Genomic DNA, 144,179 nt, shown 5'->3' with positions numbered 1-144,179 from the left:
TTCTAATCCGGATCTAATCTACACGGGTCTGTAGGCAGAAGAGAACTAATGCAGTTCAGGGATTGTGAGAATAACTCCCGCTTAAAAAAGATTCCGCTGTGCCTGACTGAACTGAACTTAACTGAACTGAACTTTATTTCAGCTCGGGCCGCAGACAGCGGTAGATGAGGTTACACATATGTTACATTTAAATATATTCATACAGTTATAAACAAAGCATGTACAATTGAATATTTCATATATGCACATGAATATGTAATGCATGACACAATGAATAAGTAATACATGTTACCTGTATAGATATAGATGTGGTATACATGAAGATAATAGAAATATTTAGATGGAATGTTTTTACCGACGATTCTTAAAATCATTTACTGTAATATTACATAATAAAACGGGTTTTCTCGGAATACCTACCTTATTGTTATTGAATAGTATAATAAATAATATATATTTTTTTATGAAAATTTGGTCTGGCGTGAAAGATGGCTTTCAAGAATTAACTCTTGCTTTAATAGTGAGGGGAGTGAGTTAAAATTTATCGTCACATCGGCAATGTTTCCACCATATCGTGACGAGAACGATTATTTATAGGAATACACATTAATTGTAAAAACCTGTCAACGAAGGACAGATAGTAAAACTAACTAGAATATCACAGAGAAGAATGTAAAACTAGTAATTAGATATAAAACTATAGAGGACAATACAATCGCCAACAACTGAAGGTAGATCACCATCCTAGGGACCATGGAGATTTACGGTACATTTACTTCCTGCTGGATCTTAGCTGGATTTTCACCATCCCTGCAGCCGTTAGCAATTTACATACATCTAGCTATACACTAAAAGACACCTGTTCCAAGATTTAAAACAGTTGTAAGTTGTAATTTACTTGGATCTTAACAACGTGGGAACAAATGAACAAGTAATGAAAGTCATCGTTACCATCACAAAGTTTATATATATAACTCTATCACGTTTTTGAATATTGCTCCAGCGGCCAGTGTCAATGGGCATGCTATGATTTGTTGTTTTATACGTAACGATGCCTTTGGACAATCACCATTTAAAATATCCAAATATTTACTAAACCTTAAGTCTAAATTAGCAAAGGGGCTATATAAGATACCTTTTGGTGAATGCTCTACCCTAGACAACTCTCCTAGTTTACATTTAACTGTAAATTTTCGAAATCAGTCAAAAACAGTGCTCAATATTCGTTATCCATTCATGCTTACTTTTTCCAAAATGTGGGTCGTTGAAAAGTAATTTAGAGGTGAGTATAGATAATATGGAAAATTTACATGTTGATAGTCGACTCCAAAACGAGTCATCCCCAGTTTTATGTAATATTGCAAGTGGGTATGTACCAAATGTTTCGTGTAACATAGAGTGTGGGGTGCTTTTTGTTAGCAGTGCTAATTGTTTAAGAAAGTTCAAATGTGGTTTTTTTTCCAGCAATGACGTACTTTCAAATCCCCAAACCTCACAACTATACTGAAGAATCGGCGACACCATGGAATCAAATAAACGCAGTTGTAATGCTTATGTTAGATGCAATTTCCGACCTTTACAAAGAACAAACTACATTGCTTTTGTGGCTTATTTCCCATAAGCTTTTTCCAAAGTCCCACGTGCCAAACGTTCTCACGGGCGTTTTGGAAATCCACAATTATACTGTACAGTTTCCTGTTTCTGCACTTGAGAAGTTCTGAAAACTTAAGCAATGTGAAGATCTGATCGATTGAAGAATAACATTTTCTACAGTTGACCCGAGCCTCTGATAAAATGCCAATATTTTCTTAATATAAATTCAGTCGACTGCTTAATATAGAAGTAAAATATTTGCAACAAACATCTTTATGGAGTAATTTCCAGGATTGCGTTGGCTTCATTTCCTTTTATATACTGGTTTAATAATACCAGCTTTCAGGTATATACCGCGATCTAATACAATATTAACGTAAATATCGAAAAGGTGTCTATTGTAGATATGATATGCTCATTGATGATACCATCAAACCCAGGGGCTTTGTTACTTTTAAGCTTTTGAACTCCGCTGTAAATCTCCTCACTCACTTGTAAAAACTGATTTCAGCATTGTGTTTTCCCCAACATCAATATTTCGAAAATTGAGAGAGCTACATTCCTCATTGTCAGAACAATCATTCAAATGTTTGGAAACAAAAATCAAACGGCGATTCCGACTCCGGTAAGATTTTAGTTTCCTGGTCGTCCTATTGTCTTAATATTTTCCTAAATGATTTCATGTCAGACTTTTCCACATTTGTTTTTACATATGTATCTGAATGGGATTTAGCATATTTAGAAATTCAGCTTTTGTACTTTTTACTGGCGTAATGCTTATCAAACATTGCCTGTTTGGGTTTTTTGAGACACACACACACACACTCATACTTTAACAATCCACATTGTTTTCCAAACGATGGACGATTTTGCTTTTCACTATGTTCGAAAACCCTTACGTAAGGGTATCCTGTTCACTCTTTGCCAACCTAAGACTATTTCATGTGCTAATACCTAGAGCACCAGACGCGGAAACAGGCATTGGTGACATACAGGATGACCTGCAATTGAAGGCAGATAAACTGTGTCAACTTAGCATTTTAGGAACTTCAGATGTTGCGAAGGTTGCTGCAGAATTCTATTGTTCAGTTGAAGACAGGAAACGTCTGTTCAGGGAATGCCATGAATGCTGCAGAAAAAAAATCCAGAAAGTCAGTTTTGATGAGGGAAGTCTTTTGGTATGAGTGGCAGAGGAGGGCTGAAACAAGAGAGAATGTAACTGCTGGCAAGAACGAAACCACAAATGTTCAGCTGACGAGAGAAAAGAATAAGTAATGGGAACTGTGGACACCTTAGTGGATGACTTTGAAGAGAATCTAAAAGAGTCTTGCAGGCATCTGTACACTATATCGCACTAGTACCTTGCCATCCACAAACTGAAAAAGAACCAAAATGTGAATGAGAGCGTCACTCACTTGCAGTTTTCAGAAAATATTGCCTGTAAATATGCTAGTGAAATTCAAAGTGTTCACTTTGGTGCATCTAATCAGCAAGCTTCTCTTCTTCTTGTTTACTCCCATGAAAAGGATGACAATGTGCCTTCTTGTCCCATTTCGCTATCGTTCAGACATGATTCTCCAGCTATTTGGGCTCATACGAGGCCAATCTTCATGCATATCAAGGACAAATACCCATACATGTATACTGTCTACTTTGTAAGTGATGGGCCTTCTACTCAGTATAAGCAGAAGAAAAATTCCTCAATGTTTGTAAACAGACTGTATGCATATGGATTTGTAAACTCAACATGGAACTTTCTGGCTGCTGTACACGGCGAAGGACCAGCAGACGGCATAGATGCTGTTCTGAAAAGGACCGCTGACAGACTGGTATCTCATAGTAAGGAGATCACAGATGCCAAGACTCTATTTGACACCTTACATGGAGAGATCTCAGTTTGTATGTTATTCATCTCACACACAGATATTGAGGAGAGAGACAAATATATTCCTTCAAACATAAAGGTTATACCTGGAGCTATTAAGATCTAAATGTCAACTATGAAAAGGGAGCATTAAGCTACAGCGTCCTTAGCTGTTTCTACTCCTGTCCTCATCAGTATGCGTCACAGCCCAGTAGGAGTCCAGGTGCAGTATCAAGATCCAAACTTTAGTGTTCAAGTTTTAGACACTACGTCTTGTGATAAGAACACACAGTTGGGTCTCATGGAAATTGGAGATATTAGTGCTGATCTACATGGAAATGGTGTGTAGTTACTTATGATGTTTGCCTTACCCAGGAATTATCCAAGATACAGGCGACACTGAAACTGAAGTCATGGTCATGCACAGAGTTGGAGACAATCGTTTCTTCTGGCCATCTTTGATGGATGATATCCTCTGGTACAGACGTGATGATGTAATGACTCTTATCTCATCGCCATCACCAGGAACCAAGTGACATCACCAGACTCACAAACGTACTTGGAAAACCGTCACTCAGAAACTGGATCTCTAAGGATTCCCACAAATCCACAAAAGTTAAATCAGTGATATTTCATGTTAGTTATTAACAAGTTAGATGTTACTGTTTAACTTCTCCATGAGGGTCAGTGTTGAATTGTTTCAAGTTATTATTTCTTGAGGCCTTAATTTGAGAGTTTGTATTAGGTTTGTACAGTATATATTTCAAGTTAGTTTGACTTTTGTTGTTAATTTCATCGTTGCATTTTTACACATTGTGTTTGTTATAATAAATGTTATAGATTTCAGGGTTCATACTGCTTGGTAAATGTGTTTTGAACGATGTTTAGGGAAACAACCATCAGACTCTGATTGACTGATGACCGAAGTGTCTCATTAGTTTGTTCAGAAACAGGAAAGTGTATTAAATAACACTAAATGATAGGATATCATAACAAATTGTTACTACCTCACTACCATAACAGTCATTACCGTAGCATACCAAGATATTGTTAAAATATATGATAGATTGTCAGATTATTAAAAGATCTTAAGTGTACTAAAAGAAAGGCTAAAGTTTGATTAGTTAATAGAATTAACTTTCAAATACACTTTGTTGTTATGACTTTGCTGTTAACTTCATTATTTTTTTTTACAGATTAGAATGAAAATGCAGCAGAGAGGGTTCGGGTGATCCTGGCACAGTCAGGCTGGTCAAGCTCATCATCAGCTCAGGGCCCTCGCCCCCTCTACACGCAGCCCAGACAGCGAATGGGACTTCTCCCAGGAAACACTGCCTAGTCGAACCCACCAAGAACTTTCCGGAGAATATGGAGGCTCCCCAACACTGCAGCCTTCTGCATTACCCAGATTGTCAGAAGGGCTGTGCTCCCGGTGGAGAACCCGGGCACTCTCCTCATCTGCGCCAACAGATCAGGAGGTACCAAACCAAGGGCACCGAGAACAATGGGGAGCCTGACGACAGTGTACTTGGGATGCAAGCGAGACATTTCAAAGGCGAGGTCCGCATATTTATCATGCTTTTCCTGAATCTTGCCAATCACATTGCTGTCAAAAGGGACAGAAAATTCAATGATATAAATAATTTCATTGGCTTTATCAAAAAGGACAAGATCAGGTTTGTTGGCTGGAATTCGTCTCAGGCTGTATATTGGCCTATTCCAGAGAAGTTTGTAGCTGGCATTTTCCAGGACGCCCTGGACATGTTCAGGGTCATACCATGGATGGACCTCGGAGTCAAAGCCACAGGCATGGCGGAGACGATAATAAAAGCAGCGAGCCATGCCATCATGTCTTTTAAGATATGCTGTTTGTGCCAAGGAAGGGCATCCACTGACAAGGTGTTGGACAGTCTCTGTAAATTGATTGCAAAGACGACATTTCATATTGATGTTTTCTTTAAGAATCACATTATGGCGATTGCGATTGGGAAGTGACTGGTCCTGAGCAGCAAAAAGGAAGCCCTCAGTTTCACATTTGAGACCAGCCGACTTCATCCAGGCGAAGGAGTCGGTTGGATTGCTGTTCTGTTCCACACACTGCATATACACACGATGCAATGGCTTCTCAGACAGCTTCTCCACAAAGGACCGACTCTGGGCAGACTTGGTGAAAGACTTCACCTGGTTTACTCCCATCACTGTACCGTCCAGCACTACATCGCCATCAACAAAATCAACTTCAAATTTCAAATTGTGTCCAACAACCTTGGCACGCTTAAAGTAGCTGTGGAATTCCTTGCTTTCATCATGACTCTTGACGTGCATCACCAGAGGATCATCTGACAAATAAATATGTGCAAAAGTACACAATAACATTCTGTCATGAAGAGCTTCCACATTAATCAAACCCCGACCTCCCGAATTGATTGGCATATATAAACGATTAAGAGAGGAACGAGGGTGGTGTGCTCTGTTATCAGACATGATCCTTCTGGTCAGGCGGTCAAGATTCTGGATGTCTTGTTTTGTCCAATCAACTACTCCAAAGGAATAGGAGAGGACTGGCACAGCAAAGGTATTGGTGGCTTTGACTTTGTTTCGTGCATTTAGCTCTGAACTCCAGATTTTCTTTAAACGAGATTTATACTCGACCCGAAGTTATCCTGAATCTGGGCATTCTGGAGCTTGTCTCGAACTTGCATTCCAAGATAGGTGTAGGCCTGATCTTCCACAAGATGCTCAATAACTCCTCCCCCTTGTAACTTGACCGATCCATCATTAGTTACCTTGCCACGTTTCAGATGAAGAGTATTACATTTGTCGAGTCCAAATGTCATGCCAATATCATTAGAGAAGGACTCGACAAGGAGAACCTGTTCTTTCAAATTGGTCTTTCCTTTGGCAAGGAGCTCGATGTCATCCATATAGAGGAGATGAGTAAGAGGTGTTGGGGATCTGTGCTGAGGAGGTCCGGGATGGTACCCTTCCTCCCCGTTGAGCACGAAACTCAAAGGATTTAGAGACAGACAAAAAAGCAATGGACTGAAGGAGTCCCCCTGAAATATTCCCCTTCTGATTGGAATAGATTCCGAAGTCTGCACCTCTCCTTGCGAGTACATCTCAAGTTGAGTCGACCAGCAACTCATTAAAGACTTGAGTAAATGAAGTAGTCGTTCAGGGAGGTCAATACACTGAAGAGACTTCAGAATCCATTCGTGAGGGACAGAGTCGTATGCCTTTTTGTAGTCTATCCAGCACATGGAGAGGTTGCGGTGGTATGTTTTAGCCTCTTCCAAAATCATTTTCTGTACAAGAAGTTGATCCTTGCACCCCCAACATCCCTTTCTCGCCCCCTTCTGCTCTCTGTAAATTATCTCATTGGACGAGCAGTAAGATGACACGAGGTTTGTTAAACACCCTGTGAATAGTTTGTATTGAGTATTTAGACATGTGATAGGGCGGAAGTTTTGGGGATCAGTCAAGTCTCCTTTATTGGGAAGGAGTATTGTGCGACCTTTGCAGAACCATGGAGGAACATCACCTGTGTCCACAAGAGAGTTAAAACAGTGATTATTAATATAATTATTATTATATTTTACAGATTAGAATTAAAATGCAGCAGAGAGGGTTCGGGTGATCCTGGCACAGTCAGGCTGGTCAAGCTCATCATCAGCTCAGGGCCCTCGCCCCCTCTACACGCAGCCCAGACAGCGAATGGGACTTCTCCCAGGAAACACTGCCTAGTCGAACCCACCAAGAACTTTCCGGAGAATATGGAGGCTCCCCAACACTGCAGCCTTCTGCATTACCCAGATTGTCAGAAGGGCTGTGCTCCCGGTGGAGAACCCGGGCACTCTCCTCATCTGTGCTAACAGATCAGGAGGTACCAAACCAAGGGCACCGAAAACAATGGGGAGCCTGATGACAGTGTACTTGGGATGCAAGCGAGACATTTCAAAGGCGAGGTCCGCATATTTATCATGCTTTTCCTGAATCTTGCCAATCACATTGCTGTCAAAAGGGACAGAAAATTCTATGATATAAATAATTTCATTGGCTTTATCAAAAAGGACAAGATCAGGTTTGTTGGCTGGAATTCGTCTCAGGCTGTATATTGGCCTATTCCAGAGAAGTTTGAAAGCATCATTTTCCAGGACGCCCTGGACATGTTCAGGGTCATACCATGGATGGACCTCGGAGTCAAAGCCACAGGCATGGCGGAGACGATAATAAAAGCAGCGAGCCATGCCATCATGTCTTTTAAGATATGCTGTTTGTGCCAAGGAAGGGCATCCACTAACAAGGTGTTGGACAGTCTCTGTAAATTGATTGCAAAGACGACATTTCATATTGATGTTTTCTTTAAGAATCACATTATGGCGATTGCGAGTGGGAAGTGACTGGTCCTGAGCAGCAAAAAGGAAGCCCTCAGTTTCACATTTGAGACCAGCCGACTTCATCCAGGCAAAGGAGTCGGTTGGATTGCTGTTTTGTTCCACACACTGCATATACACACGATGCAATGGCTTCTCAGACAGCTTCTCCACAAAGTACCGACTCTGGGCAGACTTGGTGAAAGACTTCACCTGGTTTACACCCATCACTGTACCGTCCAGCAGTACATCGCCATCAACAAAATCAACTTCAAATTTCAAATTGTGTCCAACAACCTTGGTACGCTTAAAGTAGCTGTGGAATTCCTTGCTTTCATCATGACTCTTGACGTGCTTCACCAGAGAATCATCTGACAAATAAATATGTGCAAAAGTACACAATAAAATTCTGTCATGAAGAGCTTCCACATTAATCAAACCCCGACCTCCCGAATTGATTGGCATATATAAACGATTAAGAGAGGAACGAGGGTGGTGTGCTCTGTTATCAGACATGATCCTTCTGGTCAGGCGGTCAAGATTCTGGATGTCTTGTTTTGTCCAATCAACTACTCCAAAGGAATAGGAGAGGACTGGCACAGCAAAGGTATTGGTGGCTTTGACTTTGTTTCGAGCATTTAGCTCTGAACTCCAGATTTTCTTTAAACGAGATTTATACTCGGCCCGAAGTTTATCTTGAATCTGGGCATTCTGGAGCTTGTCTCGAACTTGCATTCCAAGATAAGTGTAGGCCTGATCTTCCACGAGATGCTCAATAACTCCTCCCCCTTGTAACTTGACCGATCCATCATTAGTTACCTTGCCACGTTTCAGATGAAGAGTATTACATTTGTCGAGTCCAAATGTCATGCCAATATCATTAGAGAAGGACTCGACAAGGAGAACCTGTTCTTTCAAATTGGTCTTTCCTTTGGCAAGGAGCTCGATGTCATCCATATAGAGGAGATGAGTGAGAGGTGTTGGGGATCTGTGCTGAGGAGGTCCGGGATGGTACCCTTTCTCCCCGTTGAGCAGGAAACTCAAAGGATTTAGAGACAGACAAAAGAGCAATGGACTGAAGGAGTCCCCCTGAAATATTCCCCTTCTGATTGGAATAAATTCCGATGTCTGCACCTCTCCTTGCGAGTACATCTCAAGTTGAGTCGACCAGCAACTCATTAAAGACTTGAGTAAATCAAGTAGTCGCTCAGGGAGGTCAATACACTGAAGAGACTTCAGAATCCATTCGTGAGGGACAGAGTCGTATGCCTTTTTGTAGTCTATCCAGCACATGGAGAGGTTGCGGTGGTATGTTTTAGCCTCTTCCAAAATCATTTTCTGTACAAGAAGTTGATCCTTGCACCCCCAACATCCCTTTCTCGCCCCCTTCTGCTCTCTGTAAATTATCTCATTGGAAGAGCAGTAACATGACACGAGGTTTGACAAACACCCTGTGAATAGTTTGTATTGAGTATTTAGACATGTGATAGGGCGGAAGTTTTTGGGATCCGTCAAGTCTCCTTTTTTGGGAAGGAGTATTGTGCGACCTTTGCAGAACCATGGAGGAACATCACCTGTATCCACAAGAGAATTGAAACAGTGAAGGAGTGGTGCTTGGACACAGGGAAACAGTTTCCAATACCGGTTTCGAATGCCATCAGGCCCTGGAGCTGTATTAGATTTGGACTTTTTAATGACACTTTTCAGGCAATCTGGTGAGATGTAACAGACAAACGACCTAGTTACTTTCTCATGCATTGCATGGTCATAATCACTGACCCATGGTGCCTCCAGGTTACAGTTGCCGGGTACAGACCACAACTGTTTCCAGAACCTTTCATTGGCAGCCATGGGAGGCCGTTTATGATGCTCACCATCACCACTTGTTTTAAGTTGCCTATAGAATTGCTTTTCATTATTTTTGAAAAGTTTATTTTGTTTGATAAATTTGTTTCTCTTTTCCCATTTTTTCTTTCTTTCAGTCCAAATTTTTATTTTTGCCTTAAGGGAATCGACAGTTTGGAGAAGTACCTTTTCTTTTGTTGTTTTGTACTGTAATTTTAATTTTCTCCAAATTGCCTTTTGTCGTTTAGACATGGGATTCCCTGATGATCTTAATTTCAGGCACAGCTCTATCCAGGAAATATATTTTCTAGTTTCTGTTAATTTCACTTGAAACCGGTTTTTTCTTGGTTTATTGTTAGTAGAATTAGAAGACTTTTCTTTGGAAACTGTGTGAAGTTCCTCCAAGGTTCGAGCGGCAGCATAGATACAACAATTTACTTCATGTAATGAACAGTCCACAGGAAGTTTTAAAGAGATAATTTCATTAAGTAAATCAATTTCATTTTTGGGAAAAGACATGTTAAGTTGTTTAATTGGCCTCCGTTTCTCTAAAGGTAAATCACAAATTTCCTCATAAATAGAAGTAAACAAAATATAAACAGGATTTTCGGTAAGGTCTGCAACTGAAGAAGAGGAAGAGTGAGGGTCCAAAATTTCGGGGCCAACTGGCTCTTTCTCGGAAGAGTTTCCACCAGGAAGAGGAAAGAGGTTGACGCGGACGTCCATAAGAAGTTTTGGGTCTGCTGCCACTTGAGCATTTTGCTCTTGCAAAGGTTCCTGACGGGCACCAGTTGTGGGTTGAACTGGCTCACGGGGCATAAGATGTTTTAGCCGCCGGAGTTGATCTCGGAGATTTTGCTCCGTCAGGTAAGCATACATGGGCATGGCATTGTCCCAATGCAGCTTAAGCGACTTGCCGTTAATTCGTGGATTTTCAGGCCATCCAGTCGCTTTCGCACACTCTAGTAGTGTGGATTTTAGATGTTGTGACCAAGATATTCTTGGTCGGGTTCTGTGCCTTCCCCTGGGGCAAGTCCCATCTCCAGTGTGGTTGGTGTCACTACCGGAGGAAGGCTGACTGGGCTGCGGAGTTGTAAGATGTTTTTCTCCTTGTTTGTCTGTAACCCAGTAAAAACCAGCTTCGGGGGGTCAGCCCTAACTGGGTGATGTACGTTCAGTTCAGGGAATAAAATTCCCCTATCTAGGCCCACCACGGAGAGGCGTACATCATCAGGATTATTATTATTATCATTATTATTTTCTTCACTAAGTCAATATCACAAATGAGTTTCATAGACTTAGACCGATACAAAATGGTAATTCTTTCTTTTGTTGACGCATTCGTCATTGAAGAGCTATCACTGTAATAAAAAGGATTGGTTTAACTCAAGTATTTTTGTTGCTAATGGACAAAACGGTTGTGTGACGGTATTGACACATTATACACGTGACAAAAAACATACAATTTTAATTGAAGATACACAATATGAAAATGCGTCAAGATTAAGACCACCGCTTGTTCTGATAACATTAAACAATTACAAATGATAACATTGCCATTCCACAACATAAAGTTTAATTTTCATCATTTCCAAAAGTTGTTTAGGCCTTTATTTGTGGAATGACCATACAACGCCTTAGGGTACTTTTAACCCTTCATACTTCCCCGGCTGTGGAGACAAACACATTGCTCATTTTATCAATGACCTATAATAACATGAAGTGATTATGTAAAATCAGACTCCAGCTCGGTAATAATAGATTCTAGAGCGGATATATCGACAACATTGATATGCTCGCTTCTACGTGTATTGTTGCATTGCCTAATACGAGAACTTGTCTCGTTAACCCTGGCTTTATCTACATTGGTATCAATACAAGTTAATGAGAACGACAACGTAATAGTTAAGTGAACATCAAATAGCATGGGATGAAAGTCATGCACAACAAAGTCTGTGTAACAGGTAATTACATCAGGGCTTGCTATGGCATAATCTACCACGCATACAAGCTACTTAATTACTAACATGTTTATTTTTACCAATACTGCCGTTTACAATTTAGCAAATAAATAAAGCTGTAACCACGAGAATTCATTCTGTTACCATATTCGTTGTATCTATCAACGTTTATTGAATGTTTTTCTAACGTATATACATGATTCATGTACTCACATAACTGGGTTAGTAACACGCCATCGTTCACAACATTGCCATCAATAATAACATAACCCAGGAGCAGTCAAGTGCGTGCATCATATAACCAACTAATGACACACACGACGTTGCTAGTGTTTCCATGTTAATCTGAGTGTGGAAAAGTGTCATCAGACAAATATCTTGGTCCCTCGGGAGGGATGTAGGTAACGCCTATGAGTAGACTGTCATCTTCTTCGTCCGGGGTAGAATAGGCCTTCAGCAACCCATGCTTGCCATAAAAGGCGACTATGCTTGAGGCGACTAACGGGATCTGGTGGTCAGGCTCACTGACTAGTTTGACACATGTCATCGGTTCTCAATTGCACAGATCGATGCTCATGTTGTTGATCACTGGATTGTTTGGTCTAGACTCGATTATTTACAGACCGCCGCCATATAGCTGGAATACCGCTGAGTGCGGCGAAAAACTAAACTCACTCACTCATCTCCTTCGAAGGGGTCGTCACTTGGATAGTAGTGCTTGTCGTTGGCCGCAAACGTGGCCATCATACTGCTCTGTCTGGATGCTCTACGTCATCCCGTTCTGTGTACACGTAGCAGTGTGACGTCATCGCTGATCTGTAATTCTTTCTTTATGAAATCCTGTATGACCTTTTGGGATTCTTCACCTGGCATTTCGGGTTTTCCGTGAAATAGCAGATTGTCTCACATGGATTGTGTTTACTGGACTATCACAGCCGCCTTCATCTCCGTCTGCTCCTGGGGAAGTATCGATCCCATTATGATAATAAAATCCATCGTCAACATCTCTTGTACGTTTATGTCTGTTACGATCACCGATGGTCGTCTGCTCAGTTTCTCCCACCTCCTGATTTAACTTCTGCGTCTCTGTTTTGTTTCTTCAGTCCTCACTAATACAGTCTGAGGACACAGTTCTCGAGTTTTTTTTTTAACACGTCTGATCGTTTCCGTGATGGCATTTTCCATTGACGCGAGACGGCTGTCTATACCCGTCAATGTAGTGTCGGTACTTTCCACACATTGCATCCGCCGTTGGATTGAGTCTACAATACCAGATAGGTGTTTCATTTGATGGATCATATGCTTACTGCAACTTGTGTTTACATCGGTACTTACCTGGTAAGTTGTCAAATCTCCCGCCTGTCCCTTCATTGGAAGAGCATAGCCCGTGTCCGATCTATGATTCATATTCCATGCGTAATTTGGTGATAACTGCGTCGCCATGCTTGATGCAAGACACAATAATATCTGTATAGGGTGATTAAAGTGCAAATTCAGTTCCACATAGAAATTATCCTCCCAGATTGGTATCGTATCCAAGCTCCGACAGAACACGCTCGCCTGCTTTGACAACCAAGACAGTGTGTTTGTAATGATCAGTGGAAGTATTAGCAGGTTCATTCAAGACCAATTCTAACCCGGATCTTCACGGGTATATAATCGCAAGAGCTAAACAGGTGACATTTGCATACGTTGAGAACCTGGTGTGAATTTTATTTTAAGTTTAACGGGGGTTTGGCATGTATGTTCGAAGCATTGAGAGCAATACAAAGCGAAACAATTAAATGTGTGTCAATTTATTTCTTTTGCTGACCATATAGAGGCATGAAAACACTTTCCTTACACAAAATGTGAATCACAGATGACCACTGATAGTATCATCGCGCCGTATGAGAGTACGTTTAGGTACACGCCTCTTTTAGCATTATCCCAACAACACCACGACCTGGATCTGCGTAACAATCGAACACCTTACCCACCAGGCTACCCTACTGTTCTTCGGCGGCAATATACAGTCATTTGGTCAAAAGACTTTCTGAAAATAACAAAACTACAGGCAACTCTCCACATCCTACTCAAGTGCCAGAATTTCAGCCAACCCTCCCTCGTCCTGTGGGAGTGGGCTGTTTTCATAAGTCGAGCCGTTGCTGCCATCCTGATGGAAGAAGTGCTGGAGAATAGAGGCGCCCATACAATCTCCATTCACATTAGTGATAGTCCTCATTCTCCCGCTGAAAAAGCAGAATATAGAAACCTCAAGATTGAAACATGTTATTCTATAGACAGGTTATATTTTATAGATAAAATTATACCGGTGAAGAATCGTGACCTTTTCAGGTGATATATAAACGAAAAGAGTATTTCAGACTAACAGTTTTCGTCTTATAGCTTAACCTACTTGAAGTTTGCATTACACAAATAGCACTTGTCAGATTTTATCCGTGTTCGATTTTGATACCTTAAGACAAAAATGAGCCTGAAATCCAATACAAAATACTAGTATACGTCTGGATGCACACATGCAGGAATACACAAGGCATCGACGTTCATGGACTATATTGAATGAAAGCATGTGCAGTATTGAAAAGAAACACGACAAACATAATCATGTGCCAGAAATTCTTGACATGCATTCAAAAGACCACGAAACTATCAAAATCAAATAGTATGACTATAGGTGTGTCTTCCACACTGAAAATACTCACAGAAACCAATCCATGGCAAACACTACGTAGATTTCGTTTGTTGGTAGTCCCATATTGGCTATAAAAATCATGATGGTTACTATGGAAGCATGAGGTATACCAGCGGTTCCAATACTGGTGAGGGTGGCAGCTACGCTGAAATGATACCAGTAATGTTTTTCACAGCACTGTGTGTTTTACTGCTATGTGTTATGATTACTGGTGATTTTACTGATTACTGGTGTCCGTAAAGATGTTTCAGGTAAAGTAGAATTCATTTTTTTCAACCCTACTTCCAGTTTCTGCATTCATCTTCTGCTTGGGTAAGTTGTTGTAAGGTAAGATCTCCTTAATTATAATATTGATCAGTATCCAGTTGCTCCCATTTTCACCCTCACTAAATCTCTGTCGCCAACAGACCCATGAAGACCAATGTTTGAATTGGTCTTCAGAAACTCACGCATGTTCTCTGAGGCGATATACAGAACCGGACGGTCAGGTGACTTAGCTGACAAATGTCATTGTATACCAGTTGCGGATCTCGACGATAGAGATGTTGATCACTGTATTGTCTGATCCAGATCTGATTATTTACAGAGTGCCGCCATGTAGTACTGCTGAACCAAAACAAAACTGACAATGTGTGTATAAAATGCATTTACCCAAGAGCAAAGACGTCAAGAACAGGAAGGTGCACACCGCTGATCTGTGCTATGTAGACAGGAGTGACGACTTGGAACATGGCAGCACCATCCATGTTGACTGTAGCACCAAGAGGTAGCACAAACCGGCTGATAGCTCTGTCTATCTTCAGATTCCTCTCACAGCAGTCGATGGTAACTGGAAGTGTTGCAGCACTGACAGAAGAAAAAGAATCCTTTAACAGTCTCTGCTAATTGTTTAAAGAATCAACATCACGTATTGATATGCATTGTGGTCTCTGAAAAGATATTTACAAACTGACCATCTGCAGTTTAGCGATTGACGATGAGGAATTGGAGATATTTCGTGCGCTTCCGATGTAATGCATTTTTCGCACAAAGAGACGATTATCAAATGAATGATTATACTTTTACGCCGTTTGGAGCAATACTCCAGCAACATCATGGCCGGGGATACAAGAACTATGCTCCACGCATTATACCCACGTGGGGAATCGAACCTGGTCTCCGGTGAAACTAGAGAGCGCTTTAAACACTCGGCTGCACCGACTAAACAGGATAACCTATGTTACAAGAAATCAAGACAGCACTAAATAATCATTACTTTTACGATGTGGTTTTATTATTTTTTTTCAGAGGAGTAAATGTAAAAGAAGTGCAAATGTGCCATTGACGGCATTCTATGTGATTCCTAGAAGAATAATGTTTCTCTATTTGTAATTTGACACTGCAATATTTTAGTTGTTTGTGGGCAATCGAACCCGGTTCCTCGACATGACGAATGAACGCTTTAACAATTAGGCAACCCCACCGCTCCCTTAAAGATGACCGTATAGAATAAATTACGGAATGCCCCAAACGGGACATGAAAATGCCCTTAAAGGCACTATTTCACATCACACCTCTCTAAAAATAAAGGATGGATTTCTCTCAATAATACTGTCAGCTCTCACAGAAGCTAACATGTTATTCATTAAAATACGTAGATCAAAAGACTAAAAATGTTCGAATGAATTAAGCCAACGTTGCATTAAATTGACTCTCGCGCCGAACATTACCTAAAGAGTTATGTCACTTTGAGCGTTCTTTAGGCATACCCTTTAACTCCTTTGGACACAGAACACAGTCCTTGCCAAAATGGTGGCGAATGTTTACATCTAGTACAGAGGAGCAGGTCTGGTTTACTTTCGCCAAATTCTAGGAGAGTAACAAGAAATGCCGCTCAGCAAGGGTTTCGGCAAGGCATGGTGTACAATAAAACGGCCATGGATCGCTGGACACCATGACAGAAGAACAATCTTGTGCAAAAACATATGCGGAACTTGTGACTGAAATCAGTTTTGGAAACTTCGACAACACCGCGTGCGTCAGTTTTCGACGTACGGAGCAATTGATTGCATTATATATACTTCCTCGATAACGGTGTTGGTACCTACACCGAAGCGTCGCTCCCATTTTAGTGAAAAAGTTGACTATCCATTGAACTTGGATATCAAAGAAGTTATTAAGAAATTACATATATGGTAAGTGTTCTCCTTTTTTAGCTCTTTGGCTCAAAGTTTCAGTTGTCAGTGGAGTCGTAAAGGATAAAACGTCACTTATTGCATCAATAGGAGGCTAAAGTGTGTGCTTATGCACCAATACTTATAAAATGGGCCACAATATCGTCAAATATGGGTAGAATTGTGCTTTTAATATTTACATTAAAAGGTGATGTATTCATATGTTCACAGGACTCCACTACGTATCGCTATATTAAATAATTGACCACAGACCTGGAGTTGGTGGCCAGTGCTGTCAGAAGAGCCTGCACTACTCCCAGCGACACTTTATAAGGGTTCTTCCGTGTCAGAATGAAGTATATCAGAGGTATTACTGCAACAGTGTGGACGAAAAGACCAGTCATGCATGTGGCTATGAACATCCCTATGTGATGAACCATCCCAGAGAGGTCGGACACACTCAAGATCTTTCCAGCGATGAGCGACAGTACGCCAAGGGGCGTTAACCTGTAACAGAATATGGTGTCAGATAGTTAGGTGTCACAAAGGGGGACAAAAGGTAAGGGCTTGCCATGTGGGGAATAGAAACCGGGTCTCGGGCAAGCGCTTTAACGGCGTGGCTATCATGCCGTCTCTTTAAGGATTTGAAATATTGTAATCATTTGATACACTTTATTTTTTTCAATAAATGAGCTGTTAATGATTAGCCATTTTTTTAGTTTTTAAATCATTGAACTGACTTGCAATTCTGTCAGGGTATAAGGAACGGATATTTATGCTTTTAATGTCGAATGTGGAATGTGAAAATAGACATGCGTCGCTTGCGTCAGTTCAGACACTGGTGCGTGAAATATGTACTGGCCATATAGGTCACTCAGCATTGGTGCAGATATTGCGTGACTGATCTTACCATCCATTTATGATAGACAGCAATGCTACGACACCACGAAAGGTCATTAAAATTATTCCAGATGTGGAGGTCAAGCGGAATACATGTACACAGGTAATACGTTTCCTGCAAGTAGCTGAAACAGTATGTGTGGTGTTTATGATCATCGTTATCTATATTCAAAGTGTTCGGATTACTTACCACATAACGAGGCGCACTATGTTCATCGTGATCTCATTCAGTTCTACTAAAAACGTGAAGATGATCCGTCCTTTAGGTCGTAGTTTACCAAGCACTGCCCCAAATACTGTACAATACAACAACGTTCCTGTGGAACGAGAAAATGTCCAGATTTACAGATGCTAGCAAGTCACCCTATGACGGAACGATGGGCATTTGAAGGACATTTGTATGGTTATGTTAGTGGCGTTTTATATTATTATTTCGATTCTAACTGAAAACGTTAAAAACAACTCGTACTTTGACGTAGGACCTTTTCACACAATCCTTTTTTAAATGTACCATCATGAGCAAGAATGTGTTTTTGTGCAGAGTAATTGTCAGAGAAACTAATACTCAACCAGTTTATATAATAAATCGTATGCTGCTCTTCCTTCTAAGATGGATTCCACTTTCACTAAGACAAAACAATGGAAATCGACCTTTGGCAAAAAACAAACAAACACAAAACAAGCAAACAATGAATAAAAACAGAAAGGAACTCGAGGCACACGAGCAAACAAAGCAAAGCATAGAAATGAATTTCAGAAAATGAAGGACAGCTGGTGTTTGCAAAATATTAAATGGTAATGCAAAACAAATATTTAGAAGACAGAACATTGTGTCTTTGGTTGTTTCTTCTCTAAGCTACATATCATATCTGAACAACATATTTATGAAGAGCACTGTAAATGTTACCAATTTTCCCAGACTTCACATACCTAGAACATTAAATCCGGGTCTGGTGACAGTCTTAGCTGTCCAGATAGGGCTTCCTTCTTCTGTAGTATTTATCCCATCAGGTTGTACCAGAAATGTTGAGTTACTATCACTTTGCGATGAGTTTGTAACATTCTGGAGCAAATATTCACCATGGGAGTCCTTCTTGACGAACTCCCCCTTGACATATACTGTGTGTGAACTTTGAATTGCAGCACTGACGATATTGTCTGGAAACAGATTTCTGAAAAATAAAGCATCATGGCGACTTACGATGCGCTGCACATGGAAGTCTTCAAAATACCACATACAGTTACAATATAGAGTCCGTAACATCGATAACATAAAGCTATAGCCAGATCAAACATCGTGGAGATCGTATGTCATCGATAACATAAAGCTATAGCCAGATCAAACATCGTGGAGATCGTATGTCATCGATAACATAAAGCTATAGCCAGATCAAACATCGTGGAGATCGTATGTCATCGATAACATAAAGCTATAGCCAGATCAAACATCGTGGAGATCGTATGTCATCGATAACATAAAGCTATAGCCAGATCAAACATCGTGGAGATCGTATGTCATCGATAACATAAAGCTATATCCAGATCAAACATCGTGGAGATCGTATGTCATCAAGTGCCTTTAAAGCAAATTTTTCTAAGATTTTATAAGGGAACACTTTGCAGATGTCATGCTCATTTATACTGACAGTTCCAGTGATTCTTCAGTGATCCACACTTTAGGAGCTTTTTGGATCCTTGATCATAGTATCTCCGATGTGGTCAGGGCCTAGATTTTCGAAGCTCTCTTAGAGTCGTCAGTGCCATCCATTAACATCACCTTACGACTATCTTAGAGAGCTTGGAAAATCTAGGCCCCGTGTCATTACGAGGCAATTTTTGCAACAGAGGCTGTGGCAATCCTACAAGCACTGAGATGGGTGGATATGTATAATCGTGATGGAATCCTTTTCTTTGGAGCCATGAAGGGTACTGAATCTGGATCCAGAAATGGTATTGTTTTTGAGATTTTGAAACTAGGCACTGTTTGGAAGCTAAATATATATCTTACGTGATATTGAATGGTCACTTGGTATTGCTCTAAATGAAACATCGGCAAGAATCAAAGCACTGTAAAAGATATTACACAGTGATAAGAAGGGCTTATTGGTGTCCTATAATAAACACATGCCATATAAACTCACCCTTCACAACCCACACCTAATCTTTTCTGAGGATACTTGATTTTGAAATGTTAATATTTGCTTAGGCTGGGAGACATTTATAAATTTTGAAACATATGCTCTGTTGATTACAGCTTGTGATTTTATAACATCTCTGGGAACAATGCAGTTAACAAAAACGACATGGTAGTGTGCATCTGGGCAATGTGTGGCAATGTTTTAGAACTGAGGTTGTATTGTGAACCTTCGTCAGCTGATGAAGCTATTGATTTAGATGAGTTAATTCCATTATGCGTTAACTATTGTCAACTCATGTACTCTCTGCTTGACTGACAACGGAGTCCTGCGTAACTTGACAATTTCCTCTCTGAGGTACGACTTATGCATAATGACCTACAACCCATATAATGAGACTGAATATGCATATTCATTAATCATGCTCACATGTTCACAAATATGTTGGACACTCTGGGTCAAAACTGCTTTTCAGCGACCACTAGTGTCGTAAGAGGAAACTAATGTGACTGACTTTGTCGCTTGCTCGGTGCATGCCATTGTATCCACGTGCGAATATCGATGTTCATAGTGTCATGACCATGTTATGTGTTAAGCCATGTTATATGAAGTCTTTTGTGTGTATCATTAGATACTACTAAAACTGGGGCTTGCATATTTTTATGAAAGTTATGGTACAAACAAAGAGTTCATAAAAATAATAACTTGGAATATTCTTGAGTTGTCTATAAAATTGGCTTTTCTTATAAAAAGCAAGGTCTCTGTCGCAATAGAGCCTACTTTCATCTTTCTATTTGCCTGTCTGTATTTCTTTACAACTACCCTCTTTTGATATAAAAGTAGTTATACAGAAATCTAGTGCCTAATAGTCCTTATGGCAGAGGGCTCCTTTCACGAAGCAACTTTTATTAAGGTTAACCTGAACTCCCATTCTTTAACGTTGCACTAAGGTCACCTTAGTGCCCTGTGAAAGGAGGGGGCGGTGGGGTAGCCTAGTGGTTAAAGCGTTCGCCCGTCACGCCGAAGACCCGGGTTAGTTTCCCCACATGGGTACATTGTGTGAAGCCCATTTTCTGGTGTCCCCCACCGTGATATTGCCGGAATATTGCTAAAAAATCGGCGTAAAAATAAACTCACTCACTCATTGTGAAAGGAGGCCCAGATGCCGTTTTAGCATAACAATGTGTTCTGTATACACGAGGGGCTATAACAAAAGGTCTTGAGTCTAAAGTACCTTTTATATGTGCATGATAAAAATAACTGTGTAACATTGAAGAATGGTCTATATAATTCACATAAAGAGAATACTGACATGTCGCTAGTTTCGTCACGTGGCATCTAATCACATCTACCTCTATTGAAACGGCAGAAATGGATAAGGATAAGGATAAGGTTTTCGTTGTCGAGGGCCACCCTGCACTGCACATTGAAGAGGGGTTGACAGCAATGCACAGTACCGAGTTCCCAGTGGTACGGTCCTTAGTATGGCGATCTACCTTCAGTTGTTAGCAACCTATGGCTCATTTTTATATTTTACTGTTCTCTATAGATGCATTGTTTTAGGTCTATTCACTAGTTTTAGATTCTACTCTGTGATATTCTAATTAGTTTTACTGTCCTTCGTTGACAGGGTTTTCCAATGTATGTGCTATTAATTTATTTGTAGTTTTATAATTACTTGTTCTCGTCACGATATGGCTGTAATATTGCCGATGTGACGTTACATCTTAACTCACTCACTCACTCAACCAGGGGTACGGTTTGACTCTGCCAATCTGTGTCGAACACAGGATTATGATACTCTCCATTAACTTCCTTGAATGCTAAAGGATGAGGTACAGTTAACCCAGTTGTCAGTAATATGAGCTACAAGAAATATTTCCATGAACCAATATCAGAGTGTCAACCTTAGAGTATAAACAGTCTCATTTGGGGGCAGAATTGTGACAGTATCTGTCTCATCGATGACGCTTGTCACAAACACATGCCAAGGCAAGTCAGTAATCAACAGAATGGACAAATGTACAATTGAAAACACTGGCAATAATGTGGTGTTTGGGAAACAGTATCACAAAGATTTCTCTTAATTGAACATTAGGGCCTTGACTAGAAAACAAGGCAAGGTCAGATAGCGTATATTGTTAGCTTAGCACTCACTTAATGAGATCAAAAATCATGTCAATTGCCGAAGGTGCATGGAACTCTTCAGACTGTGTGACCGATGGCGCCAGTGTGTCTCGTAATCCTGGCTTGATAATGTACACCAGTCCAATACCAGTACAGATTGCAATTGCGGTTGTAGAAACATAGTAGGCCATAGTGAACAAACCCATCTTTCCTGATGACTTGCTGTCCATGTTAGCGATTCCTGTTCAAACATAAAGTAACTAAAGGAAATAATCGAAGAACATGCCCTTCTTTCCCGATGACGTATTCTCCATGGTAACAATTCCTGTTAAAGCACAAAGAGGTGAATGATAACACCTTTTGAAGTATAAATGTTCACAAATGAAGGTAGATTCCAGACTTGTAATAAATATCGCTACTATGATAGTATATATTGAGGTTAGAGTGAATGAATGTGCAGTGGTGTAAAATTATTATAGCGATTATTATTTTAAGTGAGGTATCTCCAATGGTATTCCAATGCATGACAAGTGCTGGGGCTTTATGAGGTTATATACATAACTGACTGTCTGCTATTTGATAAATGAATGAATCGTGACGAGATTGAAAACTGTGAATACAAATATAGTAGTCTTCATTTTCCATGTATACTAATTATTTTCTGTTAAGGGCATACAAAACCAAGTACAGTACTACAACATGGACGGCGTATTATCAGACCGACGCTATACAGCAACAGCACCAGACTAACGCTTCATCTCTGAAATATACATAATTTGATAGAGAGAATTCATTTGAAAGAATTCTTTTGGAAACTTGAAAAGGAACCTTACAGTTTGCAGTGAGATGGAGGGTATTGAGGCTGAGGATAATATGATTTGCTTCAGTCAGCTTTGCAGAGAGAGCTAAGCAGGACAGAAAATAATAGGACTGTGATAGTCTACTGTACTCATGACATACGCTGGCGCCCTGTAAAGAAACCAGAGAATAACGCTCGGTAAAACAGATTCCCCTGTACCTGTGATCATGCTTGCAACAATCAGCGGCAATATGAGCATTTTCAACATCCTAATGGCTATATCTCCAGGGAGACTGATGAGTAGGATGGTGTCCGGGGAGAGATGCAGCTGACGAACCAGCAACCCGATGGTCACGCCCATCACAGCAGAAATGACGGTGAGGATCAGCAGGATGTTGGCCTTCAGGCAAGTCTTTAACGCCATCTTGAAAAAGAGAATACCTTTACTGATCATTGTTATGAGTATATCCTGCAGTGATATAGGTAAGTGTGAGTTTAAGTTATAAAATAATCGTCTTGGACATTTCTGATGCCACATATCGAATGACCTACGTATATCTATTTTATCGGTATGTATAACATATGTTCTGTTTGGTGATTATGAAAACATACCATAATTTGTACTTGAGAAAGTGGAATTCCAAATATGGCATTACATTTTACCACTTTCTTGTGCGGTGGGCGAGCTGTCTAAGGCGCCATGCTAATCCAGTAATCCAGCAGCTTGACGGTACCGGCGTGCCGATATCATGCTCACCTGTGACCGGGCTTAAAAAACTTTGAGTCAGCGTTGTGTGCAGACTCTTTCAATGTTGTCACAATCCCCAGTGTACAGTACACAACCCTGTGCACGTAAATGAACCCACGACCCCGTGGGTTGGTGACCAGATGGTGGCCACATGAATACGTGCTAACACCTAGTTGCGGGTACAACAGCGTGCAGTAAACTTGGACGAAGTACTGTACCTATTTGTTCCAGTCCACCCAGCTGTAAATGGGTGCCTAGTAAAGATGGGAAAACCACATTAACTCGGTGCTAATAGAAGAGCTGTATGATCCCCAGAGTGTCTAGATTGAAAATACGATGTGCAGTTGCGATGGACATCCGATGATCGATGGAAAACAAAGCGCCTTTTATCAGCTGAACTGGATATCGGCGCTATACAAATGTTAGTATGTATGTATGATTTCAGGTTTCCAAACCAGAAACAAACCCATCCCTTTGTAACTGCCAAATAATCAAAAAACAACAACCAGCTACATAATTTCAAGCAGTTTTGCTCCGGGAAAGGACAGTCATGGGCCTCTGTTTCAATACGTCCATTTATAATCTAAAAGGGGGGTCTGGTATGTTTCATTTACGAGAAATATGTATTTTATGAATCGTGCATGTCCAGCGAAAGATTATTTCTTAAGAACGTGAAGCAAACCTGCAACCTCTGCGGACATGTTACAGTTAAGATGTTTATAGGCACTGCCAGTATGCTGCAGTAAGGGGTATCTGCAAAGGATACTACATTGCGATATTATCATTTTGTATCCTGTAAAACCCCTAGGTATCTTGACACTTGACTTCAGTGTGCCTGTCTCTTCAACAATAGAAAATCTGGTGACATCAAAAGATCTTTCGTTTTGATTTCAGCTCTGGAAACCACCGAAACAGGGTACTCTGAAGGGAAGCATTGATTATTCTAAACGGATAAATGCCTCAAACAGTATACACGATTCACAAATAAATGTTCAGGTTTAACACGATGCCCTTACCTCTTGGTTTACACGGCTTCGGATGATTTCAGTAAACAACGAATGTATCCAGAACGCACCATTGTCTAAGCCCAAATAGCTTGCCTGCATGCATCTTATACTTATCACTATGTTTCAAGGGAACAAGCTGATGTGCCCAGAATGCAAAAGTGGTTAAACCTTGAGAGATTGAAACGTGCAACAGTGCTATGTGAACAGCCAGCTCTACAAAATGTGTTAGTCCTGATTAGCACAAAGAGTCATACACACGGCCCATATTCCATGCCATTTGGTGTATTTACAGATGTGTCTAGTTTGGAAACAACCCGCCAATGTCACCGCCTCGCAATGTAAGAGGCCATTTGGCGTGAGAGGTGGAGGCGCCAGTTGTTAACCTTAAAGGACGACAGTTGATAAGAGCCTCTGCTCCCGACCCCTGGGAGCAACTGACAAGAACACAAATTTCTGTCTATTTTAACGGCGAGAAAAAAGCAAAATCCTTCCTCACATAACGTCACCTCCTGTCCGCTGCAGTTCACTTCCGGGACAGAGAGTGAGGTAACCTGTGGGTGGTTTCTTTGGCGGGCGAGAGTGAACCAGACGACTTTTTGGCAACTTTTGATCGCTCGTAATTAATTAACCACACGTTTTTAAGAATGAATTTGGTGTCCCGCTTAAGACTAACAACACGTCTTTCATATGTAATGTTTAAAAGAGTACAAAAACTAAATTTTATTCCTTCTTTAAATAGTCTTTTTAATGTGGTAAACCCACATTTATGCTTTACAGTTTATCGATTTAAAGATCCCGGAATGAAATCAATGTGTGTCAGAGTTTAGTTCTCCAAAGCAATGAGCATTAAGTGCGAGCGAACATCTGACCCGTGCAAAACTGTGAAGCTTCTGCCTCAGCTGCGATCAATCTCCTGTGTTCGGTGTAGTATAGCACATGTGTCACATGACTAACGACCAAGGCCCACGAATCAATTTTCAATTAGTCATTCCCTACACAAGTCGTATCATCTTTGTGGCCAGTGATCTGTAATATTCACTAATAAGTCAGGTGAAACATGCTGCATAGGAAAAAAATAATAAAAAAACCCGAAAAAAACCCAAAACAAAAAAAAGCAAAAAAAACCCCAAACAAACAAACAAAAAAAAAGGAAAACAAACAAACAAACAAACAACAACCAAAAAAACCCAACCCAAATCAAGTGCCATCACCCCTCGCAGCCGTTACTGCCCGACACCGCCATGGAAGTCTGTATTTCCCTTGCGCATTTTTTTGCCATTCCTCCTACAACGCGTTAGCAAGTTCTGCACGTCCCGAGGACGAGGGTGACGTTTGCGAACGCGTCGATCATGTTCGTCACATTGATGCTTGATCGGGTTCAGATCAGGCGATGTGGAGGGCCAGGGAAGGACGTTTGAATTGGCGAGATAGGCACCTGTTATACGAGCTGTGTGGGATCGAGCATTGTCGTGGTGAAACTGTTCCCTATGGCGGACAGAAAGTGGGAAGAGGTGAGGTCGCTGGATCTAGTAGATGTATAACTGTCCAAAACAAATTAATATCTAAATTTATCAAACCTGTGTAGACACATAAGGATTTATACTCAGAGATAAGTGACATGTATCCAACATGCATTCACGTCCCACATTCCATGACGTCACAGATTTTGTCCTTGAGACGTGCAATACGTTGTTGCACGTGCATTCCGGGAAAGAGAAACAACAAATTAATGCCACACAATACTGTCACTTTGGAAAACTCAACCCCTGCCCTTTGGATCGTTCAAAAAATTAAAGGGCTGTTGAAACGCATAACGTGCCAACGTCATGAGGCCATTGGGATGGTCCGTGTTCTAATGTCTCAACGACAAGTGGCTGTTCATTTCCACTGCCACCGAAACACCATTTCTGACAGGAGAGATGGATAAGGGTGATCCATCTTCGCCACAGGTTTCAGACTGCAGTGATGACTGCCCGTACCATACCAGGACGCCGTATTCACCCGAATAAAATTCGACAACGTTTACGTCATCACGGGATCAGACTACCACGTCCCGGTATACGAGCGATCCTGACACAACGTCGTCCATAAGCTCGCCGAATGTGGTGCCGAAATCATGTCCGCAGACCCTTGTTTTGGTGGAGAAATGTTATTTTTACAAATGTTCGAGGTTTAACATTCCCCATAGTGATGGACGTCAACGTGCCTTTAGACGCGTGGGAGGCCTGTGTCCTGGAAGGGAATCTCCTTGATGGTTCCGAAATGATCTGGGATGGAATAATAGCACACCAAAGAACTCCTTTGGTGATTGTTCAGGGCAACTTAACTGGTGGGGGCTACAGGGATCAGATTTTTCGACCTGTGGCAGTTCCTTTTCTGCAACGCCATGGCCCTGAGTTTAACTTAACATTCCAACAGGACAATGCCCGCCCTCATACAACAAGGGTTGCTGTGGATTTCTTGCAACACCACAACGTTGTCTTACTGCCTTACCGGCAAATTCACCGGATCTCTCCGGATAGAGCATGTTTGGGACGAGATGGATCGACGTCTACGCCGTCTCTCTCAGATAACGTCGCTGACCTTGTAACATAACTTGAGAGAATCTGGCGTGACATCTCACATGCCTTCCTTGCACGTTTGATATGTTGTTTGTGTCGTCGATGCACTGTTCTCATGCCGATGGTGGACATACCCGTTAGTGAACTTGTGACATGCTCGTTTGACCCTTGTCCCGCTTGTCGACTCGTGACGTCTTTGTGACTTTTCAATGGAAATTCTCCCGATTTGTTATGGTCTCATGATTCCTCCATTAAAGTTTATATGTACCTTTGACATTGATATCGTACTTATTAACTGGGATAATATTTTGACAATGCATAGTTTCTTTCTGTGGCTAGTATAGTTATTTGCTGTACGTCTGCTAGAACCACTACTATCTATCCGTGTAGGACATGGTTCCCCACAACATGACGCTCTCTTCACTGGTCCGTAAACTTGATATCGCAGTTCGGGGCAAAAACATTCGTGCTGACGTCGATGTCTCCCATTGTATAGTTGCAGGAGAACACGCCTTTCTTCGCTGTACCAGGTGTATTCAATGCGACCCTCACCTTCCATTATTGTACCCTGCTACGCCACTGGACACGTTGTTGCAGGTGTGGTCGTGTCGGACAGATCCAAATTGTGATGTACTCGAATTTCCACTTCTCTCTGGCAATTTCTAATATATTACTCGGAAATTCCTCCAAGGCCCCGCACCTGTCCTGCAGTGTCCGCTGCTGTAGCAAATCGGTGACGTAGGTGAAACACCCGGATGAATCGGTCCTGAGTGGGTGTGGTCACCGATCGTCATCCACTTTTGGGACGATCTTGGGCCGGAATCTTGAATCGGTTCTATAACGCAGATATGGTGCTGTAGACTCCTCTGATTCCAAACGTCCTTTGCCAATATTTCTGTCAGTGCCATTCAATATTGGCAGTACTGATCTTCGTTTACGTCGCAAATTTCGCAATATAATGATAAGGTTGATTTGGCCTTTTGTAGACGACGTCTCTTTTCATGTGTTCGAAACATTGCACATGCAGTACGGGGAAAACTTTGTCTGCATGCACCTCTGATGTATCGTTTTCATTTTTTTATGAAGTATGTTTACACAACAACCATGGTGTGATTAACGGAAATCACACATAGGAATTTCCTTAGATAGATAGATAGATAGATAGATAGATAGATAGATAGATAGATAGATAGATAGATAGATAGATAGATAGATAGATAGATAGATTTCAAAATATATCGAAATGAGCTGCAGAAAACGCCTATGACGGATTCATTTACAATCTGTGTAAATTTGCAACCGATTTAATGACAGAGTACTTACAGGTGCAAGAAAGGTTATTAATTTTTATGAGGTTTGGCCATTTACCGTAATACTTTTTAATGTAGGTATCATTACTAATTTAGAGCAGTTTTCGGTCTATGGCATTTCATACACATCACTTCTGCGGATACCCCGAAACAAATAGGCAGCCAATTTCAGTTTCAAAATGCAAAGTGAAAAGATAACTCATATGCACTTACTTTACTTTGCACTCGGAACAATGATCACACAACGGAATGCTAACAACGACTTCATATACACAGAGGCTGTAATAAAAACGATCCACTCAACGGCCGTAACGTCAACAACTAATCCATTATTCATAGACTGCTTCGTGGAACCAGCATAGGTAACTGAGGACGAGATCATAATGATATGGATGTTTAATCAGCGCTAGTTCCACATCACCGATGTTCATGCTCAAAACGCAAATATATTACCCAGGATAACCCAAGCTGCTTGTGAGGCGCTAGAAGGTTAACAATCTCATGACTTATTCCACCCGGTACCCATTTTCGGCCGGGGGAACAGTGGCAATTTTGAACAAACTGACATGCCACCATTAGCACCACGTCCCTTTAGTTGCCTTGTAGATCCAGCATAGGTAACTGGGGGGCAAAATCCAACCCTTAAAACAACGTTACTTACGTTGTAATGTAGAACCAGCTGGTCACAAAATCCAAACCTCAACACAACCGTTCTTTAGTTGCCTTGTAGAACCAGCTGGGGATAAAATCCAACTGTTAACATCACGTCTTTTATAGATTCAGCTGGGGATAAAATCCAATGCTTATCATCACGTCCCTTTAGTTGCCTTGTAGAACCAGATCCGGGATAGAATAGGATCGGGTGGTCATGCTCGCTGATTTGGTTGACACGTCATCGGTCCCAATTGCGTAGATGCTGGTCCAGGCTCGATTATTATTTACAGACCGCCGCCACATATCTGGAAGATGGCTAAGTGCGGCGTAAAACGAAACTCACTCACTCACTTGTAGAACCAGCTGGGATCAAAATCCACTCCGTAACACCAGACTTTGCCTCTTTTAGAACCAGAACAGGCAATTGTGAATCAAATCTAACCTTGAACAATTGGTCCACGTGTTTGCTTCGTAGAACCAACAAAGCTCAGTCGGACCAAATCTATCCCTGAACACCTGATTCGTGTATTTGTCTCGGAGAAAACCCATTGGTTATTTGCAACATATCTAAACCTGAAATCCAATTGCAAGTCTATATCATTTACTAATCTTCAGAAGTTCAGGACAATTTCTGAAACATGGATGAGCAAAGGAGTTTAGTTTTACGCAGCTTTTAGCAATATACCAGCAATATCACATCGGGGGACATCTGAAATGGGTTTCCCACATTGTACCCACGTGGAGAATCGAGTCTTCGGCTTGACGAGCAACATAATAAGTAACATCCGCTGTTTTCATTGTAATTCACTTTCGAGTCACTTCTAGCACAACTTTGGTTTTCGCTTTACCGGGAATACGGATTTTAAAAATTTCGCTCCGTAACTCAACCTTGTGACCAAAACAGAACCGACATTATATTCTCAGAAATCACAAATAGTGACACAGAGAACCTACAACTTATTGGAAAAAATAAAAAAATTGAGAAAAGTCCAGTTTTGATGAATCTGCAACTTTAGAATTAAGTGCTGAATAATCACATTTCATTAGATAAACATTTTGTCCAACATCAGGATGTGCACAGAAATATTGGGAAAGACAATGTCTGAGGGCATTTAGTTCTGGATAATATAACAAATGTGGAGCTTGTCACAGACAGATGATGTATTTCATTGGCTGATCCTGTTTTGTCGTTCAATGCCGCAACAACATCCTGTTTCACTGAACAACCAGTGGTTGGAAGGTTCTAAACAAAGCGAATGCATGTACATGATAAAGAAATAACGTTTCGATGCGTCAACAACAGAGCTACACCATGACTGCTGAAACTTACCAATGAGGATGAACTGTATATTATTTAGCAACATGAAATTAGAAAAGGATTCTGGAAATCTGAAATCTGCATATGTGTGTACGTAGGTAGTTCTCTTACACAGTTGGAATTTGGAACTTAGGCGCCCTTGTAACTATGCTCTTCGCACACTCTTCAATCAAACGATTCTATTCTCACGATGCCGTGCACCCTTGGAGATAGGTTTATGTTTTCAAGATACACAGGTTCAAGAGGAGCACCAAATACATTAGAAGGGAGGTAAAATAATGTAAACTGACATTGTTCGTCTTTCTTCGATTGTCATGAAGGGTTGACACTTGCAACCAGGAAGGCCTTTAGGACCGTTGACTATCTCCAGGGTTGCACGGCATCGTTAAGATAGAATCGTTTGACACATGAAGGTCGAACTTACTCTTGCCTCGATGCAGAATTTTCTCCCTTAGCATTCTTCCTTGATACATTTGTTTTCGGTTACTTCGAACCTCGGAAAACTCGAACTATTTGCTTCGACACAACGGACTTTAATTGTAGAATCGAATCACTAATTGTACCTGTAGTTTCGGTACATTTAGAAATCTGCCATTTCATCTATTCTTGAGTACGCTATCATGCAAGCAATAGTCTCCCTTTAGAAGGAAGGATGTGTAGTCCTATGGACTTTAGAAATACTACATGTAGATGAATCCCAGAATCAATGACGCCTTAGTGACAGTATTAATAGTATACCTGCTGCAGTGTAAAAGAACTGAGTTCAAAAACGAAACTACACATAGGAAAAAACTGAAACTGTCTGACACAAACCAGTCCATGCTGAATCCAAACATGTGGGGGAATGGTTGTCGACGACAAAACGTTTGAAAAAAGAAAGGTCGAACTGAAACGTTACACTCACGTCTGTAGTGAATTGCTAAAACGCACCCTGCATGAAACGCACCTTTGGCTGAAGACAATGACTAGACTTTCCAACGCCACAATAAAGGCACTCCACGTGTATTGGTTCAAGCCAGTAAAGACGACAGGAGAATGAAAAGACTGATATAAGCTAATCGGCACAACGCCATCGACCGTTTACAAGGACGGGCATCGCAGCATGAGGTGGCAGGGCAAGTCATCGTATCCAGACAGACCATTTGAAACCTATTGACCTGCTGGAACAATACTGTGAGTGTTAATGGCAAACCCATGTCAGGTCGACCTAGAGTTACCACCGCCGTCCAGGATCGCTACATCTCCATAAAAACACCACGGCCGCATCACCCACAACAATCCAAATCCCTGGACTGTGCCGAATCTCCGAATACCTGCAGCCCTCAAACGCCTCGACACGGTTTGTCGACTGAAGGCGTGACCCAAAGCATACCCTGCTGATGACGTCATTGTGATAACCCTATTTCTCAGGTGGATGACTCTCAGCGGTCTTCCACGTCTAGGCCTGTCAGTAATGCCCTGTTTACCGTAAACGTTGCATGAACCCCAGTATGGTATCGCGAGAACAGCCAAAGGTTCTTGCAACATGCTCTTATGTAACGCCGTGCTAGGCCATACCCACGGCACTTTGTTCTCGAAGTGCAGGCAATCTCGGCATAATTGTGTTCAGATATTTTATCATGTGACACAAAAGAATGATTTTGACTGACTTTTATAGCAGAAATGCATGAGCATTTTGCTGAACTTGCACAAATCACGAAATCTCATACGACCTCAAGTGTATTCACGCATGTTCTAGTCGATTCTGTGAGCAGTGTGAGGGGAATGCTATTTTAGGAGTTGAAATCGATTTACGACTTGAATATCAGAAAATATTTAATATTTATCAGTTCAACGGTGTTTTGGCCACCAATGTATATTATTCAATCAACTGAGCGGATTAGTGTCCCTCTGTTCATTGTCCGTTCAAAGACTTTTAAAACTAAAATATTGATAGTTTCCCGAGACTCGATTAGAATGTTATTGCACATGTTCTTGTAGGATACGTATGCTGACCATACATCTAAGGCAATGATTAATAATTCATCCTTATTTTTGAAATAAAAATTATGTTGATAATTTATCGGGATGCGTCCAGAAGTGTCTGCATACGCTATGTTGATCCTACATACATATCAAGTAATGAATAACAGTTTAGAGTGAGTGAGTGAGTTGGCATTTCACGTGAGTAATTATTAAAGATGGGATAGGAAATCTGACAGCACAACCAAGTGAGGAAATGGGTGTGTACTTTTGATGGTGGTGATATTTTATTTTGATATGAAAAACATTTTTTGAACCGAAGCGAAGAAAGTACGTTGCCAACGTTTGCTCGCTTCGCTCGCATGTAAGAAAACTGGTCATTTTCTCTGTCCTGCGCAATCCATTTGCGCTACAGTTTGCCTGTGCTATAAGTAACCTTGGATACCCCTGTGGGGATGAAGATTCGGTTGGTATAAATGCCCACAGGAATGCCTGTCACACTGGACGACTTACAGCTTTACCTGAGCTATTCTACATGTGCATGACCCGGAAGGTCAAATGGAAAAAATGTTAGGTCGAACTAACCTCATTTAATAAGGGTGTTTCTTCGTTCTTCTGATCAGTCAGTTACTGCTGCTCGCTGCCTAACAGCTCGAATCAGACACATTAAACCATTATTAGTTTCTTTTTCAAAGAACGTTAGCACACGGCTGTCGATTTCTTCATGAGATGTCAAACGTCGACCTTGTCTCGGCTGTTTGGACATGCTGACAATCAACTGACAAAGGTGCACCCCTTCACAATAATAGACCCAACCAGATGTGACACGTCACACAATGCATTAGTATTCACTTGATAGGTCAAACAACAAACTGTAATAGTTATGGCTGCAAGATCCTGGAGCTTGACTGGATGTTAACGAATAGTGGATGCTCTCAAGTTTCCCTGAGAAAGTTTCCCCTGCCAAGTGTCGTTATGTGTTGGCATTGTTTCGGCCATGGTTTTCAGTTTGTAACGTAAAAAAATAGCAGGGTATCCGGCAATTCAGATCACTCTATTTACGTTAGATATCCATAGATAGAGATTAAAACTACATTGCAGTCTTCTGTATTTGACTGGGGAAGACTTCCGCCCGTAACCCCCCTAAATTTTAACGCTGAGGAAAACGTTCTTAGAGTGTTGTTTTTAGAAGTTGGATATGTGTTTCAGTATGTTAAGATATAATGAAAGAACATGTTAAACCTCATTGTTATCAGATAAGGAATAAACATTCAGGTGATATGACTGGAATGAAATTTGAGTGGGGATACGGGTGGACGTCTTGCCTTTGATTGAAACCAGAAGACAGAGGCTCAGGGCGCAATCCACAAAAGGTCTCGAGCGTTACGTCATTCGTAAGTCTATGATATACTGTATAGTTATCTCTGTACGCCATGACTATGTGGAACGGGTCCTTGAATTTTGCACATATATCAGCCAACCTATTTTACATATATTTTACTATTTAGCATATAGATGGGCGTTCTTATCAATGAGTCATGTTAATCTACATTTAATATGTGGTTAATATGTTTCAGCTTTCCCCATTGTAACTTTCATGATGATATCACAGTCATTTTCATAGTATCTTTGAAAATAATGTGACGTAGAACATTTCATTCATTGGCTCAGAATTTATTAAAGCCACAGATTTAAGTGAATCACGATATGTTATATAGATGTTTACACCATTTAACAAGTGTATAATTATATAGAAAGACATCGATTCGGAAGGATGATTTTGTTTTTCTTGAACAGTCAGTGAGGTTGGTTGGGTTGAGTGCTGTTTTTGACAATATTCCAGCAAGATCACGGCGGAGCACACCACAAATGGGCTTCACACCCATGTTGGGAATCGAACCCGGGTCATCGGTTTGACGAGAAAATACTTTAATCACTAGGCTATCCAACCACCCTCTTTCCCGAGAGCGTGTTATGCTTCGTCCTCTTTGTCTTGCTCCAGGTCGTCCAGGAGTTACAAGTCTGAAATAATACAAATATATTAGTGGATGACAAGTGCTGTTTGTTGCTTAATGGCGCAGTGAGTGAGTTAGTGAGTGACTTTGGTTTTATGTTGCTTTCAGCAATATTCTAGGACGGGGGGCACCAGAAATGGGCTACATATTTGTACCCATGTGTGGAACACATCATACCCATGTGTGGAATAGAACCCTGATCTTTGACGTGACGCTAAACACGTCGCCCCTCTCAGTTCTATGACGGCTGTCTGTAAGCAGTCGAGCCCGGATAAAAAACTGTGGTTGATATCATGAGCACCGAGATACGAGCCTTATCACCCGATCACCACCCTTGCCTATTGCAACAAGCATGAGTTGGTGACCGCAGGATGACGAGTGATGAGATGCATGATGCCAGAGCTTTTGCAACACGTGACAGGTGCCATCAAGATCTGTCCTTCCTTACATTACACAAAGTGTATCCTCAAACTATGGAATGAGCGAGTTTAGATTTACACTGTACGGAGCGATATTCTAGCATTATGAGCTGTAAATAATCGAGTCTGGACCAGACAATCCAGTGATAAACGGAACGAGCACCGATCTATACAACTGGTTAACCAGCCTGACCAGGCGATCTGGTTAGTTGCATTTTACGACAAGAATAGGTTACTGGAGATCAATTCTAACTAGAATCGTTATGGGTCTCAAATAATTGAGATATGGGGTGGTGTTTGTGGCATTCATAACACATCGACCGCTTTATTCAATAGTTAGTTAGTGAGTATGGTTTTACATCGCCTATAAAAAATGTATATTCCGCAATATCGAGGCGGAGGACAGCAGAAATGGGCCTCACACATTGAACCCATAATGGGGATCGAACCCAGCTCTTCATCGTGACGAGCGAACGCTTTAACCATTAGGCTACCCAACTGCCTCTGTAGCTAGAAAAGATAGAGAGAATAGCGTGACTCTCGTATACGACAGCATGGTATTAGCGGTACATCAGTATATCCCAATACGCAATTTTCAAACGATACGTTTTGTAATATCCATTCTGAGAACCGCTATATAGGATAAAGAACATATGAAGTTTTGTGATACTTTTTATGGTTTAGATCAAAATCTACACATACTGTCACTCACAACAAGTGTTTCCTTCATCATTCATGGCAAAACGGATCTCTCTTAGCCCTAAGATAGTCGTAGTTTCATGTTAATGTATGACATTAAAGACTATCTTAGAGCTAAAAAAGGTTCGAAAATCTTGGCCCAAGGGTTTGACTAACCTACGACTATCTTAGCGCTAAGAAACCTTCGAAACTCTGGGCCCAGGAGTCTTACTAACTTCAGTCCTATTTTTGTTGAAGGAATGTAGTCAGCATACCATCGGTAAAGCATGTCTTGTCATCTGACGACAGCTGGTAACGCCTATCATCCGGGCATTTACACAGGAAGCGTGTAGTCTGTGGCGTCTGATGTGGCGATGGCAGACACAGATGTGAGCATCCTCCATTGTTTTCACCACATGCGTTCGATGCTGTGAAACAAAATATACTGTCTGAGTTTAGTGCGCATGGTGCTGCCCGTGGACTACATTATTTAAACTTTAGCCACGCTAAAACACATTGGTGTGGATAGGTTGGTGAAAGAAGAACCGATCAAAGGAACGTCCATACGCTACGACATTCCTAAGACTTTGGTAAACTATATAGTTACGACAGATTGTAATCTTATGAGCGTCACGTACTTTCTGGATCAGGGCCTAGATTTTCGAAGCTCTATTAGGCCCAGGGCCCAGATTTTCGAAGCTCTCTAAGCGCTAAGATAGTCGTAAGTGCCATACATTTACAGTAACTTAGGCTACCTTAGCGCTAAGAGAGCTTCGGAAATCTAGGCCCAGGGCGCCCTTGTGCAAAGCGATCTTAGCGCTAAGGTGATCGCAACTCCCATACCTTAACAGTGACTTACGACAGTCGTAGCGCTATGGTTGCTTTGTGCAACGGCACCTAGGAGCCCTTATTCTCGAAACGTTCGTAGCCATAAGAATTCGTAACTTTGATCGAACTTTAAGAAGTTCGTAAGGCTACGAATAGCCTGGCTCGGTACCACGTAATACTTGACATTGGTAATTTTTGAAATACAGTGAAACAACGTTGCGTCAACCGCAAAATATATGCCTTATTCTTCCGTTCTTCTAAAGAACAATAATTTTCTTTATTCACACATTGATATAAGAGTATCACCTTCGGGTTGTCGGTCAGTGTGGTACACTTTGACATCGTAGGGAGTTCCTCTCCCAGTGTTGATGACTTCAACGTCCTTCCCCGTCCTCTTGTTGACCTTTCTGAGAGTTGATGATGTTAGGTCACTCCAGTAGAGGAAATCCTGGACAGAGTAGTGACATCATCATCATCCTTTTCGTCGTCGTCATCGCCAGTCAAATCTGACCTTCACAGGCGACATTTCATAAACAGCAGCTGCTAATGCCAATGTCACATTTGTATGGCCTTGGGTGATAGTGTTATTTGTTGTGTAATACGTAATACCTTATCTTGTATATGTTGATATCAGTGAGTGGTTATGTTAGACTTCGTCACGATATGGCTGAAATATTGCCGATGTGACGTTAAATATTAACTCACTCACTATGTTAGACTTATACAATGTTTAGACAGAAAATAATTCTGTACCACCAGTAGGTTATATCTCACTTGATGTATTCTTATAGGGCAACACTAGTAGGTCACATGTCACCGATATATTGTTATGGGGCAACACCAGTAGGTCACAGCTCACCGATATATTGTTATGAGGCAACACCAGTAGGTCACATCTCACCTGATGTATTCTTATAGGGCAACACCAGTAGGTCACATGTCACCGATATATTGTTATGAGGCAACACCAGTAGGTCATGTCTCACCCGATACACCGTTATAGTGACACAGTTGTATGTCTCTGAGCTGCCATATCGCCATAGAGCATCCGTTTTAAGTCATAGATCACGCAATATATCGTTGTAGGGCCACACTAGTAGTGATGTCTCACTGGATGTATCGTTGTAGGGCCACACTAATAGCAATATCTCACCCGATATATCGTTGTAAGGCAACACTCACAGTAATATTTCACCTGATAAATCGTTGTAGGGCAACAGCTGTAGGTCACGTCTCACCTGAAATATCGTTATAGCGAACATGCGTTCATCTGGAGGCCCTGGCATCCTGACGACCAATCGGCGGTCACCACCGTCCATGTCGCAACTGCTCACTCTGTCACGTTTAGCGTCCGTCCAGTACAGTCGACGCTCTGCATAGTCTGTTCAAAATATAGGTAGTTTTGTAGAAGTTATTGTCTCCTTGTTGTTTTTGTATGCATCTAGGTCAAAATCGGTAATTCAGCATAAAGAATAAGGAATCAACACACGTCCATGTGTATCACACAGAAAGAGATGTCCTCATTAAATTCGACAACAGATTAACTGTGCCCTGATACAGAGATCATATTTCACGCCAGTCATGTTATCACGTCGTCTCGCCGCTAGATGGGCCTTTTATATTAAAAACACATATTTTATTAATCTGAATCCGTGCACTTCATCAACCCCACTTTGCCACGGCTAGAAAAATACAAAAAAATTCCCAGGTAAATGCTGTATTGTTTTATGCAACAGTAAAGTTTCCTCGGAAACAGCGTCAACCAAGTCCTTTTTGACAGTTAATATTGCATACATTGATTACAACTCTCTTGGTGTTTCTCGTGATTGGTGATATAAACTTACACCTATTCAGTTGTCATTATTCACTGGATGGCCAGTTAATAAATTTATAATAGGTACATTTAGCGGTAACTCCCAGATAGAGGTCCATATTTAGCATTTCTCATGTGAGTAAATATTCAACATTATGGACTAAGGTCTGATGTCGTAAATGTTTTGCATGCTATGTAATAAGCGTATGAAAGAGCAGCAAAGGAATTATCAGCTAAAAAAGTTAAAACAGAAAAACATAACATCAGTCGAGGGATTAACCGATAGCACGTTGGGTGATTAATTACTTTTGTCTTGCACTGCAGATTTATCAAACGGTAGTGTTTATGTATGTAGATTTTACTAACATATATTTAATAGATCCCGTCGTAAAGTGCCTGCGTTAAAACAACGCCAGTCCTTCAGTTGTCTAACTGAATTACTTTCAAGAGAATGGTGGTTATCATGCAAAGAATGGTATCTTACGTGACGACTGTTCCTATACGCCAATGTGAAAAAGGTTGAAACAGTCATGTGACCAGTTGAGAAACTACCACTAGTAATTACTTCTTTGAGTGGCATTTTGAAGTTAATGCTAACGGCATTGGTATCTACACCGAAGCGTCACATTGCAATACATAACTTGTCTATCCATAAAAAAACCGTTTCTGTTCATCAATAGTTATGGCGAGTTATGCATTGTTTTCATACTAGAGTGTAGAAAAGACACTTAACATGGATGAGGTTTCTTTATCAGCTTCAAATGAATGGCATATGGTTCCTTTCTGTGGCTGTTGATAGAAACATTCAAGGTAACAGCCTGATATTATTCCTATAACTTTAGTCGGTTTTCATTATAATAATTGCATTTTATTTACTAGTATATTCTTTTCTTGTAGCAACAAAATCATTTGTTTCGCGGTGAAGGTCAGTAGGACAGCCAACATACACTAGGATGCACTCAGAGCGTGTATGTGAAATATGATTCAGGCAGGCAATCTATAAATGTCTAGATATTACAGTCATGTTGTAAGTTTACTAAAACCGATCGTGTACTTTTTATGAAGTTCCAAAATGCATTGAAATAAAGAAATAGATTAACTGGGATTATGAGACTGGCAGATGAAGTTCAATTTTTTTAATTTGTTATCATAATAATGAAGATGGACATAGTAAAATTTTAATATTTGTTGATCGGTGTCACGATATACAAGTCATACTGATACTACCAGTTGCGCTTGCGGGTGGAGCAACAGAGCTTGCAGCCCAGTCAAGAATTCTAGGATATCATCAGTGTACTCGCACGGGAAAACAATAACAAAAGCAACAACCAATCCCGGAGAATTGCTCTGGACGATGGACCATTTAAGTGTTAGTTTTATAGGAAAATATTTGAATATATATAATTGCTAATCATCGATATTATGTGGAATATTTTATGTCCAATTTAGTTTGAGTTTTTAGCAGGGGTCATCTTCTGATTTTAAGTTTGAGATTTGTTCATCGGGGATCGATCAAAAGTTGTAGGCAAAAACGTCATAGGAGAAAAGTCATATGGAAAAAAGGTCATCCGAAAAACAAACTATCATAAAACATCATGTTCTCGAGATATTTACGTCCATGCAGGTAGCAGAGGCACTGTAAGTCCCCATGGCCCCTAGTATGTTGATTTACCTTCAGTTGTTGGTGACCAATAGCCCATTTTATATGGTATTCACTAAAATACTTTTCTGCTTTAAAAAATTATGCTTGACAGTTTTAACCATTTCTGTGATACTCCGGTTATTTTGTAGTCCGACGATGACTGGATTTTTGACTGCTTATATTTATTGTGTATCTACAACATTTCTCGCCACAATATGGCTGCAACTCGAGTTATTTTCTTTGTTTATGATGCATTTAATAAATACTATTTCATGTTCATCTTCAACTAGTTTTCAGTAATAAAACACCATTGTCTCCAGTTATTTGCAAAACCTATTTCAACAACTGTTATGAAAACGTTCAGCTGTTTATGCAAACTATTTCATTTCCATGTTAATAAATCCTTTTAGTGAGCTGCTGTAAGCACCTGGGTCTTATCAGATCAGAAGACGTGACCATATTACAAGTTATTTCGTTCTTAAATCATTATATGATTAAAAGACACGAGTCCTATGATTGTTCCTTCACCTTGATTTGAGATTGATGATATCAAAGAGATTAATGAAGTTATGAAAGTATGGATTAACTTTTTTACTCAAATGACTTCCTTCTAGCATCTAATATAAGACACGAGGTGAACTGGGACCTCAGTGATGTAAGATGGAAAATTCGTAATGCCATGATAGGGGAAGCTGCCAAAGTTAGAGACAGGTCAGATTTTTGTCAAGAAGTCCTGCAACCCTGATGTTCACTCCGTGCTTTCAAAGAAAAGTCCGGCGGCTCGCAAGCGATTTCTGACAGTTTGTGGGGTTATCCTTCCACAAAACATCTCCCTACTTGTGGAAGTTGCGGTGACAAAGATGACATAATCGTATTACTGCATCTCACGGAGTGAGGTCACACGTGACGCTCCTGGCCTCGGGCAACTGTTCCCGTTTGACGCATTCTCATCCTGAGATAAAAAAAAATATTTGCAACAACGACCACAGACTGACCGGCATGGAGCCTCCCAATAGCACGTTGACGTTCTTCATTTGTCAGACGCGGCATTTCCAAAAGGTCATCAAAATGAAATCTCAGTTTGTTTTTCCAGTTCAACTTCACTATGCTTATTCAGTTTAGGCAAACATGCAGAACTTGACCTCATTTCTTGCGTTTGCCTGTGCATTCACAGTTTTTCATTTTTCTAGGCTACGAAGTCAATTATTGCACGTGACTTTACAATTTCATGAAACTAAAGGATTCACAATGTTTACTTTTACTAGATATACTGTTTGAGATATCCCAACGAACAGAAACAAAAGAATTAATAAATATACCAGTTTCAATTTTGCTCAGTATATATGTAGTGCTATTGAGGATAATATGATTTGTAGGATAAATGCATTATCAATACGGACATTTTTGAGTTTATGACCATATACCTATGACGTTTACCTCTACATTCTACTCGTACCTGAGTTTAGATATGTTTTGTGTACGTTAGAAAAGAAGGCTATTGTTCAATGCCTCATGTTTGCTCTTGGTAAGTTCTTCAGCATTAGTATTCTCAGCTAATTTGTAAATCTCCGACAGTACACATATGTTGTCATGGTTAATGGGAAGTGATTAAACTAGAACCGTGGTACTTTTGCCCTAGCATTTTCCTTTTATACCACAGCCCTGATACCACCGATGCCTGTCCATGTAAGTATCTGGGGCTACTTTCACGAAGCAACCGTTTCTAAGGCTAACCTTAAGCTTAACGCCCATTCTTTAACATTGCACTAAGGTTACCTTAGTAACTTACGAACACCTTTGTGCTTCATGAAAGAAAACCATGACCATTGTGCCTTCACTGCTCCTTCTTACCAATAGTAAGACCTCCAGGCCGTTTTATAGCAGAGTCAATGATGCTGCTGACACTGGATCCATCCATGCCCGATCGCCCAATCATGGCTGGTGTCTTCCAGTCAGTCCAGTACAAGTATCTGACACCAACAAATGCTTAATGATTTCAACGGCTGCCAAATGATATACAAAATGCCATTCAGTTCAAACTATTTGCATCCGTGACATACAGGTTAAACGACAAATCTTCATACTAGAGTACTCCAAAAATGTAAACGAGATTTTTATATTTTTGACATATTATCTAAAATTTATAAATTTAGGTGTTCATAAGTATATTCACATTGATGCCAAGCATTAACAGACATGCAGTCCAAAGGATCCATACTTCTACACCGACATGTCAAAGAACATTAAACCGCACAGCTCATGTTATGGTGGAATTGGTAGGTAAGGTAAAACGACGACAAAACAGACTATATTGAACCCATGAGGGAAAACGGGTGAAAATTTCGAGAAACTGTTATCATTTATAGACGTCAATGGCTGTTCAATTAATGACAGTACGAACAGTAAGGTACGTTTTTAAAAAAACTCACACACACAACCCGTCCTTTGTTCGTTATAAACATGTTCGCTATAAGCGTAATAGACTGTATTGTCGTACCTCAAACATATGTGTCGCTTTCTGATCAGATGATCGGTCTTCTGTTATTTTCAATGTACACCGCTTACAAGACTTTTTCTATGTACCCCTCTGGGAATGCTTCGTGGTAGTAATACTTTAACTTGAAGAACATAAAATCACGTATGGTGTAGGGAGAGTATCGATGTTTTGCGAATGCAAAACGATGGAAGGAAGATAACTCTGAATCAATTTTTTTGTCTGCAAAATCTACGATGGTTACAAAACGATTTGTACCCGTGCATCAAACAAAACAAAATTAACACTGAGGTGTTCGGTAAGATAAATACGTTGATTATTGGTCCGTCGGGCCTGTGGGTACCCTCGATGTTTGTTTATGTTCCCCATGTCAACCTCATAACCAGTTAGTTAACAACTTATATTGACATTGGATTAGGTTTAGTGTGTCTGTGCATGGTGCAAATATAACTGTAGGGATAGATCCCGTTCCACAAAGTCATCTTCGCACTGAGATAATAGTAAGTCCAATCCTTGAGCGTAGATGTACGACTGCCTTAGTGCTAATGTCTGTCTGTGGAATGGGGTCTTGTAAGATAAGGTTGTAACAGTTAATATCTAAAAATATACCTATTTCATGCTACCTTGGATAGAATTACTATACATCCACGGACTTAGCATTCAAGACTTGTTGCAAGGTTAACGTGACGGTAACGTTATGGTTTAGGGTAAACGGCTTCCGTCTTGCCCTTCTTATCTACACCTATAAGCGAATCGACCACAGACTAGAAATTAGGTGATGCAAGAGATGCTTCTGATTTAACAACATATTTCATTTAGATGTGGAAATAGACTCAAGTGGTTTGCAGGTTCGACGAAAATATTATACATATTCCTTTTAACGATACCTTTGCTGAATGTCAAGTGCTATTGCTCGCGGTTTACCCATGCCGTCTACAACAGTTGTGATGTACTTCCGGTCCTCTCGGGTCAAGGTCATGGCTCGGATGGATTTCCGTCGGCCGTCAGTCCAGTAGAGTGCTTCGTGTACCCAGTCGTAGGCAATGCCAGATATTGAGGACTTGGAATCCTGATAGATCCGAACTGCTGACTGGAGGTGAGGTCCTTCTATTGTTGCCCTAGAGAATATGTAATCATATGTGAGTGTCAGTAACTCAAAAGTGGCGATGGTAGCCTTATGGTTAAAGCGTTCGCTCATCATACCAAAGATCCCGGTTCGATTTCCCACCTGGGTACAACGTGTGAAGCCCATTTCTGGCATCACCTGTCGTGATATTACAGAAATATTGTTAAAAGCGGAAGAAAACTAAACTGACTCTCTCAGAAATTCTTATTCACTCGTAATGGCATATGGCCGTCAGTCGGGACAGGGTTACCCGTTAACGTAGCCCAGCTTTGTCGACCGATGATATCATCACTGGATCGTCTGGTCATTCACAAACATTATACCCTTGTGTCATTTCCCTTAGGACACGAATATGTTAAGTACATGTTTATGCTTTTCGTTCTTTTGTCCGAAAAGAACACGATATTCTTCCTGACGTTGAAGGTCAAGGACGCCGGGCTCTGTATTTTGAATTTTTTCTTGGTCAGTCTGACCAGGCTTGTAGATGTGGATGCAATGTCGACTCGTTTAATGTTCTTCCCTTGCGTCAACAAAAGAAAGGCTACAAGAGGAAAAATAAACAGAATAAATTTAAATGTGAAAGAGCACATTCACTGAGGCCGTAACAAGTGGATCCAATGCTTGGTGATAATGTTGGAAAAAGTTATCTAAAATACTTTTGTGTTACTTATGTGTAACCATTGAACGTTCGCATACGGTCACGAAACCATTTTTTGTAATTATAGATTATAAAGTCTACATCAAACTTAGATGTATAATCAGTTAGCTGAAAGTTTCGCCAAGCCACAATGACAAAGGACACGATCCGACGGGCGTATGTAAATAAGAGGGAAGGTGCACAATTTTGTATTGAAATTCTGTTAAATGACCATTGAAACTCGGCTGAAAATGAAGTGTGCACGATGCCTAAAGAATTGCACGGAATAGTGTAGACCAGTTCATCATACTTGGCGCCCTTTGCAAATGTGATCCAAGTCTTATCTTCAGAATTCGTTCTAAAAGTCCTGGTGTCACTGTATATTTTTCTGCATGATGGATTACCAGCCTTCCCTGCTGTTGTCCACTCACGGATGTGCCTGCCTCTAGCCCTTTAATTTCTTGCCAAAGATTCTCCCTTTCTTCTGGTACACGGTCCCAACCCGTCTTTCCAAGTTTACGATATTCCAAATAATAGTTAGCTACCTCTTTCATCCCCAACGAGTCAGGGACAAGTCACGTTACATTAACGGTTGTTAGTGTTGGGCCGATACTATTTATTGCTAGACCTGCAAGGCACGAAGGTAAGACTATTTGCCTGTGAATGAATGTAACAGTTGCCATGCCATAACTCCCAAAATATTTACCAGACCTTGGTACAGAGTACATGGTTACTCTATGGTTACTTGAGAAAACCTAGTGAAATACGCAATACCAATTTCAGTTTCCCAATATTTTATGTTCTTCAAGAAAGGTTTCAACTGTTACAATTCGGTCTTGAAAATCTTAACCAATCTGGTTTAGGGATTTATCGGCATGGATCACTGTGATACTGCTAAGAGATTGCTGGAAGACTTCTTTGTCTATTTCACTTATTCGCCACTCAGTAGCTGAACTTGCAGATCAGTTGGTAATTGGTCAGTATAGCTCATTAAACACTGTCAAAAATACTTAATTTCCAACTTTTATTATTACGGAATCACACGTGTAATTGCACGTCCGTTCACGGAAGGATGCTGATGTTTGAACCTACCTGACGTTTCTTCAGCCGTGCGAATGTCGGTGAAGAACTCCTCACCCTGCCCAACCTGTGTCATGCCCCACACGTACACACGGTATGCAGTGTTGGGGGTCAGACCTCCAAGGCACATGCGCCTCTCTGCAACAATCTCACTGATCTCCAGATCACCAAACTCAAGGCCTTGAACTGAAACAACATATTCTGTACTTTGCTGTCTTATTGTATTTGTGTGAATAACACTAGCACTTACAGTAATGTCCATCAAACAATCCTTTTGTCTAAGCGTACATGAATGCATGAAAACCAAAACAAATATGGAGGACAGGTAGGAGACCGATCGAAAAAGAAATCAACTACTTACTGTGTCAATAAGCATAATTGCAGGTAATGGCCGTTGCAAGTCGAGTGAAAAAACATAACTTGTACTGAAAAGCGTCTCATTAGAACGATACCAGTCGATAACCTATGTCTTTTAACAGAGCAAAAATATAGTGAACCGTGGACTCGAAGCAACACAGGGGGTGCACTGAATGAATCAATGATCGGTTGATCGGTGCGAGATTTCTTCGCATGATTTCGGTCGTCCAAACGTTCAATGTAATCAAATTATAACTTTATATCATAATATATGGTTCCATATAGAAATGTTACATTTACTCAGAATATATATGTATATTCAATACAGGACACCATTAAGATACACAATAGACGTACAGAATAGAACATGCTCTAAAACTAAATTTGCTAAGCGCTCCCTGGAACAAAGAAGTTCAGGAAATCGCTTTGAAATTATAAAATCTTTTAAAGTTGCTCCAAACCAATACATTGAAAGGTTCAAGAACTAAACATCAATGCACAAACGATAATCCGTTCTGAAAAGTTACTTGAAGCTCCGTTACCTTGACATAGAAAGTAGTACCTTTAGTGTCAAACTGTGCGAAGAGCCTGTACATTTACACATAGAAGCAAACTGGTTGTTACGACTGAGAGAGGTACAGAAACGAAGACAGCTGAAAGCAGAAATACACTTCTATAACATACCCTTCCTATAGCCGACCTGGTAGCCAATGACGATGCCATTTGATTCACTAGGTTCACCCCATTCCAGCTCGATGTTTTCTGAGCCTCGGTAAGTTATATTTACGTACTCCACTGAAGAAGGCACTGAAATAGATGTCAGAGATTATGTTTACAGAGTCAGTAATACAGAAAATACAGTCAGTAATACTCAGGGTTTTCTGAGGATATGATACATTGCTAAAAAATAATTTCGGCAACTATTCAAAGAATAGTAAACATGCGAAGTAGGTTTAACATTGCCTACCTCCTTCTGGTGTTGAGAAACGGAGGATGTTGCTGCCTTCAGAGCTGAAGTAGGTGTTGACAACTACAACATCAGCCTCAATATGGGAGTAAGGTGGCAAATTGTGTACGTCAACCCACACTTTGTTTCCTGTTCGTCTCAACATCTGTTTGCTGTTTGCTTCTGTACTGTCTGGGATGAACACCTCACGGAGGCTTGTCTCCTTCTGGTTCCTCTTCCAGTGGCGAATCTGTAAATCAATCAAAGTTAAAAAAGTGTAACTATATCTTCAAATAGAAACAAAATCACTAGATGTATCCAATGGCATCAGTTTGCAACAATACCATCAAACAGAGAGTGAGAGAAAATGTGTGGTTTTCATGAATGTTCCGGCAATATCGTGGCAGGGCACAGCAAGCAATGGGTTTCACACATTCTATCTATGTGGGGAATCGACTCGAGTCTTCAGCATGACGAGCGGACACTATAACGCCACCATCCGCAAACAAAAACATATCATCAAACAGAAAGAAAGCCAACAAAAGATATTATCCCTGGTAATTACAATTTCCTACTGAAGTCCGCATCATCTGGCAGATGATCAATGACGTATCGTTCAGTTGTACTTACTGTAAGTAATGCATATACTTTATATTTTGAAAATCGTCTTTCAATCCTTGATTCTTAAAAACTGTTGTCGAAGGTGCACATCGCTATGTAACCCGTTCACTCTGTACCTTATAGCCTCTGTACTTCCCACGTATCACTTCAGTACTGGTGCTAACTGGATCCCAACGGAATCTTGCACTTGTTGCAGTCACGGCCATGTCACTGGCGAGTTCAAAGTTGGTAGGAGCAACAGTTGGTACTGTAAAAGTCGATAGTCTATTGCATACTGACACTGGAATACAATGTACTTTCAAACCTAAGTGAAAGGAACAAACCTGTTCCATAATCTCTGCCAAACGTATGATGAAAATATTGACGTACATGTATATTTATTGACAACCTTAAAATGACTGAACTTACCACCTTCACCAGAATACCCAGTGATAGCCTGGGCTTGAGAGTATGGGTGTCCCACAGCGTTCTGTGCTTTCACTCGTATTATGTATGGTTTGTAGACCGTGCCAGTATGTATGTCCTTTCTGCCTACGGTGTAGTCTTGCTCCACAAAGTTCGTCCAAATGTCCCCATCCTTCTCCTTCACCTCGATGATATAGGAGAAGTCAGGAGCATTGTGTTCAATTTGAGGCATCGTCTGTGAAAGAATGGCATCAGTTTTCGTGTTGATTGTAATCAAGCAAGTACTTATGAAAGATCATATTCTCTTGTACATAACTTCACCACATGTAAACTGATGCAAAGATTAGCTAAATGCTTTCCATTACACCTCTCTTTAGAAAAGGAATCTGATTTCCAAATGTGAACATATCTGGATCATGTTATTTGTTGAAAACGAAGTTCAAATACGTATACGTGCAACAATTCTTGCAAAAATATAAAACTATCCTATTTTACCCCCGACTAAAATATGATATATTCACTATTATAATCCAGGACCGAAAGAACGCCAACATATTGTGTTTCAGTTGCCAATGTCAGTGGTGCAAACGGAACTAAACAACATAGTAAATTTAAACAAACGTTTAAAATACAAGTATTGTGTGCGTCAGTTGTTTGACTAGAAATAACAACGTCGCATTCCAATATGCATTCATTACGAAGTTTTAGAAACAACAGGTCTTGTTGTTAACATCCAAAACTGACACTGAACTTGTCTCACTCACCTCCCATTCAACCACCAAGAAGTTGGTCTTGTCTCCAACAGTCCTGACATTCCGTGGATGTCGGTCTGGCCGACCTCCAGGAGTCCTACACTTAGCCGCAGATATATAACCTGGTTCACCGGCACCCATCTCGTTGAAAGCCTTAACACGGAAACTGTACGTGGCCCAAGGAGAAAGTTGTATCCAAGCTGAGCGACTATCAGAAGAGGTCGTGGCTCCGACTACCCACTCACTGGGAGTGAATGATGTATTGTATTCCACAATAAACCCCAGGAGAGGAGAAAGGTTCTCCTGTGTCTTGTCAAACGACCATTCTACATTGGCACGACTGGCATAGCATGTTCTTACAACCACGTTGTAAGGGCCAGATGGGGGAGCTGGAGAAAAGAGATACATTAGGAAGAAACAAGTGCTATATTTGGAATTACATTTCATTGGTAACATACACATTCTAGTACACTGTGGTGGCGATTCCTATCTGGATTTTGATCCCACATTCTGAGGGGAAGGCAAACAGTCATCGGTATATAAAGTCAGCCATCTAACACACTCAGCCACCTCGTCTTCCATAAAAATGGTACTCTTGACAACATACTGTTCTAACACGTTTAAACTGACAATGTATCCTTTCCAAAAGACGTCAGATGTGAGAAGTTTGAAATTGACAATTACACTAATATTAATTAATCCCATCAGGTGAATAAGGAACATTCAGAGGGAGTAGTTCAACAGGAAGAAGGTTCTCAAATATGGCACATCAGAACAAAGCGGTTTAACGAGAAGATGAATGCGTGTGGGCCAATAGCAGTAAGGTTCGTTAAAATGTAATATACTGAGTCAAAAAAGAAACTTCACAAAATGTAATGTTTAAAAACAATGAATAATTTTTCTCTGATGATACATCTATGCATCCGAAATGGGATCCCTTTCTTTTGACTCCAAAAACTCGCATCGACAGGGAATTATTAAACTAATTTTCGCTTGTTGTTGACAATTATCGTTGACCAGTCCCATCGATGAGGTTTAAGAAACTTAAAGAAAAAAATGATTCTTTCAGTTAATACATTAATTTCAGCATTTGAATCCAACTTTTCTAAATGTTAAAATATAGGATTTCAAGACTATCAAATAAAATACTTCAAAATTGTTAGAAGCAACGCTAGAATATTGACAGACAATGCATTTCAGTAACATGCTTCAAAAACAGTTTTCTATCAAATTACACAATAATAATGGTCAAAATATTCCAAATGATAATTCCTACAATATTTACTATATAGACTACATATTTATTGATTAAATTTGCAAAAGCTTTTGGCGTTACGCTGGATTAGAACCGTAGCAACTTAGATCACAAGTCAAGTGTATTAACCAATAGGATATCATTATGATACAATACGTTCATACATGCCTGGTTTAACACTCTGAACATTACTGCATATAAAATTTGTATTTAGCATTAACACCATCCATTCGTCGTGCAAATGACGTTAGTGCCAAATCAGGTTTGGCACTTGCAGTCGATCACGTGATCTTCGCATCGAAGTTTTCTTCATTTGCACGTGTTTGCATTGGCCTCAAGAACTGAAAAAAACCCACTTTTAAACAGTTCTATTGGTACTTAAATGCTACGATTGTCAAATGTGCAACGTGAACGTGGCGTTGGCATGTTGCAAGCGGGGAGATCAGTTATTGACGTCGCAAAAGCAACGGGATGCAGCCGTCGTACTGTGTATGACTTGCGAGGTCGTCTACAACAAACTGGCACCACTTCTGATCGCCCAAGGTCGCGTCGTCCACGTGTGACGTCACGAGCAGAAGACCGTCAAATCGTACTACGTCACCTACGTGACAGATTTCTGCAGGCTATACGAACCAGGGCTGAAATGTTTAGAGGTCGACTGTCCTTACAGACCATTCGAAATCGGTTGCGGGCTGCCACTCTCCATTCTCGACGTCCATATCGTGGGCCAATATTGACACCGTTTCATCAACGACAACGTCTGCTGTGGGCCCAACGTCACCTCCGATGCACCCAGTGAGACTGGAAACGAGTCGTCAGATCCAGGTTTACCGTCAGATTCGCGGTCTGTCTTTCTGTGGGACTTCTGGTCATCCGTGGAAACCTCACCTCTGCTGCTTACCGCGACCAGGTGCTCACCCCCGAACTCGTTCCTTTCATGGCGGCTCATGGCAGAGGTCTACAGTTCCAGCGTGATAATGCTCGACCACATACCGCGATCTTGACACGAAATTTCCTTCAAAACGCTGTAATCAACGTCATGGGCTGGTCATCGAGGTCCCCTGGTCTTAATCCAATAGAGCACGTTTGGGATGCACTTGGGCGAAGGCTTCGTGGTCTGAAGAACCAACCCCAAAATTTGCAGGAACTTGGCGCTGCCTTGCCAGAACAGTGGTGCAGAATCCCAACCACGTGTTCACAGGCGTCAGGCAGTCCATGAGGAGACGCTGTTTGGAAGTGGTGAATGCGCGGGACGGCCATACACAATATTGAACTGAGAATTTTTTTATTTGTATTCTTGAGACTTGATACCCATATTTTGGAACGGCGGTGTAGGAAACTGATTGTGGCACAGTGTATCGGTGTATCGAGTACATCACACAGATCTCAGCAATGAAATAATAACAATTTTACCATCTTACCATCTCTTGTTCTTTTATAGTGCCCTGAATAAATAAGGTGAAGTTTCTTCTTTGACTCAGCATATGTACCGTTGAGATTGGTTTGTTCAACAGGAGGAAAATGGTTTGGTCAAAGAAGGAGGACCATTCAGGAGATTCGAGAAGATTTTCAATGGAATAAATGTTGTAGCTTGGAAAAAATATATAAAGGACAAATCGTTTTGACTTACCTGCAACCTGAAGTCTTGCAATGGCCGTTGCATTGTTAATACCCCTGTATGCAACACATGTGTAGTTGGCTGTGTCTTTAATGGTGATATTAAGGATGGTAAGGTTGCCTTCCTCAATCTTAACCCGAGGATCGCCATCCTTGATACGTACTCCGTTGCGCAACCATTTATATTCAACAGTCTTTCGTGGGCCAGCTCTTGCTTGACATGTAAATACAGCTTCTTTACCTTGACTTAATGCAAGGTCACGTGGTCCAGCATGTATCTCAATTGTTTCTGGGGATGGAGGAAAACAGTTCTTCGGGTAACAGGCACAATTACATTCAACATCAAACAGATGATGGATGCAATGTTTGTATTATTCGCAAGACGTGAGATCTCACGTGTTGTGGATAGTTCTTTCAAGCTGAATCTTCACCAAATACAAGTTTTCAAGATTCGTCTTCGTACAAATTGGACTAAATTCTGCAATCCTTCCTTGGCTTAGCTGATCATGTTTCAGATTTTATCTGTGTCGATTCAGGCCTTGATTATACATTAAAACTGACATGCTATAATACAGCTGAGAGGCTTCTCAACATCTGCATGTCCATTTCATTTACTCACTACCCATTGTCTCATTTTGCTGGTCAGCTCGGAATATTCGGGTAACTCATGAAACGGTGACAGAAATATTTACTTATTTCTAACTTTCACTACTATTGACCTACATGTATGAGGTTTCACAAAAGGATGCCAGAGGTTAAACATACCTGGCGTTTCTTCAGGGGTGCGAATGTCAACGAAGAACTTCTCACCCTGCCCAACCCGTGTCATGCCCCACACGTACACACGGTACTCAGTGTCGGGGGTCAGACCTCTGAGATTCATGCGCCTGTCTACAACAATCTCACTGACCTCCAGATCACCAAACTCAAGACCTTCAACTGAAACAAAACATTATGAGAAATGATTCTTAACCAAAACAAAAATTCACTTTTTCTAAGATTCCATATCATTGCAATACATAAAAACATACATTCATATTTGACAAACATAACCGATGTGCATACAAGAGTAATGAACAAAATGTGCTCGGAAATGTGGAATAAAGAATATATAGATATGTTTGAAACCTCAACAATCAACAAACATCGAGCTTGCTTGAACGGTGAAATTCTTCAAAGGCATTTAGAAGTTGGTGAGGTAATACAAGACGCTATTATGGATGACAACTTCTTTAATTCTTTTAACACGACGTTTCAAGGCTAATTCTTGCACCTTAGTCCACCTGACCTGTTAAAAGAATTAAAGAATTTGTCATCCATAACAGCGTCTTGTATCGCTTGAACGGTGTTTCATGTATGCTGGGGTAATTAATTTGGTAGATAAGATTTGTATTTTAATGTATGGAGAAATATACATTTACTCAACTATATAGCACTGAGAGAGCACTGACGAAGAAACAGGTGATCAGGAAACGGCATCTGCTCCACAAATGATAAGTGATTGTGTGCATTTTGGCCACTTTAAGCAGTATCACGATTGCAGAGGGAAACACCATTGTACCCATCAGGAGAATCGAACTCAAGCATTCGTCGTGATGCCCAATTCATTAGACTACCCTACCGCCCCTGAATAATAAGTAAAAGAGACTTCAGACTACAAACTACCCAGTAGTTCAAAAGCTACTGAACATATGAGGTCAAAAGACAAGTCAATATTTAATCCAACTGCAAAAGACCCCTCATAAACAAACCTCACGAGGCCTGAACATACATGATATGGAGATTATGAATTTTTACATCTGAAAAGCATACAATGAACACTGAATTCCACTCAAATACAAGAGGAATAGCAACTGCTCATTCACGTTACAATCACTATAATTAATGTATGGCTGAATTTGGCAAACGCTCCCTAGAACTAAGATGTTGATAACACTCTCTTGCCAGTTAAAGAGTATCTTAAAAACTGGCCAAAGCCATCTGGGGTAACGATAACGAAAATAAACTCCACAAATGTCAATCCAACCTGAAACGACTGATAATCAAACGTTTAAATCCTGAAAATATGTGCTAACTGACTAATCAGAACTCTGGAGCTTGTGTGTGACCTTCACAAATTTCTTTAAAGTCGACCCCTGCAATGGGTGTAGACACTGACATCCTGAAGCAAAAATGGTTTTGACTGCAATGGGTAAAGAAACAAAGAGAGCTGAAAGTAGGAGACACTGACTCCGTTACGAACCCTTCCTATAGCCGACCTGGTAGCCAATGACGATGCCATTTGGTTCAATAGGTTGACCCCACTCCAGCCCGATGTTGTCTGAGCGTCCATAAGGTATATGTATGTACGCCACAGAAGAGGGCACTGAAATAGAAAACGGAGATTATGTATACCAGTATGAATGCAGTCAGGAATATGCTGGGGTTTCTGGACTTATGGTAAATTGCTAAATATGCTGTCTATTCAGAAAGGTCACTGTAATACCTCAAACAGGTTTTGGAAGTTCTGCTTTGGATATGGTCCCGCATTTTATTCGAATCAATAAAAAAACATTTAGAAATATTTTCGCTTTCTATTCAGAAAGGTCACTGTAATACCTCAAACAGGTTTTAGTAGTTCTGCTTTGGATATGGTTCCGTATTTTATTCAAATAAATAAAAAAAAACATTTTGAAATATTTTCGTCAACTATTCAAAGGACAGTAAACATACGAAGTAGGTTTAACATTGCCTACCTCCTTCTGGTGTTGAGAAACTGAGGATGTTGCTGCCTTCAGAGCTGAAGTAGGTGTTGACAACTACAACATCAGCCTCAATATGGGAGTAAGGTGGCAAATTGTGTAAATCAACCCACACCTTGTTTCCTGTTCGTCTCAGCCTCTGTTTGCTGTTTGCTTCTGTACTGTCTGGGATGAACACCTCACGGAGGCTTGTCTCCTTCTGGTTCCTCTTCCAGTGGCGAATCTGAAACTCAATCAAAGTCCAGAAATGAAAGATTACACCTTCGAATAGAAACAAAACCATCAGATGTATCCAATGTCATCATTGTGTACCATCACATAGAGTAATGGACATCACTTCTCACACATAGTACAGTATTGTATAGTAGGGAATCGAACCCGGGTATTCAGAGTAAAGAGCAGACGCTTCAACCTCACCGCCTCCAAATAAAAGCACTGTCATCAACAAAAGATAATGCCTTTTATTAAAATGTTGGAGCTTTTGTTCAGGTCCAGAGAAGGCAAACGCCTTAGTTTAAGCTGAGGCCGGGTTCAAATGGTCAGAGATGACAACTGTCTATGCTGTAAAACATATTCTAAACAACTAAAGCAGCAAGGAAAAGGGGCAACCAAATACTGAGTTGATCATTCAATTCCAGTTCTGAACTGAACTCTGTTTATAATCTAACACAAGTGAGCAAATAAAAAAACGATCCTTTGCGGTTGTATTTCTGGTGTTAAAAATATACAAGTACATATGATAGTCCTTGAATGTAAAAGATTACAACTGAAATTGTCATGACGGGGTGTGCATATCTCTCTTTAACCCGTTCACTCTATACCTTGTAGCCCCTGTACTCTCCACGTATCACCTCAGTACTGGTGCTAACTGGCTCCCAACGGAATCGTGCACTTGTTGCAGTCACGTCCATGTCACTGGCGAGTTCAAGATTGGTAGGAGCAACAGTTGGTACTGTAAAATCAATTGTGTACAACATACACATATTGGAATGTTTTCAAAACTAAGTGAAATGGAGAAAATTCTTTCCACAATCTCTGCAAAATATTTGATGAAGATACTGATGTACAGTTCGGATATTACTGACAACCTTAAAATGTTTGATAGTGACTTACCACCTTCACCCGAATACCCAGTGAGAGCCTGGGCTTGAATGTATGAAGGTCCCACGGCGTTCTGTGCTTTTACTTGTATTATGTATGGTTTATAGATCGTGCCCGTATATATCTCCTTTCTGCCTACGGTGTAGTCCTGCTCCACAAAGTTCATTCAAGTGTCCCGATCTTTCTCCTTCACCTCGATGATATAGCAGAAGTCGGGAGCATTGTGTTCAATCTGAGGCATCGTCTGTGAACATATCCCATCTGATAACAATCAAACATGTAACTGTGAAAGGTGTTCTAAAGGTGTTGAGAGCCATGGCTACTTACCTGAGAGTTAAAATAAAATTGGTATTGGGATCCAAAAGTTAAACAAGCCAAAACATGTGATCAAGGCGCACCAAAACAACCGGCAGTGATTCCTAGAGTCAGATTCATTAATGTAGGGTGTTTTCATTCTTTCTGTGATAAGCTAAGGGTGAAAGAGTTCAAATTTCTAAAGCCATTTCAGTGTTTCAGTTGCCAATGTCAGCGGTAAAGTCATAACAAAGTTTGTGTAAACTGCACTTTACGGGTCCCCGGAAGTTGGGGTTAGGTTTAGGTAAGGATTAGGGTTAGGGTTAGGGTGTTATTAGGGTTAGGGTTACGGTTAGGGTTAAGTGCCAAGGTCAGGGCAGGTGACATTGAACTTGTTTCACTCACCTCCCATTCAACCACCAAGAAGTTGGTCTTGTCTCCAACAGTCCTGACATTCCGTGGATGTCGGTCTGGCCGATCTTCGGGAGTCCTACACTTAGTCGTAGATATATAACCCGGTTCGCCTGCACCAATCTCGTTGAAAGCCTTAACACGGAAACTGTATGTTGCCCAAGGAGAAAGTTGTATCCAAGCTGAACGACCGTCAGAAGATGTCGTGGCTCCGACTACCCACTCACTGGGAGTGAATGATGTATTGTATTCCACGATAAATCCCAGGAGAGGAGAAACGTTCTCCTGAGTCTTGTCAAACGACCATTCTACTTTAGCACGACTGGCATAGCATGTTGTTATGACCACGTCGTAGGGAGCAGATGGGGGAGCTGGAGAAAAGAGATACATTAGGAAGAAACAAGTTCTATATTTGAAATTACATTTCATTGGTAACATACACATTCTAGTACATTGTGGTGGCGATTCCTATCTGGATTTTGATCCCACATTCTGAGAGGAAGGCAAACAATCAACGGTTTATAAAGTCAACCATTTAACCCACTCAGCCACCTCGTCTTCCATAAAGATGGTACTATTGACAACATACTACTCAAACACGTTTAAGCTGACAAGGCTCCTAAGACTGAGCGCCATGGGTGCACAATGTATCCTTTCCGAAAGACGTCAAATATAAGCAGTTTGTAATTGACAATTACACTTTCTAGGTTAGGGTAGGAGAATTAATCCCATCAGGTCCATCTAACCCAGTCAGTCACGGTGTCTTCCATAAAGATGGTACTATTGACAACATACTACTCAAACACGTTTAAGCTGACAAGGCTTCTAAGACTGAGTGCCATGGATGCACAATGTATCCGTTCCGAAAGACGTCAAATATAAGAAGTTTGTAATTGACAATTACACTTTCTAGGTTAGGGGTAGGGGAATTAATCCCATCAGGTCCATCTAACCCAGTCAGTCACGGTGTCTTCCATAAAGATGGTACTATTGACAACATACTACTCAAACACGTTTAAGCTGACAAGGTTTCTAAGACCGAGCGCCATGGATGCACAATGTATCCGTTCCGAAAGACGTCAGATATAAGAAGTTTGTAATTGACAATTGCACTTTCTAGGTAAAGGACGTGAGAATTAATCCTATCAGGTGAATAAGGAACATTCAGAGGGAGAAGTTCAACAGGAAGAAGGATCTTAAATATGGAACATCAAAACGAAGTGGTTCAACGAGATGCATGTGGGCCAATAGTAGTAAGGTTTGTTAAAATGTAATATGTACAGTTCAGTAGGGTTTGTTCAACAGGAGGGCGGAAAAATGTTTTGGTCAAGGAAGGAGGACCGTTGAGAAGATTCAAGAAAGTTTTCAATGGAATAAAGGTTGTATGTTTGAGAAAATTATATATAAAGGACAATTCGTTTTGACTTACCTGCAACCTGAAGTCTTGCAGTGGCCGTTGCATTGTTAATACCCCTGTATGCAACACATGTGTAGTTGGCCGTGTCTTTACTGGTGATATTAAGGATGGTAAGGTTGCCTTCCTCAATCTTAACCCGAGGATCGCCATCCTTGATACGTACTCCGTTGCGCAACCATTTATATTCAACAGTCTTTCGTGGGCCAGCTCTTGCTTGACATGTAAATACAGCTTCTTTACCTTGACTTAATGCAAGGTCACGTGGTCCAGCATGTATCTCAATTGTTTCTGGGGATGGAGGAAAACAGTTCTTCAGGTAACAGGCACAATTACATTCAACATCAAACAGATGAAGGATGCAATGTTTGTATTATTCGCAAGACGTGAGATGTCACGTGTTGTGGATAGTTCTTTCAAGCTGAATCTTCACCAAATACAAGTTTTCAAGATTCGTCTTCGTACAAATTGGACTAAATTCTGCAATCCTTCCTTGGCTTAGCTGATCATGTTTCAGATTTTATCTGTGTCGATTCAGGCCTTGATTATACATTAAAACTGACATGCTATAATACAGCTGAGAGGCTTCTCAACATCTGCATGTCCATTTCATTTACTCACTACCCATTGTCTCATTTTGCTGGTCAGCTCGGAATATTCGGGTAACTCATGAAACGGTGCCAGAAATATTTACTTATTTCTAACTTTCACTACTATTGGCCTACATGTATGAGGTTTCACAAAAGGATGTCAGAGGTTAAACATACCTGGCGTTTCTTCAGGGGTGCGAATGTCAACGAAGAACTTCTCACCCTGTCCAACCCGTGTCATGCCCCACACGTACACACGGTACTCAGTGTCGGGGGTCAGACCTCTGAGATTCATGCGCCTGTCTACAACAATCTCACTGACCTCCAGATCACCAAACTCAAGACCTTCAACTGAAACAAAACATTATGAGAAATGATTCTTCACCAAAACAAAAACTCACTTTTTCTAAGATCCCATACCATTGCAATACATAAAAACATACATTCATATTTGACAAACATAACCGATATGCATACAAGAGTAATGAACAAAATGTGCTCGAAAATGTGGAATAAAGAATATATAGATATGTTTGAAACCTCAACGATCAACAAACATCGAGCTTGCTTGAACGGTGAAATTCTTCAAAGGCATTTAGAAGTTGGTGAGGTAATACAAGACGCTATTATGGATGACAATTTCTTTAATTCTTTTAACACGACGTTTCAAGGCTAATTCTTGCACCTTCGTCCACCTGACCTGTTAAAAGAATTAAAGAATTTGTCATCCATAATAGCGTCTTGTATCGCTTGAACGGTGTTTCATTTATGCTGGAGTAATTAATTTGGTAGATAAGATTTGTATTTTATTGTATGGAGAAATATACATTTACTCAACTATATAGCACTGAGAGAGCACTGACGAAGAAACAGGTGATCAGGAAACGGCATCTGCTCCACAAACGATAAGTGATTGTGTGCATTTTGGCCACTTTAAGCAGTATCACGATTGCAGAGGGAAACACCATTGTACCCATCAAGAGAATCGAACTCAAGCATTCGTCGTGATGCCCAATTCATTAGACTACCCTACCGCCCCTGAATAATAAGTAAAAGAGGCTTCAGACTACAAACTACCCAGTAGTTCAAAAGCTACTGAACATATGAGGTCAAAAGACAAGTCAATATTTAATCCAACTGCAAAAGACCCCCCATAAACAAACCTCACGAGGCCTGAACATACATGATATGGAGATTATGAATTTTTACATCTGAAAAGCATACAATGAACACTGAATTCCACTCAAATACAAGAGGAATAGCAACTGCTCATTCACGTTACAATCACTATAATTAATATATGGCTGAAATTGGCAAACGCTCCCTAGAACTAAGATGTTGATAACACTCTCTTGCCAGTTAAAGAGTATCTTAAAAACTGGCCAAAGCCATCTGGGGTAACGATAACGAAAATAAACTCCACAAATGTCAGTCCAACCTGAAACGACTGATAATCAAACGTTTAAATCCTGAAAATATGTGCTAACTGAACTCTGGAGCTTGTGTGTGACCTTGACAAATTTCTTTAAAGTCGACCCCCAATGGGTGTAGACACTGACATCCTGAAGCAAAAATGGTTTTGACTGCGATGGGTAAAGAAACAAAGAGAGATGAAAGTAGGAGACACTGACTCCGTTACGTACCCTTCCTATAGCCGACCTGGTAGCCAATGACGATGCCATTTGGTTCAATAGGTTGACCCCACTCCAGCCCGATGTTGTCTGAGCGTCCATAAGGTATATGTATGTACGCCACAGAAGAGGGCACTGAAATAGAAAACGGAGATTATGTATACCAGTATGAATGCAGTCAGGAATATGCTGGGGTTTCTGGACATATGGTAAATTGCTAAATATGCTGTCTATTCAGGAAGGTCACTGTAATACCTCAAACAGGTTTTGGAAGTTCTGCTTTGGATATGGTCCCGCATTTTATTCAAATCAATAAAAAAAACATTTAGAAATATTTTCGCTTTCTATTCAGAAAGGTCACTGTAATACCTCAAACAGGTTTTGGTAGTTCTGCTTTGGATATGGTTCCGTATTTTATTCAAATAAATAAAAAAAAACATTTTGAAATATTTTCGTCAACTATTCAAAGGACAGTAAACATACGAAGTAGGTTTAACATTGCCTACCTCCTTCTGGTGTTGAGAAACTGAGGATGTTGCTGCCTTCAGAGCTGAAGTAGGTGTTGACAACTACAACATCAGCCTCAATATGGGAGTAAGGTGGCAAATTGTGTAAATCAACCCACACCTTGTTTCCTGTTCGCCTCAGCCTCTGTTTGCTGTTTGCTTCTGTACTGTCTGGGATGAACACCTCACGGAGGCTTGTCTCCTTCTGGTTCCTCTTCCAGTGGCGAATCTGAAACTCAATCAAAGTCCAGAAATGAAAGATTACACCTTCGAATAGAATCAAAACCATCAGACGTATCCAATGTCATCATTGTGTACCATCACATAGAGTAATGGACATCACTTCTCACACATAGTACAGTTCTGTATAGTAGGGAATCGAACCCGGGTATTCAGAGTAAAGAGCAGACGCTTCAACCTCACCGCCTCCAAATGAAAGCACTGTCATCAAGAAAAGATAATGCCTTTTATTAAAATGTTGGAGCTTTTGTTCAGATCCAGAGAAGGCAAACGCCTTAGTTTAAGCTGAGGCCGGGTTCAAATGGTCACAGATGACAACTGTCTATGTTGTAAAACATATTCTAAACAACTAAAGCAGCAAGGAAAAGGGGCAATCAAATACTGAGTTGATCATTCAATTCCAGTTCTGAACTGAACTCTGTTTATAATCTAACACAAGTGAGCAAATAAAAAAACGATCCTTTGCGGTTGTATTTCTGGTGTTAAAAATATAAAAGTACATATGATAGTCCTGGAATGTAAAAGATTACAACTGAAATTGTCATGACAGGGTGTGCATATCTCTCTTTAACCCGTTCACTCTATACCTTGTAGCCCTTGTACTCTCCACGTATCACCTCAGTACTGGTGCTAACTGGATCCCAACGGAATCGTGCACTTGTTGCAGTCACGGTCATGTCACTGGCGAGTTCAAGATTGGTAGGAGCAACAGTTGGTACTGTAAAATCAATTGTGTACAACATACACATATTGGAATGTTTTCAAACCTAAGTGAAATGGAGAAAATTCTTTCCACAATCTCTGCAAAATATTTGATGAAGATACTGATGTACAGTTCGGATATTACTGACAACCTTAAAATGATTGATAGTAACTTACCACCTTCACCCGAAAACCCAGTGAGAGCCTGGGCTTGAAAGTATGAAGGTCCCACGGCGTTCTGTGCTTTCACTTGTATTATGTATGGTTTATAGATCGTGCCCGTATATATCTCCTTTCTGCCTACGGTGTAGTCCTGCTCCACAAAGTTCATCCAAGTGTCCCGATCTTTCTCCTTCACTTCGATGATATAGGAGAAGTCAGGAGCATTGTGTTCAATCTGAGGCATCGTCTGTGAACATATCCCATCTGATAACAATCAAACATGTAACTGTGAAAGGTGTTCTAAAGGTGTTGAGAGCCATGGCTACTTACCTGAGAGTTAAAATAAAATTGGTATTGGGATCCGAAAGTTAAACAAGCCAAAACATGTGATCAAGGCGCACCAAAACAACCGGCATTGACTCCTAGATTCAGATTCATTAATGTAGGGTATTTTCATTCTTTCTGTGATAAGCTAAGGGTGAAAGAGTTCAAATTTCTAAAGCCATTTCAGTGTTTCAGTTGACAATGTCAGCGGTAATGTCATAACAAAGTTTGTGTAAACTGCACTTTACGGGTCCCCGGAAGTTGGGGTATTTTTTAGGTAAGGATTAGGGTTAGGGTTAGGGTGATATTAGGGTTAGGGTTACGGTTAGGGTTAAGTGCCAAGGTCAGGGCAGGTGACACTGAACTTGTCTCACTCACCTCCCATTCAACCACCAAGAAGTTGGTCTTGTCTCCAACAGTCCTGACATTCCGTGGATGTCGGTCTGGCCGATCTTCGGGAGTCCTACACTTAGTCGTAGATATATAACTCGGTTCGCCTGCACCAATCTCGTTGAAAGCCTTAACACGGAAATTGTATGTTGCCCAAGGAGAAAGTTGTATCCAAGCTGAACGACCGTCAGAAGATGTCGTGGCTCCGACTACCCACTCACTGGGAGTGAATGATGTATTGTATTCCAGGATAAATCCCAAGAGAGGAGAAACGTTCTCCTGAGTCTTGTCAAACGACCATTCTACATTAGCACGACTGGCATAGCATGTTGTTATGACCACGTCGTAGGGAGCAGATGGGGGAGCTGGAGAAAAGAGATACATTAGGAAGAAACAAGTTCTATATTTGAAATTACATTTCATTGGTAACATACACATTCTAGTACATTGTGGTGGCGATTCCTATCTGGATTTTGATCCCACATTCTGAGAGGAAGGCAAACAATCAACGGTTTATAAAGTCAACCATTTAACCCACTCAGCCACCTCGTCTTCCATAAAGATGGCACTATTGACAACATACTACTCTAACACGTTTAAGCTGACAAGGCTTCTAAGACCGAGCGCCATGGATGCACAATGTATCCTTTCCGACGTCAGATATAAGAAGTTTGTAATTGACAATTGCACTTTCTAGGTAAAGGACGTGAGAATTAATCCTATCAGGTGAATAAGGAACATTCAGAGGGAGAAGTTCAACAGGAAGAAGGATCTTAAATATGGAACATCAAAACGAAGTGGTTCAACGAGATGCATGTGGGCCAATAGTAGTAAGGTTTGTTAAAATGTAATATGTACAGTTCAGTAGGGTTTGTTCAACAGGAGGGCGGAAAAATGTTTTGGTCAAGGAAGGAGGACCGTTGAGAAGATTCAAGAAAGTTTTCAATGGAATAAAGGTTGTATGTTTGAGAAAATTATATATAAAGGACAATTCGTTTTGACTTACCTGCAACCTGAAGTCTTGCAGTGGCCGTTGCATTGTTAATACCCCTGTATGCAACACATGTGTAGTTGGCCGTGTCTTTACTGGTGATATTAAGGATGGTAAGGTTGCCTTCCTCAATCTTAACCCGAGGATCGCCATCCTTGATACGTACTCCGTTGCGCAACCATTTATATTCAACAGTCTTTCGTGGGCCAGCTCTTGCTTGACATGTAAATACAGCTTCTTTACCTCGACTTAATGCAAGGTCACGTGGTCCAGCGTGTATCTCAATTGTTTCTGGGGATGGAGGAAAGTAGTTCTTCATGTAACAGGCACAATTACATTCAACATCAAACAGATGATGGATGCAATGTTTGTATTATGTTTTATATTATTATATTTTCGCAAGACGTGAGATCTCTTGGAAACACGTCTCTGGAATATAAACGCTTTGATTCCTTATTGTCTTCATGAATTGATACTTCATACTTCTCATACAATCTTGTGGATAGTTCTTTCAAGCTGTATCTTCACCAAATATCATTTGTTCAATAATACACGTCTCTCAAGTACAAACTGGTCTAAATTCTGCAAACCTTCATTGGCTTAGCTGATCATGTGTCAAATTTTATCTGCGCCAAATCAGGTTTTGATTACACGAGGGTTGGCTGAAAAGTTCTCAACCTGAGTGGTTTTTCCCCACCAGGTAGAGACAGGTGTTTGCCACCAAGGAGGACAATCATTTAGTGAATCATAGACACAAGAACTACAAACGTACTAATAGTTTTATCTCAACTACAGCTCTTTTGGTAAACCTACCCTCTGAAATCATCAGAAATGGACAAAACTGAATACAGGGCAGTCATCAAGTACTTGCAAAAGAAAGGGATGTCCCCAACACAGATACATGCTGACATGGTCTCCACTCTAGGGGATGAAGCTCCTTCATTTTCCACAGTAAAGAAGTGAAGAAGTGCAGAATTTAAGCGTGGCAGACAAAGCCTTGACAAAGCCATGCTCAGGAAGGCCTTCAATAGCAACCACTCCAGAAAACATCACGCGAGTGCTCGATATGTTGATGGATGATCGACGATTGACTACTCGACATATTGCTAGTGTAGTGGGCATCTCTCATGACAGTGTTGGGCATATTGTCACCAACGAATTAGGAATGACTAAAGTTTCTGCAAGATGGGTGCCAAAGCTCTTGACAGCAGAACAGAAACGTGTCAGGTTCCAGACGTCCCTTGACAATTTGCGTCGTTTTGAAGCAGATCCCGCAGATGATTTTGTGGCACCATTTGTAACCATGGATGAGACCTGGATACATCACTTTCAACCAGAAACAAAACTACAGTCAAAACAGTGGAAGCATCCTGATTCACCAGCTCCGAAGAAAGCCAAGTCTGCTCCTTCAGCTGGAAAGGTGATGGCATCAGTCTTTTGGGATTCCAGGGGTATTCTGCTCATTGATTATCTTGAAAAAGGTCAAACTATCAACGGCAGATACTATGCTGATCTACTGAACCAGTTGCGAGAAGCAATCAAAGCCAAACGACGAGAGATGATCGCTAAAGGTGCGCCTGTTCACAAATCGGTGGTGGCCACGTCAACAATCCGCGATTGTGGCTTTGAACTCATTGACCATCCTCCTTATTCACCTGATTTGGCTCCTTCTGACTTCCACCTGTTCCCCAAAATGAAAAAGGAACTCGCCAGTCGCCATTTTGCAAGTAATGATGACGTCATTTCCGCTGTGACTGATTTTATTAGGGTAGCTGAAGAAGATTTCTTCCTGACCGGGATTCGGGCCTTGCAGCATCGCTGGCAAAAGTGTGTGAACTTGGATGGGGACTATGTAGAAAAATAAATTACAAACGTGGACTTTGAAACTTTTTTTCACAGTGAGGCTTAGAACTTTTCAGCCAACCCTCGTACATTAAACTGATACGCTATAATGCAACTGAGAGGCTTCTCAACATCTGCATGTCCATTTCGTTTAATCACTACCCAATCTCTGATTTTTCTGGTCAGCTCGGAATATTCGGGTAACTCATGAAACGGTGTCATAATATTTACTTCATTTCTAACTTTCACTACTACTGACCTATATGTATGAGGTTTCACAAAAGGATGCCAGAGGTTAAACATACCTGGCGTTTCTTCAGCCGTGCGTATGTCGATGAAGAACTCCTCACCCTGCCCAACCCGTGTCATGCCCCACACGTACACACGGTATACAGTGTCGGAGGTCAGACCTCTGAGGTTCATGCGCCTGTCTACAACAATCTCACTGATCTCCAAATCACCAAATTCAAGACCTTCAACTGAAAGAACACATTATGAGAAATGATTCCAAAAAAATAACTTTCTTTAATATTCCATATAATTACAATACATAAATACGTACATTAATATTTGACAAACATAAAACATGTGCAGACATGAGTAATGAATAAAATGTGCTCGGAAAATGTGGAATAAATGATGAGTGAGTGTGTGTGTTGGGTTTTGGCCATTTTAAGCAGTATTCCGTCAATATCGCAGCGGGAAACACCATTGTACCCATGAGAAGAATCAAACCCAAGCCTTCGGCGTGATGCCCAGTTGCTTTAACCACTCGACTGCCCTACCGCTCCCGAATGATAAGTAAAAGAGACGACAAACTGCCCAACAGTTCCAAGGCTACTCAACATATGAGCTCAATAGACAGGTGTCAAAATATTCAATGCAACTGCAAAAGACCCATAAACAAACCTGACCTGAATATACATGGTATGGCGATTATGTATTGTACACCTGAATCACAAAAAATGAACACTGAATTCAACTCAGTTACAACAGGACTAGCAACTGTTGCATGTGCGTTACAATCACTATCACCGATAGGTGTCTGAATTTGCCAAACCTCCCAAAGCCAACAAGGGTAAGGATAACGAAAATCAACTCTACATTAATAAAACCTGAAACAATTGAAAATAAAAACCCCTTTTTAACCCAGAAAATATGTGCTAATTAACTAATAAGAGCTCCGGAACTTTTGTGTGACCTTGACCCCTGCAAGGAGCCTGCACATTTACATCGTGGAGCCAAATGGTTTTGACTGAGAGGAGTAAAGAAACAAAGAGAGCTGAAAGTAGGAGACACTGACTCCGTTACGAACCCTTCCTATAGCCGACCTGGTAGCCAATGAAGATGCCATTTTGTTCACTAGGTTCACCCCATTCCAGCTCGATGTTTTCTGAGCCTCGGTAAGTTATATTTACGTACTCCACTGAAGAAGGCACTGAAATAGATGTCGGAGATTATGTTTACAGAGCCAGTAATACAGAAACTACAGTCAGTAATACTCAGGGTTTTCTGAAGATATGATACATTGCTAAATATGCTGTCTGTTCAGAAAGGTCATTTTAGTATCTTAAACAGGCTTTGGTAGTTTTGTTTTGGACATGGTTCCCTATTTTATACAGATTAGAAAAAAAATCTTTGAAATAATTTCGGCAACTATTCAAAGAATAGTAAACATGCGAAGTAGGTTTGACATTGCCTACCTCCTTCCAATGTTGAGAAGCGGAGGATGTTGCTGCCTTCAGAGCTGAAGTAGGTGTTGACAACTACAACAACAGCCTCAATATGGGAGTAAGGTGGCAAATTGTGTAAATCAACCCAGACTTTGTTTGCTGTTCGTCCCAACATCTGTTTGCTGTTTGCTTCTGTACTGTCTGGGATGAACACCTCACGGAGGCTTGTCTCCTTCTGATTCCTCTTCCAGTGGCGAATCTGTAACGCAATCAAAGTCCAGAAATGAATGATTACACCTTCGAATAGAAACAAAATCATCAGATGTATCCAATGTCATCAATTTGTACCATCACATAGAATAACCTTCAGCAGTATTCCAGCAATATCACGGTGACTGACAACAGAAATGGACATCACTTCTCACACATAGTACAGTATTGTATAGTGGGGAATCGAACCCGGATCTTCAGAGTAAAGAGCAGACGCTTTAACCTACCCGCCTCCAAATAGAAACACTGTCGTCAACAAAAGACAATATCCATATTTAAAAAATGTTGGAGTTTTTGTTCAGGTCCAGAGAAGAAAAACTTCATATTTTAAGCTGAGGGCGGGTTCAAATGGTCAGAGATGACAACTATCTATATTCTTATCACTGCAAATTTAAAAAAATGATCATGTTGTATTTGTATTTCTGGCGTTAATATAAAACTACAAATGATAGTCCTTGAATGTAAAAGGCCAGTATTGAAATTGGCATGACGAGGTGTGCACATCTTTCTTTAACCCGTTCACTCTATACCTTGTAGCCTCTGTACTCTCCACGTATCACCTCAGTACTGGTGCTAACTGGATCCCAACGGAATCGTGCACTTGTTGCTGTCACGTCCATGTCACTGGCGAGTTCAAAGTTGGTAGGAGCAACAGTTGGTACTGTAAAAATCGATTACCTGTTACAAACCTGAATGAAAGGAACAACCCCGTTCCATAATCTCTGCCAGATTGGTATGAGCAACAGTTGGTTCTGTAAAAATCAATTGTGTCCAACATACACATATTGGAATGCTTTCAAACCTAAGTGAGAGGAAGAAACTCTCTGCAAAATATACGATAAAAATATTGATGTACCGTTAGGAAATTATTCACAACCTTAAAATGATTGATAGTAACTTACCACCTTCACCCGAATACCCAGTGATAGCCTGGGCTTGAATGTATGAAGGTCCCACGGCGTTCTGTGCTTTTACTTGTATTATGTATGGTTTATAGATCGTGCCCGTGTATATCTCCTTTCTGCCTACGGTGAAGTCCTGCTCCACAAAGTTCATCCAAGTGTCCCGATCTTTCTCCTTCACCTCGATGATATAGGAGAAGTCAGGAGCATTGTGTTCAATCTGAGGCATCGTCTGTGAACATATCCCATCTGATAACAATCAAACATGTAACTGTGAAAGGTGTTCTAAAGGTGTTGAGAGCCATGGCTACTTACCTGAGAGTTAAAATAAAATTGGTATTGGGATCCGAAAGTTAAACAAACCAAAACATGTGATCAAGTCAAGTCGAACCAAAACAACCGGCAGTGACTCCTAGATTCAGATTCATTAATGTAGGGTATTTTCATTCTTTCTGTAATAAGCCACCCGTGAAGGTCCCGGGGTAGAATAGGTCTTCAGCAACCCGTGCTTGCCATAAAAGGCGACTCAGCTTGTCGTAAGAGGCGACTAACGGGATCAGGTGGTAAGGGTCTCTGACTTGGTTGACACATGTCATCGGTTCCCAATTGCGCAGATCGATGCTCATGTTGTTGATCGCTTGATTGTCTGGTCCAGACTCGATTATTTACAGACCGCCGCCATATAGCTGGAATATTGCTGAGTGCGGGTCCCCGGAAGATGGGGTTAGGTTTAGGTAAGGATTAGGGTTAGGGTTAGGTTTAGGGTGATATTAGGGTTAGGGTTAGGGTTAAGTGCCGAGGTCAGGGACCCATAAAGTGCAGGTGACATTGAACTTGTCTCACTCACCTCCCATTCAACCACCAAGAAGTTGGTCTTGTCTCCAACAGTCCTGACATTCCGTGGATGTCGGTCTGGTCGACCTCCAGGAGTCCTACACTTAGCCGCAGATATATAACCTGGTTCACCGGCACCCATCTCGTTGAAAGCCTTAACACGGAAACTGTACGTAGCCCAAGGAGAAAGTTGTATCCGAGCTGAGCGACTATCAGAAGAGGTCGTGGCACCCACTACCCACTCACTGGGAGTGAATGATGTATTGTATTCCACGATAAATCCCAGGAGAGGAGAAACGTTCTCCTGAGTCTTGTCAAACGACCATTCTACATTGGCACGATTGGCATAGCATGTTGTTATGACCACGTCGTAGGGAGCAGATGGGGGAGCTGGAGAAAAGAGAAACCTTAAGAAGTGACAGGTGTAATGGGTGTACACTTTTTAAGGACTTTGATGAGTGCATGTTCATCTGGATTTTGGACCCAGAGCAATTATCAACTTACAAGGTCAGCGATCTAGCCCACTCTGTCACCGAGGCATCCATAAACATGGCCCTCTAGATCACATACTTTGTGCACCACTCCTCTAGCTTTAAATTGTCAAGGCTCCAAAGATTTGCGTGGTTGAAGAATGAAGAACATCAAAACGAACTAGTTTGTTTTATACAAAGTACCGTTTAGAAGAATTTGTTCAACAAGAGGAAACACGGTTTTGGACAAGGATGGGGAGACTGTTAAAAAGGAATAGTTCAAGAAGACGATTTTATGTGGAATAAGATGGGTTGAATAAAATGATTGATAAAGGTACATTGATGATTTGTTTTGGACTCACCTCTAACTTGAAGTCTTGCAGTGGCCGTGACATTGTTAGTGCCCCTGTATGCAACACATGTGTAGTTGGCTGTGTCTTTACTGGTGATATTAAGGATAGTAAGACTGCCTTCGTCAATCTCAACCTGAGGATCGCCATACTTGATATGGAGTCCATTGCGCAACCACTTATACCGTAAAGATTTCTGTGAACCTGCTCGTGCTCCACAAGTAAATACAGCCTCATTTCCTTGGCTTAATTCAAGGTCTTGTGGTTTAGAATGTATTTCGATTGTTTCTGGAGATGCAGAAAAGCACATTCATGTAAAATGATTAGTCACACTCAACATCTCACTGATGATGGATGAAATGATGTATGATTATGAAGATAACACATCGGAAAAATATGAAAGGCTATGGTGTCTTGGTCTGTGCAGAACTTCAATGCATCTGATCTGATGTAATGAGATGTCACTGACTAAGACAATCACACGTTTTCCAATATCAAGAAGTAACTAATTGGGGTCTTTTACATCAAGTTTACTCCACTGCAACTCTTGAACGTTTAGTCGTATGAATGTATAAGGTAAACCTGAAGCTGGTCTGATCAAACCTTGAAAAAAAGTATAGTACAGTAAAACCCAATCATGTAATATATTTTTTCAACAATGTACACACGCTTATAAAATAAACAAAAGAGGTGAGGTAATGGTGACAAAACTGGAACGATAGCGCCTCGAGTTAGCATTATATATCTGAACGTTTAGCTATGTCATCAATAGTGTCAGATGATACTAAGCATGTATAGATATATTGACATGCTCTGAACGTGTCACTGGTGGCACTCAGTACGTTACTAGAAAGTGACAATGGTACCAAACCTCTTGAATTAATTATACACAAAACACTGATCCTCACACCTAAGAGGTGGAATAGATAGCTTCTAAACCTTTTGAAGTATAACTTAAGTGATCAGGAACCTGATCCACAAAGCGTTCGTGAGACTATTTCATTCGTAATCCTGTACTAAACGTAGCTACGATACTTCGTATCGCTTCGAATGCTTTATTGGCGGGAACCAAGTCATTTGACAGAATACATGAAACATTACTAGGAAGTTTTAAGCCGACATAATTTCAGCTTCCATCATGGCAGCGCCTCTCTTTCAGAACGACACCATGTCCATCTTGAAGATGCTGCTAATACAGACACACTGCTGCTGCTTTTAAAAAAAGATTTCAGATGCACAAATTGTCCTCTAGTCTGGAATCAGAACCTTCCATCGGATAAGCTGATCTTGGTTTCAGATTTTATCGATTCGGGTATTGCTTATACATGACGCTCATACGTTGTAATACTACTGACTTGCTTCTTAAATTCAGAATGTGCATGTCACTTACTTCTCACTCCGTGATCTTGCGGATCGTGAAACGCGTCAGAAATGTATACAAAATGTATAATTTCATTTCCTACTTTCATTACTATTAACTCACTTGTATGGGATTTCACAACAGTACCTGACGTTTCTTCAGTCGTGCGAATGTCAACGAAGAACTCTTCACCCCGTCCAGCTCGTGTCATACCCCACACGTACACACGGTATGTAGTTGCGGGGGTCAGACCTCTGAGGTTCACGTGCCTGTCTACAACAATCTCACTGGTCTCCAGATCACCAAATTCAAGACCTTCAACTGAAACAAATCATTATGAGAAATGATTCTAAAACCAAAAAAACTATGACTTCCTCTATGATTCCATTTAATTGCAATACATAAATGCATACATTAATATTTGACAAACATAATCGATATGCAGACATGAGTAATGAATTATATGTGTTCTAAAAACATGGAATAAAACATAGAAAGTTAAGGCTAAAGGCCTGGGGAAAAGGAAATATCGTGGATGCTGCAAGGCGTTTTTTAAGGTGAAGTAAATAATTATGTAAGTATCGAAGATATTTTTATACAAGAAGAAATCACCTATATATACTTAACCATATAGCACTGAGTGAGCACTGACGACCAAACAGGTGATCAGGAAATGGCATGTGCACCACAAATGGTACTTTTGTGAGAAAGTTGAATTTTACGCCACTCGTAGCACTATTCCGTCAATATCACAACAGGAGACAACAGAAAAATGGATTTCTCATATTGTACCCATGACGGGAATCGAACACTTCAGCTTGATGAGAGTACGCTTTCACCACAAGGCTGCCCTACAATCCCTGAATGACCCGCAGTTCCAAGGCTAATCAATATATGAGGTCAAAAGACAAATATTAAAATGTTTAATGCAACCTTAAAGTGCTCGTGAGAACCTGAAGACATATATTTTTACATCTAAAATCCATACAGTGAATTGCACACAAGTGCTTTACCATCTGCTACATGTTCATTAAAATAACTATAATTGACATGTGTCTGACTTTGGCAAACACTTCCTGGAACAAAGATTTCTTTGAAACTCCCTTGCCAGTAAAGTGTATTTTCCGAAGTTGGTCAAAGCCATCTAGGGTAACGATAACGAAAAGCAAATCTAGAAAATGTTAATCCAGCCTGAAACGATTGACAATGAAACGTTTTCTAAACCTGAAAAGATGTGCTAATCAACAAATCGGAGCTCCAGAGCATTTGTGAGACCTTGACAAAGTATTTTAGTGTCAACTCCTGCAAGGAGCCTGCACATTTACATCCTGAAGCAAAGTGGTTTTGACTGAGAGGAGTTAAAAACAAAGAGAGCTGAAGTAGGAGACATTTACTCCGTTACGTACCCTTCCTGTGGCCGACCTGGTAGCCAATGACGATGCCATTTGGTTCACTAGGTTCACCCCATTCCAGCTCGATGTTTTCTGAGCCTCGGTAAGTTATATTTACGTACTCCACTGAAGAAGGCTCTGAAATAGAAAACGGAGATTGTGTAGACCAGTATGAATAGTCAGCAATATGCAAGGTTTTCTGAAGATATGGTAAATCGCTGAATAGACTATCTATTCAGAAACGTCATTGTAATGCCTTAAACATGTTTTGGTAGTTCTGGTTTGGAGATGGCTCATTTTTTTATTCAATAAAGAAAAAATATTCAGAAACATGTTCGGGTACTATGTAAAGAATAGTAAAACATACGAAGCAGATTGTACGTTGCCTACCTCCTTCTGCTGTTTTGAAGCGTAGGATGTTGCTGCCTTCAGAGCTGAAGTAGGTGTTGACAACTACAACATCAGCCTCAATATGGGAGTAAGGTGGCAAATTGTGCACTTCAACCCATACTTTGTTTGCTGTTCGTCTCAACATCTGTTTACTGTTAGCTTCGTTACTGTCTGGGATAAACACCTCACGGAGGCTTGCCTTCTTCTGGTTCCTCTTCCAGTGGCGAATCTGTAACCCAAACGAAGTCCAGAAATGAATTATTATATCCTCAAATGGAAGTAAAATCTTCAGATGTACTCAGCGTCATCAAATTCAAAAGGTCTGAGATGACAACTATCAGTGTACAAAACAATTAAAGCAGGAACGAAGAGGGACAAAAAAGCACTGAGTTGATAATTCAGTTCAAAGTTTGTACTGAAGTCTGTTTCTAATCAGAACACACTGACCAAACCACTGCAAGTGCTAAAAACGATCGGATAAGTATCATTTAAGGGTTCCGGTTGTATTTCTGGTCTTAATAAAAATCTAAAAATGATACATATACTTTTTATTTTGATATTTGTCTTTCAGTTCTCGGTTGTAAAAGACTACTATTGAAATTGGCATGAAGGAGGGTGCACATCTTTCTTTAACCCGTTCACTCTATACCTTGTAGCCTCTGTACTCTCCACGTATCACCTCAGTGCTGGTGCTAACTGGCTCCCAACGGAATCGTGCACTTGTTGCAGTCACGGCCATGTCATTAGCGAGTTCAAAGTTGGTAGGAGTAACAGATGGTACTGCAAAAACAGGTTGTTTACTACATACTCACATATTTTCAAATCTAAATGAAAGGAACAAATCCTTTCCATAATCTCTGCAAAATATTTCATGAAGATGTTAATGTATAGTTCAAATATTAATGATAACCTCAAAACGATTGATTGTAACTTACCACCTTCACCCGAATACCCAGTGATAGCCTGGGCTTGAATGTACGAAGGTCCCAGGGCATTCTGTGCTTTCAGTCGTATTATATACGGTTTGTAGACCGTGCCAGTATATATCTCCTTTCTGCCTACGGTGTAGTCCTGCTCCACAAAGTTCATCCAAATGTCCCCATGCTTCTCCTTCACCTCGATGATATAGGAGAAGTCAGGACCATTGTGTTCAATCTGAGGCATCGTCTGTGAACATATCCCATCTTCAACAATGACATCAGTTTTTGTGTTGATGGTAGTGAAGCACGTACGCGTGATCGGTGCAATAAATGTGTTGAGCGCTACTTACCTGAGACACAGATTAAAATGCTATTGGGATCTTGATGCTAAAGAAGTCAAATCATGTAGTAATTTAAGGTTCACTAACACAAACGATTAACTATAATTATTCTGGATAAAAATGCAATATCTGTATCAAACATTGCACTGCATCTTTCCTATAAACAAAGGAACCGTCTCTAAACAATCCATTGAAAGAGTGTGAAGCTGGTTAAACAAATGTGCTATTGTACCTTTTGAAATTAACTTCAACATATATAAATTGATGCAAAGATTAGTAAATTGGTACAACAGTCTTCACTATGCTCAAATACATAAAGTTCACCTTTGTGGGATATTTCCATCCTTTCTGTAATAAGCTATGGCTGAAAGAGCTACAACTTCTTAAGCCCTGTTAGTGTTTCAGTTTTTTTAACTGAAAAATACCCCCCGTTCACATTCCAAAGTACAGTCATTTCAACGTTTGTGTAAATGGCACTTTACTGGTCCTCGGAAGTGGGGTTAGATAAGGATTATGTTTATGTCTAGGGTTAGGCTAGGATTAGGGTGGTATTAAAGTTTTGGTCAGGGACCCGTAAAGTGAGTGTGTCTCAAGTTTCAAGAACAGAACAGGTTTCCTTGTCAACATTCAGTACTGACATTGAACTTGTCTCACTCACCTCCCATTCAACCACCAAGAAGTTGGTCTTGTCTCCAACAGTCCTGACATTCAGTGGATGTCGGCCTGGTCGACCTCCAGGAGTCCTACACTTAGTCGTAGATATATAACCTGGTTCACCGGCACCAATCTCGTTGAAAGCCTTAACACGGAAACTGTATGTTGCCCAAGGAGAAAGTTGTATCCGAGCTGAGCGACTATCAGAAGAGGTCGTGGCACCGACTACCCACTCACTGGGAGTGAATGATGTATTGTATTCCACAATAAACCCCAGGAGAGGAGAAAGGTTCTCCTGTGTCTTGTCAAACGACCATTCTACATTGGCACGACTGGCATAGCATGCTGTTATGACCACCTCGTACGGAGCAGCAGGGGCAGCTGGAGAGATAAGACACACCAACTAGTTGTGCTGGGGGTAGGACGTCATGGTTTAGGAATAATCAACATTAAGACTGACTAGTTAAGAAAGGTTAGTTCAACAGTATGAAAGGATCTACTGACCATGGAACAGAGAGCATTAAGAGTATTAAGCAGGTAATGGAATTCCACGTTTGTGGGAAAACTAAGGTACATCAAGAAAGGCTAGTTCGGCAGTAAGAATGATTTTTCTGGTCAGCGATTGAAGAACATTCATTATAAGATTGTAATTACAAGCATGGGTTCCAGGAAGCAAGACAAGACATAGAATAGCCCCAGTCTCTAAGGTAATAATTAAAAGATTAAATGATAAAATGTAAAAACATATAAATAGCTTTATAAATATCTAGCAGACGCCTTAGGAAATGTTTGTACTGTCCGCGTATCGAGCATTGTCTCCTTCAAGGGAAGAAATACTATACAATCATTGGCTTATCCTGCAGTGTAGCCTTGGAGCAAGGCTAGAGAAGACCACCCAGTGGGAGTTATGAAGTGAGTATAACTGCCATGTAAGAGTGAGTGAGTGAGTGTTTCATGTCGCTTTTAGCAATATTCCAGCAACATCATGGCAGGAAACACCAGAAATGGGTTTTACACATTGTATCTATATGGGTGATCGAACCCGGGCCTTCGGCATGATAAACCACAAGGCTTGCCCTCTGCCCCAGCCACGTAACAAACAAATACATGGTTCCAGTAGCCACTATACCTATGTCGGTAAATACACACCACTAATATATCGTAGCTCGTTGATAAGTCCAGGTAAAGGGCTGGGTGAATGATCGTGTGTGGACCAGACAACCCAGTGTTTCACTTCTTGTTCATGAAATTAGGAAACCACCCTGGTCCTCCGATCTAATTAGTCGCCTCTTATCTTACGACACGTAAGGGTTACTTGACCAATTCTTACCATCGACCTTCACGATGATATTCATCATTACAAGCATTGGCAGCAAGACAGAACAGCGGGTATCTCACAACTGTGAGTGACTGTGTATGGTTTTACACAGCTTTTAATACTATTCCGGCAATAATACGGCGGAGGACACCAATAATGGGCTTCACACATTGTACCCATGTGGGCAATCGAACCGGATGTCTGGTGTGATGAGCGAACGCTTTAGCCACTCGCTATCCCACCGCCCCTAAGAACGATTGTGTCTTTTTCAGGAATTCGTATAATAAACACGCTTATCTCGACGATGTCGCAATTACTTCTTGACCTGTAAAGAAGCCATACAAAACATTAAAGTGAATTCATACTTCAAACAGGAAGCCTAAGTCACTCATCCTTACCTCCATGGGAAATGAGAGACTGTGTCGTCAGTTGAATAACCGAGAGGAGTATGTTTAGCTTCATAGTGGCGTCCAGTGAGCCTGGCACTGGCACTGTGGTTATGGAATAGAAGGCGGGGCGGCGTGAAACACGAGCAGGGCAGAAAGAGATAGATATACGAGAAGAGGGAATGGCCAGCGTTAAAGCTAATGTCATCTTTCTTTGACCTGGGCAGTGACCCTGTCCAACCGTGCCGACAAACATTGCCAAATTCTCGTGACTGCAGATACAAGACACGCTATATGCAGGGACTGACTGAGTGAATATTGTTTTACGCAAGGTCGGATGCAGCTTATAGAGAAAGGGCACACTACTGAGAATAGAAGGGGGTGGGTTTGCACCCTTCACTTTCACCCGAGTTTCAATGGTCATTTCACGAAATTTCTGGAAAACAGGGGGTTGAGGATGCGCACCACGGCTAACCTTGTCTGGATCAGCCTATGGTTTTACGCCGCTTTTACCATTACTCCAGCAATATCACGACGGGGTAAGATCAGAAACAGGCTTCACACACGCTATATGTAGGGTACTCGCGTGGGATATCTTAGTGGTTAAAGCGTTCGTCCTCCAAGACCCAATATTGAATCCGCATTTCGGTAGGATGTGACACCTGTCTCCCGTGTCTCCTACCGTGTTAGTGTTGAATACAGGGAAAACATTCTCACTAGCTACAAGTGGGGTGGGGAGCTCCTGGCTTTGTTTTCGTGTATAAATGATAAGTGAACATACTGATGTACTGACAGACCGAAAAAATATTCTGATATAATGCCGTCTGTGGAAGAGGGTAAATGTGGTCCACGACATGGCTTGAATGTCACTAATAAGCAGCGTAAAACGTCAAAATTCACTCACTATCATTAATCCTGTATTTCAACAGTGGATAAAACAAACAAGCAATTTGCTGAAATGGTTTATTTCCATGGTCTATACTTTCTCCAACTCCTCCACATACACAATATGCAATATAGCCTACATCAGTGCTTGTCAACGAAAAAAAGTCCCAGTGCCTAATAATACGTTGTCAATAACGCAGACCCATGCCCAACTCCGATCACAGCCGATATGATGAGGCCCTTGCAACCAATGGTGCAAATGACGACGCCAGTACTCACAATACAACAACCATAGGAAAATGTCCGTTTTTGCACCAATACACAGCAGTATTCTATTCTTACAGGGACCACAGTCACTAAAACATTACAAGGGTCTTTCCCCTGGGTTCATGGGATATTTCAATGATTTACAAGGAACTTTCAGTTTACATGGATTCTTCTGATAAATATTCATTCTATTGTGTGGATTACAGTGCAGACGCCAAAACATTCAGCAACCTTTGTTACCAAAACTGTTCCTTCGAACACATATGTTTGTACTGCAGATTCCCCCAAATAGTGTAAACATTTGAATTCTATTTCAAGCAAAATTTAACTTTCTGTTTTGTAAAACACGCATTGCTTTATTTCCATACATTACCTCAAGATACAATGTCAGGTTACTGTATAATGCAAACCTCCACCATATCTCAATCAATCTCAAACTCATATCCAAGTAACTTGTCAAAATTATGTGCTAAAAGCTTCTTGCTGGTTCTATCTAAAATGAACACAACTATCCAGTCTGTTGCTGCCATGTACTGGTGCACTAAGAGGACAGTGTATAATTATGCTAAATACATCATCCAGTGGACGAGTTTAATTAGCTACGACAACAATGAGGAACCAACACAGTTTAACAGTGATGGGGGAACAGGTTGTAGATCTTTGATTTAACAATAACAAGTACTGTTTTATACACATGCATCAGGTAATCAATAAATTTGAAAAGAATCAAAACATGAATCAAAATATATACATCAAATGTTCAAGAGTGGAGACTATTGGGCAGTTTAAATATATTGTTCTTAAAGTACAAATCCATGTGCAAATCTGGCTCAACAGATAAGCTGTTGAACTGGATGGACAGTTATCTCAATCTTTTCTGAATGAAAACATTTTTGCAATCATTTTGTTAATATAATATCATAGTTCTTACACAGAAAATGGAGACACACCAAACGTCACATTCATCCATGAAGGAATTTCTATACATTGCCCACTCTGAATGGCCTTCAACATGCAGAACAAGGAACAATTTGGATACTGTTATTTATAGTTTCTGTATAAAGAAAACATCAACATCACTGATCGTAAAGTATCCTTAGGAAGGCTTTCAGACCAATAATTTTAACAGTGATCTGCTTAAACTGGGGCCTAACTGTGACACCGGAGAATGATGATCATAGCAAAGTTTATGGGAAGTATGTCAGTATGTCAAAATAACTGTCATTTTCTTTTTCTCAACTTAAAACATTTATGTAACATAATGCCATTACACAATAACATAATATCAAAATTTGAGGCCTCTGAACTATAAATTCATCCTTAAAAGCTGTTGCACTGAGCAAACATTGATAGCACTGCTTTTATGCCCTACCCAACTTGAAGACCAAGCTATTTTCAAAATTAAAAAAAAAAGAAACATGTACAGGGAAAATATTTATGTACACAATAGTCTACTTATTCGTTACATTTGAACATAAAAGATGAAATATCAGATAAATAGATATAAACATTAGAGAATTCAATTCAAGCACCATCAACAAACTTAGTAATTTGGGACTGTCTACTCTCCAATAACAAACACCACATCCAAACTACATTCCCATTCATTCCTCAGAAATTGATTTTATAAAAAGACTAGATACACTTGACAGAGACAGGTAAAGGTCTGAGCACTGTGATTATGGATTCACATGTGTTCAAGGGGTGATAATTAACCCATACAAGGGAGCTAACCCTAGACATACTTGCTACCCCGGATTATTACTAGTGCATTATTCTATGTCTACATTAAGTCATGAAGATTTGTTCGCTCTGTCACATGGAATGTTGATATGCTGAAGTGAAATCCATAACATTTAATCCATAAAGCGACGGTTGGGGTTCTTTCCAAACAGGATCTCTCTCAGTTCAGGTAGCATCTGAAAGGAGGATTGAACATCAGACTTTAATGCCTATTGAGAGCATGCTTTTATGCCATGAAATATATAATGTAAGTATAGATGAGTCTGAAACACATATTTCAAAATATTTCTTGAAATTATAACAAAGGTTATACATAAAAATAATCAAGCATAGGTGGTTTCAGATAGTATAACATCCAAAGGACGAGTACGAATGGCAAGCAGGCTGCCACAAGCTTTGGTTTCACTGCACAGACTAAACTGACCTGGAAAAACAGCATAATACAGAATGCTTGTAAAGGCCTCCATTTCAGATCTACCAACCTGTTGACTGATGAGATCCAGTCGGCTGTCCAGCGTATTCTCAACCTTGAACTTGGACTGTGAAATAAGCTCCACCCCTCCAGCACTGAAACAGGAATAAATTGGTTGATTCACTGGCATTGGGAGGAGTTAACTGAAGTCTGACATTTACATCAACAATCAAGACCTACATCAGTCCACTATATCTGTTTGTATTTTGGGGAGGTGGGGTACCCTAGAGTTAAAAAGTGTTTGAGGAAAACCATGGTTCGATTGCTCATGTGGGCACAAAGTGTGATGCCTATGTCTTGTGTTCCCTGCTGGAATATTGCTAAAATGGTGTAATAATAAACTCACTTTTCTTGGATGTTTAATTCCAATCAGCAGTATTCCAGCTGTATCCCACCACCCCGGAAATAATCCAGGTGGGAATACTGACTGTTACTGTGACACAATGATCCCTGTAACTCGAAAAAGTCACCAAGTCTTATCACTGTTCAAAATACGGCATCTTTTGACAGGCAGATGTTAGAGACTTTTTCTATCTCTAATTTCAGAGGGTGAGTGAGCAAGTATTGTTTTACCTTGCTCCTAGCATTATTCCAGCAATATCACAGCAGGGGACATCAGCTTCCAAGAGTGTACCCATGTGGGGAAATGAACCCGGGTCTTTGGGCTAGATGGGCTAATGGAATCTGTTGGGGGATTACCTCACTGAAGCCATTACTCACGTGTCTGATGGCAAGTAGTTGTCCGTGTCTACTGTCACCTTGACGTCCCTGCCTTTTGTAGCTGTCTTGTAGCTATTGATTGCAGCCGGGATGGCAGCCTGCACAAATTGAAAATTGAGTCTAGATGTTAGTTATCAACTTCATGTACATGGGTTTTAGCATTTGTAACAAATATCGTGGACATATGTCAATCATCAAAAAATCACCAAACAATCATTATAAACTAGTAAGCATGGCAGCGTAAGGCTGAACACGGGTTATCTCCCTTTGCTGAAGAAACCACCCACCTGGACAACGTCACGATCCACCTCCCTACATCTGATGGTGACGTTTGTCTCTAGGAGCTGGTACAGGCCCTGAAACATCACAAACCAAGTAAGAGTCATATCAGAGAGTTCAAATCAAATGTAGTCTGTGATTTCTGCATTCATGAGTATTATCCTTGACTGAAGTATGAAAACTGTAGGCAGCTTTAATCATTCAGACATTTTAGAACTTTCCATTGTTTCTGTTCTACACTTTGCTTACATTTACTTGTGAGCCATTGGTATTTGTTATCACTGAAAGTGGGTATTGATAGTTTTCTTTGGGCATTCATTTGTCTTTACTTTCCTCAGTCGTCTGTGTTGATGAGCCCCTCCAACGCCTGATCTGTCACTTGTACAACCCACCTGAGAGATCAGCCCTTCCAACACATTCTGGTACTTGGCCCTGTCTTCAGTTACACGCCCCAATCGCTTAGAGCACTCGTCAAGTACGGCCTGAAAACAATGGCTTGACCTGTTGAAGGAGTTCATTTTAACAATATGGCCTACTGAGTGACCTGGACTTAATGTCACCATAAACAATGTCTGAGTTGTATTGCAATATGTAAGCCCAAAAGAAAGTTCAATGAACTATACAACAACACATCATACAAACATGACCAGGTGTTACCGATGACTCCTCATGTTCAACTTGACCCAAGGATCTGAACCCATGATTGTAGCTATTGGCCTGACTGAGGGACTCTACTTTGTTCCCCATCATCTCAGATCACTCGTCTACCCTTATTCTGGAGCATTAGCTCTAGGTCTAACATGTCCGACAGCTACCACTCACCTTGATGTGGTCTTCTCTGGCCTTCAGCACCCTCAATCTGGCCTGGTTCAACAAATTGGACATCTGACTGTGGACAGACAACACATAAGCTGTTGCATGATCTACTCAACAGAACAGAACACGAAACATCTATGAGACAGTACGAGTTAAAGAACATAAGGACATAGTGAGTGAGCATGTTTAGTTTTACGCCGCACTCAGCAATTTTCCAGCTATATGGTGGCGGTCTGTAAATTATTGAGTCTGGACTAGACAATTCAGTGATCAACAACATGAGCATCGATCTGCGCAATTGCGAACCGATGACGTGTCAACCAAGTCAGCGAGTCTGACCACCTGATCCCATTAGTCGCCTCTTACGACAAGCATAGTCGCCTTTTATGGCAAGCATGGGTTGCTGACGGCCTATTCTACCCTGGGACCTTCACGGGTCCATAAGGACATAGCAATAAGTCTGATGTTCCGCTTGCACTGAGCACATTTTTCCAAACCCTACTCCTGTCCATCAACCACCTTATGGCAACTGATACAACACCTCTCTGAACACCTCTACAGTTCTCCCCATGTATCATGGCCACCTACTCACTTCTCTCTCAGGATCCACTCCCTTCGCAACCGCCCCAACATCTCTCTGAGCCCCTCCAACAGCACTGACTAACCTCTCCACATCCCTCCCCAATGTTTCATGGCCCAACACCCACGTCACCCTCAGCTACCCACACCTCTCCCCACCCCTTCTACTCACATTTTCTTGTGTAGCTCCACCTGCTTCTCCTTCCTCTCATACAGCTCCATGATCTTGACACGCTGTTGCTGCACCAGACGACCCTTCTCTATATTAAATTCTTCTTCAGCCTACAATAAATACAGGCAATGAAACCTAGCAAAAGCTCAAAATCTTCTGTCAGTGTTATATACGATTTATTTGGTGGTATTGCGACAATAAACCTTCATGAATGATGAACTTTTTTATTTTTACAATAGCGACATTTTGGTATGGATTTTAAACACACTTTGTAAAGACAAAATCCATGGCCAACTGGATTTACATACACCATGTACTTGAACTTTTGTCAAACACATCTTTGTAAATCTTTGTATGTCTCACCACTGGCACTAGAGCACCTTGGAAGTTGAAAATACAAAAGCATGGAGCTGCCATAGATACATCTGCGACTCACCTTGGCGTCAATCTCGTCAGCCTTCTCATTTGCCTCCTGTTCTATGAAGGCCATCATGTGCTTGATCTGAAACATAATAATAATAATAATACAGCAGAATGATCAGAGGTTCTAACTTTTGAGCTTGTCACAGAGCAAGTGACTTTAGGAAAGTAACTTTTCTTGACTAATTTTCCAGTTGCCCAGATTTCTGTGACATATAATCATGATGATGAAATTAAGAAAGTGAGTGAGCTAAGTTTTACACAACACTCAGCAGTATTCCAGCTATATGGTGGTGGTCTGTAAATAATCCAGTGATCAACAGCATGAGCATCGATCCCTAGCCGCCTCGTTGGTCGCCTCCTACGACAAGCATAATCGCCTTTTATGGCAAGCATGGGTTGCTGAAGGCCTAGTCTACCCCAGACCTTCACAGGTCAAATTAAGAAAGAACATATCAACATGGTATTTGATGTTGATGTTTACTGGACTATTTATCGAAAAGTGATAAATAGCTAAGAAAGATAACCCTACTTAACTATCATTGCGAAATCTTATAGCTACAGTTTGAGCAGACATGAAACGAAATCTAAGTTTATCTGCAGTTTGAAAAAGTAAACCAAAATTATCTAGCCCACAGACAAGTAAGATACCGTTATAAGATGACCTGAAATAAAAAATGACTGGTCACAGGTGTCAGGCGATGGGGGTTTTGAATCCCTGATGATGAATAACAAAGCAAACTAAAGCACATCAGCATTGGTGTTGAAACATATCAGTAACCATAGTAACCACATATTTCATAATTAGGAGGGATTATTATCATCTTGCTGCTTTAAGAAATCTCTACACTGATGAAAGCTTCATAATAAAAGTTCATAGTCTAATTTGTTTGGATTTCTTTCAACCTTGGCACAAAATAAATAAATATGGCTCCATGAACATTTTTAACATAACCATGATGAAAGAAATAAAAGAAATCTCCTACCATGGCTGAAGTCACATGATTACAAAATGTGCTACCACTGAATACAATGAGAAAGTTTGCATGCTAACTGGTCATAAAAAGTGGGACACATTGGCGCATGTGATTCAGAACCAGGTGATCTTTACACTTTGGATTTAAGAAGTTGATGAGAGAAACACAATATACTCTCATATTTCTACATTCATAAAGCTCATAATAAAACAACTTTTCCTTGTGACATATTTTGTAAATATTATGATGTAATCAGCAAGAGTATCAACTGTGGAAATGCAAGTACAGTAATGACGTCTCTTAGAAATTATAACAAAGGCCTTCTTTTTCACTAATTCAGTTTCATGACAAAAGCAATTAGGAAACACCTGCTTTATTTCTTGTGGTAAATGACCAACCAGACCAAACTGTGCTGACCAAATAAACAGTTGAACAATAGCCAGCACCCAGCCTAAAAGTTTGAAAGTACACTGATGGGGATCTGAATATGAGCTGAAGCTAGTTTGATTTAAATCTTTCTCACCTAAACTGGCTCTGGTTTAATAAAATACACACACAGTAATCACCGGTTATAATGAACAGAAACCAACCATTATCATCATTCTATATATATAGTTCATCATACGTGTTCTACCTAAAATACTCAGCCACTGAGATAAAAAAAAATATGTGGTGCATCCATCACTTTATTATCAGTGTGGGTTTCTGTGTTCCTAAGTTATGGCAAAGGACTTTCTCAGGGATTTTGAGAAGTTGACTCTCACATTTAGATTGCGGCTCTTCCCCTCAAATTTGAAACTGCTTTTAAATCAGATCTGAATAATAATAATTATAAAAAAAACAAGGTAGAAACTAAAGCATTTTAAATGTGACTTGTCCCATGCAAATATTCATCTGCATATGTGAAACATCTCAGAGCCCTGTAGTGGTGATCTACATAAACAGCTTATCTATAGAGACCCTCAGGCAGAGATTCCTGGGTTGTCAGCTTTCATCTATCACTACAGCATGTCCTCTACTTCCTCCACTGACCTAACCCCTGTCGCCTTCTAACTACACATAGTTTGCAATTAACCTAATATTATGGGCGTCAATAACTAACAAATAATTAATCTACTTACAACAAATCTGAAAATTAAAACAGTAAATGTGAAATAAAATATATTTTATTATTAATGCATACATACATTATTGTGATTATCATAATACTGTTAATCCTTAACTTTGTGTTCATACAGTAGAGGATGGTCAACTGAAAACAGCATGTTTCAAAATCCTATTTGTGTATGCTTGACTATACTGTTTTAAAGGGGCACTGATGCGGAGCGAATAATGCTTCTCGCTAATGGTCTAATTACGAAAGCAGACCGCAAATTGGTCAGCGCCCACTCCTTCGACCGTGACGGACAAAGGAACTGGGCTCCTGTCCATATAGCAAAATTTCTTCACTTAAACAGTCAGGAGGCCGGATGCCCATCACATGCCATTTGTTTCGTAACCATATATCCCAGCAGTGTAGTTCTTTTCAGATGCTTGGATGGTATACTTACTGATCCAATTTGATCCTATTTCTGTGTTTTTAACCTCGATATTTAATCATGTTACATGAAAATATGATGTCTACAGGCACGTAGCAAGCCATTTGTTTCAGTACGGAAGATTGCAAAGCTGTATATTTAGGTAGTTTTGAGTGTTGGTTGACCTGTGATAGCAAATAGCATACGTAAATTTTGGTAGCTATGGTAGCTACAATGGTTTATTATTTATGATAATAAAACACACAGTTGATTTATTTGAATTCGTAAACAAAAAAACGATGACCTTGGCTTTGGTAGAGAAATCTGAAAATTGTCTTACGTAAAAAAAAACTTATTTCACTTATTTACCAAAGTACACTGCAAATGCCTGTGTGTATTCCTTATGTAACGAAATTCCGTTGGTATCCTCAAAACAGTTTCGGCCCATAAGTGTTTTCAGGCTGCATGCGACACAGAGATTACATCTTCCTTGCTGTAACTCGCGTTTGATGGTGTAAACCTACACGTGTTATTTGTCATCATTCTCTTGATGGTCAATTCATGAATTTATAACAGGTATAATTAGTAGCAACACCACTTCGGTTACTCAACAAAGGTTCCCATTTGGCATTTCTCCTGTCTGGAGTAAATACTCAACATTATAAATTAAGGTCTGTAATGGCAAATGTATTGTATGTTATGTAATATGTGCATGTAAGTGATGCAAGAGGGTTTATCACCTGAGTTACAAAAACAAACATCGATCAAAGGATTAACCGATAACACACTGATTGATTAATTACTTTTGTTCTTCTAGCGGATTTGTCAAAAGGCAGTGTGTGTAGATGACTACACCCTGTCGTAAAGTGTGAGTGCAAAAACAACATCCTCCCTTCAAAGAATTAACCACCCTTGCGTTGATTGATTGATTGCTCAATATTGGTCAACTAAATTACTTAGAATAGTGGACATCATACAATTAGTTGCCAGGTGTGCTATCTTGGGAGACCAATGAGAGGTTTATCTAGTTTTCACCAACGAAAGACGTGAAACGATGTGTTACTTTTTCGCAAATGAGACAGTTGTAAGACACGCGACACAGAGCAGGATTATTTACCAGCTGCACATGAATGGAATACGATTTCTTTTACGTGGTTATTGATGGATACATTCCTGAACAAGGTAGTAGCCTGACACTGTTGCTATAAAATTAGTCTGTTTTACGTTCATTATTTGCATTTTGTTTTAATTTATTTGCTGTAGCATTCAGCAGAATCTGTATGACAGAAAACACACACTAGATCGCGTATGTGTGTGAAATAGGATCCACATTGGCAATCTATACAATGTATAAATGTTGCTGTTATGTTAGAAATTTACTATGAGTATAAGCAAATCGTGTGTTCTTTTATTAATTTTCAGAATCATACAAATATGACAATAGACTAATTAGGGTTATGAGACAAAATATAGAGACGTACATTGGCTTCGTTATTTTTCCGTCCTAATAGTTTTTTACCATTTCTACCACTGGCAGATGATTAACCTTCAAAGTGTTTCATTTGTTTTCATAATACATTTGTAATGAAGTACAATTGACTTCACCTCAGTTTATATGTCTATAATTAAACTATCAATTGCGCTTACGGACTGCGCAGCAGAGGTCACGAACCAGTCACGAATTCTGGGATATCATCCGGGTACTCACGGGAGAAAAACAATAACAAAAGTTTACACCAGTCCACGGAAAATGCTCCGCATCAGTGCCCCTTTAAGAAATAAGCATTGGTTTCTCTGTGACAGATTTCTTACCCAGCATCTCAGGAATAAACTCAAGCAGAAGCTCAAACTTTTGTCCGTTTTAAAAGTGGGAAACTGTGGCATCTGATGCAAATCAAGGACAAATTTGTGTTGTTTTTCATTCAATCATAAATCATCTGCTACGATATTCTGCATTGAAACATTCCATCATCATCCAGATGTTAAGTCACGACTCACAGTCATGTGCTCGCTGTTCCGCAGATTACAGAAGCTATTATATTTAATATGTCTTCACATATCGAGTAAAGACGGATTTCATTTACAGATGATCACACGGATGCAACTCATGTTATAGTTTCAAAGTCACCCTCACGGTCACGTCAATGACAAGAGTTCATATTTCTACACTCGTGACAGGCAAATATCGACATATTATTCGGGGAATTCGGAGATCAAAATACTCAGTCATCTGGCAAGTGTATGCTACATCCAAGTACTAAATAACTATTTCATGCTGATATCATTGTTTGACCAACCTGCTTTTGTACATCTGCGTCGCTCAAAGCCATTTTGATGGTTGGTGTGCAACAAATATAAATAAATTTCTGACACCGTCAGCTCAGTCAACTTCTCTCCCGGAACTGTAGCCGGTCGTGTGACCACACAAGCTGATGACGAAATACGCACATTAAAAGATAGTACTTTCCACAAAACCTATTACAGTAAAGAGACGTCTCCTAATCTGTATGTAATAAAAAGATGGACAGGGAAAAACAGAAGTGATATTGTATTTTATCTTGAATATCTGCACAAAGCATTTTGGCCACACATGTGGCGCTTTATCTCTGTACCTACAACTGTAACATAACACTGACGGAATCATAAAAGTGCAGATAACATTTTCAAAGTGAGCGTTGCAAAAGCAATTTAATTATTACGGATAGAGCTAGATAACATGGCTGATTGGACAAACTTGGGTGAAAAATCACTCAAGGCGAGAATTTATGGATTTCAACTTCTTTATTTCAACAGCATGACGCTTCGTAGTGTATTAATATTCTTACTCCTTCATACGGGGAGGTGTATACCCTTTCGAGTGGCGCAGATGCAGCTGCCATACTTGAGCACGCTACTGAGGATGAATCAACCACATGCAAAGTGTGTTATATAATACCATAAAGAAATAAATCGACCTTGTCCAATTGTGTACTTTGACGAATCCCGTGTTTTATCAGGTTAGCTTAATAATGACAACTTTTGAGGGAACGTGTAGTATAAACTAGTTGTCAGTAAAATAATATCCCTGCTCTTTGGATGACGTAGAACGCTTAACATTTCCCTATTTCCTGGAACGGTTGCATCGTCGATCCGAACCAGCCGTACTATCGTCAAGTGTAATGGATTTAAGGTGGGTGATGTATGAACGTACTTCAGTTTTCGTAATGTCAGTTACACAATGACAGCCATTTCGGCATTTCTCTGCTTAAACGTCAACAGAATGCGCGCTTGTCTCTTTGAAAGCAGCAGTAAGTTCTTATTGGATATATTTCATGCTGACTTCATTCATGACCGCCCGAGATTTGACGCCGTGACATTGAGATAAATCTCCAGCACTTGAAGAAAGGGCACCTGATCCTTTGACTCGAAGATTCATTATGATAATATACGTTTCTGAAATTGTAATGACAGATTTTACTGAAGTTCAATATTTGCCCTCCACATAATTACGAATCTGATCTATGTTGTGGAGGTGGTAAATTTCAGTGTTGACGTATTTATACTACATTCTTCTATTCTGTTTTGCTTCTTATTGTTTGAATAAGTAAATAAATGTTAAACTTTACACAGTGTATTTGATGGCCCGCCAAATGTCGCTGAATGTGTCGTTGTCGATAAAGGTACAACAAATATGTACTCCCACAAACATTTTTGTATAGAGAAATGTACCTTAAACAATGTCAGAATACAGAACTGTACAGAACAGTTCGCAAGTCCATATTCCGAAATACCAAACTAAAATATTAGACGGTTGTTGTCAGTAACTGATTGCCATATTCGTACTAATTCATGGTTCCTTGATAGAAACCAACACAAGACCATCCACAGGGGTGTAGTCATACCTTAAAGGTCACATGCAACAAAAAAATCAAACATAATTAAAACACAATTATCACTTACTCATGACACATAATATACATTTGCTGCTTGCAAAAAAACAAATTAACAAAATTTTGAGCGTACAATTGCAATTCAAAAGTGCAGCATTTTGTACTTTGGCTTACTTTCCTCGAAATGAAGCCCATGGGAGACCGAACCCAGTGATAGCGGGTGGATGTGCACTCAAGTGCAATGCTTCAGATCCAGTCATCTGAGAAAAATGGATGTAGTTTGTTTGCAACCCACAGACATAAAAACATGTCATGTGTACAAGTATCACATCTGCCTAATTACATAATGCGGCAGAGACAGGACTTGGGTGCAAGAGTCATAAATTAATTTATTTTGTTTATGGCGTATGTCCTAATAGGTGTTAAGTTCAAATTGCATGTGGCAAATGATTGAAGCTGTGTACTGCATGTTGGCTTTAGCAGACAGGCAGGCAGACATTTATATAGGTGTCAATAAACCAGACATTGAGCTTTCTCTGTGAGCTTTCTTATGTAACGAGTAGATTATTTACTTGTTTGTGCACACAACCAAGATTAGACTACTGTTCACGACCTCATACTCATACATGCAGTCTGTTTCAAGCTCCGCGTACCTATAATCAGATAATTCACTGCGCATGCATTATGGGCGCAGCGCAGCACAGCTGTTGAAACCACTTTTTCCCCCAGCGCTGGGGGAAATTTAATGAATCGTTTGAATTCTGATTTCGCAGGCTTTTTTCAACGCGTTTTTTTCAATTTTATAGGTTGAATTGACATTTTTGATGATTTGTTTTAGTCAGTGCATACCAAAAGGTATCAAAATCTGTAAAGTTGTATTTTACGTTGCATGTGACCTTTAACAAAACAAAGCCCAGGCTTACCGTTACACATGATTTGTACTAAGGAAGCTGGGCAAGCCCTCTATGCTGACTAAATATACAGCTGGCTTACACAAAAGAAATTGGTTCGGCACATGCCTGATCCAGCATTTATGTCTATTTTGGTAAATGACAAGGTATAGATCAAGTGACTGTGCATGACCACCTGATCACTGGATACATTGAGTACTCTCATACTTATTGGCCCTGGATCCAGAATAGTTGTTGGCTGCGCAAAAAGTCATACAGTTGGTTGTCATGTTGGTGGAAGAACTGAAGCCTTAAAAGTAATATATCCTCTGGCAAATTCCTTGACAAATATTGCTGTCACTGTTGTGTTTCCTATTTTAGACAAACCAGTCTTGATTCCCTAAACCATGAGTGACCCTAAAACACCCAGTCCAGACAAATCGTCATCCAGTCCAACACCAGATAGTTTCTTGTATGAAACTAAATACATTGTCTTAAGCTTCCTCAATCACTTAACCCAAGATCGAGATCAACAAAGACTAAAATCTGACACACAGAAAAATGTCAGAGAGTATGCACAGCACTGGAAGACTCGGTCACTTCCCTCAACTCCACCAAAGCAGAGAAGGAGGCCTAGAAAGCCTCAAATATCACAGGAGAAATTTAGGCAGTTTTCATCTGATGAGAACCTTCATCGTCAATCCAAACCAGACTCTGGGCTATCTTACAACAGCTGGGATCTAACATTGTCTCACATACAGAAAAAGATCCACAAAAAATCTCATCGCCAACTTGGTGCTCGGTATTCACTACAGCAGAAGAGCCCAAGCTTTGAATCAACAGACTCCAGCACAACATCAAAATCAGCTCCAGCAAGGGCTCCAGTTTATCAGCGGAGTCTGAGTGACAACAGTAGTCAAGATGGTGGCAGCTACATCAGTGATGCAGATGACGAACTGGATTTTTCTCAAGGATCAGCATCAAGTGGTTTGAGAGGCTCTAGGAATAATGAGTTACTGAAGAGTTCAGGGCACTATCTTCAAGTGTCAAGGTTGTCAACGGTGCCAAGTGAGTCAGAACCTGAAGCAGATGCCCAAGGAGATACAAATACCCCTCCGGAAACTACTGAACTACCTGTAGATGTGGAGGACATTGCCTTTGACTTGAATGATGATGAAAGCGGAAATGGTGTACATGCAGTAGATGACGATTGTGATGTTGTGGATGGGTTTACAGACTCTGATGTGTCAGACCTTGAATTAGATGAGGCTGTGGGTGCGAAGGGGGATAGTGACATTGAAGAGGAGGAGGAGGAGGTTGGGAAGCTTGGCATGGCAGCAGGGGGAATGGAAGCATCTGAAATAGCTAATGAAAGTGCTCCTGCCGCGAGAGCCTCTTCTGGACCAAGATCAGGGAGACGAGACCGGTTGTTTCTTGACTTAAGTAATTCTTCATTTGCAACTCCACCACAGACTGATGTGACTGCAGTGATGGCGTCGCTCCATGAGGAACTGCAGGAGGAGATGCACTCCCTGGAATCAGAGGTGGAGGATGGTGAGTTCAGTTTCAGCAACTTTAACAAATAGGATACAGGACCTAGATTTTTGAGCTTCTCTTAGTGCTAAGATAGTTGCAAGTTAATGTCAATGTATGGCATTTACAACTAGCTTAAGAGAGCCTAGAAAATCTAGGCCCAGAATATCATCACAGTGATTGAGTGAGTGAGTTTAGTTTTACTATAAACAGCACTCCATATTTCAGCTATATGGTGGTTTGGCAATTGGACAAAGGTGCAGATCATCATTTATCGTGTCCTAATGAACTTGGTCTCTGGATAACAAGTTATCTTTGGAATGACATTCTTCCAGTGATGTACCAAAGCAATTTTCAAGCAATTGGGTATTTTAATCCCATGTCTTTTTATGTATCAGTAATTGCATTTTTTGAGGAGTAACTATCATTTTGGATACTCCCACCTGAAACTTTAACTCAGACTTCCTTATCCTTTTTGGGTACTTGACTTTTCTGAATATAAAAATATATATGCATCTCAGTAGATTAAAAGATTTTAGTGTTTGTCTTATTGCCAAACATTTGGCAGCCATTGCTAAATACTCAACTTCCACTAAATACTTAACATGGAAGTCATGTGAGTATTAACGCAAACCCCGGGCAGTGGCTAGGGCTTTAAATTTTATAATAATATATATGTATAGCCATCACCTACCATTAGCTAATGCTGTTGTAGAGTTTGTGCACCAAGAAGAATCATACGCAAGCCAATTCAGTTAATTGAGTAATGTGTGCAAGGTATTATACACCTATTGGGTTTTAAGTGATTCTGACGCATTTTTTGGACTCCCAGATTTGTAATTAATTGAGTAAATGTGATTTTTATTGAGTAACATACACAAATACGCACCTTATCTGGAGCTCTGAAGTGAAAAGCGAATTCTTGTGATGATTGGCATTGACCATTTTGTATTAACAATTTTCATAATAACATTTCAGCTTACCGCTCCCATCGTGTAACCAGCCTCCCATCTCCTTTCACGGGCTCATCCTGCCCTTTGACCCCTCACACAGAGGCAGCTCAGATACTGGCCCGAATTGGGGACGAGATTCAGGAGACACATCTTGCCAAAGTGGAGTTTGCCATAGCCAGACTGTTCAATGAGCAGTCTTCCCTTACATATGAATCATTCCTAGAAGTTGCCAGATCGGTCATTGATGAAAACATTCCTGGATGGCGACAGGTAGGGGTACACTGCATGCTGATGGTTGCTATTAAATACTGTTGGTTGCTGTTGGATGCTATAGGTTACTATTAGTCCACAGATTGTGGGCTGTACCGAGCTTGACAGTGCAGACAATCTGTATTCACAGTGCCCATGTTGAGAGAAAAAAAGATAGTATTTCTTTCAAAAGTTTACTTCCCCAGTGAAAATTTGTTCTAATGTACTTGCATGCTGGTTCTTTTAGAGTGCTTTTGGTAGGATTCCAAACTAAGGTCCCTTTGTAGGTAGTTTGGGAAAAATTGTATTTTGTAATATTTTATGCAAGATTTGTAAGAGTATGTACCCAAACCATATCACCAGCAATGACTCAGTTGTCAGTGCAATGCATGTTACTTCAAGAAAGCTAGGATCTATCAACTTGCTTTGGGGCTTTTTTTATGTTCAAAAATAGCAGTTTATCCAGACTTTTGGACGACAGACTCAAATTGGATCCAGATCTAGCCTTTTGAATTTTCCTACCTGAATCCCTAAATACAGCAGTGCACCTCCAGCATGGTTCTGACTAACATAGATAGTTTTGTCTGTTGAGGTTGCTCTGCTCCTGCTCTTCAGTCAAGGTGTGGCGTTCAGGATGGCCACAGCAGGAGGACGTGGCATCAGTAACATCGTGGACTATTCTGTCAAAGTGCTGGCTGACTTGGCTGCAGACTTCATCATCCAACAAGGAGGATGGGTAAGCACTGGCAGACTATTTCATTCCCACAACAAAAACGTGTTCCAGTTCCTAAATGATTTCAACATGTTTAACAGTGTCTTTCATGGTTTTAAATCTTCACTTCACTTCTGCATTATGTCAGATATCTTCCTCCTTTGTGTAGGAGTGATGGGATAGCCTGTTGGTGTCAAAGATCTGGGTTCAGTTTCCCACATGGGTACAATGTGTAAAGCCCGTTTCTGGTGTCCCCCACCCTAATGTTGCTGGAATATGGTTAAGAAACTAAATACACATTAGGTCATCCTTTTTTCGTGCAGCTTACCTGGAGTGATGATGTAAAATGACTCATAATCCTTAGTTCACATTAGTAAGTTGCTGTGTAGAGTTGGGTTTCTTGGGCACGCCAGTAGAGTATTGTGGTTTCAAAGACCAGTTTAACCGGATTGTGGTTCGTGATTTGCCAGCACCAAAATTATGAAAACTTACACACTCTCTTATTGGCTACAGATAAACTGTTTTTGATGGAGACATAACTCCCCTTTTCGTAAATGGTCGTGCTTTACTGCCTGCAGACTGTAATAAAAAGATAGACAAGGGAGGTAACTCTTTGACAATCATTCTTATGAAGGGAAGGATGGGCACTTTTTTGGTCCTTCAGACTATACCAACACCATTCTTATGAAGCTAAAAGCCTCTTTCATTTTGTAATGTTTTGGCACACTAGTTGATAGTTGATTGGTTTCAGAGTGGACTGGTGTCAACAGAATCAAGCAGCTCATGCGTAACATCACCAGAACTCAACAGCCATCTTGTCAACCCTCTTCCCCCGGCCAAGGCTACTAACACTGCACCTACAGCCACATTAAGATCAACAACTGAACCAGCAGTGGGAGAAGACACAAGACCCAGTCAGAACATATCGCCAACTCCCCATCAGTTATCTAACGGAACAGATCATGTTGACTTCATGTCTGATACACCAGCAGATTCAGACAATTTCCAGTCTGTGACCAGCTCTTCCCAGACGTCTGCTGACAGTGCTAGGGGAGGTCACTCTGATCAGAGTTCCTGGTTGCCATCCATGTTCTCAGGGAACTACAGTATGAGTTATGTGAAGAAAGTGTCGGCCACACTGGCTTTAGTGTCTCTGGGACTTGGACTAGCGTTTGCTTTTATCAAGAGATGATAACCTGTGCAGATTCAGAGTGATCCAATCACCTACAGCATCAACACATCCTTTTTGTAGTCTGCTTGGCTAAAAAACGTATAGATAAATTCCAGTGTAACTCGAAAACGAATAAGCATAACATACTCAGTGAAATGCTGATCACAGTCAAAACATTGTACCAACTCTGTGGGGTTTTGCAGAATATATGTCCTAATAATAAAAAAGTTGTTTAACAAACTATCATTAAAATATTGACATAGTTCACTGTTTATTACGAGGGAGGAGTGCAGAGAAAGGCACAGCCAGGTGTTAGAGTAGCATGTGCACAAGTGTTGAGAAAGTTATGTATTCATTAACCTGTGCTGTGCTGTCTCCATGATTTCTCGCACACCTGGCCGTCCCTTTCTTTGCACTCCTCCCTCATAACAAATAATGAATTGTTTCAGTGTTTTAATTATAGTTAGTTAAACAACTTTTTTATTGTAAGGAAAACATTCTGCAAAAATGTTGGTATGATGTTCTGATTATGATCAGCATTTCACTGAGAATGTAGTGTTTGTTAGTTTCGAGCTAGACTGTAATTCATCAGTCCGCTTTTGAGCCAAACAGACTATACTTGACTGCAATAGTATGATGTCAACATACACCATCATGCATTCAGTGGTGGAACGAGTATTACTTAAATGTTAGGGATGACTAGCAGAAACTGATTCTCCTGACAATCCTTTTAGGTTGCAAATGATCTAACCAGTACTCATTTTCTCTAGAGTCCTAAATTTTGATGATGTTTATTAATCTTCCTGAAAATATTGACATTTGCAACACAGAGACAATTTGTTTCCGTCACCAGTCACTACAGCATCTAGACCCATGTTGACTGATGGTTTCCCTTTGTTTAAGGAAATTTGGAGAGAAGGGACTTTAATACTTGTGTTTGAATTCAGTCCGGCCAAGTTAGAGCTGCAATTTGTCTTACAGAGTTGCCTCCCTTTATCTTGCTTGGTAACAGTTTGGCCAGTGACACTTTCATGCTCTTTCCTTCACTGCTCAATGTGGTACTCACTGTCTCCCTCATGCCCTCCCTCCTTCCATCACTCACTCAGTCAGGCAGTTTTGCACTATCATTCCTAAAATCCGTTTGAACCATTTTGATGTTGTTATTCATTGTATGAGGCCTTTACCTGACCGTCTGTAGCACTGCAGTTCATGTGTTAGCTTGTCATACCAATGGCTACAGGTTCTGTGGTCTACAGAATGTTAAGTCTGGTTTTGAAGGTGGTAAGATTTAAATCCATCTGTTATCAGACCTTGATTTTTCATATTAGGATTGACTGGTGCTTGTCACTACAGAGTTGACAATCAATTGTAGTCAGTCTCATAAGAATTCAAGACATTATACTGAAATCTGTCTAAACCGGACTTGTGTTAGACCTCATATAAGTCCAGCTTGGACAGTGATCTAGTTGAATGAGACTTCAGCAGGTGTTGCTTCCCTTGCTGTGTGATCACAAAGGCCTTAAGGATAATATATTTTTTGCTTATATTACAAGACTGACTCCCCCATTTCTATGATTTTTTCAAATAAATCAAAGAATATCTTTATATACCTTTCATAAAATCCATAATCTATTTCTTCATTATTAAAAGTCACAGTAAAATCTTTGTTGTAAATTTGGTCAAGTATTCGCAAAGATCTGGATTTGTAATTGGCAAGCATCCAGTTATTGCTGCATACCAATTATCGCCAACACTATAGTGCTTGCAGAGACGGCTTAACTTGTACTCCTGTAGTATTTCATACATTGACACATAAACAAAGGCGATAGGCTACAGCCAAGCGTTGGCGATAACTAGTATGTGATGATAAAACTTGGCGCTAGCCAGTAGGAGTCCAATTTTGACAGATTCTTGCATTGTCATTACTGCTTTAACTTCAGACTTCACTTATTTGTTAGTGAAGGCCACAGACCAAGTCTACATTATTTAGTCACATGTCAAATGGAAAGAGAATATTCACAATATGAATTTAACATGCTGTTCCACCTATGCACACTGTGAAGCTCCTGACAAGGAGAGCTATGAAGGTGGCATGTTGTGCTGTGGAGCCTGCTTTAAACATATCTCAGCCATATTTATTGTTTCAGTGTAAAGAAGTCTGCAAGTTTCTTTCATTGACAGATATTTTTGTTACACTTGTTTAACATGGGTGCATTGTGTATGATGTAAAGTTATATTATAATTACGATCATGCACCTAACTGATGACCAGACTGGATCATCCTAGTATCATAATTTTACAATATCACACTAGAAGTCACACTGCCTCAATCAGGGCAGGTCTTGACATGGAGACATCATAGGAATCTTCATTTATTTTTGTAGTTGACAAATTTGAATGATTCTGATACTAAATAATGTCATCATTGAGATATTGTTAATGTATGAATATGCATCATGTCCTATAGATATGTAAGTTTTTCTTGCGTAAAATGTATGCTCAAAATAGCCAGCAAAATTACCACAAAGTCTAAAAGAGGTATTATTCAGGTTTGTAGCAAGTTCTTGATATTATCCCCGTTGGAAGTCAAACATTAATACTTATTGGTCGGTGTTATTTTTTTGTGTGTGTGTTTGTTTCTATAAAGAGAAACAACACCTGACCTCTCACTTGGCCAATAGTCAGGTACGCAGACAGACAGACAAACAGATACACACACACAGACACACAGACAGATACACAGACAGACACACAGACAGACAGACAAGAGGAATATGCTCTGATACCATGACAATTGTTGTATTGAAGAGAAAACAGGATTCCTTAACTATTCCAGATTAATGTTTGCTTCATTTGGATGTGAGTGCTCTATAATTATATGTTGTATAACCTGTTTATTGTTATTGATTGTCATAAATAAGATTATATTTTGTAATTTGTTATGTGTTGGTGAATTTATGAGTGAGATTAAGAAATATTTGAGTCAAGTTATTTTCATAATTGTTAATCATTTTCAAGGGTCAAAGTAACCTGCTTACATTTATTTTATTTCAAAGGACCCTTTTTAGCTGGGAGAAGCTGGCAAAGGTTTGATTCTACTTTCAACTCTGTTTAATGGTCCAAAACATTTGGGACATCACTGTACTTGCTATATGTTTTGCAGGTAACATACAATTTCCCTATCTTCAGACAGAGACCTACATTGACAATGACTTTGTATAGATATGGTGAGAGACTACCCAGGTTTATGTCGTGGACTCTGAGCTAGATTTGAGTGTAGTGTAAGGTCCTGGACACAAGTCAAGGGGCAGACTACTCATTGCCCTTTATGTTATTTGTTTTTGTACTTTGTTACTTTTAAGTTTAAGGTTGCTTTTTGAGTTAATAGCAATTGTTGATTTGTTCACAGGGGCTTCGAACACTATCATCTACCATCAAGGTATATACTGACACAAACAAGGGTCGCAGCACTGTATAAAAGTGCCAAGATACCCTTTTAAAACAGAATATACCTTGATTCCAGTGTTTAGGGTCGAAAGTCCCTGTGGATCTCTTTACGTAGTTCACACTCTTACAAGCAGGAGAAATCTAAGCAATTTTGGGTACATGTTAAATTCAGTCTCCTGATCTGGTTAACCAAAATCAGGGTATGTCCAATCAGCACCTTCAACCATGAGGCTCTAGGGCTTATATATATATCTGCTAAACATGCAGACCCATGTCCCAGTGAGAGAAACAAACACTTTCATTGTTTTAGGTGAAAATGACTTTGACCAAAACCTTGCATTCTTTCAACTTAATCTGACCTTGCGTATTTCCCTACGAAAGGGCAGTAGACATCAAACAATCGCAGATACACATGGATAGAACTGACATCTGTGATATAATAGACCTTGTGTCAGAGTGATGTGACCTTGAACTTGTATGCAGCTTGAAGGGCAATAGAAACGGCAGCAAAAACACTACTGGAGATATGCATGATAAAAACTATCACCTGTGATACACACATTTGTTGTTTGTTGTCGACAGCAGTAGGTCGTTCCCTCTTTGTAGTGATCCATTGTATTTGATATTTTTGAGGCGCATAATATTTGGGTTTCACCTGTTGTTATAGCCATACTCAGATTATCCAATGCTGGTCATTCCTTGATGGGTTATCAAATAACCGTGTGCTTTGAAGAAATCTGTTTCTTACTCATCTGAATGGCATGCAGTGAATGTCAAGGTCGTGAGGCCATATCTGTAAGATGATGTTTGTTTTATTTGTTATGGGTTTTTTTTCAGCTTGTTTCAGGTATTGACTGCTTAACCTTGACTAGTGGTTTGCTGGTGTTGTGTTCTGACCAGCTTGTCTGCTATGCTCAAACATTTCCATAAGGACACACCAGTCATTTGTTATGTTTTTGTATATTTATTGAATAAAACTCAATTGATTATTGTTTTTTGTACTGACGCTTATAGTAGGGCGGTGTTAACATAAAGGGAAATTGGTAAAATGCTGTTCCGAAAGAAACACCGTTGAAAGGGAACCGTATATTTATTCTAGGAAGTGGAGGGCGCAAATCTGTCTGATGAACTAAATGAAAGTTTTGACGCTCCCGTAATGCGTGCCATTAAACGCTACCCACGTATTCCGAACTAGCCGCAAATAGACACTGTCTTTTTGACTTTAAAGGGTTGATAATGAGAACCGTAACCCGACAAAACAGCGTGTTTGATGTCCCTTACATTGGGGACGGTAGCCAAGTGATTAAAGCGTTCGCTCGTCACGCCGAGGATCGGAGTTCGTTTTCTCACCTGGATACAGTCTATGAAGCCCATTCCTGGTGACATTGCTAGAAGGGGTAAAAAAGTAAACTCGCTCTCTTACTCCATGACAATGACGAGACGAGTCAAACAATGTAACAGTTATGTCCATCGTGAGCAAGAGTATAGAACATAGAGTATAGATTATGTTGAATGGGGCATGAAGGCTTGTGGTATGGCATTCATAGTATTTGCAACTCTGCTGGCCAATCAAGAACGTTGTCATGCGTCGATGTTTTCCCATTTTATCCCACACATTCTTAATAGGGACTTCATTAGTATTTAGTAATCCCAGTTACAACAGTCAGCAGTCGTTGCAAATATCAAGACAGTTTGGATAGGCTGGCTTGAATTGTATTGAGAATACATAACGTCCTACTGCTGTGATACCCGTGAAGAACCGGGTTGGAACTGATCTCAATCAGCCCACTATTTTCGTAAATGGCGACTAGGGTGGTCATGCTCACTGACTAGGCTGACACCCGTCAAAATTGAATAGATCAATGCTCATGATTTCAGTCACTGGACTGTTTGGTTTGTTGACAAATTATTTCATTTCGATTATTGACAGTCGCCATAATATAACTGGAATAATGCGGATTGAACTTTAAACAACAAACAAACGTATTTGCTCTGTGCAAGGGGTTGGGGTTGGGCTGTTTCTGACACCAAGCCCCTTGCCAGTGTATATAACTGCATGATATTCCGTTGCCCCCAAGAAATTAATTTATTTTTTAAAAAATTATTTTTTTTGGTTATGTTTTGTATCTTCCTCCAAACAAATCTCTTCTCTTTTTCCCTCCACAAACACTTTTCATTGAGGGGAGATAGCTACACTGACCCAGCCTCCACAAGTCGTCTAGTGCGTAGCAAAGCCAGTTTTTTTTTTGTGTGTGTGTAAGTCCGATAGGTTGCAAATCTTTGTATTTAAACAGAAATGAGAAACTTTAAGCAACAATCATGTGTAAGCCCAGGCTTTTTGTCACAGCTGTAGCCCCTGACTGTCACACATCTGCGTGCTGTGTTAAATGTTTTAATTGACTAGTGTAGAATGTGCTGTATATAGTGTATCTAATACGACCCCTTAAAAATATCGTGTCTACTTGACAATAAATCCTACAGATCATGGTTTTCTACATGTACGTGACGTAGCTGATGAATCATCAGTGAATGTGTACGCTCTCCATTTTTGATATTCCCCCTCCCGGGTCGCCATAATTATGTTGCACATTTTCTTTGCGTGAGGTGGTCTATCTAAAATGTGTCATTTCAGATTTCATGTGGACATTTGACCCCGCTGATCGATACCATGGTCACTTAGGCATAAAATCAATACCAAAATGTGATACACAACCTTCGTTAATCTCATAACGGGCAATAATGTAGATTAGTGAGATCCCAGTGCTTGTCAAGCTAAAGAGACAGAAGCAGCCACTTAAAGCTTAACAGGAGTGTAACACACAGACTGTAGTCACTGTAGTTTAGGCGTCGCTGGACGGTTTGCCTTGAAAATGCAGTGTTGTAGCGGAGCCCCACTAGAAACTCAGGTGTGCTAGCAGAAGCTGGTTATGGGGAGGAGGTTTGTGAATGGAAACACCTGGTAATACTATTGCCATCATTCAGTCCCAGTAGGTCCATTTTGTGAAAAATATATACAAAAATATCGTCGTCATTGGACGAAATAAACTGAAGAAACGACTACAGAGACCTCGTGATACATGTGGACGTTGCTGTTCGTATGGGACACTAGAGGTACGAATGGTAGGAGGAAAGTTAAGAGATGTCAGTCTTACGAGAGCTTTGTGAAACGGGGTTACAAGCAGTAGCAGCAGCAGCAGCAGCAGCAGCAGCAGTAGCAACAGCAGCGGCTCCTGCAAGCTATACACGTCATAAGAGTCTACTTACAACATCGGTGATGCGAGGAGGAATGTATGTATATCTCGAACGTTGACCACCTTGTCGCATCCCTTAACTACGACAATGCTGATGACAAACCGGGACCCCGTGAGGATGAGTTTGGGTTTCGAATCCACCCACACAGGATTCTGATACACCTAAGCGAAGCAACTCTTCAATGCTTAGAGGTCTGTGCTCCCGTGTCTCTGGTGCTATGGTTCAAATTTGGCTGCTGACAGCTCCAGGTTCCTTGGCTCCTTCCAATATATTGAATCCCTCTGTACAAGACACATAAAACAGAGGTTAATGTGCATTGTGTTTTGGCAACTCATCAAGCAATACACATTTGACGAGATGCATTCCATTTGTAGTGTTTCAGTAGATACTGGTGCTGATGCTGGGAAACTGCCGTTAAACAGTTCCCACCTTGCGTGGGTGTTGGTAGGAAGGGATGGGGGGTGATTCGGAATTTGAGGGTAATGTGTCAGCTGTTAAGGACCGTGTGAATAGTCCAGTTTGGACCAGACAAACCGGTGATTGTGTATTAACAGTGGTTAATAATTACCCAGTAATTTTCACGCTAGAATCCAAAACTAACATTAACATTGTTGAAGCGCAGGTAAGCCCTGTTAGCCAGTTGTGCAGGGCATCGTAGGTCCGAATCCCTGTTCGTGTGCGCCTATGTTTGTCACAACAAACCGAAAATGCCGTGACGTATAACTGGTGTTCTGCTCAATCGGCGATGAACCTAACTCACTCACTCACCAAAACGTTTGTCTCACTATGACATGAAACACTTTCTTTGGTTGTCCCAGTGTCTTGGGAAAATGTAACAGGAACGGTTAGCGGCAAACGGTCCCCCACCCAATCAGCTTATCAAACCGTAAATTAATGGCTGTCAGAGGTACAACCATCAACACCTATCGTATCTGTTGTTTGCTGTAAAATAGAAAACGCAGTTCTGTGACGGTGATCTGTGAAAAATTCAATGGCGTCCATGATGAGCACCGATCCACGCAATAATGACTACATGACACGTGAGCTAGATTATCGGGTCTCACTACATGATCCATTTAGTCGTCTCTTTCGAATTGCTTGTTACCTGCTTTACCGGAATGCTGCTGAAACCCACCTAGGTCCCGTTCTACAACGCAGTCTTTGTCCCACGATGATCGTAATGTTATGTTGTCGACCTTTACAGTTACGATCGTCTTGTGAAACAAAATGGGTCAAGGTTATGGCTGATGATACGGGTACCGAACGAGTCTGGGAACCTTCCACAAAGTGAACTTCAGGCATCCAAGGCCACAAAGCTACCTCGTTGGCACAAACAGGCGTTCGTTAACATTGCGTTAAATCCACACACTCATTTTGGTAGAGATTTTCGAAAAAAAGAGAAAAGAAAAGGTAACCCGGTAATTCAGATTATCCTCAGAAAACAACATTTAATCTGAGGCGTTTTTACTACACGACACAGTTGTACAGACAATATGAGAATACGTTGCATGTGATATCTCAGTTCGAAAGACATGTGACAAAGATGATGACGTATTTATGAAAATGAATCTTGCTACGATTTCATTCTTACAGACAAAAACGAATCTAAAGATGATGATACTAACCCTCCTTTCAGTTTCTTTCGAAATAGATACTCTTAAAAAGAAGGGGTAATGAAATATGAAAAAAGTTAATATCAATTATAGGAATAAAATAAGTGTTGATGGAAAACTTATGTAAGAACACAGGTGTTTTAAATACCAATACACTGGGACCGAACGCATACCAGCGTATGGTGTCATTTCTGAAGTTTACACATTCAAGTAAGGTCGACTAATCTCTGTGGACCACTATTTCTGTCAATCTTATTGATTGTGCTTATCGAACAGTTGTGAATTACTTTATTTCATTCAGTGTTTGTGTATGAATTAAGGACGAGTCGTCTGCAACGTGCCGAGAGTTTGGGGCCACTGGCGTAATGGAAACTGACATACGTCAACGTGTAGCGCTCAATACGTTAAATGTCACCAGTCTTTGATTGCCAGACGATGGAACAAGTACCAAACGTCGTGTCTACTGACCCGGTGGACGCCAAGAAATAATACTCAGACGGCGAATCAAAAGGTCGGAAACGCTCATGAGGCTACTGGAGTACGAGTTTTGGGTCATACGATTAGAAATCATCTGCTTGCAAGTCATGTCCAGGCTTACGAACGCGATTTTGCCTCCCCTTACAAATTGTCGTATTAGGAACCGACAACAAATGGTGTGCAAGACGTCGAAGCTGAAGTAGTCGTCCTTATCTACGTGCCGTGTTTTTAGATGAGACCCGATTCACTTTGTTCTTCTTCAATGGACATGGGCGTGTCGATATGAACGGGGTAGCAGCACTATAAGCGAATACCAATCGCTGTTCTGCAAGGAAGTATCACTGACGTCTACGTAATGCCATAGACTGTTATGAGCTGAGACCTTATATCTAAGAAATAATACTGAGACGTGTGCATAAACGTCACAGACCACCAACATGCTTGTTTGAACTTGGCAAGGACTTGCAAGCAGACACACAGACTCTATACTTCGAATGACATACGACAACTGAATGAACGGTTGACAATTTTGAGGCCGAAAACCGGTTGAATTTACCCATCTCACCCCCATCTCTTTCAGTTTATGGAGTTTTTAAATCTTTTCCAGTATCCCTTATGTTTAAAGGAGTATCTGATGTCTGTACATGCAGTTCAATCATTCTCAAGGTAATTATTCCTTTGTACTGACAGCATGGTACTCCCTTCCTTTGACAACTCGCTTCCAAGCTTTCTTTGTTTTCAATTTGACTGAACCGACGCTAGAAAAAAAGACGTATTCGTGAACCGGGCCTGGGCTACATTAAACTATGAGACTTTTCTATCACCTTCATGGAACGAACGCTTCGAGGTAGTGTGTGAAATTCCTCTAAGAGAATGAAAATGTCAAAGTGAGAAAGTCACTTCCGCAATCAAGCTATGGTGGAAAACTGGTGACCGTGATTACTAAAACTAAATCGAGACATACTACCCTTGATTCTGGAGGATGTGTTGAAATATGCTTAATACTGATTATTATTTCATTGGAAATGTGCATGGTAGACTGAATATGGCTCCATTTAACAAAGATTGTCCACATCTCCACTGATAACACACCCACACTTATTAATTGAATATCACAGTCAGAGCTCGTGTTTCACCGATAATGTGACTGTAAACATTGTGCACTTGTAAAACAACAACTTTTGTGATCGCACCTGAGCCGCACATGGAAGAGACACACACAACTGAAACAAGTTTCCAACACTGACGCTCACAACATTGTTAAAGACACAGTGTGACCATCATCCGGTATAGAAACTGCGGGCGTCTTAAAGGAGGGTTCCTGTTTGCTATCAGGCTGGGTCTGCCTCGAAATTTCCCCTAGATCCTGGGTACAACTGTTGGTTAAGATAAGAAGATTGTGCTGTAACTATACACTTGAAAATAGTTCAGCGCCACTATCTATAGATCTATAACGGATTGCTTGTACAAAACATCGTGTCCTGCACATATTACTGCATTGAAACCCAAATAGATGTTGATCAAATGACACCCTTTGTAATTTCTATGTCACTAAGTATTTCACTTGTGATTGCTTCAAGGGATTGTTGGTTTCAAAAACATTACCATTTGTAGTACCATTTGGACGAAAATATAGTGTTGTGGTACCAGTTGTATAGAAGATATATGTGATGCCATTTATCCACATGAGATCAATGTCATTTGCACGTATTCTCGAAGGTTAGATGGATGGTTAGAATATATTAAGTAAAGGTTGGATGTACTTGACATTTTTCCATGTGTATAGCAACATCCCACGGCTGGACCACGACGCATCAGAGTCATTGAAATTTGGGTCACTAAATAATATACAGTCTGTTTAGAAGTGTGTTTGATTCATTTACATGGTTGCTTTGGTGCGTTTTAAATCAGTTACAACGTCAACGAAAAAAACATGCAATAGTCATACAGCCGTCCATCTTGACCGCTTGGCCAAGACTTGACCAGGTAGCATTCGTAACTACTCGTGTCATTCCGGCAAGGCGGATGGCGACTCGTACCCCTCTCGTGGCCATGTTCTCAACCGGGCATTGTTTAAGCGCAAAGGGGCAAGGAGATGATAGTCTATCAATAAGTCTCTTATGCCGTTAACAAATAACTGTAACGAGATAATTTGATAACCACGGAAATAATACTAAAATTGGATAATCTCAGAGAAACTATTTGATTCATTTCACATTTTGCTAAGTGCGATTTGATTGGTTTGACACGAGTTTTGTTAATAATGGTGGTTAAGGAAAGAGGCGAGTAGTTACAAATGGGCCAGGCATCAGATCACAACTAAACACACAAGCCTGCGATTCGGAAAGTTTCCCATTTGCTGTAGTAATAGCCTTTTTAGTCATGTTTGTGCGTTTGGTCATGCACTGAGGTCACATCCAGGTTTCATGGTATTTTCCAGTGTCTTGTTCTCTGAAGTCCCCTTTTCATCATCTCGAGTACTGTTATTTGGATAGGGAGAACGTGAAGGTCGCTCTCTGATGGTGGGTGGTCTTGAATCGAGTTGATTCTCACCCTGTGTCACTGATGGGTCTCTCTGTAACCGAACGTCTGAATGGCTTAGAGGTCTCTCCTTCCGGAGCATCGTTCTTCCGTGAAGGAGGCATGTCTTAATATCTTCATCGGTTTGCTCTGCCGTCATTGCAGGCAGATAGACATTCACCCTGACTCTCCTCGGGGAGTCCAGGTGAGTTGATTCCGGGCTGTCTGAGAAGGAAAACGAGTTCTCACTGCCGCCATATGCTTTACCTCGCGCACGTTTCTGAAGTAGCTTATCAGGAGTGCTAGGAGGGGCTGCGGGCCCTTCATCTGACCAATCACCACTGTCCTTACAGTGAGGGGACGTCTCACTACAAAATGAATCCGATTTGCTTTTCGAATTATTTTTCTCTGTCGCACAAAAATAACAGGTTGACTCCCTTGAGTTTTGATTTCCATCGTCAGTTATGGAATGAGACTTAACGAACAAGGATTCTGGCACTTTGAATTCCGATTCCCCTTGACCCTTGTGAGCGCTGTGTCTGGGTGACCCCCCGCCCTTTGATATCGTCCTACCGACAAGCCAAGCATCGTAGTGATTCCGAACAGGGGAAGGCTGTCGCTGTACGTCACGAATGTTTTCTCCACGGTTGCGATAAATCCCCTCGATTATCTCCCTTTCGCCTTTCGTCAGCGCCCCCTTATCCCGTGAGAACATTCGGCCAGGAATGACCCTGACCCCGTTGCTACACCACTGCATGTTCTTGCCCCGCCCCTTGTCTCCAAGTCGGGGGATGTTGGCCAGGTCACGATACAGTTTCGACACAGAAATACAGTCACCAAGATCTTCTGACCAGTCGCAGAACTTAGCGATGCTCACTTGACTCCTTGGCATGGTTAAACCTATTGAAGGGTATCTCGCTGACCTTGACCGCACCTGCGGGATAGATGGGAATTCCCCATATGACGTCACTGGGCGCCGTTGTAGCAGGGGACTGGAAATAAAAAGCAATATTAAATACATTGTGACAAAACGTTTCTTTCAACATTAAATGAAATCCGAACTAGATCAGATGTCCCGGTGTCGGCTGGAAGGGAATGGCTAGGTCATGGCAAGATTTCAGTATTACGTTCATGGCGTGTCGTATGATCCGAAGTACCAAGGAGACGAAATCTTTCCAAGAAGTGTGCTTAAGAGCGTGGTTCGTAGCTTCTCCAGTCGTCATAAACGTTTCAGTATAAGTCAGTGGTTAACTGGTCGTCTCGCTCACTCTCTTACTTGACCACATAGTAAGATTCACATACCGTGAAAAGCATTATTTTCCTTTCTACCAAACCCCTTCTGCAATGCTAAAGTCCTAAGGAAGCATGTCTTTTTTTCAAAATGTCTTCAGAGGTCGGATTAAAGAGTGAACATATCAAACTGCGATGGTTGGCCGAACCATGTCCAGTGGTGTCTGAATTTTTCCATCTCAATGTGTTTTGTTTCTACATTCTACCAACTTATTCAGAGACTATAGACGTCGACTGTTCATATGATATATGTTTCAATGCCACTGTTTCACATGTATCATGATCTCCCACAATTCAAACTGTTGTCTGGAGTTCTGGGCACTGGTAGCAATGGTCAGCACCACGGCAGCACCAGCAAATCGTGAATGAAATAACCTGTACCTGTATGACTTTCGTTTGGCACATGATACTTCAATGGATATCCTATACCTCAGTCTTGTTGGTTGTACATACACATCATCACCTGGATATGGCAACAGAAATTTCGTTTCCCTATCAACAAACAACGATTGAAAACGTGACACACAGCATATTTTGACATCTCCAATCCATTTGACAAAAATATTTTCGATGTGAATCACGTTTAAACCTTCTGAGAGATACATCGATTCTGTTTTTAGATACATCGATTCTGTTTTTAAATACACTTTCTGGAAAAGTCGAAATGTCACGTTTTAAAAGCATATGTAGAGGCACTTCAATTCTGCAGACATTGATACAGGCTTGAACAATAGAACAAGATACAGTATATCGAGGACACACCTACCTACTTTTCTCGAACAAATGTCTCCTCGTCTCTTCCAGAACAGAACCATCAATTAGTCAATGGCCTTTCTATGTAGGATACTGTTCTCGTTTACCTGTCATATATACCTTCTTGTCTCCTACTAATTCAACTGCTCGTCTGGAACACAACTATATTTGTCTGGAACGCCCCTTCTTAAGGATACTCTTGTCATTTACCTGTCTAGGACACAGGCACCTATTAATCAAGGATATTCTCGCAACTTACCTGTCTAGGGCACAGGCACCTATTAATCAAGGATACTCTCGCCACTTGCCTGTCTTGGACACAGACACCTATTAATCAAGGATATTCTCGCAACTTACCTGTCTAGGACACAGACGCCTATTAATCAAGGATATTCTCGCCACTTGCCTGTCTTGGACACAGACACCTATTAATCAAGGATATTCTCGCAACTTACCTGTCTAGGACACAGACGCCTATTAATCAAGGATATTCTCGACACTTGCCTGTCTAGGACACAGACACCTATTTGTCAAGGATATTCTCGCAACTTACCTGTCTAGGACACAGACACCTATTAATCAAGGATATTCCCGTCACTTGCCTGTCTAGGACACAGACACCTATTAATCAAGGATATTCCCGTCACTTGCCTGTCTAGGACACAGATACCTATCAATCAAGGATATTCTCGCAGCTTACCTGTCTAGGACACAGGCACCTATTAATCAAGGATATTCTCGACACTTGCCTCTCTAGGACACAGACACCTATTTATCAAGGATATTCTCGCACCTTCCCTGTCTAGGACACAGGCACCTATTAATCAAGGATATTCCCGTCACTTGCCTGTCTAGGACACAGATACCTATCAATCAAGGATATTCTCGCAGCTTACCTGTCTAGGACACAGGCACCTATTAATCAAGGATATTCTCGACACTTGCCTGTCTAGGACATAGGCACCTGTTTATCAAGGATATCCCCGTCACTTACCTGTCTAGGACACAAATACCTAATATTATGTATAAAGGAGACTCTCGTCACTTTCCTGTCTAGAACACAGGCACCTATTCATCAAGGATATTCTCGTCACTCACCTGTCTAGGACACAGTCACCTATTTATCAAGGATACTCTCGTCACTTGCCTGTCTAGGACACTTTCAGTCTTTTTGTAGAGGATACCTGTCTAAAACTCAAGCAACTACCGAGGACGAATGTCGCCATTTAACAGCCTGGAAAATGTCACCTACTGTCAGAGTCAGTCGGCGCTGAAGTTCTGTGTCACCTTCCAACCGGATGTATCGCCCATTTCCCTGACCCTCAAATCGATACCGGTTCCAGAAACATGTAACTACACTGTTATTATCCTCATTCAACCAATCACCGTATCCATCTTCAAATATAGGGGGCGACTCAAAGTTTAAGAACGCGTTAATGTGAACGCGTTAATTTGAACAATCTGTATTGAAAGAAGACATTTACAGTATATACTTTTCAGGATAGTCCACTACATCGGTTGTACGATAGAGAAGAAATATTTGCACAAAGAAACCTGATGATAATGGTTATATCCATAAAATAGTTTGAGATGGCCCCTACGCCACTTTTGCTCATCGCACGGACGGACGTGATGACAACAATTATGTTATTATCCAGGATGCTTGTTAACACCACAATCATGAAATGACATGGGTGCATGTGATAAAAATATAATTTATGTGAAAATATTATACGATATCACTAATGGGTATACACCAACTTCTAAATGAAATCTAAATTACACTGGTGAGTTCGTGAGTTTAATATTACGCCGCACTCAACAGCATTTCAGACATATGGCGGGAGTCTGTATGTAATCGAGCCTGGACTAGTATTAGCATCGATCTGCGCAACTGGGATACGCTGACATGTCAGCCCAATCAGCGAACCTGACCACCCGACACCGTTTGAAATTACTACAATATACTGTGTCTTTTTAGGACAGTTGCTGTCACATAAAACAATACATAACCATGCTATACTCCAACAAAGACAGAGTTCTACCCCTGTACTACTCTTCAGTTCTTTTCAGGCATATAGATACTACTGAGGTTAAAACTGACTTGGAGCAGTCACATACACATATATGACAAATATCACAGAATCGCCTTACTCAGTCACAACAATACTTACTTTTCCCGCTACATGTAAGTAATTAGGAATACTCCCTTCGACATCGCCTCTAAATTGTACGCTGTAGGAGATTTGCGTGGAGCCTCCACTGACACAATGAACATGTGTTCTGAAGTTTACATGTTGAATACTGGTCGCTGAATGAAACGACGTTCAATAAATAGATCATCCGAGCTACCGGTCCCACAACAACCTACCCGAACCATCTCAATCTACACAACCGCACCTCTACCCCCAACAACTCTAATTACACCGTTAGAGTCCACCGCACAGGTAGACTGAACCCGAGTCCCTAACCCCGAAAGTGTATAATCGCTGCCCTTGCACGGAACAGGATTACACAGAAAACAGACTAGACCCCCAGAGAGTGGAGAGCGTTACCTAGCCAAGTGTAACGGGTAAGACTGTTCAGGTGACACAGGTACGAAGTTACCTGACCAATAGGTAATCTCAGGTAAGCGTTATTGAGCCCAGGGAATCCACTGTCTAAAGCGATACTGTTGACTATGGTGAATGCAAGGGGCTCGTCGAGGTCAACAATGAAGCATGTCAGGGCAAATAGAAATCAGATATGTGCATTTAGTTTGTAACACTTCTATACGGGGCATTGTAAAGCATAATGTGTCTCATTTATAAATGACATGACTCTTTACACATGACTTGTCAAACAGGCACTTATTTGTAAAACGATATTGAGGGTTGTCTAGTTCAGACATTATACGCTACATTGTGACAAGGTCTAAACGGGGGGTTTAAGTACTGTCAGTTAAACGATGAATATTATGTGAGTTAATTGAGCGTATTGTTTATATTGATGAGGAATATATTGTCAGTAGAATGATCTCTCCGCTTGTACACTCCACCCTCGCTGTATCCTCATAAGCCGCGCATATAATTGACAGTCTTAGTCAATGTTCATGATGAGGAAAATTGACTGGAGACGACTGTTTGATGTAAACACGAAATTAACTACAGGAGGTGAACCACGTTCCTAGACAGTGTTCTGTCAAGTGATCTATAGCCCCAATACAATACGGTATAGCAGCGGGCATTAAATCTTTTCCCTCGCCTAGAAAGGCTTCAAATACCTGATTTTGCGTAGCTCATGTACACATTTCGGTTTCGTCATAAAGGCGATAATATTGGGGAGCCGTTTTTCTGGTATCGTGTATTATCACTGTCGATACCACTTCCAGCTAAACCTGACAGTCATTTCTGGTGTCGTTCCCATGTTGTGATTTCTTAATACATTAAGTGTTGGATATCCATGTTGTAAAGGCTTGTTATCGCGGTTAAGGCAGTATTGTACATATCGCCTACTGTCAGGTCCCCTTACTGAGCTGTGCCGGAAATAATTGTTCATTGTTCTATAAGCAGGATCCACTTGCTGTCATATCGTGCCCAGATCGTGTTGGTGTCGTGACACTCGAGCCACGTCCTTTCCCTACCCCCTACAGCGTACCCAACCACCCCACAACACTGCCCCACCTACCCCAAAGAGCGAGTGAGCTGCAGGATCCTACTATTATAACGCGATTTTATCACCGTTCTCATCTGATATCTGTTCACGAGTTAGAAAACAACACGATCTTAGCAAGTATAGGCTCTTGTCCTAGATCAACGGATGATCAGTTGGTGGTCAACATAGGCCCAGCTGCATTTGATGTCTCTGCTGGGGTCATCTGCAATTGGTCAGTTCGTGTGCTCGTGTCTATAGATAGGATCGCGATACGTATAGTATTATCACATACGTGCACACACTTCTACATTGCACAGAGCTCATTCTTCAATAGGAACTCATCAATCAGAGAAGGAGTCCAGGGAAAGGAAAGCTGGGTTGGACTCCGAAGATGGGACAGCAGGGAAAAACTTCAATAAGGAGAAATGAGAGAGGGGACCAATTACAGGAGGCAAGCGAAGGATTTTAAGAAAGGGAAATCTAGATAGGAATTCCTCGGAAATCAGACCTGGGAAGGAGTTTGAGAAAGGTAATCCAAGAAAGGGAGACCAGGGAAGAACTTAAAGAAGGGGAAACCAGAAAAGGAATCTGGGGGAAGAAGAAAAGGCAAGGACCTTAAGAAGAAAAAACTGCATAGGAATGCAAGGAAAGGAGACAAAGGATATACTAAAATATTGCAAACCAGAGGAGAGTCAGGGGAAAGTTGGCCAGGAAGGACATTAAGAAGGGGAAAACTAGATAGGAGTTCAGATAGAAAAACCCAGCTGAGCAAATTTTGCTAACATTGAAAAATAATTTGTGTCTATTTAACAAGGATTTCTTTCGCAACCAGAGCTAAAACATGAAGTTTGAATATATAACAAGTTCTTCAGCAGCTAACACAGTCATTTAACAATGTACATCATTCATGTTAATCGACATTGTCATGCTAACTGTAATAATTAACATTTGTTCCCTCTGTATCATAACAAGGAACTTGATGTTATTATAGAGGTGGTGGGGTAGCCAAGGGGTTAAAGCATTGGCTAATCACGCTGAAGCGCCGGAAGCCCATTAAATTTCTGGTGTCCACCATCGTTATATAAGACCATTCCTGGTGTCCCCCCTCGTTATGTAAACCCATTTCTGGTGTTCCCCATGGTTATGTAAACCAATTTCTGGTGTTCCCATCGTTATGTAAACGCATTCCTAGTGTTCCCCATGGTTATGTAAGTCCATTTCTGGTGTTCACCATCGTTATGTAGACCCATTTCTGGTGTTCCCCATCGTTATGTAAACCCATTTCTGGTGTTCCCATCGTTATGTAAACGCATTCCTAGTGTTCCCCATGGTTATGTAAGTCCATTTCTGGTGTTCACCATCGTTATGTAAGACCATTCCTGGTGTCCCCCCTCGTTATGTAAGCCCATTTTTGGTGTTCCCCATGGTTATGTAAACCCATTCCTGGTGTTCACCATCGTTATGTAAACGCATTCCTAGTGTTCCCCATGGTTATGTAAGCCCATTTCTGGTGTTCCCCATCGTTATGTAAACCCATTTCTGGTGTTCCCTTCGTTATGTAAACGCATTCCTGGTGTTCACCATTGTTATGTAAGTCCATTTCTGGTGTTCCCCATCGTTATGTAAGCCCATTCCTGGTGTTCACCATCGTTATGTAAGCCCATTTCTGGTGTTCCCCATGGTTGTGTAAGCCCATTCCTGGTGTTCCCCATGGTTATGTTGCTGGAATATTGTTAAAAGTGGAGTAGAACCAAAGTCAGTCATTTTATCATACTTTGGAAAAAGGTTGAGTCTGACTGAAATATCCTGAGATCCACATCAACATTCCTGTGTCCACGGAGCATGTACAATGTCGGTGTAAGTTGGAACACTGAAGATTCTCAAGAAACTGCTAGCGAGTTGCATGTTAACCTTGCCTTAATTGAGGGTTGTATTTATACTGAAACGCGAAAATAAAGTTACTTTATGATGATATGAGTCTCGGGATCGTATCCATGAGAACTGAAGGAGGAAGCTATTCGGATGAATTATGTAATGAGTATTACACACGATCAAAACAAAACACGAATACTCACAATAGGTATCCAGGAAGATAGAACGAACACGGAGATATATTCAGCACTGTACAATCCAACCACTCCTTCCTTTGCCACAGTCCCATACTCAAAGACGTTTAACGCGTGCAGCATTCAAGAGTCGCATTCGGCATCAATCGGGGAAGTCCGTTACCGAACCATGTGGAAATTATATTTTTCAATTTCCCCCAGTGATTCACCATAGTGTATCCCGAGCTATATTTCCATGGAATCGATCATTCAATCTGTTCCTTAGCCTGGTCTTTATCATTGGCTGACTTGTTTTGAATATAAATACAAATTTACGAGCGGGCATATATCCTGTAATGTTCGCACATGATCGATACCTCGCAGCGAGCGTAAGACGCCGTCATGGGCCTCAGGTGGTCTACATTTGTCTTGGATTAACGTAACCGTTACCGTTCAATGTTTGTAATCATTCGTAGTGTTCGATAATCGATCTTTGTTAAGGATCAACTCCAGCGCTTCTCAATTATTGTGACAACACATAAACAGTGTTGTTACACTTCGTGATCTCTGGTGTGAATGTACAGTTAAATAGTGCTCTACCTTTAACAACGAGTGCAGAGACATTAATCATTTTATAAATACACGAATACCTACTATTGCATGCTGTGAGTGAGTGAGTGAGTGTAGGAATGAGTTAACATTGATTACACAACAGTCTCTTTTCCTGTTGACTGGGTTCCGTACTATTGCACGACTTAGTGTAATAACGAGTCCAGAAGTTTTAGACTAATTCATTTAACTGGATATATAAATATTAATCAGTATGATTTGATTTATCTTAGCACTTGTACACGGCAACGCTTCTTCTAATCATAGCAAACACGTAGTACAGCGTGCTCTGACAAACGGAAATCTGGAAATCGTAGAAATCTCAAAACGAGGTTCTGCGGTTAGAAACGTTGGCGGTCTGGTATGGAATTGATATCATATCAACATTATTTTGCGTTACAGAACTACACTGAACAAGCGTAAAAACACGTAACAGGTGTAACCAGTGAGCAAGATGCATTGTGAATCATTATACCACCTCATCAAACTGGGACAGTCTGTGAAGTCTTAGTTACGGCCATGCTGCTGCTTCTCACCAAGAAATATAGACATACGGTGTTATGGAAGCTTAAAATTAATTTACAAATAATAATAATACAAATTCATTTGCAAATATCATTTTCCTACGAAACAAGAAATTGGAATTCAGTTTAACCAGAGCTGTTTGTGATGTCTATTTTCACTTTCAGGTTCCCTTAAGTAATTGAAAGAATTACAGCAAATTTGAAGGAATTGCATCTCAAATGTAAACAAACGCAGCCCACTCGCGAAACAATTGAAGCGATATCGGTAGTTTAGCGGTAATAACAGAAACACATCGCCCCTATCGGAAACAATGTCGGTAATACTGGAAACACGTTCGGCCATCTTCAGAGATTTTTCGGTCCCGAGTGGAAACTCACGCAGCAAATCATGGCGTCGTTGGAAGAAGCACCCGTCTCGGTGAGATTTGTTTTTAGTTCCTACTATTACATTTTCATACTTATCCATCTTTGACCACCCGAGTTGAATGCGTTTAGGTATGAGGTGTTGTCGGGGCAATAGCTTATGTTTTTAGGAAAAGACTGTCACTGCAGAAGAGTGTCACAAGTCATGCCCCAGGAGGTTGTTTACATCTGAACATCGAAGTCGTGCCGATGATTACGAACGTGCGTTCAAAATGTTCGTAATCACCGGCACACGATTGATGATACGTGGAAAGGTAAGGCACTGTCACCCGCTGTGATACTGGTTAAGTAAATGATGGTTGAGGTTAGTAAGAGTGTGTGGCGTGGTTAGCTGTGGCATGGAGTGGTCACTGTGGCATGGAGTGGTGTCACTGAACAGTTATTCATAAACACATGCTTCTGACACATGATTTGATATGATTATACACACACACACACACACACACACACACACACACACACACACACACACACACACACACACACACACACACACACGCTCCCCACCCTCCCCTTTTGCATGAAGCGTAACGTGGCAAAAATTGTTTTGCCAGAGAGGTTGAATTTGCAATTACGACAGCGGCAGACTCGTTGTGTCATTTTATTAAGGAGGAGTGTAAAATCAGAAGAAGAGTATGTTTCTAAACGTTATTCTCGGCTGTGAAACCAAACAATGGCCTTGAACATTGCACACAATAGAGACTATCCACCGTCGAGAAGCAATGAATACAGAGCAAATGAAAGGCTTAGCACAGAGCTGTAGTAGTATAAGGAAATGGTAAGCCCTTGTACCCGTCACCTTGAATCTTGGCAACCAATACCTATATCTCTCCATACACTATTTGACTGAGGCAGTATGTTACGAAGAGATCTTATTGACGGGGCAAGAATACACCAAACACTAAGAAATCCAATCGAAAATATAACATATAAGAGGTATGGACCTCTAATAATCCAGACAGAAAAGAAAATATACCAGTCAAGACACGAAAAAACTTTAGTCCCTCAAAATTTCGTCACCTGAGTAGTGACATATGTTACTATGTACACACTGCGGTGTAACAGATTCTGAAAAATTCAGAAATTCAATATAATGAACAGGAAAAGAAACGCAATTTTCGACAAGCTGCAATCTCATAAAAGTAAGCGTTTATGTTTATGCCTTCTATATAAATACTGGACAGAAATCCAGAGCTCAGAATATTTGTTTCCGATTACATTCTGAACCTAGTTTGGGTGTATATGTGCTTTGTGCGTACATCTGTACGTCGACGTAAGTGCGCGTGTGCTGACATCCTCATATCTGCCCGTCTTTGGTCATCGAAGAAAGAATGTCCCTTTACTTACGTAAATAAATCTAATTACGGGCGTGCGGGCGTTTTCACTATTAGACTGCTGTACCGTGAAGATGAAGGTTAGGATAAATCTTCCGCAACCCATGCCTTTCGTAAGAGGCGATTAACGAGATCGGATGGTCAGAGTTCCATCTGCCTAGATTGGTGCTCATGCTGTTGATCAATGGAATGTCTGCCGAAGGCTCTATTAACTACAGTCCGCCTCCACATAGCTGGAATATTGTAAAACAGCAAATAAACAAACAGACAGTACAATTCAGTGACGTAAATCCCTTGCAGTCACGAAAGAAAGAGAATCCAGGATCACGATCCACAAAGCCTTCGTAAGGTTACGACCTGTCGTAATTCATATTCTCGTAGGCTTACGAATGTCGTAACGCTTCTTACGTTTTGTGTATCGTGACCCAGGCCGTTGGGGGTCAACGGAATATAAACGTGTCCTTGTGTCAGATAATCTGGCATCACTGATTATCACTAAACCTGTGTATACAGTGCCGGCACAACAGCATACAGGTGCTCCAGCATACAAGGAACCATTATTTGATGCTGATGCTGAGCTTTTGGACCTTCAGTTTGCAGTTCGGTGGCGCTAATAGCCGACTAACGTTGCCCTATTTTTGATACTGTGTTTTGACAGTTAAAATGTGAGGTTCACTGGCTAGAACATCACTGGCAGCCCTCAGTTGACAAACATGCAAAACTAGTGTATTACAGGGACAGTGCGCGTTTCATCAGTAGTGAGATCCAGTTGTAATGTCGATATAACGATATCAAAAGAATTCTTGACCAGAATTTAGTTGTGTCGTCTTTAACGGAATATCGCTAAAACATCGGGTCGTTTTCACTTAATTCAGAAAAACCACCCGCCAAAGAAAGCACACAGGCATATCTGACTGATATTCACACAAACGCACCCACACACAGCCCTTTCAAGCAGTGTTTGCCCTTAAACCTGCAAAACTGAAGGTCTGAAGGATCCAGAACCATGAAACGTTGTTGATCCTGATCAGAAAGTGTATAACCCTAAATTTTAGCTACAAAATACGTAATTCCTAGCAAACAAATTAGTGACTTTCCAGTCTCCATTTACAACAAAGTCAACATCTACACTGAAATCCAAGTCTTGATCAGACAGGGATGTGTCAGGGCAACGCGTCACTGGGGATGAAACCGTTGTCAATTTGAAGGACCTGCAGAAAGCAAAAGCTCTAGGTCTGAATGGTTTTCAGTCATCTTCGTGCCTAAGGACCGACGTTAATTTCCAGCGTTGCTTGCTATCAAGTCCTATACATCACTCCCAAGTCCTTCATTCAGGCCGCTGACTTTCAGACGAGTCTGCGGTGTTTCCTAGCAGGTATTGTGAAGAAAGTGTCAACACTTCAGTATTGCCTGGCACAGACGATAGGTCATGGTGTAGTCACAATTAATGCCTTAAAGTAAAGTGGCATAATGTCCCCTCTTCTTCATACAAAGCCAGGTTCTTAGTTATACCCATATTTCTCTACAGTAGGAAAACATCAGGGTTGCGATTTTGAATGTGTTATGGGTTTTTGGGAACGCAAGAATGTTGGGCTTACTTATTTACGTTCAAACAAACACTTGGATTCAGCAACGACAGTACTTAAGCTCCGTGTGGCATTTTCGAATCCATTCTTAAATCATATAATTATTTCTTTCACTGGCGTTCGCGTATCATCTGCCTGGCCGTGTCCGAAGGGGCGTTAATCTGTATTCCTTCACCTGTTCCGTACACGAGCCATATATATGCACTAGAAACACGTGCACTATTTGTTTTCCCGTGGAAAGACTTTCGCCCCTTCTATTAGTATCATATTTACAGTATTCAACTAAAAATCACATCTAATACTGGTACAGTCTTTCATGCAGAACCCACCCCGTTTGAATGCACCCCAATCTTCCTACAAGAACATTTATTTAAGCCTAATTATATACATTACAGACCATTTCACCTGACCATATAGATTTGCTGGGTGAAGGATAAAGTCATCAGAAACATATTCCCAAAGTTTCAATTAAAAAATATGTAGATTTATGTTTTAATCGCGAAAACAGTTTGTGTTCTTCCTCTCGGATTCACGTGACATTTCCGCTCGTGACGTCAAATGTGCACAGAGTCCACCTAATTGGCATTATTTAACAATGTGAGCTTTGCCAATTGCTTTACATAATTTCTTACCTAAGAGACATGCTGTTTGTCTGGAACAAGATCGTATCTATATATTTAATCCGTGCTTCCAGTCGTCAATAAGAAATATATTCTTTGTCCATTAACACGTGTTCCATTTTGAAGGAGGTCATCATGTAGGATTAGTTCCATCACTAGAAGTCCGGGTTATGTCCCAACCATCACCCATTTGTTGATTCAACCAAACAATCAATCACTTTATGTCATGTGCATTTCAACCATCGCAAGCACTTGTTGATAAAAGGACAAGCCACCTTTTCACCGTTAGAATTAAATTACTTGAGCAGTATATAGTGTATAGACAAACCCCCAAAATAGGGGTATAGGGATTTCTAAAACCACTAATCAATAAAAAACAATCATCGAAAAGGTTTATCCACACCGAGGGAGGACTGATCATGAGTACACAATCGATGGTGATGATGATGATGATGATGATGATGATGATGATGATGATGATTGTAAACTTGGTATTCACTTGGCGACTGTATCGTGGACGAAAGATATCATTATATGCTCCAGTCCTGATAGGCCTCAAGTTATAGCTAAAAATAAATCGCGTAACGATCCATGTTAAGGAAGCTAGCACAAGAATGAAACCACTGGTAAATACCATTGCTAATATATGTCAAACTTACTTGAGTATTTCGTCGATTGCCTTAGCGCATTACCCAGATGTCCAATACAAAATGTCTGTGTGTTCGATAGGCAAGCTCTCGATGTAATCAATACTGGAAATGCCATATACTCTTTGTGGAAAGATTACACAGGTTGTGGTGAAACCATTGGGGATTACTGTCTCTAAGATAGTTGCCTGTTGATGGCGCAGGGTTTTAACATACCGCTCTTTCAAAAATGTGGATAAGCTAAGCCTGAACAGTCCTTCCTAATCCAAATCGCTCAGGGTGGCAGCTTGTCTTAGACGACGCATTTCGCTGTTCAGAATTGCGTGCGTTAGGTATGCCGAAGACACGGGTTCGATTCCTCACATCATTTCAAAGTGTGAAGCCTATTTCTGATGTCCCCCACCTTGATAATCCTGGAATATAGCTGAGAGCGACAGGAAACTAAACTGATTAACTCATACATTACAACAGCACGAAGAGATCTACAACAGATCCTGTTCAAGGTAGAGTCAATCTTAACATGAAATATCATAACAGTCATCTGGAAGGAAATACATGAAGCAGTTTTACCCTGTTATCAATTGACCAGTCATTCATACGAAAACAGGATGAACCCACGATTCCAGTCAAAAGTAGCTGGGCTGGTTTTGTTCTTAATATGGGAGACGGACCCGAAGTTTATCCATGTTTATCATTTTGTTGAACCCCACGAGCACCGGTATGTGCTGTCGACATCATAAACTCGGGAATTAAACCAATGATAAGCCCATCCTGAGATAAGAGACGCAATTCTTCCGAGTACAATAAGATTACAAAAAGATACTGTGAAGCATCCTCCATGAATAATGATGGTTCTGTCATTCAAAGGGAGGCAATTGTAGTAGTGATGTAATATTACTGACACGTCTTAATCAAATGTGATTTATCAGTTTGAAATAATATTATGTTGACGATGACAACCCAGAAGGAGATATAGCGTCACGTGGATATCTGGGCTCTCAGTGGAATTCAGTCTGAGTCTGAATATCACGCTCACCCTGACGGTTGTATGCGTGAGTGAGTGAGTGAGTATGTTGTTACGCTTCTGTTACAATATTCAAGCCATATCACGGCGGGGGACACTGTATTCGTGTGGGGAATCGAACCTGAGTCTTCAGCTTGACGAGCTGACGCTTTAAGCATTAGGCTTCACTTCACCATCCCGACCACTGAATGTGAATCTTCCAACTGAGAAAACTCGTCACTCTCTTATTTATTTCGGCCCTGTGTGGTCATCAAAAAGGCTCTTCCTTTTCCATACCCACAAACACTATCACCTGTTCTAATATCACCAACAATGTGTGAAGCCCATTTCTAATGTTCCCCGCATTCATGTTGCTGAAATATTGCTAAAAGCGACGTTAAACAAAACTCACTCTCATTCTAATATCACCGAAGTGGTTTACGATTTACGAATGAACATATGTTAATCACCCGAACTCATTTTTTTTTCACAAAAAATGCATAAAACGTATGTACCCATACATCTTTGCTTTAATATCATCGATGTAATCATTTGCATGCAACAACGAAGAAAATTACATTTAATTATGGACTGACTGAGTGAGTACGGTTTTACGCCGCTTTTAGCAATATTCCGGCAACACCTAGCAGGGAACACCAGACAAGGGCCTCACACATTGTACCCGTGACCAGCCAACGCTTTAACTACTTGCCTGCACTCATGCAACCGGAAAAACAGATCTTAACATTAACCTAACGGAATTTGAATACGATCGATAATACTATAAATCAAATGTTTTGAAATTCTTTCATCTAACAGGAAATGTATGTTGAAACGTATTTTTGGTTTCTGGTATATTTTGACAAAATAGGAGAATTGTTAATCTAAAATTAGACTACTCACGTTTATGTGAAATTCATGGTACCATGACTGACATGACTGGAGGCCAAGGCACTCAAATGATTTTTTTTTTATTATTCAAGTTTATAGTGTTACTTTCTTCTCGTTGCACTGTTATTTTCAGGAGCATTAAAATAATTCCAAAGTTTACTTACATAAATGAAAAAGGAACGAAAGGCTGGAAGGAATTTCCGACGACCGAACACACCATGACTGGAACTGATGTAAAGTGTCGTTCCAGCGTTAGTCCTTATCAACAGGTAAATCCTAGAACTGGTTACCTGTGTCTATTAACCATTTCAAGATAGGCGGCGTCTTTGATATCCCTCTGATATGCAATGATAGGCTATTTATACAGAAAAATGGCCGCCGTTCTTTCAGGGACAGAGGGAGAGCACTCGGTTTGAAGTTCAAATTGTAAGAGGATTTGTGTTACCCTCTCATAACGATGAATAGATCACAGTATTTCATATTAATAAAACGTTTAAATATTGGTATGTATATTTTTATTAATCGATCACCTGGGCAGAGAGTATTCAGAAGTAAATTTATTAAAACAGTTAGCTTTGACACTCCGTCAGTTTTGTGTCTTTCGATCACTGTAAAGTTTACGCGCCCATTAATATCAGATTAGCCCCTTGGGTTACAGTAAGAGATCAACAAAGCTGATCATTGATACACTGTTAACGGCAGGTAACAGTACATAAAGATTAATGGCAGCCAATGGAGAGGTTGGTTTAATCACTGAATAGTTATTTGGATTATCAAATGATCTCCTTCACTACATATTGCCGTATTAGACGGATTAGGTGTTGGGAAAATAGTATTTGGTTTTGAGGGGAATTAGGACTGGCTAATGCCCATTCTCACTGCCGAGGTCATCCTAGGTGAAATGAAATTTAACAATGGTTAATGCACAAAGAGGTAGAATATCTCATATCTAATCGCGATTTCTTTGAAGATGAAAATCAGAGGTTCATATGTAGTGTTTTAGTGCAGAGAGGGCACAGAAATTCAAAATTACCGATTTTGAAAACAAATTCGTTATATGTAACAGTATCTCAATTAAGATCCATCCGAGATGGACTAGATTTACTGCCATCCAGCTCGATGTTCTGCTAAAAGAATTAGATGTCTGAGTAAATTCAAAAAATCTTTTTGTCTGGTCTGGTTAAATCCCTGACAGATTTTTTGGCTTATGTCATACACTGTATTCAGTAAGTAAAATGGCATCTGGCTTAGATTTTTTTATTATCTCTTAGCGCTAAGATGTAAGTGCCATACATTAACAATAACTCACGACTATCTTAAAGTTTCGAAAATCTAGGCAGAGTAACAGCAGGGTCTGTAGTACTTTATTTTGCCAACTGGCCATCCGGGCCTGCTGTCGTCTGCAGATTTTAAAATCTACAGTCTCTAAAGGAAATCTGCAGGTCCATTTAGTCAAAGTCAATCCAATAAATGCAAAACAGACTGCACTGTCCAGTTTTACAAAATCGTTTTGTTTTTACAAAATCGAATGGCGAAGGGCGCAGCTGATTGTTATAATTAGTAATAGTTGGCTAATTTGGGATGGTTACATCGGAAATTTGTTATTCTTTGGGGTAGGGGATGGCACTAGGGAAAATAATGCGGCTCAGTGATCGTGAGACAGGCTTCGAATAATCAAGTTCGACTCAATTGAACACGCTATTATAAATTGTTCATCTTTGTTGTGTTCAATTTAAACTAGACTATCCCCACACGAAATTATTCGAATTGACGTTTTCATCAATCAACTAGCTTTTCCTCGACACCTATTGCAATAATTATTCGACATCACAGCTTCGACACTTAAAAAATCAGTCGGACTAAAAATACACTCGGCTGATCATTTCGCAGTGTCAAATCATCGTCAATCAGTGTCCGTTTGACTTGTATATCTGTCTCCATTAAACGCAATCATGTTATTTGATAGCTTCTGTACATGCACACAATTGGACTTTTGCAAGCCGGGGCAATTGAGTGTGTGATATATTACTGCACCAGTTCACCGCCTGTATTCACGACCTAGCGACATTCTCATTGACCTAAACATTCAGCCTATTCACATATGAATACATCTCATGGAGTTAAGTGTTAGTAATTCATTCGTTGTGCCTGTAGATGATTGGTAGATAGCTACTTACATTCTATGCGTTAAAGTGAGTGAGTCAGCGAATGTGGTTTTACGATACTTTTAGCAATATTCAAGCAATATCAAGGCGGAGGACATCAGAAAAAGCTTCACACGTAGAAACCATGTTGGGAATCGAACCCGGGATTTCAGTGTGATGAGCGAACGCATGAACCAATTGGCTACCCCGCCGCCCCTCTATACGTTACAGACGGAATGATATGACAGAATACTCTTAAAAAGTTCAACAAACTTGGATTTTAATTAAATGTACGAAATATGACAACAGTTAGGTATTTTTTTTGTTTAAAACGCATACAACCTATTTAAATAAATATTTCTTTTTTACATATGGATAGACGAGTACCGTTATATACTGAAAATAGTTTAGAGTCGTAAATATTTGGGAACAGTTTTATTTCTTTTGTGGTGAAGGATGGGTACATGTTGTAACACACTACACACACTACACACACCACACCACCACCCCCGCCTCACGACAAATTCATGACCTCTCACTTTTTATTCATTATGGGTAATTCATTTTGGACATGACAATCTAGTGAATGACACTACGAGCATCGATCCATGTAATTGAAGATACGATGATGAATGACCTTGGTCACCCTCCCCTCCCTCAACCCTCCCCCCACCCTCGCACCCCACATGTTTTCTTAACGGGTTTCAGCTTACTAAACTGTTAGATTCTATCTAACAATCAACACACGTTTATGTCTACCGATTTTTTGTTTATCGTCACAGCTATGAGGCATGTTCGTTGCGACAGCACCATTATCAACCCTGTCCCGGTGTATCTGTCCCAGCTCCCTGGGAATTATACATCACAAGCTGCCAGTGTGGCGCTTGAAGGATAAAGAGATATCAACCTGAAAATCACATAACATTTACTGATCTGGACCCTAAACAATCGGAACATACTAACCATGATCTTACCTTGACCTTTATCGAAGTGGACAAAAGGTAAAACTGCACAAAACGACTGTTTCCCAACAAATTTCAGGATGGTTTCACGTCGACTAGACACATTAATAACAATTAGGTTCCTACAAAACGCTCCTCTAAGCTCACAAACTCACTGTTAAGAAAGTGGTCGTGGCGACTTTCATGCTCGGGTGACTCCGTGCTCTGTTCGATAAATTCCGATAATCATCGTTGTTATTTTTATTGTGCAGTTCTCATGGGGCTTTGTGCCTTTACTCGCAGATTCTATGATAGCATAGACCCGCCTGTGGCTCTACGGTCAGAGGTTAAAGGTTGAGCGCTGAAGGTCAAGGAGTGTATTGTGTGTGTCTATTCTGAAATGTAAGAATGTATACGTGTATTTTACAGATCCACTTTCATATGACATTAGTTATTCACACTTGTACATTAACAATACCAGACACCCGAGCCCACATGGTCATTCGAATGCATGGACAAACTTGTCATGCTCCGGACACAAGGTCACAAAAATAAAACGCAATGCAGGGGTGGATACAGCTGTTTGAAAAAAGTCTGCACAGCTCATTTTTTTTTTTCAGTTACGGCAGTTTCAATGGTCATATACTAAACGTTTAGGACTGAAAGAGAAGTACGCACCCCTGCCAAGGCAACACCCTTGGTCGATTAGAGTGAAAACCCTGTACTGTCAGTGCCTGGTCAAAGGTTTCAAATAACAAAAATAAAAATTTGACTGCGGCAATCAATTTGACAAGAAAGAGATTAGATTTCAAGATACGCGTGATCGCCAGACCAGACAAGCGCGCGAGATTGGAATTTTCTATTGTACAGAAAATCAGCGGATAAAACTTTACGATTTTGATACAGTTCCTCGGCCTACACAACAAAGTATGCATGTAAATTACTGAATATACATGTACGCTAGTGTTGCATTTTTAAAATGTTATCTTCATTAACGAATAAAGAATATGATGACTATCAACACGTATATTTCTCGGGTTGAAAAGGGAAAAGGTGGCTAAACCAGCAAGAGTTGCTTTAGAGTTGAGAATTTGGGTCAAAAATAACTGTCACACCAGTATAACAAGCAACGATCACACAATCAGAACTGCACTGCCCAGACTCGATGCTTTAATAAATATACGTTTCACATTTATGAAATATGATATAGTTCAAACAATATTCAAGAAATTTCTTAAAGCTGTGTAAAGGAAATGAGTACCAAATTATACACACCCTACATGTTAGCAATCCACAATGTGCTTGCTTACATCGGAGCTCACATGTGACCTAACCTAACTGCTGATTCCAAGAAGCTTCATATTAAAAGAGAATTCCGTTATAACTCATGCTTCTGTCACAACGACCAGAGAGTTTTTAAAACATTCAAGCCAAACCACAAGTCGTGTAAAACATGACTGCAGTCACGTACACCTGATCATAATACCAGCTTCACGTTGAATAATCAATCGGTGTGAAAACTATAATTGCATTTATACAAGAAAATCTCCAAAATGCCACCGGCTTTCCATGGTGTAATTTCCGATTGCATGTCGTTTGTATTCTGCACGAATGTCGAAAAAAATCGCATTCAATATGTTCCTGTAATATTGCCGTCTTTAATCCCTATTACGAGGAAGTTATGAGTTATTTCTTGCAACCGTCATTCCAGTCGACAGGGAAGAAGCATGTTGCCATGAAAGGAGCCACAATTTGGTTCTCCTATTTTTTTACACTTTCGGCATTAACACAATGATGATACTATAGGAATACGTAGTGTGTTACATGGTTAACATTATCAAGTTGCCTAACGAGATGACATGTCATTAGTGAGTGAATGAAATAGTTTACGTTGACGCCGCTTTTGGCAATATTCCAGCAATATCACGGCGGAAATGAACTTCATACATTGTACTCATCTGGAGAGTCGAACGTGGGTCTTCGAAGTGACGGGTGAACGCTTTAACCAATAGGCTAATCTACCATCTGACATGTCATTAGCTAGATAAAGGTGTGTATGATCGTCATAATTTGTAAGGCCGAGTAAAAATGATGAAATGTTTCTCGAACACATTTTTTTCAAAAGTGACGAAGGCGGTACGACTTTGTTTTTTTTAATTTTTGATAGAAAAAAGTGACGAGGGAGGGACATAATTATATTCATCTTTATTTTCTCAGAAATACAGCTTTCGAAGTTTAGCACGTGTTCAGGAGTTGTAGTTTCAGTCACATTCGTTCTTACAGACACCCATTCTTATAGCAGACAAATGGATGATCGGGACGCGGCAAAGTCCAAATTATTTTTTTGAAATAGCATTAAAAGATTGCTACGTGCAGAAATAAAAGTGACGCGCCGATGTCCTAGAAACATTTCACTTTTTTGTTTTGCCTAATAGTAGTTGTATCCGCGTCATTTAAGGTAGGATATACCACTGCCTGTGAAATTCATGTGGAGCCTGAGAATTATAGTCAAATACGTGGGTAAATTAAGGAATGTGGCACCTGATAACATACATCAAACAACTCATAATGCCCACAGTAGTTCCCATATCGGACACTTGGACAGATCTGACAGGAGACTGAAAGAGCGCTTCCAGCTAATGATAATTTCGTTGATGTTTCGTCCCGGTGTTATGATACAGGCATACAGTTCAAATACCACACCTTGCGAGATATTATTTACAATGGAGTGTTAACAAAGAGAACTGTTCATCTGAAAATTCTTCTCTTCTGAAAACTGTATCTCCTTGGCTTCAAATGCTGACACAACTCTATTTGAACTTGACATTGTCATGGTATTGAACAAGACGGAGCACTCTTCAGCACGTATCGGTTGCTTGGATGGAATCCTAGAAGGGACATGTCGCTGTGTCGCCCTTTCCAAAAACAAGCAAAAAGAGGCAAGATTAACCAAAGTGGGACAATGCGACAAATGGCCGAAATGTCGTGTTGTCGCACTGTCGCACACTGGTCAATTTTGAGTCTATTTGCTCGTTTTTGAAAGGGCGACAACGTGACGATGCGACAACGAGACAATGCCCCTTTTAGAATTTCACAGGTTGGTTTGTTGCTTAATGTCGCACTCCGCAATATTCCAGCTAAGTGTCGGGAGTCTGTAATAATTTAGCGCCGACTAGACAAAACCAACAATAAACATCATCAGTATCAGTCTATGCAACTTGGATACGATGACATGTGTCAACCAAGTCAGCGAGTCTGACCTTCCGATCCCCTCCGACAAGCATGGGTTACCGAAGACCCGTACAAACCCGTATCTTCACTGGTATAAAAGACAGGTAATAAACGAAACACGTGAGTTTGGTTAAACAGCCCTCAAACAGTATCTCACTTACATCAGGTTGTGTTAGGTAAATGTTGAACGAAAACAGTGATTTCAAATGTGTGAGTTTAGTGAGTTTCAAGTTATCGCCATAGTAGATTCCCCCTGTTCATTTGCTTATATAATGTTTATTAATATATCCCATCATATCGCATTATACACTCACGAAATCACCTTAAGGAATCCCTCAAGTCCTCTCTAAACAATACGACTATTTGGAATCGACAAGCACAATACGAAAAGGATCGTAGTTCTATATACAATGATCTCCAAACTGTGTGAACAGTACTTTTGTCAAACAATGCATGACAACGTATATATGTCTGAACGTGAGACAAACACACTTACATCAAACAGAGACAAGGTACGATACTGGACCTGTCTCTCAATGATATCTAGGATTAGGGCACATACGTGAACATTACACTAAAACAACAGAATGGGAGAAACAAGGAGGTGTATTATGCCATGTCTTATCTGTGTTCAGACAAATTATTCACGTTTTGTTGGTATCTAACATGTTTGAAAGAAATGATAGTCTAAAAGAGCCTTACACATCAACATGTATTTTAAACAAATGGAATTTATGTATGTGAGAAATGGATCCATAAAATGTATTCGTTCCCGTAAGAGATATCATGAATCGGACAAAAACACTCATGAACAAATTCTCGTTCGAAAGAAAACTCAAAACTGTCGTTCGATTATGACTTATTTGATACAGGAGTGTGTTTTCAACCTTTTCAGTGTTTCTTTTTGCTTGATAACGGTGTTAGAATCTACACTGAAACGTCGCCTCCATTGCGAAAAAGACGTTGTGTGTCCGTAACAGTCATCATGCTCAGCATACCAACTTCTAAAATGCCACTTAAAGAAGTTCGGGTGACGTATTTAGCCTTCGGGTGACGTTTTAGTCTTTTAATGTTTTGATTTCACGATGCCTTTCAGAAAGTGGTCAAATGCAACATATGTCATATTTGGGATTTCACGTTTTTAGTTAAGTACAAATTCTAGTACTTTTTGGTTGAGTCCCACCCGGGATTCGAACACGCACCCTCAGAGTCAGGCACCTAATCGCCAGCACACAAAGTCAGCTGCCTAGCCCGCTCAGCCACCGTGGAAGTCATCTTTTAATGTTTCTTTTCGCATGGCATTTCAGATACTTTCCTACATCTTACTCATTTTTTTCTAATTCTTTTTAACCTAATCACAAGCTACCACATTCTTACAAAATGGCTGACTATTTCCAACAAGTGAAGTTTGAAGTATGATGTAAATCATCTGTGCAGTCAGGAACACCGGGATATCGTGAATACAAAAATATCAGAATTTAACTGCCAGCAACCTGATTGAATGATCTGTGAAAACACAGATGTTAACGATTTGGTGATTACATAAATTAAACTGCACCACAGACTGAATTTGAACTCGGACTTACTTGCTAACATAAGTAATTTTACCGTAACACGAAAACGCCTTATAGCCGACATTTTGGATGACAACGTGTGAGTGAGTGAGTGAGTGAGTGAGTGAGTGAGTGAGTGAGTGAGTGAGAGCGCGTTATTTTTAGCAATATTCCAGCAATATCGTGGTGGGTTTAAGACATTGTACTCATCTAGGGAATCGGACCCGGGACTTCGACGTGACGTCAGAAGGCTTTAAGCACTAGGCTACCCCTACACCCTTATATGAATGATTAATGGGAGGAATTCGGGGGACGTGCGACAACCAGATCCTGACATCCAAAGGACGGAACTCTGTTAAGTGCGATCCTGCATTGAAAATGACCTGGTCGCTCATAGCCCCTGTCCAATGATGAAGTAAGATGACTTATGACTAAATGCTGGATATGTTGTTAAATAAATTTACGCCCTACCCCGAGCCAAAATATGCATGGCTTATATAACTGACAGTGTGTCTTTTTAGACTATTAAGAAAGTCATGATAAACGTTTTCTGAACAATACCTCATGGCATGAAGAATTATAACCGTTATCAAAGATTAAACCTTCGCCTAAAATGATGAAACAAGAGATTTACAACTTGACCCTGACTTACAAGTCCTGTCAGATAAGATCAATGCTCATAAAACACCTTGTGTAAGTGGAAGACTTAAACACAAGAGACTTAACAGTCAAACATCAACAAATGTGACAAATAGGTAGCAATTTACAAGATTAGTGATTTGCACACCTATGGGCTTGTAGACAATATGCCACTACGGCAGTTCTGGAAGAAACTAACAACACGGTGAACGGATTTAAGAAATTAATTATACTGGGACTTTATGAATATTTCCGAATTGGTGTTGGCCAATTTCCCACATTGTCTTCAACTAAATTTCTAATACATGTTTAACGCAGAGGCCTTAAACACGCTGTGATGATGATGATGATGATGATGATGATGATTGTTGTTGTGAGGGATTAAGTCAGAAATATGGAAACTATAACAATTCAGATATTAAAAAAAGATATGTTTAATACTTACATTTATAGGTATTCCGTAAAAATATTTGGAGTCTTTTTTGAAACGTTAATCTTCAACCCCTTTGAATGTTGCCTGTTAGTGGAAGCAAGGATAAACACCCTTCACAATTGACAACACACTCAAATTATACCAGACGGTGTATACTCAAGTTATACACAGTCGTATATTACTTATTATTACTGTCTTTGATGTTGAATTCGCTTAGGGGTACGTTAAGCGATGGATCACTGGCAGGATATGCCGTGTAATTTCAAGGGCGGATAGCTCGACAGCTTTTCATAAGATCCATATTCATAGCGAACACGGAATGTAATTACCTTTCCTCACAAACACTGGCATAATATCTCTTGCATCTGAACTGATTCAACTCACCTGTTTAATGCATAACAACATGACGTAAGGTAGATTAACATTGTGCTTGTGAAAGTTGTGTGTACTTGTATGAGGGAACCGGTCATCGTGTTCCAGCGGTTTTAATACAATCATATGTTTATTGTGTTTAGAACAGGAAGGTCTGAGAGAGTATGGTTTTGCGTCGCTACGGCAAAAATACAACAATATTACAGCTGGTTGCACCAGAAACAGGCTTCACACATTATACCTGTGGGCAAAGGATCCAGAGCCTTCGGTTTGACGAGCGGACGTTTTAACCACTCCACTATCCCAACTGCCCCAAACAGGATGGTTTCGCGTCATAACAAATCCCGAAATATTTACGGGTATCAGTGGTGGATTAGCGATTTGTGTTCCTTAAAAACCAGCTTTAAGTCATATTGGAACAAAGGACACAAGAACGATGAAACCTATCAAAAACCATTTTAAAATCTTTCAAATAGCAGGCTCCATAGTTTCCACTCCAGTATAAATCCATAAATTGGCATACGAAACCGCATACGAAACCCCCGCTTATAAAAGCAGAGTCCAATGTACAGTTTCGACTGAAGTCTACATAAATCCACGCATTAGCATACGAAATCCCCGCTTATAAAAGCAGAGTCCAATGTACAGTTTCGACTGAAGTCTACATAAATCCACGCATTAGCATACGAAATCCCCGCTTATAAAAGCAGAGTCCAATGTACAGTTTCGACTGAAGTCTACATAAATCCACGCATTAGCATACGAAAGCCCCGCTTATAAAAGCAGAGTCCAATGTACAGTTTCGACTGAAGTCTACATAAATCCACGCATTAGCATACGAAATCCCCGCTTATAAAAGCAGAGTCCAATGTACAGTTTCGACTGAAGTCTACATAAATCCACGCATTAGCATACGAAAGCCCCGCTTATAAAAGCAGAGTCCAATGTACAGTTTCGACTGAAGTCTACATAAATTTACGCATTAGCATACGAAATCCCCGCTTATAAAAGCAGAGTCCATTGTAAACTTTCGACTAAAACTTCACTGCTTGATCCATTATGCGTTTAGTTATATCTGATCATCTTCAAACGGCCAAGGTGCACTTGCACAAAGCGTTCTGAGCGCGACTACTGGTTATGGTCTCTACTGTAAGTCGATGACAATGTATGGGAGTTACGATCGTCTTGTGCAAGTGGATGCAGGCCGTACAATCGTCACCGTTCATTGAGGGAATTATACTGAACGGCAAAACAACGCAAATATGGCTTTTTGTCAAGTTTTTAAATAGAAGATATGAACACGCACGCTTACTTTTATGACAGTTCATTTTTTTGTTTTTAAATCCCGTTTCTTCTGCTGTTCTGTATATTTGTGATTTCTTCGTGAAATATGTAGAGATGGAGATATTAGGAAGGCATCCAGCTGATCACCTGATGAACTCCCTTCTTTCTGATCTGAATTCTTTATGTACGGGAATGTCTTTTCGAAATGGCAGAATCAAAACCAGGGAATTTGGCCGAGAATTTCAACGTAAGCCTCAAGAATATCGATAATGCGAGATCTCTCGGTACTGGTCAAACAGACAATCCCACTGACTTACATACTTAAACTAACGTTGTCCTTAATACAGTCTAATTATTACCATCCTCAGATACCAAAATTAAAGATAAATGTAGAAAAAATCGTCGCTGGTTGTTATTATTATTATGTTAACATCCAAACGAAAGGACCCGTCATAAATTGATTACCCCTTTTAAAATCAAAATCACCATGAGTTGTTAAGCAACACAAAATGAAGAATATTGATGATATCATTTTCGCACCTGTATCACAATTTCTTTGATCTCTACTTACCAGAAGTACATTTTCGATGACCCGATACCGTCAATCATGATGACTAGGTGCTGCCCCCTCGCTCCTCCTTAGCGTCTGTCGTCGTTGTCAACACCCTGCAACAAGCGACGACATCAACATCATACGATCACTTTATACCTGGCCCCTCGCGGAGGATCAAAGTCAATATAGGTAATTTACACCTCGTTTACCTGTCGCCGTGTCCGCCTCACCTGCACGGGTAAGCTATTGACATCGCTGTTTATTTTCTCGCCTGTGAAGGTTATATCTATAGTAATGGTCATGTATTAGGGCCGAGTCGGGTTGGCCACCGGTGGAATTGTGCATATGTAAATAGAGAAAGAGCCAGGTTAGTGTGTCTAAGTATATGTGGGCTCAAAGCGTTGTTTAATGAAAGGAATGATATGAACAATCATATTTCCTATTTGGCACTAAATTTGATTTAAACATCACGACTGTTAGATGTGAGTCTACAAGTCGGAACGTCGACATATTTAGCGGTGCTTGTTTCTATGTAAGTGATATTACCACGTGCCATCTTATGATTTGTGCGTAATGAAATACCTCAGTGACAAACATTACAGGTTTACCTTCCAAAACGAAAACTTTCACACTTTTACCTTCCAAAACGAAAGCTTTGTTTGTAATGTCTGACAAACAACCATAATCGGGAGGAATTTAGTTGTTTCGAATTGATTTTATTGAAAAAATATTATTGTTGGTAAATACTATCATTATTATACTTTGGAGAGAAAATAATTCCAGTCTGTTAACTGAATGAATGTAAATTACATTTACTTTACATGTACGAATGAGAAAGTGAGTGTGTATGGGTTAACGCCACTTTTAGCAAACACTCCAGCAATATCACGGCAGGGTACCCATGTCAGAAATCGAACCCCGGTTTTTGGCGTGATGAGAAAAGGCTTTAACTACAATGCTGCCCCACTGCCCCCACGAAGGGAAAGCGTTTCGAAGAACAAACACAGATAAAAAATAAATAAAACCTGATCATATTTGAAAGATTTGAGTCTTATGAAAAGGAAAATATAATGACGCATCTACATGAGATATCATCGCTGAATAGCAAATGGGTTCACGATACCATTACCATAGCATGAAATATAACACCCTACATAGCAGGAGATGAGTCGTGTCAAACACGTCCATTACGCGAATTACATTTCATAAGTTGAAATGAACAAGTGTTGATTTCACATGTTGAAATGAACAGGTGTTGATTTCATAACAATATGCAAAATCCATGTTAGTGCTGTAGCCATGTGAGTAATGACACAGATTACTGCTTATTGTTCATTGTTTGATCATGTCTGGTCAATAACAACGCGCACCTGTTGTAATAGCGTAATTAGGTTCACTACAGTATGTGTACACGCTCCAGGTGTCTCCATGTTGAGTTAGATTTCAGTCGTGTCTGTTTCCCACATTGAAGACCCCTGTTCCCCGTGACCAACCCATGGGTGGAGTCCGGAACGGAAAGGCCTTGAAAACCGTAGGAATGTAAAGTGTATTGTGATTATTAAGAAGCAAGGAACGCAATACTCTGATTTCACATGTTAACAGTGTAATTGGACGAACTAGACTTAAAATGTTTTCCTAATTTTCATTGCAACGAATTCAAACTTTTTAGTCTGATTTCTTCCTTGTAAAGTTTGTGTTTATACAAAAGGTTTAGAGATATCTGGTGATCTGTGTTCCGATAGAATGTACAGGTATTTGTATAGCTAGACATTTGCGAGGTTACTTTTCCGTTCAACTCGCACAATTCATCTTCTCGTCAGATGACTTTCATCATCTATGAAATATATCTATGATCACAGTTACAGAAGTTCACCTACGAGTCGACATGCCGCATCGCGAAAGCTGGAGAGACCATGGCTAATGTACCAGTCAGACCACAGAAGACTCAAAACTATTCCCCTATCTCTTTCCGGCAGAATTAGCACAAAACCCCAAACACGTCCACATACAAAACTGAAGGACATAAGAAAGTATACACCTATGTCTTGTGGTTGCTGTATCGAAACAAAACTGGTAATTTGGTGATTATTTGATGCGGGAGTCATATACTAAACAGCAAAACAAACGCAAGTTTCGAAAAAATGAAATCACATTAAAGTATGCGTTCATGCTTATGTCTTACATTCAAAAGCTACGGCAAAAACAGAATTGCGTATCTTTTGCTGTTCAGTATAATTCCCTCTGTGAACGGTGACGATTGTTCGGCCTGCATCCACCTGCACAAAGCGGTCTTAACGCCAAGACGATCGTAACTCATACATTAAGATCGACTTAGAGTAGAGACTAGGGTATAGTATAGTTGTGGTTTACACCTGCGCCATGTTTCATCTACAGTTATAACTGCTTTCAGCCCAGTATAATGTTTGATAGCTTTCAAGCGTATACTTTCTGTTGCCAACAGTTTAGACGAACGTATAAGTTCCCACTGCAGTGAGTTATGTCCTGTCAACACTAACAATGACATGGCGAGTTCCCACGGGCCTTAAGACCAGGTTGCCGTTGTAACAATTCAATAATCTACTTTGTCAAACGCACTGGTTGGAAACGATTTCAGTTAGCTATGTATTTGTTGATAACATGCCAAATTAGAAATCGGTTGATGCAACAAAATGTACTTTAGCCACAAAACCTTTCGACTGTGTCAGGTTGATTATATATACTCATGGAAACAAATAATGGTGCTTGTTAAAGTACAAGTGTTCCTTAATTAATTCCCTAAGTTTCCCCTACAGTGCAATACATACCTTGTGAAGAAACCAGGAAAATATATAGGAACCCTTGTACTTTCGTGTCTTCCCTTATTTGTTTCATTGAGTATATTTCATCTGGCGAATGTCAACCAATGTAAATGATGAAATCTGGACCAGACAATCCAGTGACACAAGGTATGAAGCACGATCAAGGCCATTGCGACATGATAGTGGTGATGATGAGGTATTTTTGTTGTTGTTGTTGTTGATGATGATGATGATGATGATGGTGATGATCCATTGGCATGCTGTCTCTCTTAATAGTGGAAACCTATTTGTCCCCTTGCCCCCTCATCCCATACCCACCCCTTATCCACCCCACACCCCCGAGACCCCTACATCATATGCAGTAACAGTTCCTGGATAAAATGTCAAACCTTTGTGGGAGGGGAAAGTCACAACGTGCTCACACAACGTGTAAATACAACAAGAATATAAACCTGCAATTCAATATTACCCCCATGGTAGTTATCGAAACGGCGTCAACTTCAGCAACACTCACTCGTGTCAAGAAAGTTCGGAATTAATAACCCCTCTGTGCCAGCTATCAATTTCATTTTCCATTCTGACTTCATATCTCCATGATAAACTAGTGCGGTGCAATAAAGATTCTTTCGAACAACGAAAAAAATGCATGAAGCTATTAAATGAAGAGTGGCCAGATCTCACCATGTCAAACCGACATATGCTGCAATGTGACATGTCTGTTTAGATCCTAAAACAAATTCTTTGTCATGCAATCTGAACACTTTTAAGAGCCATCCTTTGAGCTATGCATACATCAGTCTTTCTGGTAACTATTAAATGAGATTAGTTGATTTGTACATTTTATGTTGATATTGCACTAACTTTGTTGTAAGCCTTGGTTTTATATGCATAATGTATAATTCATAATGCATAATACATATGCCTGTTAATATGCTCCAACAAAACGTTTGCGATGTGTCGATTCTTTTATTGGCAACAACAACAACAACAACAACAACAACAACAACAACAACAACAACAACAACCACAACCACAACCACAACCACAACCACAACCACAACCGCAACCTCTGTAACGCATGTTCTACATTACCGCGCGTAAAATGAGAGAAATTACAAGTTATTAAGATTCCATATCAGTACTTGTCATGATTTCATTTTTTAATAAATCAATTTTACGAACATCTATTAGCATAATCACTGACGATTTCACTAGTTACACGTTCGACAAAAGCCTAGGACGATGATCGAATCACAGATTCCTTTTCGCGCAAAATGCAAATTAGGTGTGAAAACTATACTGAACAGCAAAAGAAACGCAAAGTTTTTAAACAGAAGCCATAAACGTAAACGCCTACTTTTATGAGTCTTCATTTTGTCGAAATTTGCGTTTCTAATGCTGTTTAGTACATATGAATGGACCACTGACAATCAATGAAAAGACTTCAGTACGGAAAACTGTGGCTATAACGAAACACCTTTTTTAGTTCGTTATAAGCATTATTTGTTAGAAGAGTAGGACTTTTATATGATGTGTTTAGCAGAAAATGCACCGTTCTAAAAAACAGTTCGTTAGTAACGTGTTCGTTAAAAACGTAGTTTATATTCTTCGAATTATCCTGTTAAGTCGAATTTGGTCATGGTGTTTTCAACCATGAGGTCTGATTGTCGATCTCAAAAAGACCTCGGTGGTGTAGCTCAGTAGTTAAAGTGTTCGCTCGTCACGCCGTAGACACGTGTTTGATTCCCAACATGGTTGTTATGTCTAAAGCCCATTTCTGGTGTCCCCCGCTGTGATACTGCTACAATATTGCTAAAAACGGCTTAAAACTAAACTCATTTCGTTCCATGAGTAATGACATGGCTTTCCACCGAGAACGTCACTACTGCTGAATGTCGGTTCTTTCAAACAATGCAAAAATTATGCATCGACTCTTCCCTTGTGTTATTACTAATGCTCACGACAATGACCATAAGCCTTTCATGTACGTCAACCACACTTATCAAATGTCGCAGCGACAGAACAAGAAAGTAAAATTGACCAACAAAACACCAAAAGACAGTTTAGCCAACTCAACACACTAACAGGAAACTACCAGGAAAGGTAGTGTAATGTCAAATGGCTACCCAAGCGCCAGTTAATGACGGACCTAATGATCCTATGGCAGTAGGATGTTTCTTATCTAGAATAACAGAGATTATCTGTGGAGATTTCAACGGCAATCTGCCTGGTTTCAGGACAGCCATTGATAATGTTTCTCTATTCTGTCTACAGTATGTCATTTCTGTTTCAGAAATGTTATTTTTATATATGATTAATATTGAGTTCCCGTTATCTCGGATTCGTAGGATTCCTGGAAAATACATCGACACATCCGTTATTTGAGATACCATCGACGGCAACAATAATAAAATAATGACCCTAGTCTGTTTAGAATTGTACCGCCTTCAACTTAATTAAGAACGTGAACACCTCTAAATAAGGAACTATCACTAGACATTTGTTCAAAAATGAATAGGATGTAAAATTAAAAATATCTCAATATATGGGCAAATCATGTAGATATGGCCAATACAATTTGTCCTACAGAGAATATAGATACTCTCAGTGGAAGCATAAAAATGACTAGCACGATACGTCCTGAACATCCTCCCTCCCTCCCTTCTCACACGCACGCACACGCACACGCACGCACACACACACCCTCCCTCCCATCTCACTCGCACGCACACGCCCCCGCGCGCGCACACACACACACACACATATACACCTCTTAGATGTTAACCACAATGTATGGTCAGGCATACCATCATGAGCACACTCTGGCAATAGCTCTTCGCAACACGTGATCGGACTTAAGTAAATTGACTTGATTCAAACAGAATCTTAGCATGTCATAATATGTCAAAAGGACAAAATACTATAGATGTGAAGACGGTTCTTGACGTATGTCACATTAAAAATATTGGTAACAAACTAACATTTGCATTGTACAAGTATTATATTTGGGTCGAATCGGCTTGAACTCATTATTTTCGGATTCTGGTGCAGCTAAGAGAATCACGTGTATTAAATGAACTCTTGTACTAGATGACTCGACCAGTGCCAGAATTGGAACCCAGCCATCCATGCGCAAGCAGTACAACAATAGCTACATTTCAAGCGTCTATTCTACCCTACCCTGTTGATCAGTCCATTTTGTATTCCCCTCCAAAACGCAGGAGACTTGACAGAAACAAATCTGGACAGCATGCAAAAGACTAAATACGACTGCAGCTGGTACTTGGTACCAACTAAGCTGTCGTTTACGTCCCTTCCTTCCAATTTGTTTACATGTATATAGTGAATGAATAAAAAGGACTTACTCTGCAGGCTTCCCACCTGGGTGTCCTTGCGTCAACAACAACAGACGCCCTCGTAAATCACGACGACCACTCCCCACAGGCTACTGACACTTCATTGACACCCAGCATGAACTAAAAACCCCGCTCTCAAATGTGAAAATCGCCTCATCTCTCCTTTCATAGAGTCCGCAATGTATCTTATCGGGAGCAGAAATGATATTCTCCAAGTGGCTTTCGAAGAATATAATAGTGACTTTACACTTTCAGTGACGACGTACGTTCGGAAACGTCCATAGCGCTATTCGATTCAAGTTCTAATCATGTCTCTTTTGTTGTCGTCTGCTTCAGCCGTGCCAATATTGATCGCTGATCAAATAGTAATCAATTGATAGATAGAACGGAATTCCCCTTCAAGTGCTAAAGACGGTTGACAAAAGTCTCACGGAGCATTTTTCGTTCAGAAAACACTCTATCTCGACCCATTGATACGTCTACGGCCCTTTTCCCATGGCCACAATCTCCTCAGCGCAGACGACAAAATGGAGAGATCCTGCTATTATGCAGTGCTCTGCTACTTCGTGAACGGAAGTGGTGTTGTTTGCTACAATTCATCATCATTGATAACTTTCGATTTTGCTTCGAAACGAACGAGCACTTTCTAGGAGATCGTAAATGTCGTCTGCAGCAATAGTGGGCTGTCGCTATGTTCTCGTGGTGTACGGACCTACATGTTGTAGAGAAACATGTCGCTTATCAAGGGACCTGTGTATCTGTATTTTACCCCAATTTGTATGGTGGGTGCATAACTAGTCTGGCGGTGTAACTCGCATAGTAGAGTTAAAAACACATTGCTGTAGAATTGTGTAACGTCAGCATAAAGGCCTTTGGGGTAGACTGGTTATCAGATCGTTCACCAATTCACCGGGCTCAATTCCCAAATAAGGTACAATGTCCTGCGTGACATTTGCTGGAATATTTCTAAAAACGGGTAAAATCATACTCAATCCGTACTTCAATCTTAGCCTTTCATTTAGACGTAAACTCCAGATTGTCCGCTACAGTATAACAGTCATATCTGTATCTAATCATGCTCATGTTGTTAATCACTGAATTTCTGGTCCAGACTCGATTATTTACAGACCGCATACAGCCTTAATGCTGCTGAGTGCGGCGTTTAAACAGCTAACAAACAACACATTGGCCTTGATATTAAGGCGCAGATCGTTATGTGTGTATTTTTACCTTTACTTGAGACCGCAGTTAATGTGCTGCACAATGCAACGGATACCTTTCATCGTATGTACTGATAGTTGTTGGAAATTACGTTTTGTCTCCTTCAGGATTTGTTCAAATAATTGCGTTACAACGTTCAAGGGACAAACATTATCTTTACACAAATGAAACAAGATTACCTAAAAAGTTTAGTATTTTCGCATTATCATTGTACACACGTTTAAAACCTTTGTCGTTCTATTACAATGAATATAGCATACGACATAGTGGATTTTGTGATTCCATGTGGCTCTTGGTGAGTTAATGTGGTGTTTACAGTAGAACCACTCGGACGCCTAAATCATCTCTTTACTAGTCCTCCGCATTCTTGATGCCATTCGGGAGTGATTGTGTGCTTGATGACGTAATATCCAATGTCAACGATGTCGACGTCATTGTCACCATCATGGTTATCTTTTACATCACAGATGTCACCAGTGTCAAGAATGTTTTACACGTCTCCAGTTACTTTACTTTATCATGGTCAAATCCACTGTCACAAGTGATTCTAGTCTCTGTATCGACATCCTCACCAGTGCCAATATGACCGTCAGTGTCACAGCTTCTCTTACGTAACGACGTAAATTAAAGCTACCAAATTATTTTGCCAACAACCTGTCATTAATCAAATGTAACATTTTAATATGCGGTGTTGTAATATGAAAACGAAAGCACCTGTTACATATTTCATCACGGTCATGAAATCCACGTAATCACCAGATTGCTTGTAAGCGAGAACACGTTCTGTCCCGTCGTGTTGACCTTCTCCAGCGTGTTATTTATTGTGTGTTTGTGTATCTTAAGTATCGATTATCTCACCCGGACGGTTTCAGTTGGATGTAATGGCAATGATCTAGGATGCATGATATTGGTTACTGTCAGCACGAGGAGTTGTAACGTCAACTGAAGGTCACACAAGAAGTATGACGTTTTCGCAGAAGGTAGTGGACGACGGAAGGTCACAAAAGTAGGTCACAGAAGGTCATGGACAACGGGAGGTCAAACAAGTGGGTCACAGAAGGTCATGGACGACGTAAGGTCACACGTGGCATCCTGTTTCTAAGGGAAGCCTTGACAGTTAGATTCTCGTACATGATTGTTAATTAGATTCTGAATCCTGAAGCCATGGTACCCATAACATATTCAGTTATGATGATATAGACAGTGTTAGATCAAAATGCAGAGACCGTAGAAAGGGTTGTCAATATAGTTTCCTCAAGTGACATATTTTGGATTCGTTCCTTCTGATTCTTCAGACAAAGGGAAAAAATCGATAAGCTTGATAGTTCGTGAGATATGGACTGCATACCATATGCCTCGAAATCAAGTATAATACCTCATAAATACGTTTTACATGATATTTTAGCATATAAACAATTAAAACAATATTTGTATTGAGTCTTTTGAAAACATAACACTGATGGCTTATAGGTTTTCATCCATGTAATTCCCAATAATGATGCTTAATAACCCAAATGAAGGCCGCTACTCACATTTACTTCCTGTATATGCAAAACAGAATTCTGAGGATAGTCAAAACTGGGTACTCTTTTACACTGATGTTTTATAATCAACTGTATATTACATGTTTACCAATGAGCACTTAAATATTACTAACAGACCAAATATTCATAATAGTTCAGTATCGTGAATTGGAACCCGACACTAGCGGATACTGATGCAGATAAGGGACGCAACTCTTCCCGAATACAAATACCTGCCTTCAGGTCTCTCGCTATCAAATTCTTTATAAAACGGAATATGAACCTTGGCAACTTGATCAGCATTGACGCTCTCTATCGCCAAAACAGCCTGTCGCTGATTGATTCCGCTAATATGTGTCTGCATAGCTGTGTGGCTGTGTGTAAACAAATCGCAGTCATTTTATTCCTTTAATCCAGTTGAAACGAAACTGCATAATGGAGGGCGAAATGAACACAGCAACGGTGCAATGTAGGGGGTAATAATCTTTCATATCAGCGATATGAATTATTGAACTAGTTGATAACAACTTTAATGTGTTGACTTGAACCTATAAACCTGCCTTACTGGAAATGTTTATAGCACATTGTTTATGCCAGTTGCATTCTACAGTCATTGATGACTTAACGTCATGATGTTGTAAATAACTCTATCAATTGGTACTAAGGAGAAACCTTGCTATCATTGTTTTCGGGCAATTCACACATTTTACCCAAATGGGGATTCGAACGAGGGTCTTCGGCGTGTGGAGCGAAGTGACTTAGTGTGGCGCTGTGACTTTGTCTGAATCCGGAATCTCAAACGAAATCCTGTATATAATTCCTTATGAGAATGAAATATTCAGAATGGTTCTTCAGTATCTACTGTGCTTCGATTAATGACCAGTGATTAAATCCCAACTTAGCGATGTTGCCTGGATGGTCTACCATAACAGACGCATGCATGTAATACTGTAAACGTCACAGTTTTTTTTAAATTTCTATTCAAAGCTGTAACGATATTCATCCTCGTGTGTGTGCTTATAATATCGACCACCTGTTTAACTGCTCCTGGTTCTAACCTATAACCTCACTTTCTGATGTGTATATGTGAAGATCCGGCTTAGAATTGATCTTCAGTAACCCATACTTGTCATAAGGGACGACTAACGGGATCGGGGTGGTCAGGTTTGGTTGACACATGCGGTATAAAACTAAACTCACTCACTCCTCGTGTGTGATACTACAGTCCCCGAGTGAGTCATGGGCGTTGTCGTACATCATCTTTATCATAAATATCACAGTAAATACAATTGTGTTGCCATGCCAACCACAGACTCACAAATGTTTGATTTCTACCAGATTAGTGATTCACCTGTTTGCATAATGATAACTCGACGAACTGCTATAAATAGCATTATTTAACCCAAATAGTATTATAAAATTGCTCTGTATCCCGCCTTTTCTCTCGAAACATGCCATAGTTTGGTTCGTAAAGTAATGTTTGTGAAACAGCTTATGAGCGAAAAACAAACAAATAGCATGTTGTTAATTATTCCTGTCATTATCTCTTTACGGTTAGTCGTTTGCACAAACATTTCCTTCACACACAATTTCCCCTCTCCGCTTCTCTCTTTCACACTGTTCTTTGTATATCTCTATTTCCTTCTCCCACCTATCCCTCTGACCTCTTTCTCGTCTGCTCTTCCTGCATACAACCATTATACTTCTTCACTTTGGTGACAATTATGGACCATGTACGTCCACCTGCATCTCAGCATTACTAATTACACCTGCATTAGTAGATGCATTGGTATACCTGTGTTATCCGGGCAACAGGAAGATGTATATAATGGTATTGACATGAAACAAGAGTCACGACCTTCCCTAACGAGCAGATCTTGTCTTCGTCTTGTGATAAAGCTAATGAGCAGCCATGATATGTTCAAAGTGAACAGCTGCAACGACGACACACATTTTGCCTAACTGGTTAAATCCATACGCTACACGCACTCTTGATATACAACGCCGTCAACCACCGCAGTGTCGAATGTACACTTGTCTCGAAGTAAAATCTTGGTTCGGGAGCGTGCCTTCAAAGTCACTCACTCACCCAAAGAAAAATTGATACCATCATGTTTCGATGGTGTCGAACCTCAAACAACTCGAAGTATTTACGTGTGTCCCTGCACATCAGTTATCTCAAAACGAAGATATAAACAGCACGATACTTGCTGCTACCCTCCCCACCCCCTTCTCCGCTGCGTAATATTTTCAGTCACACTGACGGGCTGTATCATGGTTTAAAGTGTAAGGAAATTCTATCCCACCCCACCCCCTCCGACAATCATTAGGCATTTACCATAGTTGTGTCGACGGTGTCGTTTCCATCAACAACGCCAACCATGGAACATTACGTCATAATGTCTGGACCAGACAATCCAGTGATGAACAGCAAGAGCACTGAAATGACGACCTGTGTCAATCATGTCAGCGAGTCTGACCACCCGATCTCGTTAGTCGCCTCTTACGACAGGCATGGGTTGCTGAAAACCAATATTCTCATCCAAACCTTCACGAGTACACGTCGCTTTACATATCTCAATAAATATATGGCATGTAAATAGAGACTTACCTAAATACTGCATCCGTACAGTCAAAGAACTGCAGCTTGTTTCTGACAATGCTCCACGAAACTTCCACTGATCAGTTTCAACCACTTTTAAACAATCTTTGAAAACCCCGCACATCACTCACTTGGAAGCGACGTTGTTCAGACACAACAGTCTACCGTTTCAAACATTGTATGGCCGGTTTCTATTACACGCCTGCAACCTGACGTCCAACGTTAACCAAACAATAAAGGTTTTAGCGGTCAGCATTGAGCACCACTAGGCTTCACAACACGGCCCGTGATGTACAGGGTCCTTATCAAAAGATCAGTGGTAAACACTTCATGTTCGATCGAAGGGTGTAAGATCACTAACATGGGCGTATATATGTCCATGAGTGTTTAAATACCTCCTCAAACACCCGAATATCCCCCACCGCTGCCCGGATACAACTAGGCGCTTTCTACTTCAATGCCTGTAAAGTATGTATGAGTTGATGATGACTTTAAAGTTAGGAATATGAATTTCATAATGGCTGGAAATGAAGAAGAACAGTTTGGTCATATACACCTTGTTTTCATTTGTGTACCTTTTTTGAAAATGTTAGACTGGTGGCGGTGAGGTATACGTAGTCTAGTGGTTAAAACGTTTGTTGGTAACGCTGAGGATCCGGGTTCGATTCCTCGCATGGGTAAAGTGTGTGAAGACCTGATGTTTCCCTTCCTGATATTGCTGGAATATTGCTAAAAGAGGTGTAAAACGTCACTCTTACTCACTCACTCATTTTAGAGTGAGTGGGTGAGTTTCGTTTTATGCCACACTCAGCAATATTCCAGTCATATGGCGGCGGTCTGTAAATAATCGAGTCTGGAAAAGACAATCTAGTGATGAACAACATGAGCATCGATCTGCGCAATTGGGAACCGATGACGTGTCAGCCAAATGCAAGCCAGCAAGCCTGACCACCCGATCCCGTTAGTCGCTTCCTACGACAAGCACCGTCGCCGTTTATGGCAAGCATGGGTTACTGAAGGCCTATTCTACGCCGGGATCTTCACGGGTCCACTTATTTTAGACGAACGCTTTGTTTCTTAATATATTTTGATAGAACTCAGCAATTCCTTTTAAACTGGAAAGTAGTTTGAATGAACCCGAGGAAATCTAGACCTGCTTCATTTTTGGCTTTACCATACAGAAAGGGGTGGTCGGAAGGGAAAATAATACGGGTCTGGGACTGTGAGACTTTAAATTTGTCCGTTTGTGTACAGCGAAGGATTTTACGACCGTTTGAAATATTCCTATCACTCTCAGACATCAGTTGTTTTGGCAAGTCAAGTCGCTCTTGGCAATGTTGATGCCAGTCT

General features: G+C 40.5%; 5 protein-coding genes and 1 pseudogene across 5 annotated transcripts; 1 reads left to right on the top strand and 5 right to left on the bottom strand.

Moving 5' to 3' along the window:
- Positions 1–13,707: 13,707 nt before the first annotated feature.
- On the bottom strand, positions 13,708–21,876 carry LOC137287908 (excitatory amino acid transporter 3-like). The gene is made up of 7 exons (XM_067820282.1): positions 21,677–21,876; positions 18,315–18,556; positions 17,575–17,701; positions 16,758–16,991; positions 14,983–15,177; positions 14,342–14,476; positions 13,708–13,867 (listed from the first exon to the last, which is right to left on the bottom strand). Exons 1-7 carry the CDS (start codon positions 21,874–21,876, stop codon positions 13,708–13,710), a joined length of 1,293 nt encoding a protein of 430 aa, XP_067676383.1.
- An 11,884-nt stretch (positions 21,877–33,760) lies between these two features.
- LOC137287907 (neuronal cell adhesion molecule-like) lies at positions 33,761–50,022 on the bottom strand. Its single transcript, XM_067820281.1, has 14 exons — positions 49,905–50,022; positions 47,831–48,207; positions 47,070–47,301; positions 46,778–46,908; positions 46,062–46,290; positions 45,779–45,901; positions 44,750–44,923; positions 43,384–43,561; positions 42,782–43,012; positions 41,252–41,370; positions 37,184–37,326; positions 36,252–36,393; positions 35,393–35,545; positions 33,761–34,027 (listed from the first exon to the last, which is right to left on the bottom strand). Exons 1-14 carry the CDS (start codon positions 50,020–50,022, stop codon positions 34,020–34,022), a joined length of 2,358 nt encoding a protein of 785 aa, XP_067676382.1. The 3' UTR covers positions 33,761–34,019.
- Positions 50,023–50,140: 118 nt separating this feature from the next.
- LOC137287906 (protein sidekick-2-like) lies at positions 50,141–74,939 on the bottom strand (annotated as a pseudogene).
- A 1,298-nt stretch (positions 74,940–76,237) lies between these two features.
- On the bottom strand, positions 76,238–86,579 carry LOC137288114 (V-type proton ATPase subunit E-like). The gene is made up of 9 exons (XM_067820509.1): positions 86,433–86,579; positions 81,658–81,723; positions 81,222–81,331; positions 80,477–80,543; positions 80,047–80,136; positions 79,663–79,731; positions 79,376–79,473; positions 78,666–78,750; positions 76,238–78,359 (listed from the first exon to the last, which is right to left on the bottom strand). Exons 1-9 carry the CDS (start codon positions 86,463–86,465, stop codon positions 78,297–78,299), a joined length of 681 nt encoding a protein of 226 aa, XP_067676610.1. The 5' UTR covers positions 86,466–86,579; the 3' UTR covers positions 76,238–78,296.
- Positions 86,580–87,237: 658 nt separating this feature from the next.
- LOC137287418 (uncharacterized) lies at positions 87,238–97,944 on the top strand. The gene is made up of 5 exons (XM_067819687.1): positions 87,238–87,304; positions 89,276–90,448; positions 91,406–91,650; positions 92,222–92,365; positions 93,093–97,944. Exons 2-5 carry the CDS (start codon positions 89,302–89,304, stop codon positions 93,531–93,533), a joined length of 1,977 nt encoding a protein of 658 aa, XP_067675788.1. The 5' UTR covers positions 87,238–87,304; positions 89,276–89,301; the 3' UTR covers positions 93,534–97,944.
- A 3,689-nt stretch (positions 97,945–101,633) lies between these two features.
- LOC137287367 (uncharacterized) lies at positions 101,634–143,011 on the bottom strand. The gene is made up of 3 exons (XM_067819625.1): positions 142,839–143,011; positions 131,348–131,442; positions 101,634–105,813 (listed from the first exon to the last, which is right to left on the bottom strand). The coding sequence occupies exons 2-3, from the start codon at positions 131,383–131,385 to the stop codon at positions 104,700–104,702; spliced, it is 1,152 nt and encodes a 383-aa protein (XP_067675726.1). The 5' UTR covers positions 131,386–131,442; positions 142,839–143,011; the 3' UTR covers positions 101,634–104,699.
- Positions 143,012–144,179: the final 1,168 nt, after the last annotated feature.

Source organism: Haliotis asinina, chromosome 6, assembly GCF_037392515.1.
Source record: "Haliotis asinina isolate JCU_RB_2024 chromosome 6, JCU_Hal_asi_v2, whole genome shotgun sequence".
Classification (NCBI taxonomy): Eukaryota; Metazoa; Mollusca; class Gastropoda; order Lepetellida; family Haliotidae; genus Haliotis; species Haliotis asinina.
The sequence above is the reverse complement of the archived record's forward strand: the minus strand, read 5'-3'. Positions and strand labels throughout refer to the sequence as shown.

Coding starts and splice junctions, on each gene's coding strand:
- LOC137287908 (XM_067820282.1), bottom strand. CDS start 21,876: ATGGACAGCAAGTCATCAGGAAAGATGGGTTTGTTCACTATGGCCTAC. Junction 18,557..21,676: donor ATGATTTTTGATCTCATTAA/GTGAGTGCTAAG, acceptor TTTATTTTTCAG/AAATCTGTTTCCAGACAATA. Junction 15,178..16,757: donor GCACTGGCCACCAACTCCAG/GTCTGTGGTCAA, acceptor TTCTTCTGTCAG/TGCTGCAACACTTCCAGTTA.
- LOC137287907 (XM_067820281.1), bottom strand. CDS start 50,022: ATGAGCCGCCATGAAAGGAACGAGTTCGGGGGTGAGCACCTGGTCGCG. Junction 46,909..47,069: donor TGGGTATTCTGGTGAAGGTG/GTAAGTTCAGTC, acceptor CGACTTTTACAG/TACCAACTGTTGCTCCTACC. Junction 46,291..46,777: donor GGAAGTACAGAGGCTATAAG/GTACAGAGTGAA, acceptor ATTGATTTACAG/ATTCGCCACTGGAAGAGGAA.
- LOC137288114 (XM_067820509.1), bottom strand. CDS start 86,465: ATGGCTTTGAGCGACGCAGATGTACAAAAGCAG. Junction 81,724..86,432: donor ACGCAGATGTACAAAAGCAG/GTTGGTCAAACA, acceptor ATTATGTTTCAG/ATCAAGCACATGATGGCCTT. Junction 79,732..80,046: donor TGGAAGGGCTGATCTCTCAG/GTGGGTTGTACA, acceptor GTGATGTTTCAG/GGCCTGTACCAGCTCCTAGA.
- LOC137287418 (XM_067819687.1), top strand. CDS start 89,302: ATGAGTGACCCTAAAACACCCAGTCCAGACAAATCGTCATCCAGTCCA. Junction 90,449..91,405: donor GGAATCAGAGGTGGAGGATG/GTGAGTTCAGTT, acceptor ATAACATTTCAG/CTTACCGCTCCCATCGTGTA. Junction 91,651..92,221: donor ACATTCCTGGATGGCGACAG/GTAGGGGTACAC, acceptor TTGTCTGTTGAG/GTTGCTCTGCTCCTGCTCTT.
- LOC137287367 (XM_067819625.1), bottom strand. CDS start 131,385: ATGATTGACGGTATCGGGTCATCGAAAATGTACTTCTG. Junction 105,814..131,347: donor TCATCGAAAATGTACTTCTG/GTAAGTAGAGAT, acceptor TTTTATTTCCAG/TCCCCTGCTACAACGGCGCC.